The sequence below is a fragment of the Schistocerca nitens genome, chromosome 1 (assembly GCF_023898315.1).
Source record: "Schistocerca nitens isolate TAMUIC-IGC-003100 chromosome 1, iqSchNite1.1, whole genome shotgun sequence".
In the NCBI taxonomy this organism is placed as follows: domain Eukaryota; kingdom Metazoa; phylum Arthropoda; class Insecta; order Orthoptera; family Acrididae; genus Schistocerca; species Schistocerca nitens.
The window spans coordinates 888,348,893-888,493,071 of NC_064614.1; the positions used below are offsets into that span (position 1 = coordinate 888,348,893).

A 144,179-nucleotide genomic window follows, 5' to 3' on the forward strand; every position below is an offset into this window, starting at 1 on the left:
CAAATCTCGCCCATGCCTATCAGAAAAATGCAAATTTTTGGTTTTGTTGCCTCTTCTCTCTGTAACTTATTTTGTCTTTCTGGTCGTAAATTTAGTTTTTAGCCATTTACTACATCTTCTAGCGCCTTTAGAGTTGCTCTGTGTACTATTTGTTTGCTTCTGTTTTGAAACTTTTGGTGCCGCGCCTACATCACTGAAAATACTTGACCTATTTGTGGTTTCAATATTCTTTTGTGTATGTTTCTCGTATTTGTAGCATATATTGAAGCAATTTGTCTAGCACAAACCGTTTCCATACAGATGTTGTAAATAGCACTTTGTTTTTCATACACGGAGAATTTATATTGACACTCAGTGTATTCATTAGTGATTCAATAACTTTAATATAGTTTTTAGTCATTAAGAGTTCTTCTTGCAGCGCATCTGAGACGAATTCTACAGTACTGGCGTTGCGGTATACTTCTTGATGCACTATCTCGTCTTTTGCACTGAAGAAAGCCACATTCACAATGTGGGTTGATCTCTTGTATATTCTTCATGCCCAATTTATGGATCTGTGGCTATTACGTGTCATAGGGCGGTAATAACACACTTTTGTATTATGTACGCCTCAGAGCCGATGGAACTGATCAAGTCAACATTTCGGAGACTGCCCTACAATATGAAGCCAGATCACCTCCGTGAAGAACTGGGTTTCCTGGGCATCGACGTATGGTCCGTCGGTAAAATGGTCTCCTAAGACACGCAAAAAACAGCCTTTGTTCCGCATGGTGCTTCAGAACAATATCACGAACAAGAAAAAATTCCAAGTTTAGTTCATCGCAAATATAAGATTGGGTCAATTGACTCTGAGCACTACGCGACTTAACTTCTGAGGTCATCAGTCGCCTAGAACTTAGAACTAATTAAACCTAACTAACCTAAGGACATCACACACATCCATGCCCGAGGCAGGATTCGAACCTGCGACCGTAGCGGTCGCTCGGTTCCAGACTGTAGCGCCGAGAACCGCACGGCCACTCTGGCCGGCGCAAATATAAGAGTAGAAGAAGAAAAACTGAGAGGGAAGTGCGGGAGGGTACAGTGCTTTAACTGCCAGCGTCTCGACCTCGTGGCTAGATTTCGCATGATGCCTACCCACTGCGTTAAATGTGGCGAAAATCGCGCAAGCGGTGAATGTTCCTTGCCGCACACTGACAGACCAAAATGCTGCAATTGTCCGGAAAAGCATGTAGCATGTTACCGTGGTTGTGCCGCGCTTAGATAAGGCAGCGTGAAAAATAAATGTCGCGTATCTAGTAAGGTACAGGTGGGAAAGACGTTTGCGTATGCTGAAGGAAAATCTGGCGATACTGGTACTCCCCAGGAGAGCTGTGTTTCCCCTTGTGGAAGTGAAACTCGCATAAGTGTACAGAACGATGGTATCAGCTAGCATCCCAACAAACTCGATGCTAGTGTGCAGGCGTTGGTTGTGAGTCTGCCTCAGGAAGCAGAGGTAGTCATTTCAGGAAAGTCATTTCAGGGCGGGGACCGAAAATGGAATGCCCAGCATCTGCCGTAGTTGTTCGCGGGAGTGGACGAAAAAAGAGAGAGAGTAGCTTCCACTGCTGCCGCAAAGACAGCAGCATGGCATTCAGGAACTAAAGAAAACTGAGGCAAAAAGCATTGAAAATCCTCCTCCAGGCAGTCGAAACAGTGCAGAGAGAAGCTACAACACAGTTTATTTATTTTATTTATTTATTTATTTAGCATCCAATAGATCACACATGTGATATAGGATTTGTCATTTGATTACACGTAACACATAACAACACATACACATAATAAATTGACAAACATATACAAACAGCAAACAAATTACATACACATAGTACAAAAGTAGTGTACAAGAACTTATTACCCAAAAAACAAAAGTACGTGCTCACGATAAACAATTTTAGATAATGAACTATGCCTTATACACAAAACGTGTTACGGATATACACAAAACGTATTACGGATATTTAACAGATTTTTCCTAAGTATCATAATTACAAAGTTGAAAACATCATTAAATTAGTCTGAATTTTTAAAAAATAAGTAGGCTACAGGTTTCAATCCACAATCTGAGACAGGTATTCATTTGCACTGTAGTAGCATTTTTCCATCAAGTATTTTTTTACTTCATGCTTGAAATTATTTTTGCCTTTCAATTCTTTAATTTGAGATGGAAGTGCATTTAAAAGCTTTATTCCTAAGTGGCTAACATGTTTCTGACTTCTAGTTTTTGCTACATAGGGAATCAAAGCACTGAAGACCAGGATTGCGTTGTCGAGGACATCTGGGCGGCCACGTATCGGGTTGTGTGTTGGGTCATAGGGCCAGTTGCATGTAGCATGTTGCATGTAGCAGGCAACATCCATTGGAATTTGTGACTCACGAATGCCATTCGGAATGTTTTACATTAAAGTAACCACCGATAAAATATCTGCCATGTACCGTTAATAGCTTATCAGTGTCACCCCGTAATAGTGGTCATAGTGGTTGTCTGTAGACTGATATAAGGTGACCTGTCCTATTGATATGCTGACTGCCACATTGATTGCTTCGAACTGTTTGAACTTGGGAAGCTGAATTATATGTTGTCACAGTGTTTGTTTGATGTAGTTGGCCATTCCACCTCCAGCTGTTTCACAATGATTATGGTAGCAACGGAAATTGGCTGCACATACATTTACGCCAGGTTTGAGGAATGTCTCTGTTATGAGACAGATATCTATGGCCTCGTCTCGCAGAAATAGACGAAATTTACAGTCTTGGGAGCGAATGCCATTGGCATTACCCACACAATCAGTTAAATCTCGTATGGGTGTGTTTGCCATATTAATTTTGAGGTTTTGCTAGGGTTATGGCCTCTAGGGCCAGCTTCATTGCAGAAACAATTGTACGAGGGAGTTCCAGTATGAGTTGTCGCACTTAAAAAATCAGTGTTTTGACTTCATCTGTGTTGTAGCTTCTCTCTGCACTGTTTCGACTGCCTGGAGGAGAGTTTCCGGTGCTTTTTGCATCAAATTTCTTTCATTCCTGAATGCCATGCTGCTGTCTTTGCGGCAGCAGTGGAAGCTACTCTCTCTCTTTTTCGTCCACTCCCGCGAACAACTGCGGCAGATGCTGGGCATTCCGTTTTCGGTCCACGCCCTGAACTGACTTTCTTGAAATGACTACCTCTGCTTCCTGAGGCAGACTCACAACCAACGCCTGCACACCAGCATGGCGTTTGTTGGGATGCTAGCTGATACCATTGTTCTGTACACCTACGCGAGTTTCACTTCCACAAGGGGAAACACAGCTCTCCTGGGGAGTACCAGTATCGCCAGATTTTCCTTCAGCATATGCAAACGTCTTTCCCGCCTGTGCCTTACTAGATACGCGATATTTATTTTTCACGCTGCCTTATCTAAGCGCAGCACAACCACGGTAACATGCTACATGCTTTCCCTAACAATTGCAGCATTTTGTTTTGTCAGTGTGCGGTAGAGTACATTCACCGCTTGCGTGATTTTCGCCACATTTAACGCAGTGGGTAGGCATCATGTGAAATCTAGCCACGAGGTCGAGACTCAGGCAGTTAAAGCACTGTACCCTCCCGCACTTCCCTCCCAGTTTTACTTCTTCTACTCTTATATTTGTGATGAACTAAACTTGGAATTTTTTCCTGTTCATGATATTGTTCTGAAGCACCATGCGGAACAAAGGCTGTTTTTTGCGTGTCTTAGGAGACCATTTTACTGACGGACCATACGTCGAAGCCCAGGAAACCCAGTTCTTCACGGAGGTGATCTGGCTTCATATTGAAGGGCAGCCTCCGAAATGTCGACTTGATCAGTTTCATCGGCTCCGAGGCATACGTAAAACTGTAGTTTCTCGTCCCTGACCATTTTCATGACTTCTTTGTAATTATACATCTACATCTACATGATTACTCTGCAATTCACAGTTAAGTGCTTGGCAGAGGGTTCATCGAACCACAATCATACTATCTCTCTACCGTTCCACTCCCGAACAGCGCGCGAGAAAAACGAACACCTAAACCTTTCTGTTTGACCTCTGATTTCTCTTATTTTATTCTGATGATCATTCCTACCTATGTAGGTTGGGCTCAACAACATATTTTCACATTCGGAAGAGAAAGTTGGTGACTGAAATTTCGTAAATAGATCTCGCCATGACGAAAAACGTCTTTGCTTTAATGACTTCCATCCCAACTCGCGTATCATATCTGCCACACTCTCTCCCCTATTACGTGATAATACAAAATGAGCTGTCCTTTTTTGCACCCTTTCGATGTCCTCCGTCAATCCCACCTGGTAAGGATCCCACACTGCGCAGCAATATCCTAACAGAGGACGAACGAGTGTAGTGTAAGCTGTCTCTTTAGTGGACTTGTTGCATCTTCTAAGTGTCCTGCCAATGAAACGCAACCTTTGGCTCGCCTTCCGCACAATATTATCTATGTGGTCTTTCCAACTGAAGTTGTTCGTAATTTTAACACCCAGGTACTTAGTTGAATTGACAGCCTCGAGAATTGTACTATTTATCGAGTAATCGAATTCCAACGGATTTCTTTTGGAACTCATGTGGATCACCTCACACTTTTCGTTATTTAGCGTCAACTGCCACCTGCCACACCATACAGCAATCTTTTCTAAATCGCTTTGCAACTGATACTGGTCTTCGGATGACCTTACTAGACAGTAAATTACAGCATCATCTGCGAACAACCTAAGAGAACTGCACAGATTGTCACCCAGGTCATTTATATAGATCAGGAACAGCAGAGGTCCCAGGACGCTTCCCTGGGGAACACCTGATATCACTTCAGTTTTACTCGATGATTTGCCGTCTATTACTACGAACTGCGACCTTCCTGACAGGAAATCACGAATCCAGTCACACGACTGAGACGATACCCCATAGGCCCGCAGCTTGATTAGAAGTCGCTTCTGAGGAATGGTGTCAAAAGCTTTCCGGAAGTCCAGAAATACGGAATCAACCTGAGATCCCCTGTCGATAGCGGCCATTACTTCGTGCGAATAAAGGGCTAGCTGCGTTGCACAGGAACGATGTTTTCTGAAACCATGCTGATTGCGTATCAATAGATCGTTCCCTTCGAGGTGATTCATAATGTTTGAATGTGGTATATGCTCCAAAACCCTACTGCAAACCGACGTCAATGATATAGGTCTGTAGTTCGATGGATTACTCCTACTACCCTTCTTAAACACTGGTGCGACCTGCGCAATTTTCCAATCTGTAGGTACAGATCTATCGGTGAGCGAGCGCTTGTATATGATTGCTATGTAGGGAGCTATTGTATTAGCGAAATCTGAAAGGAACCTAATCGGTATACAATCTGGACCTGAAGACTTGCCCGTATCAAGCGATTTGAGTTGCTTCGCAACCCCTAAGGTATCTACTTCTAAGAAACTCATGCTAGCAGCTGTTCGTGTTTCAAATTCTGGAATATTCCATTCGTCTTCCATGGTGAAAGAATTTTAAAAACTGCGTTCAATAACTCCGCTTTAGCGGCACAGTCGTCGGTAACAGTACCATCGGCACTGCGCAGCAAAGGTATTGACTGCGTCTTGCCGCTTGTGTACTTTACGTACGACCAGAATTTCTTCGGATTTTCTACCAAATTTCGAGACAATGTTTCGTTGTGGAGCCTATTAAAGGCATCTCGCACTGAAGTCCGTGCCACATTTCGCGCGTCTGTAAATTTTAGCCAATCTTCGGGATTTCGCGTTCTTCTGAACTTCGCATGCTTTTTCCGTTGCCTCTGCAACAGCGTTCGGACCTGTTTTGTGTACCATGGGGGATCAGTTCCATCTCTTACCAGTTTATGAGGTATGAATCTCTCAATTGCTGTTGCTACTATATCTTTGAATTTGAGCCACATCTCGTCTACATTTGCATAATCAGTTCGGAAGGAATGGAGATTGTCTCTTAGGAAGGCTTGTAGTGGCACTTTATCCGCTTTTTTAAATAAAATTATTTTGCGTTTGTTTCTGGTGGATTTGGAAGAAACGGTATTGAGCCTAGCTACAATGACCTTGTGATCACTAATCCCTGTATCAGTCATGATGCTCTCTATTAGCTCTGGATTGTTTGTGGCTAAGAGGTCAAGTGTGTTTTCGCAACCATTTACAATTTGCATGGGTTCGTGGACTAACTGCTCGAAATAATTTTCGGAGAAAGCATTTAGGACAATCTCGGGAGATGTTTTCTGCCTACCACCGGTTTTGAACAAGTATTTATGCCAACATATCGAGGGAAGGTTGAAGTCCCCACCAACTATAACCGTATGAGTGGGGTATTTATTTGTCACAAGACTCAAATTTTCTCTGAACTGTTCAGCAACTATATCATCGGAGTCTGGGGGTCGGTAGAAGGAGCAAATTATTAACTTAGTTCGGCTGTTAAGTATAACCTCCACCCATACCAATTCGCACGGAGTATCTACTTCGACGTCACTACAACATAAACCACTACTGACAGACACAAACACTCCACCACCAATTCTACCTAATCTATCTTTCCTGAACACCGTCTGAGACTTCGTAAAAATTTCTGCAGAACTTATTTCAGGCTTTGGCCAGCTTTCTGTACCTATAACGATTTCAGCTTCTGTGCTTTCTATTAGCGCTTGAAGCTCAGGGACTTTCCCAGCACACGTCAGACGTCAACGTCAACGTCAGACTACTGTATGGGCGTAGAAGCGTGCGAGAACGTGGAATCATACGCGGAACAATCTTATAGATTGGGATGATCCGTCTACCTGTCCCCAACATCAAATGTTCTGGCAGCTGTGTACGAAGGCATTGTCATCAGTACAGGTCGCTTCTGAACAACTTGCTCCCGTCCGCGGATGGAGAGAGGCAGTCGCAGTTCACAAGAGATTAGGAGTAACTTAGAGATTTATGGCGACAGGTAGGTGAAGCTAAGCAGAATTAGTAAAATTCTGTGGAAAGCTGTGGATAATTATATCTGCATGGGAAGGACCTGTTCAGACAATTAACGTAAAAGAGTCTTTTTGAGTGTTGTGATAATGTGGTGAAATTGGGGTGTACTACGCAGACCTCTTACAAGTCTTCGCAGATATATGATGTATTTTTCGAAATTGGAGCGTTTTTCAGCAGTGTCATAGGGAATCCTCCGTTAACCATCCTAAAGTAGTATGTACAATGATTACCCTTGCATAGGCCTGTTAATTTTTGTTTTGTTTTAAAAAACTCAATAAAAATTGAATCTGATGTTTGATCTACACAACGGCTTATTGAAAAGTAAACGATGCACGCTGACGCCGCGTGGCTTGTTCCTTAAGCAGTGTCATCGTCTGATTGTCGTCAAGGCGTCAATACTTGACGCCACACGTTCAGTATCTATTGACAATACTGGGAATATTTTGAGATCCATCAGTGCTCGTCTGTATTTCTAGTATTGACAATACGTCAATAAGCGCCCTCAGACAGTGTGTTGACAGATTAACAATATTATTAAACGCGCGGGGAGTTTTGTTCCTCAGCGTACACCCAAGACCCAACTCTCGCAGATTAGGCTGCTCAACCCCCCCCCCCCCCCCCCTTGGGGTCGCCCAGCCAACAATGCCAGATTTACCATGCTTGAAAGGACAATTAATGTCCAGTGATTGAAGGTAAGATTTCAGGAAAAGAATGAATTTGTATTAGAGCGTCACAATTTTCGGTGAGAATACCGTAAAGTACAGCGGTTGGACTTTATGCTTTTGCGTTACACTAATAACATCAGAAAATGTAATTTTATTTTTCTGACTAAATTTTCATTGGTGTTAACGTTTTCCGTAACTGTTCTCTATGTTGGTTATCCTGCAGAAACATAACACACACGATGCCTCATGCGGCGATTTCGGTTTGGCACGTAGGCCAGATCGTAAATGTTAGGAGTATTTGTGAGTGCTGTGTGTTGACTTCTGGATGTTAGCGGTCGATATCACCCCCCCTTGGTTGGGGTGGTGAAGAAACAATTTTGCCAGAAGTTAAAAAGCTGCCGTAGACAGGTAATCTTGTGGTTAATCTTCATGAACGTGCATAGTGCACGAAGTATTCACTTTGTGCAAGCTGAACACTGTCAGTTTTTTTCGTCGTAGCGAGCAATTGTGTTAAATTTTATGTGATAATTGTACATTCTTATTTAAGGGATCGGAAACGATGAAAGGTGTGGATGATATCCGAAAGCACAGCGTGTTCAAGGAGACAAATTTTCCATTTCATAATTTCTTCTGATAGCAAATAGGGATTTCTTATTTTTCTCTCCCCCTAATTTGCTATTTTGAGATTCAGTATTTATTTTGGGGCGGTACTTGAAACATGCATGGTAACATCGTCATCGCATGGCACTACGGCTATCAAGTGCAGCGATCTGTAAGCAAATCTCATGAATGGTTTAGGGAAATATATATCTATCCCTCCTGCGAAACCCCAAATATGCTCAGTTTATTTCAAGTTTTTATATGAGTTTTGTTTCCGTGCAACAAAACTCGATATGCTTAAATTTCATGTGGTAACTGTTGAACATTTCAAAAGCTGTACAAGAATAGCCACTTACTGTTTATATTGTGTTAATGCGCCCACGTCTCATTTCCCTATGCTTTACCACAACCAATGCGGTTCATTAACACAATACCGTTTTTGTTTGGTTTGTCGTTCGTTTACCACTGCGTCATATAACTACTGTGTTTATGTACGGAAGTTTCCTCTCCCCTATCATCGACTCCAGTTTTCTAAGTAGTTTCAAGCTTCTAGCGCAACATGTTTCTTAAAATGAAACAATTTTAGATAGTAATTAACTCGAATCAAATTTCAATATTTTAAATGCCGTGACAGCCATGCATTCGTGTTAGGATTATGTGAATGGATTGCTGTTGTTTATTTTTTATTTTCATGGATATTTCTTGTAATTCGATATTATGTATGTTTTTCTTATATTTTTGTGCAAATATCTATATAGCATGTTCTTACGTTATTGTTGACATTCCTACAGGGAGGGAAATGTTGCTAGACTTTGTCTGAGGGCCAGTTCCTTTTACAGTGTGGAATACAGCGGAAAAACTACTGATAAGTGGGAAAAGAGGTACTGAAATAGTGCACATAGGAGGGATAAAGAATTAAAGTTGTCCTTGTTGTATTAAGCAGCATGCAATGAAACTGAATGAAAAACACTTACGGAGTGCTGGATACCATGGGCGAAATTGCGGGAAGTAATGTGGAGCCTTTCATTGACACTGAAAATCTTATCAGTCGTGAGTATATTGTAGAATGTAGGAAAATCAACCCAGCCTGTCTTTAAAGGCATAGTTTAGCCAGGTCACAGTTTATAAAGCAGTGTGAACATCAATTTTATGGTGTGGCATGTGCACAGTATATACTTCATCATATGGAATCTGTGGGTTGTATGTCAAAGAGGTGGGGGGAAATGTCAAGGACAATAGGTTCTTGGAGAGGGAAATACGGAAGCGTCCGATCCCGTCCGTCTGCTTTGACCCATGACGTCACAAATATGGCGGAAACACACACACACACACACACACTCTCTCTCTCTCTCTCTCTCTCTCTCTCTCTCTTTCCTCAAGAAGCCTAATGACACTAACGGGACAAGCGCGGGAAATGGGGTGTTTTGTGTGGGGGGCAAACTAAATATAAACAAATTTAGACACCTTACGTAGCTACAACGTGTAAGTGAAGACAGCCATGCATGAATACCCACCCACCTCCCCAGGGGTCGTAACCCCTGCAACCCATAGAAGATAAAGATGCTTCAGTAGCTGATTAGTGTTTTTTGTCTTTAAAAAAAAAAAAAATCTCACGGGATAGAACGAACAGATCAGAAAGATAAATATAATAAACTAAAACAGAAATTGGAGGAAACAGATAATTAAAATAAGTAATAAATGTTTTTAAATTAAAAAAAAATCTCACGAGATAGAATGAACAGATCAGAAAAGTAAATAAAATAAGATAAAACAGAACTGGAGACTGCCACACTCAAACCAAACTCCGCGCCGTCATGACGTCACACACGACAACACCCTTACGTCACGGGTCAAAGCCGACGCGTAGGATCGGACGCTTCTGTTGACCCTTGGAGGGAGGAATACTACTAGGTGAAATAATTTTAGGAAAATATGTTAAAGACAGTGAGGAATGAATTTTTCACAGGAAGTCAAATTACTACTTCAGAAACTGTAGGGGAATATCTCTAGTAACAAGGTCTGTAAGATTTTATTTTGTTTACTGCTAAACTGCTTGAAACCACACAAAGAAAATATAATCGGGAATTATGAAAGTGATTTTCACAGTAATAGATCCACTGCTGACACATACTTGTAACCAGAACAATAAATGATAAAGTACAGGAATGTAACAAAGAAATAAATTACTTGTGCGTTTATTTTGTGGAAGGTTATGGATTCATTTACAGAATAAGCCTGTGGAATATAATGACGGATTTAGGGTTTCCAATTAAACTTATAAATCACTGTAAAGTGCGCATGGATGATAACATAAGTAAGATTTTGCTAAATGGAATAAATTCTGACTTTTTAAAAACATAAAACTGGACTAAGATGGGGAGATGCTCTGTCCCCTCTTCTCATTGTTGTAGCCTTGGAGAGAGTAATGAAGAAACCGAAACTAGTACCTGCCGGGATCCTCCAAAGGAGGAATATTTGGGTTTTAGTGTACAAAGATGATATAGTGCTTATAGGAAAGAGTTACAGTATTTATTTGTGGAGCTCATAGAAGCTGCATCCAAACTTGACATAAAAGCAAACAATCAGAAAACAAAATACGTAATAGCTAGGTCAAAGATGGAGGGATGGAAAAAGACAACCACTTGTATCCAACAATCAGCAAACATAAATTCAAATCTGTTTTACAGTTCAAATTTCTGGGCTTGGTGATAGACAGGCACGGAGACAAGTAGAAGTAAAAATGACTGCCGAACGCCAATAGAGCATATTACTCCATACCAAAACTACCAATATCTAAATTGCTGACGAGGAAAACTAGCATTAAGCTGTATCAGTCATCAGACCAGTCCTAACCTACAAGCAGAAGCATAGTGTTTAAAATGCAAGAACACCAGTTATATGTATTTTTAAACAAACTTTGTAGTCAAATCTTTGGTCCATGTTATGATAACAAATAGTAAAGATGGAAGACACGATCCAACTCAGAAATGCAAATGATTTCACAATAAGCAACAATAATTCGAGCATAATAAATTCCATAAGACTTAAAAGGGCAGGCCATCCAATGAAACTGAAAGAGGATCAGTTATTTTTGAGAATATTCATGTAGAAGTCATTTGGTAAGAGATCAACTGGGAGACAACGTAGTACATGAAATTTAAACGGTGTGCTGCAGGATGGGGCAAATAAGTGGCCAGAAGTAGCCTGGACAGAAGCACTGGGAGGGAACACAAGAGATTGTAATGGGAGCTTAAATTTCCTTAGAAGCCAAGAAGGAAAGAAAGGACGACAATTTAAATTGTGTCAATAGCATCCTGCTCTTCCCCCCAAAAAGCCTGTCATGAGCTGCAACCCCTTCTTTTACGAATGTTTGAACTATTCAGATTCTGTAAATCTGAAATTTTTATTTTGCAGATGACTACTTGTCCTTTACTTTTTCACCATCACCACCACCATCTAAAATTTTTCACTGGCCTTCCTGAACTATCACTAAGTTTCGAGATTGATTCTATACTGTCTTACAAACATGAAAATTGTTTTGAGTATTTAAAAGAAATGATGTAAAGTTTTCTGGTAAATGCAGTTCATGAACTGTGACAGTTGCCTCATAAGATTTTATATTACAATTCTAATATGTTTCTTATTCATTTGCAGTGCATCAAATTAAATCTGAAAAAAAACCTTGATAATATAATTTAAGATAAAACATATATTCTTAGTAGTTTAAGAATAACAGTTATATGCTTGATGAGTAACAAAACATTTAGTTAAACATTATGTATGGTAGATAAAAAAATTGTAATTTAAAGTTTCTTCATATTAATGTAAGTTGACTTAATAAAAGTAGTTGCCTGACATAATAGAATTAAAATCTTGTATGCAGAGAAGTTCGGTTTGAAGTATAATTACAGCTCTAGTAAATGGTTGCAGTAAAGCATTTAACCTCCTAGTTACAAATAATTTCGAGCAAATAGAGAGCATCTAGATGAATGCAGGTATTAATGATCACGTCCAAATCAACCAAACATAAATTTACATTGCACCTTCCCGAGCGTGAGTCCATTCCTTCAATACTAATTATGTAAACGTCAACCATATGTGGCTTAAATTCAAATAAATAGTGTTGGCAACAGCTGTGTTTTATACTAAGCAAATTAATAAGAAACAGATCAGATCCCCCATGGTAGATGTATCAGGTTAGGACACTGTTGTAGAAGCAGTGGAAAAAAAGGCCAGATTTAAAGAAACACAAAATCTCAGAGCTAGATAATGGTTTGCAGATGCTCAAAACTTATGCGGACTTCAATACGAGATAACTGTATTAGTCTCTGCGACTAAGCTCTGCCTCAAAATCTTGCAGAAAATCCAAAGAGATTCTTGTCATGTGTAAGGTATACTAATGACAAGACACAAACCAATACCTTTGGTGCTTGATAGCAATGTTACTCAAGACAGTGCCATTAAAGTGGAGTTACTAAATACAGATTTCCAAAATTCCTTAACCAGATAAGATGCAGAATCAGTGGCAGCTGCCATCCTCATTTATTTGGAACTAAATAGCCATGGTGTAGCAAAGGAAGTGGAGTCACTTAATAAACAGAACCAGTTAGGTTGCTTTTGGAGTATGCAGATGAAATAACTCCATTTTTAGCCATAGTGTATAACTTTTTGCATGATGAAAGATCTGCAAGCCTACCGAAAGACTGGAGAGTTATACAGGTTGTAAAAGTACACAAGAAATGAAACTGAAGAAATCCTCTGAATTACAGACACACATTACTGTCACAATTTTTTTTCGTAAGCTTTTGGAACGTATACTGTGTTCCAAAATTTTGAAATACATCAAAGATAATAGTCTGTTGACATGTAATGAGCAGGGATTTAGAAAATGTTGTGAAATAGACTGGTTCTTTGTTCACATGATGTAATTACTACTATCGAAAAGGAACCAGGAATTTATTTTTCATTTCAAGATCTCAATAAGGCTTTTGGTACTGTTCCTCAGAAAGCAACTTCAAAACAAATTGTGAGCTAATGGAGTGATGTCTCATTTGTGTGATTGGATTAATAAGTCTCTGTCGGGAAGATCACTGTTGCTTGTAATTGATGGGGAGTCATCTAGTGAAACTAAAGCCGGTCCTAGACTTGATCAAGGGAGAGATATTGACCCTCTGCTGTTAGTAAAGTCACCAGAAGATCAAAACAAAATAGACAAGGTATGTGTATGGTGCGAAAAGTGGCAATAAAAATTGTGAGGTCCTCCAAATGAGAACTAAAAGAATCCCATTAATTTTTACTTACATGATAAATAATACAACTTGAAAGGTTGTAGTTTCAACTAAATACCTATAGATTACCATTATGAACAACTTAAATTGGAACCATCACATAGAGAATGTGAAGGCAAGCCAAAGACTATTGTGTTAGGAGAATGATTAGAAGGTACAACAAACCAAGTAGAGAGACTGCCTACGCAAGTCCATCCTATACTACAGCGTTGCATGGTATGGGATTATTTGATAGTATTGACAGAGGTCATCGAAAATGCTCAAAGAAGGGCAGCTCATTTTGTATTGTAAAACGGGGGAGAGTATCGTGAATATGGTATATAAGTTGGGGTGTCAGTCATTAAAACAGATGTGTTTTTTTGTTGTGATGAGATCTTTTCATGAAATTTTGTTCACCAGGTTTTACAACAAAATATTTTATTGACTCTCATTTACAAAAGCAAAAACTGCAGTGTAATAAAATAAGAGAATTCTGAACTCAGATGGAAAGATTTAGGTGTTAATTTTGCCCACATGCTGTCAGAGAGTGGAAGGTGGAGTAGTAGTCTGAAAGTGATTCTATGAAACTTTTGCCAAACACTGAAGTGTATTTGCGTAGTAATCATGTGTAGATTAAAAGTTGTGCAGTCTATAAATGTGGCATAATTTAAAAGACCGGCATGTAATTTATTGTACTTTCCTACTGTTTCAGGTTGTACTGGGGCATTACAATGGCAGTCTTATTTGGGATTCCTCTTGTTGGGTCCTTGTTTTATCCAGTCTTACTTGTACTTATAGTGTTCGTAGCATTTTCGTATTTATCACCTAGGAAATACAGTGCAAATGTTTTGGGACCTGAAGATTTGATTACAAAGAACAATGAACTTAATTGTGTTAGAGAAAACCTGGAAGAACAAGTGCAGAAACCAGTACCTAAGAAGATAAAGAAAAAAATGTGTAGTAAAAAAGGGGGGAAATGTTGCAGTAAGAAGAAACAGAACTCGTGTCAAAATTTTTTGGGGTCAATTGAAAGTGTTATAATATTTTACACTACAGTAACTGGAAATTCTAAGGTACGTATGCACTTAATTACTTGGATTAAGGTTGTTTTTGTTCCAGTCATTTTCTACAAAGTCTAATTGATTGAAGTGCTGAATTGGCATGTACATGTTCAGTAGTAGGTGAAAATGTTCATTGTAAAATTGGTTTTAATAATTAAATGTAAAAAGTGTGAGAGAAAGTATTAGATCTATGATTTCAACATTCACATGAGAAGGTGGTTTAATTGAAACCTTCAATTACCAAGAAGGAACAATAATTGTATTAACAAGAAAATTCATTAAAGAAATTTATTAAATTTACTGATAGACAGACTAGCTGGAGTTTTGTAGGATTAACTCAGGTCTTAGATGCCTTCCGTTGGCTTTGACCTAAGCTGGCAACAAAATGGCAGACACAAACAACTCATGAAAACTCCATGCATGTAACATAGATACCGTATGGGTGTCACAATATGAATATGAAAAGACAGGTGGGGGTGGCTAGGGGGACAGTGGGAAACTGAAAATAACAAAATAAATTTGACATGGGCTGATAGTGTACTTGTTATTCTGGTTGAGATGCAGATAGTAGTCAGTTTGATTTTGGTGAAGTTTCCTCTGGAAACACACTCAAATTGTTGAGTAGTGTGCTTACTTGCCTTGTGATGCCATGGAATGTTGTTTTAATGTTAGATGAAGTATCCTTTTTGACATTGGTGTGAAACTCCCATGGCATTTTGAAAGAGATTTGGTGGTTCACACTAATGTGTGTGAAAAATACATTGGACAGTAAGTTGTAAAATTACAAACTGTTTGACATTACAGTTGGAATAATGTTATTTATTATTCCCTCCTGGATTTTCCAGTATTTGATATTGTGGTTAAACCTTTTTGTATGCCCTTTCCATCTCAACTTAATTTTCATTGTAATCATAAGTAAGTTTTCACCCTCAGTCAGTTTCCCTATCCATGTGTTTGTTTTCGTGTCTCTTGTTATTTCTAAAATATCTCTCTTCTTTGTTCATTTAGCAGCCCTTACTTTATAATGGTTTATCCATTGAAAGTTCATTCCCACTGTCACTAAATAAAAATCCCTATAATACGTACTGATTGTAGATCTTTTTATTTCACACTGTGGACTCTTAGTTCTGACTTCTCTGTTCAGTTCACCATTAGCACTCCAAGCCACTTTTTCTCCGCTATCCATCAAGTTAAGTTTTCTCAACTGCCCCAACTACATAACATTATCAACTAGTTTTACAACTTTGCTGTTAATTTGTGCTGCTTTCTTTTTGGTATGTCGATCATAAATTATTGGCCTACTTTTAAACTTTCGAGTGTTATTTATAAACTAGTTGTTTAATGATTTAAACACATTCGCTGTAATGGTGAGAATAGTTCTGGTAGTTACGAACAAGCAGTTCTATTTTTGTTTTGTAATTCCTTTATTCTTGAATTTCTCAGTGTTGTTTTGAAGTCTAATGGAACCTGTAGTATTGATGTTCATACTAATGCAGGACAAATAATTACTTTGTTTTCAAGGGGTGTTAGTAGTTTTTCAAAGGAAACTACGTATTTCTCAAAATTTACGGATAACCACTCCTTCCTCTCTCGTGTAACTTTGTTCATCATTTCCAGTGGGTCCATTGTGCTAAAACAGCTTCTAAAAATAAGTAGTTCTTTTCTATGCTATTCGTTGAAGATTTGTACGTTATTGACAGTATTTCTAGAATTTTTAATTTTTGTTATTCCCCCAACTGCTCTCTTCTGTTTGTAAAATAAAAAAAAAAAAAAAAAATTAAGAATTGTTACAGTTTTTGGGAACTGTAATCTGCTCCAAATATTCCTTAAGTAATATTTAAATTTCTGTCTCTCTTACATTTTAACTGGCCGTAATCGCTTCTATTGAAATTTTATTACGATAGAACTTTGACTTTACGTTCTTTGATATTATGTTCCTCACAATTCTGTGCCATAAATTTGTGTCCTCTGAGGAAAACCCATAAAATCGGTGCTAAAAATTCCCCAATTTTACCTGTCTTCCTAGAAGGTTTACCTCAATTCTACATTCTTACTTGACATCTCTTTACTTTGTCCCGTTTTCTTCCTCTTGAGATTTTATGTGGTTGAATGAGTTGTAAGTGGCACAAAACCACAAACAGTTTGCACCGCAGGTGGTGGTGGAGTTGAGGGAATGTTTTTGGCTCTTGCATAGAGGGAAGATATGAGAGAAAATGCTGATGTAATCTATGATTTGTGTTGTCAGCACAACTTCCAATGTTGAGCTTCACTGCATGATTATGATTAAACTACTGCTAGGTTGCGGCAGCAATGGAAAAACAGGGCAGTTAATGCAAAGTGTTCCAGACCAAACCAATACGTGACAAGGGGCCCAGTTGCCACCTTTCTTGTGCCACTTATAACTCAGTCTCATCTTTTTGCAAGTATTTTACGATGTATTGCATTCAACGACAGTATTGATTGTCAACCTTTTATATTCAAACACCAAGTCTTGACGAATATGGTCCATAGGAATCCAGGAAATGTCTGCCATTTCCGGCAAGTGAGCTCTTCTTGTCAGGTGACTTGGCTGGTGACCAGCACAGCCACCACACCATACTAAAGCTGGTTTTACATGAGCAACTTACTGATCAAAATTGACTACTCAAAATGCGTGCCCCTTTCGTACTTACGTGTAAATCAGTGACCAACCTTGACGCGAGTGTGTCTGATGTAAATGGTCTATAGATTGTGCCGAGAGTGGACTGTGGAGTTCTAAATTTCTGAGTATGCTACACGTGAGCAGAGACAATGGACTATGACAGTGTCTGCTAACATTGGAATTTTTAACCTAGTTACGTCGATCAGTTGTAGAATTTTGGAACACGTATTGCGTACGAGTATAATGACTTTTCTGGAGACTAGAAATCTACTCTGTAGGAATCAGCATGGGTTTCGAAAAAGATGATCGTGTGAAACCCAGCTCGCACTGTTCATCCACAAGACTCAGAGGTCCATAGACTCGGGTTCCCAGGTAAATGCCGTGTTTCTTGACTTCCTTTTGATACAGTTCCCTCCAGTCATTAAATGAACAAAGTAAGAGCATATGGGCTGTCAGACCAATTGTGTCATTGGATTGAAGAGTTCCTAGATAACAGAACGCAGCATGTCATTCTCAATGGAGAGAAGTCTTCCGAAGTAAGAGTGATTTCAGGTGTGCCACAGGGGAGTGTCATAGGACCTTTGCTATTCACAGTATATATAAATGACCTTGTGGATAACATCGGAAGTTCACTGAGGCTTTTTGTGGATGATGCTGTAGTATATCAAGAGGTTGTAACAATGGGCAATTGTACTGAAATGCAGGAGGATCTGCAACGAATTGACGCATGGTGCAGGGAATGGCAATTGAATCTCAATGTAGACAAGTGTAATGTGCTGCGAATACATAGAAAGAAAGATCCTTTATCATTTAGCTACACTATAGCAGGTCAGCAACTGGAAGCAGTTAATTCCATAAATTATCTGGGAGTAGGCATTAGGAGTGATTTAAAATGGAATGACCATATAAAATTAATCATCGGTAAAGCAGATGTCAGACTGAGATTCATTGGAAGAATCCTAAGGAAATGCAATCCGGAAACAAAGGAAGTAGGTTAAAGTACACTTGTTCACCCACTGCTTGAATACTGCTCACCAGTGTGGGATCCATACCAGATAGGGTTGATAGAAGAGATAGAGAAGATCCAACAGAGAGCAGCGTGCTTCCTTACAGGATCATTTAGTAATCGCGAAAGCGTTATGGAGATGATAGATAAACTCCAGTGGAAGATTCTGCAAGAGAGACGCTTGGTAGCTCGGTACGGGTTTTTGTTGAAGTTTCGAGAACATACCTTCACCGAGGAGTCAAGCAGTATATTGCTCTGTCCTATGTATATATCGCGAAGAGACCATGAGGTTAAAATCAGAGATTAGAGCCCACACAGAGGCATACCGACAATCTTTCTTTCCACAAACATACCTACTTGTTTCACTTCGATTTCTGTTCTCTTTTCCTTGTGTTTCCTTTCCTTTTTTAGTGCGTTTCTTCTCCTCTTGTTTTGCCTCTGTATGTGAGGATTTGGAACTGCGTCAGGTCTGTGTCTTTTAGCCGTTCTCCGTGTTCGCTGTCCATCTTCTTCCCTTCACCGCATGTATTCCTGTTTCTATGCGTTTGGGCGCTGATGACCATGCTGTTTAGTGCCCGAAAACCTCAAATCACACACACACACACACACACACACACACACACACACACACACACAAGACTGGAATAAAATGGAGAACCGATAGAGGTACTCAAAGTACCCTCCAGGTGGCTTGCGGAGTATGGATGTAAATGTAGAGTTCACTGCTATTAGAGAAACGGATTTTGAGATTTCACGTTTTCTTAATCTTTGTGTGTTGTTTGCTTTGTTTTTGTGACATTCGGAAAAGTTGCACCAGGTGCTGGTGTTCTTGCCCACAAGTGTTTTCCTAATGGAGAGATGAAATATCTGCAAGCAAAAGGTGTTTACATTTTATAGAGAAAGAACCCGTATTGTGTATAGATATGAATGTAAATAAATAAATAAATGTGTTTCAATGAAAATTATTTCAACACTGGAAAATACAGAATTACTGGATGAGAAAAATAATTTTCATTTTTATTTGGCACGTGACAAAATGACAATATACTTAAGGTAAAGAAAAAGATACTGTTTACTGCATTCTACATACTGTCTGATGTGTTTGCAAGCATATACTTTCTTGATCAAATAAATTTATATCTTCTGAAATGTTTATGTGACACATTTCCTGTTCTCTGAGTTCTTAGGAATGTGGAGAATTTTCGACGTGACCTTTGACAAGATAGTAGCAGCTTTTGTCTTTAATAAACTTTGTTGTAACATATTTTCCTATATTTTTTTACTGTATTTAGATTTTCAATATAAAGGATAATCCTTCATAACCTCACTTTAATCATACAGATGTCCAACACCATAGCAGACAGCTTTCACAGTACCTGAAATTTTGACACTGATGTGTAAATGAAAAGATCACTCAAAAAAGGTGAGACTCAGTGCGGGAATAATATGCCGGTGTTGCTGCAATAGACACACATGTCTCAAGTAGTCAATTGAGACAAGAAAGTTGATCATATAAAAGGGCTTTTAACACATGTAAAATGAGCCCGCCTGCTGGATACACTAGAGGTCACTGTGCTCGTGTCACCAGGGTATGCCGAACTGCCATTGGCTACAGAAGGAAAACACACACTCCCATGTGTTAGATACCGAAGCCTTTCACTGTATGTCACAGTTTTTGGCTTAATTCATCAGTTTTTGCTTTGTTTGTGTGGTTGTAGCATGTTGGAAAATGGCTCGATTACCTTGTACCCAGATACCATTTTTAATTTTTTCAAGTTTTTACTTGCTATTACACATGTAATGATTTTTAAGAACTGATGAAGTTCATTACCACAAATTGCTGTATAAACATACTATTGTACATTTAATTTCTTTCACTTATACAGATTTTTTATTCAGTGTATTGGAGAGGATTGCAGTTTTTAATCGTATATATCAATTACATATGTTTTATTTTTTTGCTTATGTTTTGGGGTTTTTTAATGTTTTTATTAATTATGCATTTTCCTCAATTTTGTTTTTTTTAAATTTGGACCACACGAACACTTAAAATAGGCGTTTTACTCGATCTTGGCATGTCGCCTTTCTTCATACTTCAAAGCAACTTAACATAATTCACCTGGCATTACTTCTGGAGCCTCATTATTTCTCATGAGTAACTTTTTACGTCTGATTTATCTCTTGAACTACCCACACATTTAAAAAAGAGGTGCTTGAAATAATTATGCAGTTTCTTCGTGTGTTTTAAATTATGTGCTATCTCAACTGACCCTGTTCATGGCATTGTTTCTGTCAGACTTTCGCCTACTCTTTAATTGTTCCAAGCCATAGCAAGATGGAGACATGAGTTTTTCACCTCAGTATCAGAGAAATGTGATGTGGAGAATCGAATGACTGTGGCACTGCTCACAGCCTAAATGCACAGCTGTGGGATTGTATCATGACAATCTCACAGTATTGCATCAACACCAAAGCCAAAGTCTGAGCCATGAACAATGTTACCAGGTCAGTGACAGCAGAACATGAGGTGCCGATCCATGACTGTTAATGAAGTCAGTTACAGCACTTTTTATTTACTGCCGAGTATGCATGCAATGTAAGTTGACAACACAGCCAATGAGTCTGTATAGATTTCAATAGAATGCTTGAAGCAAACATGAATGCAGAAATTCTACTGGATCATTGTCATTTCACCACTCTCATGTACACTGGAACGTTACTCCAGGTGTGGAAAGGATTAGGATGGAAACCAACTTAAGCTACTTGGTGCACAGATTGCAGTTTGTTCGGAGAGACAAAGAACAGATTCTCTTGGGTGCCCATTTGAAGTGCTTGGTGGAAAGACAGAGGACAGAAATGGAGAAATGGACATCCTCTCAAGAGGAGAAGAGCTAGCAGCTCCCTTACACTGTTGCAAACTGTGCAACACTGGAAGAACAACATGGAGAAGTGGTGAAACAGATGTTCTAAAAGAATGCGATGAGATGCAAGATCTGTGCCACCTCTCGCAGTGCTACCGGTTGCATGAACCTTGCACACTAGATCTTTTTAACATTAATAAGACCATTTAAGTCAGTTTTCTGGAAAAATCTTGTTTGAGTAGATACAGAAAATAAATAAATTAGTCTTTATTGTGGCCATATGCCATTTAAGATATTCTTTTCTTTTGCTTTCTTCATATCCGAAACAGCATTAGTGTTTGCATAAGTACTTTTGTTAAAACTGATTTCCACTTCAATCTACATCTGCAACCATCATTTTTGAAGAAGTTGCGAAAGTTGTTAGCTTTTGTGTTTTGTATCTCTCTTATTAAATTTTCATAATCCATGTTTCTGTCTTCCAGCCTATTTCCTTCTTGCTATGCATTTATTTTTACTCTACATCTCAAGCATCTGTGATCCCATGCTATCATGAAGTGCTTTAGGATTTATGTGCTGACTGATTTACTGAATTTAAGTATTACTTCAATTTGGAATTCTTGAAGCCAATTTTCTATTTGAATTTTTATGAAATATTGTTCTTTTCTGCGCAATCTACTAACATATCATCGTGTTTTTTTTATGCAGTTTCCCACTATTGAATCATTCACTATTTTTTGTCATGCATTTGCATTTAAATTCTCCAATGTCATCTTTTACGATTTTTCATTTTTTTGTATCAGTTGCTGTCCTCTCTTCATAGAAATGTGCCTGAATAGAATGTGAGCATGTTAGTGCATAATGTTGTCCAGTAGTGTAGTGTCGGGAACACCGCAACCAAATGATTTATTGGAAATCCGTACAATTAGCTGTGGCCATTAAATGATATCGCACGCCCGTTCATTGGCTTCTTAGGGAGAGTGATGGCATCCCTCTGCCTGATGGGTGTATATGATAGGGATGCGCAAGGTAGTCATGCCACTGCTAGCAAACTCTGCAGAGTTGCCAACTCTCTCTGCTTCAGGTTTGTCTTGATGTAGGCCGAACCTGCATGCCACCTTTGACAGAAGGGTAGCCTACTCGGGAGGGGTTGTTTTGTATGTTACGTTGTGCCCCACTGATACTGATGTCGGTGAATGAGGTCCACTTTTGTGGCCTCTTCTTTGTCTGTGATTGGCTCTGAATTCCATTGTTTCTGATGGTGACACAGTGTTGGCACTGGTAGGTTGTGTGGTTCTCTTGCTCCCTCTTCTCCTTCCACGGTAGAGGTGTTGTCTCCTGAAACTGTAAAAGAGCTATAATTTCTGGAAGGAGAAAAAGTGTCAACTCGTGATAAGAGATAATCCACACATTGTGTATCCCCTTCTCCTTTTAGTATGACTTACATCACATTGCTCAGGTGAAATACCACGCTCCCAGGATACCATTCCTTCGTTTCATACTGTATTTCAGTATAGGAGACCTTGGCATCCACTTCCAAAACACTGTTTTTATTTTTCTCTTTTTCTTCCACATCTACTAATATGGTTGTTCCCCATAGACAAGGTGATGTGAGGGACAGAAGAATCATCATAATATCAAGAATCCTGTGTTGACTTAAAACTGCCCCCAGGGGCTCACGGTTCTTTCAAGAGTTCCCCATTCTCTCTTCCCTGACCACCTCTCCTTCACCCTGTCTTCCCTCCCCATCTTCGCTCCTTCCTCATTGCCCCCTCCTTTTCTCTCTCTGTTCTAATTTATATCGATCTGGCTATCCACCTGTGCAGTAGCCACCAGAAAGATAGCAGAAGGCGCACATCCGGCATGGCGCGTCACAGACGGTAGTTGCCGCAAGCAGTCCCGTCCACCAGGGGCACGCGAGAATTCGGCCGCGACCTCTGCCGGCGGAACAACATAAACAACAACTCAGGCAGCACGGGCTGTGCCCAGTCAGTTCCCTGTATTGCTTGCAGTTTTGTTCCTTCTGTGTGTTCTTTCGTCCTTTTTGGTGTTTAGGTCCCTGCTTGAGGTTTGATCTCCATTTGTAAATTTTCTGTTTTCAGTGCGGGCCATTTGGGAAAGAACTCCCTCCCTAGTATCAACAGCATGGATTCCTCTCCCTCCTTCCTTCCCTTCTTCCTTGCCCACCATAGCCCCCTCTCCAACCTGCTAGGTCACCAGCACATGTAGCCAGTCAGTGTGGTGGGGATGTAATGTACTCATCTGGCTGAGTCCTGTGACAACGCAGGGATCACACTACTGATATGAGCTGTCCCCTTTCCAACCCCATACCCCTCCATGCATGCCAAGGAATGGTTGCTTGTCTTCCTGGAGCACCAGGACTCCCAGCAACAGACACCATACCAGGCGGTTGTTGCTGTGGCTGGGTGGCATCCATGGGGAGAGCCCATGATTGGAGTGGGTGATGTCAGGACCGATGATTGGTGCATGGAGCTTATCAAGCTGCAAAAATCTGGCTGTTCTCAAACAGCTGCTTCTTCAAAAGGTGAAGGATCATTGAATGCTGCTTCATATGACCTGGAACCCTTACTTTCGTGGCTACATCAGGGGAGGAGGGCCAGGCACTACCATCGTGGGATGAAACGTGTTCCCCACGATCTCGTCTGTACTAGTACGGATGGGTACACATTTACTGCCACAAAGCCATTGTTTTTTGTGGAGAATATCGTGGACAAGTGTGGTGAAGGGGAGTCTCTTAGTAAGATTCTGTCTGTTTCCCTGTTGATCAAAGCTGCTTCTGCCACCCAGTCTGCAGCTATTCATGCATGTGATCATCCTGGCAATGTCCCAGTGTCTGTTACCCCCACCAATCTCTGAATATTGTCCAGGGAGTGATGTTTCAAAGGGATCCAATCTTGCAAACTGATGAGGAACTCCAGGCTAATCTGGATGCGTGCAGAAGGGTCTCAAAGACAACTGCGCCGATACCAGCATATCTTCATTCTGGCCCCCCTCTCCCCCCCCCCCCCCTTCTGACCCCTTCACCGAAATGGCTTGACGTGATCATATTTTAGTTGCCCTCCATGACTGGGACTTCCATGGCCCCCTTCCAATTTTTATCCATGATTTTTTTTATCTCACAAGCTCTTCCAGGTTTGAGTTTGCACTTCACTCAGCACCACTCGGATGCAGGAGAATGGTATCCCACAGGGTTCTGTGTTAATTGTCATACCCTTTCTCATAGCCATCAATGGGCTTGTAACCTCTGTTGGGTCTGTGATTACCCAGGTGTTGTATGTCAATGATTTTTGATCTTGACTTGGTGACACACTTTGAGCCTCGGCTCCAAGGTGCCATCTGACGGGTCTCTGCATGGACCATCTCCCATGGCTTCCAGCTCTCCAATATGTGGGTTATGCATTTTTGTCGTCGACCCACAGTACACCCGGATCCAGAACTTTATTAGGCGACTAGCTTCTCAATGTTGTAGCACGGTCCTGTTACTTGGCCCTCATTTTTGATAAAAAGCTGATGTTGCTGCCCCATATTCGCCACCCAAAGACTACATGAATGTGGAAGCTTAATGCTCTCCTCTTCCTGGCCCACTCATCTTGCTATGCAGACCGTGCCACTCTTCTCCATCTGTACTGTGCTCTGGTCTTGTCTGGACTAGATTACACTGTTCTACAAAAAAAAAAAACTTTTTTTCTATTTCTGATAAAAAATATTGTGATCCTAGTTGTATTTTGAGTGCTGAATTGAAAACTGTTTTTGGTTTTATTCTGTCAGGGATAGTTTATGAGTAATCGCAATTTTATTTCTCTTTTCAGTTTCTGATATAGTGCAGCAAACGTGAGGTGAAATTCGACAAACAAATGCACATCTTTATGATGTTATAAGTTCATCACATTAATGGAGGGTGGGATCTAACATATAACACAGTAACCTATGTCTATACACTTTGAAGTATTTATTTGACATGAGAAATTGCAGAAAATTGACAAACAACTGCCTTGTAATGCACATCACTTTTTTCTCTTGTATTGTGAATCTTTCTTCTCTCGAATGATATTCCAGCAATAATCTGCTAACATAGAAGGTACCCACTTCCCTTCATAGCGCCTTTCTATGGTAGAAATGTCTTTATGGAATCTTTCCCCATGTTCATCCGATACGTCACTACAACTCTCTGTGAAGTAGTCCAGATGAGAGTCCATCATATGTACCTTCAAAGACATATTGCACCCCCAAATCCTGATATGCTTCAATCATATCCTTCACAATTGCTTTGTAGTTAGTAGCTCTTTTTCTTCCGAGGAAGTTTTCCGACACCATCTTGAAACAGTCCCATGCGGTTTTTTCTTTATCAGTTAAACATGCTTCAAAATTTGCATCTTTCTGCAGCTCCCTGATTTGTGAGCCCACAAATACACCTTCCTTTATTTTTGCAGCTGAAAGACGGGAGAATTTGGTATGTAGATATGCAAACCCACAGCCTGTTGGATCCATGGCCTTCACGAATTGTTTCATCAGGCCAAGTTTGATGTGAAGTGGTGGAAGTAGTATATATTCGGGAGCTACCAGACTTTCGCCAACTTTCCATCTCCGCCTAGGCCATTTCTTTTTCACGAAGTGAGAATTTCGGTCTCGACTATCCCACTCGCAAAGAAAACAGGCATACTTTGTGTAGCCTTGTTGCATTTCCAGTACCATAGCTATTACCTTGAAATCTGCACATATTTTCCATTTGTGTTCATTGTATTTTAATGAATTTAGCATCCTTTGTACAGAATTTGTAATTCTGTTTTGTCAAACTAGCGTAAGCTACTGGAACAGAGGGTATTTTATTTTCGTTATGGAGCAAAACACCCTTCAGACTTGTTTTTGATGCATCTATGAAAAGTCTTCACTCCTGTGAAATATAAGTGAAGTTCAGCACTTTCATGAGGCCAGCAACATCATTGCAAAATGTCAGTGCTTCGTCAGTTGAAAAATAAGAAATAAAGGCATGTTCTCTGTGCCTGAACACACTGATTTTAGTACTTTGGTGCAGTAGATTATACTCTTGTAATCTTGAACCAAGCAGCTGCGCCTTTTGTTTACTTAGCCCTAGATCACGTACTAAATCATTTAAATCTGCCTGTGTTAACAAATGTGGCGATGACTCACTTGTGCAGTGATATAAAGAATCATCATCTGTGATTTCTTCAGTACTACTTATTTCACTGTCACTCGGAATTTGATCTCGAGTTCTTGAAGGTACTGGAAGGTTGTCCGAATGCCGCACTGGCATTCTCGCTGAAGGCAGATCTGGGTAAACAATGTGCCCCTTCGACTTTTTGTTTGTAAAACCCTGAATTTTTGTTAGACAGAAATAACAATCAGTAACATGATCCTTAGGCTCCCTCCACACCATGGGAACAGCAAACATCGCCACATTCTCTTTACCTTTCCACCACTGAATTAGTTTGCAGTAACATGTAGCACAACAGAAATGTGGTGCCCATTCTTTATCTTGGTCTCCACCTCTACTCCAAAGTAATGTTTGTATGCTTTCTTTATGACTGAAGAAATTTTCTTCCTACTTCTGGCAAAAGTGAACTTCCCACAGATGTAGCAGAAGTTGTCCGGCTTATATCGACATCCACGACGACGTGGCATTTCTGCAAATTTAAAAATACCGCTTTGGTAATACACCTGTATTAACACAGGAATTAAAAAAATCATCCGTGCTCGGAAATACGACAGACAGTTACTTGTCAGCCAAAACACCCACTCGTTAAGACTGACACAAACTGCGGCTAACACCACTGTTGTAAACTCGATGCACCTGCCCCTAGGAGGCGTGAAGCTTTAGTGCCGAGGCAGCGACCGGCTGTCGCCGTTCGAGTTAATGAGATGTTTCAGGTGGTCTTAATGACATAGGTGTGGCGGTGGTAACCTAATGATGTCTGATTCTTCCCACCTGCTGTTGCACAAGAAATTATCACGTTCTATCACTACTGGATGCGGCAACATACCCGTATTTCTCCAAAACATCTCTGTGTTTGCCATGAATTGTGAAAAAGACCATAACCAAATAAATTTTATTTTCCGCTTCCAACACTACCGCTGGTCTGCTTGTGTCTGTATATGTGTGGATGGATTTTTTCGCCCTAAGGTAAGTCTTTCCGCTCCCGGGATTGGAATGACTCCTTACCCTCTCCCTTAAAACCCACATCCTTTCGTCTTTCCCTCTCCTTCCCTCTTTCCTGATGAGACAACAGTTTGTTGCGAAAGCTTGAATTTTGTGTGTATGTTTGAGTTCGTTTGTGTGGCAGGTCGACAGACACACAAACGAACCCTCTATTATATATATATATATATATATATATATATATATATATATATATATATATATATATATATATATATATACATACCAAATGAAAGTGCTGGCAGGTCCTTCCCTCTTTCCTGATGAGGCAACAGTTTGTTGCGAAAGCTTGAATTTTGTGTGTATGTTTGTGTTCGTTTGTGTGTCTGTCGACCTGCCAGCACTTTCATTTGGTAAGTCACATCATATATATATATATATATATATATATATATATATATATATATATAATAGAGGGAAACATTCCACGTAGGAAAAATATATCTAAAAACAAAGATGATGTGACTTACCAAATGAAAGTGGTGGCAGGTCGACAGACACACAAACACACACACAAAATTCAGGCTTTCGCAACAAACTGTTGCCTCATCAGGAAAGAGGGAAGGAGAGGGAAAGACGAAAGGATGTGGGTTTATATATATATTAGAGCGTCGAGTCTGCGGCTGGCGCGCTGCCACGATTGCGTAAGACAGCCTCGCGCGATAGGGTCAAAGGTCAAACTGATAAGAACTTTAACATGGAACATGCTGTTACATACTCTATGGCCGACAGGTTCTAGATGTACGCTTACAGTTTCTCAGCAACGCTACAGAATACAGGGCTACGCTAGCAATAAGTTTATTTATAAAAATATACAGTACAGTCTCCCACAAACTTTATATATTCACAACATCCTTTACCTTTAATCCAAATATATACAGATTCATTAACAGAAATCTTACGTCTATTTCTTGTGTACAGGGATAGTGAAGAAGGTGAGGTATATACAGATTTTCCAAAGTCTTTATTAGCAACTTCTCCAATAAAGTATCCCTGACAACGATTTTTTGTTTACATATTTGAATTTCCCACGGTAAAATGGTCTAGAAGCACATACTTTAATATCAGAAATAGAACCCATGTCGAACAGTGTTATGGTAGTCAGGCTTAGGGCTCAGTGGCTTCTTGCACTCTGTACAAATACTTGGTCCAGTTCACCATTGTGGGGTGCATATGGTTGTAGGTGCCTTCCACACTGGTCCCATTGACAGGCTACTCGCGCAAATGGGGATTATCACTCTACAAATACGACACAGCCAACTCTTGGTTTCTTATGCGATCGCCGTTCGCCAATTCCCTGATCATCCTGTGTACTCTGTCCTCTTTGTGAATGAGGGATGTCTCCCTCCTGACAACAGCCCAAGGGTGAGATTGCCGGTTGGAATAAATCTCACTTTCCACCATCAGCATTCCATCTCCACTCGCTGGAATGTGCCATGTGTATTTCCTCCCACATCCCCCTTGGATGGTGCCCAGACCACAGATTAGGATTGGCGTATTCCAAGGTCCTGAGGTCTCTGTCGCCCCTATAGTTTCCCAGTGTCTTGTACGTGCTATCCTTGCAGAATTATGGAGTGCCACCATATTCTACACTGATGGTTCTAAGACAATAGATAAGGTGGGACGTGCTTCGACATCTCCTACTGGCTTAAATCACCATTTATTGCCAGAATCACGTGATTTATTGACAGCAGAGCTTCTAGCCATTCACAGAGCATTCAGTTTTGTTTCTCAGGCTTCCCTCCACAGTGTTTTGATTCGTACTGACTCAGTGAGTAGCTTGCAGGCTATTAACCTATGCTGCTCTTGTCACCCTTTGATCTCTGCTATCCATGACCTTCTCTCTGCCCTTGACCGTACTGCCTACTCAGTTGTCTTCCTCTGGGTCCCAAGTCATGTGGGCACCCCACGGAATAAACTGGCTGACCATTTGGCTAGAGAACCAGATAATTAACTCCATTCTCTTTCATGATTTCAGCTGCAGATATGTGGATCTATGTCAAATCTCTCTTTGCCCAAAGATGGAATGACTACTGCAGTTTGGCACTCTTCTTCCACTTCTCTCGGAAGGAGTCCACTGTTTTATTCCATCTATGCGTTGGTCATACCAGGCTCGCCCATTGTTTCCTCTTGCATATCGAACCACCTCCACAATGTGGTTGTGGAGCCAGACTAAAAGTGTCTCACATAATGGTGGAATGTTCCTGTTTTTTGCCCATTGTGCTATAGTCTTCCAGATCCCTTAATTTCAATAATAGCAACAATTCACATATTGTTGAACTGGTCCTCAGTCTCCTCCATGAAAGTGGTTTTTATTTCCAGGTATAAGGTTTTGCTTTACTCCTGGAGCAGGGGCAGGGTGGTTGGGATTGGGGTCTCTCTTCTAGTCTTCTTGTTCTGGGACTCCCTGACTTCTCCCCCGTGGAAAGACCACTCTTTTTTTTCCATTTTTAGGTTTGGTCTCACATTTTCTGCATTTTACTGTTTGTGTTTTCACTTCATTGTTTTATTGTTTGACACCTCTGACTGGATCTGTCCACTTTTAGTGGACCCCTCTTTCTTCTGTGAGTCACGTCAGAATCGTGGGACTGATGACCTCGCTGTTTGGCCCCATAAACCCTCTCAGTTAAGCAGTCAATGAACTTGAAATTATTCATTTTTCCATGGAGTCCAACATCAATCAAACCTGCTTTACAACCTTGAGAAACAATGTTGTAAATGCCGTATGAAAAGAATCAGTCATTGACAAAATTATTTGGATAGATAAAAAAAAATCTTCTCACCAAGTGGGGGTAGAACACACACATAAGACGGGTGTAATTGGTAAGCTTTAGAGCCAGTGGCTCCTCCTTCCTTACCCTTCAACCATTCCGCCTGAAGGAGCAGCCATTGGCTCCGAAAGCTTGCTAAATACAACTGCCTTTTATGTGTATGTTCTGCTGCCACTTGGTGAGTGGATTTTTTATCTATCAAATTAAATAATATTATGAAAATGATAGTTGCTACTCGCCCTATACCAGAGATGCTGGATCACAGATACGCACAACAAAAAGGCTGTAAATGCTATGTTCAAAGTCGTCCTCTGTATGTTCAGTGTCATCTGTGCAAATAGTGCCAGACAGTGCAATGTAGTTCCTGGAGACAGACCTGTGCCTTCTGCTTTTTTTTTTTCCAGCAATGTAAACACTTCATGTTTTTATAACAACATGACCATCTATAATGGGGTAACGAAACACTTAGAGCACAAAACTTCTCTTCATGTTGCTGATTTCCAACTCATTTTGACTTACCCCTTTGATGGTGTGGACCATCCTCCATTATTTGGCACATTTTGCCATTCTGGGTGCCCTTGCTACTGAAAGATTTGTAACCATCATGAAAGCCCATCTTAAAAACCTCGGTTCTTCTGTGACTGAGAACCCACTCTATTTGCTGTGTTTGTTCAAAAATCTGCACAGATAAACTTTCTATCGATGTTGGTTTATTTAAGCTCATAAGGTAATTCTGAAACCCTGAGTCTGGTGTATGAATGATAAGCACATCAAGGCATTTTAAAGATTTATATAGATGATAACTTTGAAAACACTTTTTGACAAATATATGGCTGTGGTACCCCATATGAAGAAAATGATGGACAAGCATGTGCCTGGCTGCTGAATTGGTGTAGGAAAGATTACAGTCCTGATTTTCATAATTCATACTTGGGAGACCTTGGAGCATGGCTAACTATTCCTATAGAGATTGTCCGCATGCTGCCACCACTATAGTTTTATTTTCAAAATAGTCAGTGGATTTGTCCTTCACTTCTGCATAACCTAAAATGTATGGGTCTTTATCCTGAAGCAACTGCTGCACCAAACCTTAGGTAAGAGTTACAGGATTGTATAATAAGAAAGCTCGTTTGTAACCGTTGTCCTGTGTGCAGTGAAGTGTTGGACCAGTCTAGATATGTAGCTGTGCCAAGTTTCCTTTGCCGCATCAAATGGGTGTAATGCTGGTGGGATCCCCTGACTTCCCCTTGCTGTTGGTTCCAGTCATCTAGCCTTTGTAACGTCTTTTCCTGGATAGAATGAACTGGAAGGTGTGTAAGATTTGTATTGTGTAGTAAATTTGCTACGCTACCTGATATTAATTGAACACAGATTAATATTCTCAGCCAGAATTACTAGACAAACTTGAAGAGACAAGGCAGTGAAGAAGAGTTCCAGTACTAAATGTAGCACAGAAAGTTACAGAGTTCATGGTATAATGGTATCAACACCCTCAATGATCACTGTCTCTCATTAAAATCCAAAACTCATATTCAGCAAAACACAGAATAATACTTTTTGCTGTATACCATCGAAGATTTGAAATACTTCATTGCTACACTCTATTAATGACTGCAGATTCGGAGTGGATTTGAACTTCTGTGTTCTGATAGGTTTACAAATGCATACCCTTCCATGTTGATGATCTATTATTTCCAGTGATTTAAAAAATGCAGCACATAATCCCAAACAGCTTTATCACTTTCAATATAAAGCAGTGAATGGTTTATTTTCTCCAGTAAAAAGGGGAAGTTGCTGCTTAACACCTGAAGGCCAATAGCATTCACTTATTTTCACGTAGCCAGTCACAAAGTTTCAAGAACTGCCTTTAAATGATTCTAAGAATATACTACAAACCTTTAAATATCACTCACATAGGGATTGTGAGGAAATTAAAATAATTATACAACACACAGAGGCATTCAAAAAAATTATTCTTCCAATGCTCAGTATGTGAATGGAACAGGAAGAACGCTTTATGAACTGATACAATGGGACGTACCCTCCGCCCTGCACTTCACAGTGATTTGTATAATATTGATGTAAATGTAGATAACCAATTGTGAAGAATGTAAAATTGTGTCTGATAGATCACTTACAAAAAATGGTTAAAGTCATATGACTGCTGTTGTCCATTCAAAGTTACTGGTCGACTATGGGTGCTGCGTAGGTTTGAAATTCCCATGCGAAAATCGCTACCAAGTGATCTTTACAGTGTTAATGAACTCTCTTTTATTACAACACAAAACCATAACTTCCAGTTCAGGTACAACACTCTTTCGAATTTGGCCTGACTAAGACTAATTTCGGTACACAATATAGTCACTTGCCAGATGTAAACACTGTTCAGATCTAAGTCTGTTACTGTCATCTTTGAGCGATTGTGACTATGGCGGCTGCTGTACCCGTGGACTGGAGACTTTATGAAGGTGGTAGACTGCTGGTACCTTGCTGGGGTGAGAGTTAATTAGCCACTAGGGGTTGATACTGGGAAGCAGCAACCTAACGATATCGTGCATCCGCTCATTGACTTCTTAGCGAGAGCAATTTCATCCCTCTGACTTACTGTTGCATGTGATGGAGGCACGCAATATTGTGTGGTCAGCACTAGCGGCGTCTGTGGAAGACCAATGAAGAACTCATTGATCTGGTTTTGCCTTGTTATAGGCTGAACGAACACGTTGCACATGACATAAAGGTGGACTACATGGCAGGAGTTGTGCTGTGGACACAACAAATGTACTGAGATAGTCCCTGCAGTTGCGATAAACACTACATCCAAGAGGTGCACTGGTTAATGCAACTTTCTTGTAAGTTGGATGGATCACTGGTGAAGTCCCAATGTAGCTGACATCATGAATCCCTTCCCTTCCCTTTCATTTCTCTCCTCTCCACCTTCAATTTTCAGAATACGTATCACAGCTGCAGATTCTGCAGACGTGTCCGAAAGAACGACCATGAAGCATTCGAATAATTGAGTTGCCTCGATGATCCATGAATCCGCCAGCTTCATTGTGAATGCACAGTCACATTAGACCTGCAGGAATCTCAAAGTAGTGAGCATGGAGGACATGGACATGGACAGGGACTGCTGACAGGTGGCACAATACCTGTGCCGGTGAAACTTTTACTGTTGACTGTTCACATTACGTCAAGCTAGGTTGGCTGTACTGCAGTGGGGATGGTTGCAACAGTAGTCCACACATGGCAGATATGGTTTTCCGTTCCACTCATAAATGTAAACTATTAAGAATAACAGTGTGTATAAGAAATTAATTTTGACTTGATACCGCAATGACAGCAAGTAAACAATAAATAATATAAATATAATCATAACAAAACACCCACTATCGATACTGTAACAAAGAAGTACAGAAAATAATTATTTGATGATGATTGATATCTTGAAAACAATAAGATACATAGCTTACCAAATAAGTAATAACTGAGATTGTAACTTCCAGCTCTACATTTTCTAATGACAGTGATGCAATAAATAACCGATATCCATGGCTTTTCACTCACCATTTTACAGCAACAGTGATGATATTCCATCCAGCTCGCCATCATCACTGTGGTCATCATCACAAACACAAATGAAATAAATGTCTTTGCTGTGCAATAATGTGTTTTAAACAGTAACAATATGTGCCTTTTCTAACAGGACTTTGTGTTCATCTAGTGCTTTGTAACTGAAATCCATACTTTGCAGCCCAATTTTTAGTGACATTTCTCCCACACCTGAAAAGTCCTTTTTTAACAACACTAGTAACTTTGCTTTGGTAGTCTTTCCTGCTGTAGCATAAATATGGCTGCGAATTGCACCAGTGCTTTTTCTTCCTTCCTGTGGTATAAAAATATATTATCCGATCCACAAGACTCAAAATCATAATGTCTCACGTCTACATTTTTCAGCTTTTGCAAGAATACTCCCTTGCTTCTATTTTTCTTACATTAATTCCAAGAGCTTTTGATGTTCATTCCACAACTATCAATTTAAGTGCCTCACTGTCTAGCGGCACACCTTGACTCAAAGGATTGTCACTAGATGAACAAAGTTTTCTAGAGTATCAGAATTTTCTAAACCATAGTGAACCAAAGCACAGTACAATGCAAGCACATGGTAGGAACCATACACAATGCATGTTGTTTATGTTTACATCAAACAAAGCCGGTAACACAGGTGCTTTGACTCCATGACCAGCAGTGTTTACCACACCAAGCACCTCATCTTCTCGTTCTTCACTTGTTAAGCTTATACTCTGCCAACTTGAAATGCAAACGTCAAGTGCAAAGTTTGAGTGGCATGGGTGTAGATGGGAATGTGGGTCGGCGAGGGGCATACTGAGATGTCCGCGCAGTTTCGATAAACACTATGTCTGGATGGTGCAGTTTTTTTTTTTTTTTTTTTTCCACAACTGCCTAGTAAGCAGGAGATCACGGTTTGGCACACATTTTCACTCTGTGCCACTGACTCCACATAAAGTCCCGATGAAGCTTGCTCCCTTCACCTTAAAAAGACCTGTACATTTCCTTAAACATCAGTAATATGGTTTTGAATTTTCTTGTTTGCAATAAAGCTCACATCTGAATTTCCTCTCTGCTCTGTTCCTCTCCAGTAAAAGTTCTAATTTTCATTGTATTTGGTCTTCAGTTTTTTTCCCCCCACCACACTGTGGATATCCCACTTTATTGGCCATAAATAAAAACTTGTAGAAACAGTTTGGTTTATAAAGTCTTTGTTATTGTCTAATTAACCAAACTTTTTGTAGCAAGCTGTGTGTGTGTGCAGAAGTAGTTGGATGAGCTTTCCCACAAAAAGTTGTCTACTACTCTCAATACAGTTTCAGTCCTGCTGTCATGTCTAGATTTCAGTACACCACACCACAATTAAACTATTGTATTTTATATTCAGACAGTCTGGCAGAGGTTAGTTTACTAGCTTACCTGCCCTTGGTTTTATCAGATGATTTGACTTATCTGGTAAGAATTTTAAGATGTTGTATAATCTTTAACTTATTCCCAAAATTACTTGGAGTTAGGTTATAATGTGCTCTTGAGGTGTATGACTGTAACCATTTTTTGTAAGTGATCTATCAGACACAATTTTATTACATTCTTCACAATTAGTTATCTACATTTACATCAATATTATACAAATCACTGTGAAGTGCAGGGCGGAGGGTACGTCCCATTGTATCAGTTCATAAAGCGTTCTTCCTGTTCCATTCACATACTGAGCATTGGAAGAATAATTTTTTTGAATGCCTCTATGTGTTGTATAATTATTTTAATTTCCTCACAATCCCTATGTGAGTGATATTTAAAGGTTTGTAGTATATTCCTAGAATCATTTAAAGGCAGTTCTTGAAACTTTGTGACTGGCTACGTGAAAATAAGTGAATGCTATTGGCCTTCAGGTGTTAAGCAGCAACTTCCCCTTTTTACTGGAGAAAATAAACCATTCACTGCTTTATATTGAAAGTGATAAAGCTGTTTGGGATTATGTGCTGCATTTTTAAATCACTGGAAATAATAGATCATCAACATGGAAGGGTATGCATTTGTAAACCTATCAGGAAAACATTAGTTGTAAATCTACATCATTAAACCACATTTTACCTAGGACAAATTGCAGCAGTTTTATTTATATGTTTAGTTCCACTGTGGTCTGTTGTGCATTATTATGAACTTCCACCATAATATTGTCTACAGCAAGTTTTTACTTCACACTGTTAGCAAGGCTCGTTTAAAAATCGTTCTGTTTGTATACCCTTGCATCCTAGGCTATGAAGGGAAATGATGAGACAACCAGAATAGTCTCAAAGTCTGACAGTTACTTCTTCAAATTAAGGTTAATGGTAATCCACCTTGCTCTGTGATGATTTTGTGATATAGTATACTCTGAGCCAAAACATTGTGACCACTGCCCACAAGACTTGACACCTGATGACATTGCGGGCACGTGACATGGTAAGGAAAGTATGTTTAACAGTGATTTAATATCAGTGTGAAGCATCTTTAGGCCACATTATAGAAATTTTGTTTTCGCACGTGATATTTAAGCATGTATTAGCTCTGCTGGTTCAATTTGTCAACAGGACATGAGCATGGAGAATAGTCATTTAAGAATTTTAAGTCCACTCCACCTTTCAGACAATGTTTGTTGTGTAAAGAAAAATGGTTGTACTGCCTTGCTCTAGTAAGTGCCTGTCACATAAATTCAATTGAGTAATTGTCCATTGTACTTTTGTTGCACCCTTCAGTGACAAATACAGCCACTTTTGTCCGGGTGGGATATTGCACTTCATGGGATGGGAGGGGGACGTTTTAGGCTTCAAATTTTAGTGATACTATAATAAAAAATGTTAGCAATGGCAGTAATATTTAAAATTTGCTCTTAATACCTGATATTTAATTAAATTGTATAAGTGCTAGGCTAGCCTATATTAATCAATCATCTTAAAGAATGAAGTTATGAGAATCAATAAAATAATATTATTGCATGCAGTTAATTATATTTACAGGAAATTATTGTGTCAAGGCTTTCTTTATACCATATTTGTTGATGATATCATCAATGACAATTTTGTGGGTTCCTCATCCCCATCTGTTGGAATCATTCACACAAACTTGAAGTCTATCCAACCCATCCTTTTCTTAATTTTTTCATCACCCTATTCATTGTCCTGAATGAACTTTCTATGCTGGAGGTGGAGACAGGAATGCACGGCACACGCTGAATGAGTGTCCTTCGTGTTTCACAGCCCATTTCAGCCCTTAAGATAAATGAAGCCATTAAGGAAAAGAATTTATTGTTTGAATTGTATAATTTTGGTTGTCTAGAACCTCACCAAGGCAATTTAATAATTCTGAAGTAGTGTGTTTGCTAATGTGTGTGGACTTTTCACTCTGAAATTTAACACACTTAATGTATTTGATGTCACTTTTCAGTACTATATTAAAAGTTAGAGATTCATATTTCTTTGAATAAGGGATTTCTCATTTGCTAAAGAAATACAGACTTTGAATTAAAGAAGACACTGCTAGCTGATTTAAAACTTTTCACTTTAATTTTGCTTAATTATCTGCTCATGAATTGGAGTGTTTAATCCCTGTAATTTACAGTTTTCAAGTGCAACAGCTTTTGTATGTTTCTCTGACTTGGCATGCTTTTCCAGTGTTTCCGTTCTTCCAGTAGCTTTTCTAAATTTAGTGAAATGTGGAGGAGTGAATGCTCTCTTGTCTTCGTACAGCGTCAGTATAATTTTTTAAATCCGATTCCACATAGTTTGCAAAAAGCCTCACCCAGATTGATCAGAGTACCACTAATTGTACCTACAATCCCATTTTTTCTGGTACTTACATCTTGTATTCATCACTTTCTTTAGGATGATGACTTAATTATAGGTAATTTTTTGTCCAACGGCAAAAGAAGACTAATTGAAGATTCAGTAAGCAATTCACCAGTGTAATCATTAGCATTTATTTCAATAGACTGTCTCCTGCAATACGCTTTCTTTCACTGAAAATAAAGCAAATAAAGTTGAGCACTAACTCTTCTTTTTATATAGTGGATTGGTCAGTACATACAGAGTTGTCATTACTTGTTTATTATGGGTTCTAAACTCCGCAAACAGCTGAAATTTATAAAAACAATAAAAGCTTATTAGTCATTGCACTGGGACCGATGACCGTTGCAGTCTGGTCCCTTTAATCCCACAAACCAACCAACCAGTTATTGCACTATGCCAAACTCTGACAATAGTTTAAATTCGCACATTAGTTTGACTCCTACTGTTATATACAAATTGAGATGAATTTCTTTTTTGGGGGGGTTTGGAGGGAAATTCCCCCCCCCCCTTTTCACCCCTTAATTGATCGCTGGTACCCTTGTTACCCCAAAACACTTGTTCGTGGTTCTTGTGGTATTCACTTTGATCAGAAATATTGGATTTCTGAGCAGACTCCAAATTTAGGGTAATAGATATTAAGTTCTTACTTGTGGTGGGAAAATGATTTCATGGGAATTAATGAAGCAAGGGGGGGGGGGGGGAAAAAGGAGTTATTGAGAGACTGTTGGTGTGAAACAAGGAGAGTTACTGATGCACAGCAATACATCATTATGCTATGGTTTCATTCTCGGTCTACTTACTTTGTTCTGTATAATATTTTAAATGTGACAGCATTGTATTACTAAATAATTGCAAAGTGTGGTTAAATATTTATCCGATTTTTAGTGACCATAGGGAACCTATATACGTAGACAGGTAAAAATCCTGTAATAATGTGGGTGCATTTTATTTCCAGGCTTTTGCATCACAGCTTTGTGACAGGATAAAGGCAGCTAAAAATACATCAGTTAAAGTAGTTGATTTGGCAAGCTACGATCCAGAAGATAACCTTGTGAATGAGGTATGTCTTGAAATTGACTCTAAATACTTTTAATGTGTATTTTTAGTGTAATAATGAATTGATTTTAGTGTTTAGTACAGTCTTTATAAAATGGTTACCTTCGTTGTGATAAATCCTTCCTCTATGAAAAAATATCTGACCCATGTGTAAATCTTACTAGCTTGAAGTAACTTCATTTTGATTGATCAATGTCAGCTACAACAGTAATACTTTTATTGTTATAACTTCTGTGCCATTTGCGCATCTACTTTGATACATCTCTTTAAATCAAGAAACAGAGACTTCTGCAAGTGAAATAACATTTTGTGGAAGTACGGAGGAGAGTGAGTAAATGTGGGGTCTCAAGATAACAATCCACAAGTATGATTCTTAATTATGTAAATTTGTTTTCCACAGTGTACTGGAAACATTTTATCAGTGTTCCTGTTGCCAACACACAATGAAGGAAAACCACCAGAGGGAGGGTCTTGGTTTTACACCTGGCTAGAAGAGGCTGTGAATGACTTCAGATTGTCCAGAGGCATATTAAAAGACATGAAATATGCTGTATTTGGTCTTGGAAATTCACAATATGGTGAAAATTACAATGTGGTAAGCATCTTTGCATGTGTAGTTACATTCTTTCATCTCTTCAGGCAAGTTTTGGAAAACATGCAGTACTTAAAAATAATTTTGGAATCTTTCCTGGTGTGCAGCTGCTTTTAGTCTCATAATAGCTTTCTTCGCAGCAGATGGTGACCATGTGTAATTAGGTCTTCAAGAAAGAATGTGAATAGAAGCTAATTTTGTTGAACTGAGAATATGATTAATTGTAGGGCATATAATTAGATAAATAATTGATTTTTGAAATGAGGAAAAATTCCCCTCACAAAGTTGAACTTAAAAGAATTGGTTTACGAGGGTGATCCCACAAGTACCAGGCCTGGCCGAGAGGTGGCAGTCATCATCGAAAAATATCTCTGGTGTGTGTGTGTGTGTGTGTGTGTGTGTGTGCGTGTGTGTGTGTGTCCACACACACACACACACACACACACACACACACACACACACACCAGAGATATATGGTGGCGATTTTTTTGGGATGCACATGTGATAATTTTCATTGACTACCTTGAAAAAGGAAAAGCTATAAACGGCAAGTATTATGTGAACATTATTACAATGTTTGGGCGGAGAAATCAAGCAAAAACGGCCAAGAAGAAAGTGTTATTTCTTCAGGACAATGCACCAGCTCACAAGTCCGTTATTGCAGTGGCCAAAATTAACGAATTAAAGTTTGATTACCTCATGCACCCTATTTGTCACATTTAGCCCCTTCGAATTATTTTCTGTTACCAAACTTGAAAAAATGGCGCGGTGGTTGAAGATTTTCAACAAATGAAGACATGATGTTGGCAGTTAATGGCTATTTTGAGGAGTTAGACAGTTCTCATTATAAAAAGGGTATCGAAAGTTTTTGTTTTCTTTATGGGGTCGGGTACTTACGGGACCACCCTCATATCCCAAAGGAGCTCTCTTGTAAGAATGTATGATTGTTGCTTTCTTTAATGAATCCTGGTGAACATTGGCCATTATTTGGTACTCAATCAGAAGTTTTGTTCTGATGTAAGATTAATGCATCAAGAAATCTCTGCAGCATATCTTTCTCCTGACAGCGGATAAACAGAGTTATTGATGCAAGTAGAAATGTTAACTGCGTGTTGGAATAACCAGCTCATATTTCTTCCTCGCAGTTATATTTGAGTTTATTTTATCAGTATAATTCTCTCTACATTTAGGTTAAAGTCACATTTGATAGAGTTCTTTTAATTTTCTAAATTTCTTTCCACAACTTTGCTTTTGGAGCAAATTTTTCCACAGACAGTTGTTATAAAATGTAAAAAGGTATTTGAAATTTAAAACTATTGTAAAAAAAATTTGGATAGCTATTTGAATATCAGTAGCTTATTCTTTATAGTGATTTTAGTATTTTAGTGGTTTGTAATTGCAATTCTTCTCAAGTGTGTTTGTGATTGTACTTTAAGACAGTTTAAATGAATCGATTTATGTACTATAATTTTGTGTGGTGTTCAGTGAATATGCAATATAAAGTGGTACACAAAAGTACTTTGTTGCTGTGTGTATATGGTACCACTGAGTAGTCACTGAATTTGTTATGCTTGGATAATAATGTGTTGACATTAACAAATTTGCCCCAACACTCTTTCATGCATACATGTACTTGAGCAATTATAAACTCATACATTAGGTGTAATTTTATATCAGTAATTACAATATAACTTATTATAATATAATAAGATGATAAAAAATCGATGCACTATGCGGCAGCAGAACACACACATAAAAGAAGATTATAATTCGGCAAGGCTTTGGAGCTCCTTTCTTCAGGCAGAAGGGTTGAAAGTGAACGTCCCATCTGGTAAGTCTCCCCTGGCTCACGGTTCTAGGTGACTTTTCCAAAATCTGTCCCTTTTCCTAGATCTCTCCAGTCCTATTCTTTCACCCCTCATCCTTTCCCTTCACCCTTTTGCCTGAAGAAGGAGTGACTGGCTCTGAAAGCTTGCCTAATTATAACTTTGTTTTTGTGTGTGTTCTGCCACTGCTCAGTGAGTAGATATTTTATCTCTCCTGTTATATTATATTGTCAAAAACTGATTGTTTTCCCTAAAATAACTCATTAGATGAAAATGAAACAGCTTACTGCGCCAGTCACTTGTTAACTACTTCACCAAATGTTTTCATGATTTGTATGATCTTAAGATGGAAAATATGAAAACTGGACTGTTTTAGTGGTTGGTGAACAGCACAATTTTTGCAAGAACAAGCCAAATGACGAATAGTGTAATCTTGTGCCGATCAAATGTCCTTTTGGTCAGGAAAAACACCTTTCTTTAGGAAACACGGATAATGGGGGTGCAGAAGAGATATGAAGCTGGGAGGGTAACACATAACATGGTAGTGGTGGAGGAAGATGCTGGAGTGCTGCCTGTGGGAGTGTGCAGGAATGTGGTGGGGACAAGATGGTGGGCTTCTAGGTACAGCTTAGGGAGGGCTTTGCTGGGTGTAGGGGGGGGGGGATGGGAAAGGAGAGGAGAGAAGGAGAGGGACTACACAGGTAACTCAGGGCGATAGATGGCATGTGTGAGGGTGAAGTAAAGCAGAGAAATAGAGACAAATGGAGGACAGGGACTAGCAGTGGTTGAGGGCAGGGGTGTGCGGGAACAAATGGTACATTGCCAGGAAAGTTCCCACTGACACCATTCAGAGAGGCTTGTTAGTGGGAAGGATCCAGATGCTATGAAGCAGCTGTTGAGGTCAAATACACCTTATTGCTTGTAATTCCAGGAATAATGATATGTGTAGGGAGTATGTGGGATGCAGGACACTGCAGCTGTGAGACTATGGGGATGCCTTGCTGTGTATTGTACACACATCAAAAAGTTTTGCAACACCCTGGTTTCCAGAACTCCTGAAGATAGTTGCTGACTGAGGATATTGTATCACAGACAGTCCCTTTGACTGTTCAGTGATGTCACTAAACACACCCAAAGATGTAAACAACCACACATGAGCAGCGCCTATTAGGTGGAGGGGGTCTTACAGCCGATGAGTTCCAGTCATTCTACCGGGAAGTACTTACATGGCTCGTGTTGACTGTAGTTCAACCATGCCAAGACGGTCAATACTGCAGTTCGATTGTGTCCGCATTGTTACATCCTGCCAGGAAGGGCTCTCAACAAGGGAAGTGTCTAGGCGTCTCGGAGTGAACCAAAGCGATGTTGTTTGGATATGTACAGATAACAGAGAGACAGCAACTGTCGACGGCATGCCTCGCTCAGGCCGCCCAAGGGTTACTACTGCAGTGGATGACCGCTACCTACAGATCATGGCTCTGAAGAACCTGACAGCAACACCACCATGTTGAATAATGCTTTTCGTGAGACCACAGAACATTGTGTCACGACTCAAACTGTGCGCCATAGGTTGCACAATGCGCAACTTCACTACTGACGTCCATGGTGAGGTCCATCTTTGCTACAACGAGACCATGCAGCGCGGTACAGATGGGCCGAACAACATGCCGAATTGACCCTCAGGATTGGCATCACGTTCTCTTCACATATGAGTGTTGCTTATGCCTTCCACCAGACAATTGTCAGATATGTGTTTGGAGGCAACCTGGTCAGGCTGAACCAGTTACACACTGTCCAGTGAGTGCAGAGAGGCGGAGGTTCCCTGCTGTTTTGGGGTGGCATTATGTGGGGCCGACATATGCCGCTGGTGGTTAGGGAAGGCGCCGTAACGGCTGTACGATATGTGAATGCCATCCTCCGACCGATAGTGCAACCATATCGGCAGCATATGGGCGATGCACCTCATGGATGACAATTCGTGCCCCCATCATGCATATCTAGTGAATGACTTCCTTTAGGATAATGACATCGCTCGACTAGAGTGGCCAGAATGTTTTCCAGGCAAGGACCCTACCAAACATGCCTGAGATAGATTGAAAATGGCTGTTTATGGACAATGTGACCCACCAGCCACTCTGAAGGATCTACGCTGAATCACCGTTGAGTAGTGGGTCTATTTCTACCAACAGTGCCTTGATGAACTTGTGGATAGTATGCCACAACAAATACAGGCATGCATCAATGCAAGAGGATGTGCTACTGGATATTAGAGGTACTGGTGAGTATTACAGAAATTTGGACCACCACCTCTGAAGGGCTCGCTGTATGGTAGTACAACATGCAATGTGTTGTTTTCTTGAGCAATATAAAAGGTGGAAATGATGTTTATGTTGATCTCTCTTCCAATTTTCTGTACAGCTTCTGGAACTCTCGGAACCGAGGTGATGTAAAACTTTTTTTGATGTGTGTATATTGGTGGGATGATTGCTCCAGGGCGCCACAGAAGTCAGTGTGTCATAGGGTGTGTGCTAAACGGGTGGAAAGTGTGTGCAGTTTGGGAGACAAAAAGGAAATAAAGGAGAGTAGAAAAATAGAAATGCAAATACTGAGTAGTGTAAGGGAATAGAGGGAAACAGTATTAGGTTGTGAATGAAAGAGGAGCCAATGGGCAACATCCAATGATCGAAAACTGAGGTTAGAATAGCAGTATGAGTATTACGATGGATTGCTAACAGCTGCATAGAGGTGCTATTGAACAGTGGTAGGGCATGTTTAATAGTAGACCGTCTGATTTTAGCTATTGCGCATGCACACGATACTGTGTAAGGTAAACGAGGGTAGTTTGGTAAGTTGTTAACAAAAGCAAGAAAAAATGCTTGTTTTGTAAACAACTCGCCTTACTCAGATAACTTACGAGAATGCAGCCAGGTGACATCAACAGGAGCACTCCCTGCCATTTTCAAGGCAAAACTGCAGCAACTAAGTGCTGTGCAAGGGAATTTAAAACTTTGGTTTCCAGAGACACACTGGAAAATAACACTCTCACACACTGTAATTACTAGGAGAAGGGAGAGAGCATGACTCCATGCAGAATTTCAGCAGAAACACCACCTCGAGGTATAAGGTTGCTTGCTAATTTAATTTCAATAGTTTCCTTAATAACACCATTCCAATTGCTGGAAGTATGTAAGAATCTCTGTGTTGTTATATCCCATAGGATTACTGTTGCCAACATAATGTTCTGCAATTGGCAGTCTGCTTGGCTGTTGTAAGCATGTGTGCCACTTACACTCAGTACATCGGTCCTCCAAACTCCTGTTAATTTGACCAATATATAACATGCTGCAATTGCGAGGAATATGGTACATCGGTCCTCCAAATTCCTGTTAATCTGACCAATATATAACATGCCGCAATTGCGAGGAATATGGTAGACACCTGCCTTACATGAAGAAAGATCACCTTTACGGAACCTAAAAGGACCCTGATCATATGTCATGGTCAGAAAACGCATTCACATCATACTTCCACAAGTCTATGGCCTCCTTACACTGGGAGCAAGATTTGTCATATTCATTAACCTAAAAGTAAATGGATGGTGCAGAGTCTATCCCTTCAAATGAAAATGTTTAGTAACAGCCCGAAACTCTGTTGCCTCCATTTTCAGTCTTAGACAACACACTGACCAATTCATATGGCTGTCAACAATGAACTGTATGCTGTACATTGTTGGAATTCTTTATTCGATCATTGGAATAATCAAGCTTACCAACTATGAAGGTGCAAAAAAATGTTCCATTCTTTCATGGAAATTTACCATACGTATCACGAGGCCTATTCTGGATCATTCATACCGATCAGTGTGATAGGTTAGCCTTGGTAGTGAAGTCGTTTTGGTTCATTAACTGCAGTTCCTATTGTGTAAGCTTCTGAGATCTGTTACCAATCGGTCCGCCCATCGATTTTTTGGCAGCTCTACAAAGAGATGGTTAGGTTTTGGTATGGCCACTTGTTTGGTTCAATGTGGTTTGTTTAGAGATAGAATTTCGTATTTAGTTTTGGATTTAGTGATTGTTTTACTGAAAAATCATCAGGATGCATCTGAGTGGGAAGTGAGTTCATAATAGACTGTTTTCCTTTGTTAGAAATATGGTTTGTGTTGTTATTGCTGTCAAAGATTATAACATCAAAAGAACATTTTTGATCAATGTTCTCAAAAAATACTTGTTACTTTTACGTAATTAAGAGTTTAAAAAATCATTAAATTTCAAGATGTCAGCTCTGCTTACATATATTAGAAGAGAGTTAGCTGAAATTACAAGTGACTTTATGTACTTTCTATTGCAGATGATTTAGTTATTAATTATTGAAACATGTTTACAAGTTTTAAGCAGCAATGGAAAGGAATTTTGTGGAGCGTGATAGTGGAAACCTTCAAAAATTTCATGCATTTATGGCTTACACATGCATAATTCTGCAACGAAATCAGCTTGTATCCCTCTCCATTAAACTCATGAAAAATAGAGAACACGCTGTATAATGGTTGTCATGGCCAAGTGGTTAAGGCAAGATTAAGGTCGTAGGTTCGCATCCTGCTAGGTATTATTTGTTTTTCCTCTTTGTGCTTGTACCATATTCTGAGACTTCGTCATTTGTGGAAGTGAAGTATTTTTTGGCATTATTTGTTGTTATTTACGTATAAGAGCATGCTTTATTAGTTATGAGTTTCTTCAATTTTGTGACTTCTATTTTGTTCAAAAAATGAAAGATGAAATTGCTGTGCTTGAAACAACTGACAGTGAAATTTATATTTTTTCTTGTCACAAATAATCCATGTTTTTTTTTTGTCTCTCTCTCTCTCTCTCTCTCTCTCTCTCTCTCTCTCTCTCTGAATATGTAGTGATATCAGTGTGTGGTTAGACAGGAATCTAAGAGCACAGCTTAAATAACTATGAATGAAACTAGGCGCAATCATCTTTATGCTCTTGCTTGTCACAAGTATTTACCTGCGATCAGACAGAGATGAAGGTTTCCCACCATATTACTTTTAGATTATACCACTATATATGAAACATTTTGATTCATCAAATGCAAGGTTATAAACTTTGATGACTTTGTGTAGCTGCATTCGCCACTTGCTATCGAAAAGGCTTTTTTAAAATCTAGTTTATAAGAACCAAATCGTTGATGTATTACATTGGGGAGTAGGCTAATTGATCATTTTAACCTCTTGGAGTGAGTTACAACCACATTCTGCATGTCTTCTTATTCTAAAAAACAATTATTCAGTGTGTAGTGCCACACTGCATAAATACTATATTTGTGCAGTGTGGCACTACACACCATTCCCAACTCATTTTCTGAAACGTAAAATACAAAATAAGATGTCAGTGTGAATGAGAATAAAACGACACAATACGGCATTTGACAATTTACAGAACACACTCAAGTACCCTGTTGTTATCCAAGCATGGAAACACGTGGTCAAGGAAATTGAACAGTAGTACGTACTCTAAACACCCTTTTTGATACTATGAAGAATATAGCTTGCCTGTGTCAGCTGCTAGCCCCCTTGGGTTCATGGTACTGTGCCTGCTGCAATGTACATGCATGGATCTGCAGCTGCTTGCTTTTGATTGAGTGGCATGAGGAGAACTGACAACAGTGTGTCAGTTTATTAGAACTGGAATGCTTATGGAATAATGAGGAGGGGCTCTCCTTCGATGGTCAGGCCACCCAGTGTGCTCACCTACTGAACTGATCAGCAGAGTGGCCAAAAGGTGCAGAATAGGGCCCTAGACCACCCTCGTATTTGTTTTGAAAATATTGACACCTTGTTGATGCTTTCAGCTTACAATGATGCTTGCTGTTATTTCATTTGTTGTGCCACTTAATTTCACATACTCATTTTTTTCACAGGTTGCAAAGAATGTTGACAAATGGCTACATAAACTGCAAGCTTGCCGTGTTCTGAGACTGGGCTTGGGTGATGAGAATTCCAAAAGCCAGAAGTGGACAATGCAGGAAGACTTTCTGCACTGGTCACAAATACTAATAAATAGGTTAGAGAAGTGGCAACTGGAATTTAAGACTGAGAGCAAAGGTTGTAATTGTGTGTCTGAAGACTGTGATCATGAGAAAGAAATGGTAAATTTTGTTCTGTATTCTTATTTCAAAAATAAATGTGGTATTAATTTCAACCTCCTGTGATTGTGTTCTAATGATCTTTGACATTGGTAAACACTAAGTGATCAAAAGTATCAGGAAACCTACTAGTGCCCACCCTTCACGTTCATGATGTCTCGAACCCTGCTAAGGATACTTTCAGCGAGATGTCTGAATGTCTGTGGAAGAGAGCCGAAACCAGAGGAGGTAGTGATGCTGAATGCTGGGGTCAGGAGCGAAGTTATCCTTAAAACTCATCCCAAAGGTGTTCCATTGGGTTCAGGTTGGGACTTAAGACAGGCCAGTCCATTTCAGGAATGTTATTATCCACAAACCATTGCCTCATTGGTGTTGCTTTATGACAGGGCGCCGATACAATCGAGTCATCATCACCGAAATGTTCCTCTACTGCATATAGTACACAATGCTGTAAAATGTGTTTATGTCCATCCACATTTTGCGTCACCATAACCGCAATGAGGAGGCATTCCCTAATCACGAGAAAACAGCATTATGCTGTAACAGCACCTTCTATGCACTTTATTGATGCCATTAAACATGACGGCAGGTAATGTTCTCTAGGCATTCACCAAATCCAAACCTTTCCATTGGATTGCCACAGGGTACAGCACATTTTGTTCCATACTGCAGTCACTCAATTCGACAACGCAAGCATGGCGGACTTCACTTCTGGAAGGAGGTTCTGCATACCAACCACATATCGGACACGCCCTGTAATACACGGCTTCCTCCTCTGGCCGGAGGATCCACCACTCTGTGAGGTTTGTGGTGTGCCACTTCCAGATCAGCATATTTTTGCAAGATGTGTTCTATATACTGGTATTAGAATAGCCTTCAGTCTGGATGGAGATCTGCCCACCATACTCACCAATCCTGATTCCAGTGTTAAGAGTGGAGAAATGTTGTGAACAGTCAGGCTTCCTACCTAAATTGGTGGGGAAGGGAGGCAGACTTTAATGCATTGTAAACTGCTCCGAATGTGGGGACAGCCTTCATCCCCACCCATGAGACCGGCATGCTGACTTTTCGTCAGGGTGCTGATGGCCATGATGTTGAGTGCCCCTCACCTGAAATAATCACCACCACCAGTTCTTTCCAGTCAACCATTTTGTGGTGGTGTTGCTCTTTCCACCACATCTAGCATCACTTGGCATTGAGTAAAGAAATTTGTGGTTTATAAATAGTTGCTCAACTATTGTATCCCATTCCTTTTCACTCTCTTTGCACAGTCATTCTGTTGGCTGGACCGGAATTCAACAGTAATTCTTTCTGCTGATTTCATGAGGGTTTTATTTTTTACAACCACTCTCCACAATGCTCTTCAGTTCCTCTCCATCAGTACACGAGGTGTCCGCCCCCAGTAGCTGAGTTGTCAGCGCGACAGACTGTCAATCCTAAGGGCCCGGGTTTGATTCCTGGCTGGGTCGGAGATTTTCTCCGCTCAGGGACTGGGTGTTGGGTTGTCCTAATCATCATCATCATCATCATCATCATCATTTCATCCTCATAGACGCCCAAGTCGCCGAAGTGGCATCAAATCGAAAGACTTGCACCAGGTGAGCGGTCTACCCGACGGGAGGCCCTCGTCACTACTATGTCATGTAGTACACGAGGTCTGCATGGTTTAGCTGTTGTTGTTCCCTCAGAATTCCACTTCACAACATCATCGACAGTCAACTTGGTGGATTTAGAAGGGTTGAAATGTTCCTGGTGGCTTTATTACTTGTGTGACATCCAATGACTAGTTTGTTAGAAGTCATTGAGCTCTCCTGACCAACCTGTACTGGTGTTACAGCTTGGCTACTGACAACATGATACTCCCCATCTCCATTTATACTGACTGGCACATCCTCCTCACATGAAATTTAGTGGTCAGTTCCTCACTATATGGGGTATCCAGATACTTTTGATCAGATAGTATACATTCTAAACCAGATGACACACTAAAAACACAGTATCCTGCTGCTATCCTAAATAATTGAACATGTCTTGTTAAGCCTGTCATTGTTTTCTTAAATTACTCATTATGTATTATCAAATGTTCATTCAGGAAATTTGAGACAACTTTCCATGTGTTTTGCATGCTGAGGCAGTATTTATAAGCATTGTAAGGGCTATATCAGATCTGTAAAAGGTATTGCTTATGCAGTTGATAATGACTTTTCAGGAAATTTTTTCGAAAATAAGTGGTGTATTTTGATATTCAGCGTTTTATACATGATAAGTGTGCATGCACACGTATGCGCGCAGTTAATGCAGCGTACAGGCAACATTAGCTACCTATGGTCATACGTGATGTGCTTTGGTCTTCAGTTCAGAGCATGGCCAAGATAGTTTATTTGTAGCTTTAGTAAAACACACTATCTGCACTGTGTTCGGGATGAAGAATTTTTGAGATTTATTTGTGTCAAGCAACAAGTGATACAGTGACATGGATGCAGTCTTCAAAGCAAAGGTGCAGATAAGCAATTAGGAGAAACTACTTGCACTGTATTGGAAACAAACTTGCTTGTGCCACGGGATGATCTCGAGCCATATTTCCTTTTGGTGTAATTCGTGCCTGAAAGAATTGCACGGGGCTTAAAAGAGATGTGGTTTATTACCTCAAAAATTAGTCAGTGCGTATTTTACATAATAGAAGAATAGTGGAATGGACTGACAGATGGAAAGACCTATTATACCAATTCTGGGAAACTGGTGATTGTTGATGAAGGATAAAGATGACAATTATATTTAGACACTTACTGTTTTTCAAGTAACACAGGGACGGACAGTTCCTTGTTTTTCATACTTTTAACAAGTGCAAGTAAAAGTGAAGTATGTACATACCATCTGACCAACAAACAAGCTAATGCAGAGCTCAGAGTGAAACTTACCAGAAACATTCTGTCATAACAAGTACCCCAAGTACCTTGGTGTCACCCTTGACCACACCCTTTCATATAGAAAACATCTTGAAAATACTGCTGCCAAGATAAAAACTCGTAACAATATTATTAAAAAATTGTGTGGAATGACATGGGGAGCTTCAGCACATACCTTGTGCCCATCATCCATTGCACTGGTCTTCTCAGCAGCCGAGTATTCTGCCCCGGTGTGGCTAAACAGCTGCCACACTAACTTGATTGACGTACAGTTGAACCACACTATGCAGTTAATAAACAGGGCAATCCGACGAACACCAATTTATTGGCTTCCTCTGATGGGTAACATCCATCCACCTGCTATCCGCAGAAGCAAGGCCTTGCTTAGGGAATACTGTAAGATACAGGAAAACCTGGAATTACCTGTACAGGAAGACAGCTCAATTTTACGATGAAATAGACTCCATTCAAGAAACCCACCATTATGGCAAGCAACATAACTAGATACCAGTAATAATGGTTTGAGAGACCTGTGGAACCAAAGCTGTCAACTTATTGAAAATCCTGAAGAGAGCAAGTGGTTCTGAAAGTATAATTGCAATACTGCTGGCACAGAGCTCAACAGGAAACTGTGGGTCAAACTGAATAGAGGTCACACCGGGCATGGACTATGCGCAGACTCTCTTTACAAATGGGGTGCTACAGGGCCTTCGGTTTGTACTGTGAGGCTCTGAAATAGACAATCAAGCACATTAAAGATGAATGTCCCATGCGTTCCTACCAGGGGAGCTGGAGTGCCTCATGAAAGCTGATGATACGGTTCTTGTACGGATTAGGAACCTAGATATTGACATTTAGTTAGTTTTATATGTAGTTTTGTATTTTCATATTCCTGTTATATATTGTATAGCTAATGGAATATACCTGTAATTTTAAGTTGCATATGAGCCATACGAATAAATAAATAAATAACATCAAGTAGAATTGTAGGCTCGTCTAACTCACTGCATGATGATGTAATTATAATTAGCAGCTCTTTACGTAATTGTGTGTAAATCCATGTTCAACTTCTGCTTCTGGCAGTGCCTTTGTCTCAGAAAAAGTAATCATCTGTAAGATTTGTTGTAGAGGGAGCCAAATAAACCCCTTCTAGTTCCCAGACATCTTGCAGTTTTATACCTCATAGAATTGTCAATTGCATCAGAAGTTGCTGTCATCGTCTTCAGTCCAAAGACTGGTTAATGCAGCTTTCAATGCTAGTCTGTCCTTTGCAAGCCTTTTCATCTCCGAATAACTGCTGCACCATACAACCGTGTGGACTTCCTTATTTTATTCATCTCTTAGTCTCCCTCTACAAGTTTTACCCCCTACTCTTCCCTCTATTAACAAACAGACGATAATTTGATGACTCAGGATATGTGCTGTTAAGTAATCCCTTCTTTTAGTCAGGTGGTTCCATAAATTTCTGGTTTCCCCAGTTCAGTTTAACACCAACTCATTAGTTACTCGACCTACCTATCTAATCTTCAGCATACTTCTGTAGCACCACATTTACCGAACTTCTATTCTCTTCTTGTCTGAATTGCTTATCTATGTTTAACTACTGTACAAGGATCCATTCAGAAAAGACTTTCTAGAATTTAATTTTATATTTGATGCTAGCAAATTTCCCTTTTTCTGAAATGCTGTACTTCGATGATCGTCAATTATTTTGCTGGCCAAATAAACAAAACTCGTCTACCACTCCTACCATCTCATTTCCTAATCTGATTCCCTTAGCATCACCAGTTTAATTCGACCACATTCCATTACCCTTGTTTTGCTTTTGCTGATTTTCTTGTTTCCTTGAAAAGACACTGTCCATTCCGTTAAACTTACAATATCATTGGGAAACTACAAAGTTTTTATTTCTGCTTGCTGAACTTCTATTCCTTCTCCAAATTTTTCTTTTCTTTTCTTTTCTTTTCTGCTTGCTGACTGTACTGATCGAATAATGTCGGGAATGAGCTACAACCCTGCCTTACTCGAGAATAAAAGTGCATAAAAGGGAAGCAGGGGTTTTTCAACCATAGCTTGCCTTTCATGCACTTTGACCCATACAACTATAGTCTGGTTTCTCTAAAAGTTTATCCCCTTATTTTACCCCTGCTAGAGCTCAAACAAGATGACTTGGCCTCTGCACAGAAAGACATTCTTGTTCTCGGTGAGTCCATCCCTCTGTTATCAAGAGGCAGCTGCCTCTGCCTCCAATTTGTTGTTGTCACTGAGCTTTGTCCATTATGAACAAAACATTCTCCACCAGGATTGGCTACTCTGAGGGAAGGAGGGCATAGCAGCTGCTTTTCAACTGTTCTCAAACAATTATAAGAAACTATTCAGGGAAAAAGAAAAGATTCTCACACACCTCATAGCCTCATTCATCAAGCTCCTAATGAAATGTCTATCATTTTGTTAAAGGCCATAGCGTGAAACTGAATGGTTTGCAAGGAAAAGTAGGTGTTGCTATAAATTAGTGTTTGACTCGTGTTAGATCATATATTGCTGCTGTCAAAATGGTGCTATCATGTTGAATTTTTCTTCAACCCTGAGATGAGATCTATATCTATCACAAATCTTGAGATAGTGGATTGGATGTAGTGCCTTCACCTCTGATCATGTGCGCAAATGATATATTGGAGGAAAAATATTCATAATATCCATCCTATCTCATAAATTTTTTGAGATAACAAAACAAAATTTTGGTAACTGATAGCATGCAAAGCAGTGTGTATTTTCCCACATGGCTAACATGCAAAAGTTTCTTATCTATTGCGATATACGAGTGACTACATATTTTTGCAATGAATTAGTGTTATTATTTTAAGGACAATTGATGGCTGGTGAAGTGAGAATTATTATAGATTTGTAACAATGTAAGTTAAGGATGACACTTTTATTTTCCTACAGAGCAAGAGTCTTACTTGTGTGCAATTGTTAGAGTTGTAGTAGCTGTTTCCTAAAACCTGTTGTATTTTGGGAAAAAAGTTAATTTTAACATGGCAATGAGAGAAAAAAAATCTAAGTCGGTTGAAAATAAATTTCAGCATAATCCTGTGTCCATTGTGTTTTTGAAAATAAATGGGTGCCTTGTCAAATTATTGCTTGTAGTGGCATAACCTGTTAATATGACGGTTTGTAGACTTACTAGCTGTAGGTTAGAAGTTCTTTGTGATAGATGTTTGCATGAAGGTTTTACCTGTAGAACTACACCTCCCCTGTCTTGCTGTCCTGTCTGCAAGGGAGCCCCTGTCACTGCAGTCCCCCCCCCCCCCCCAAAAAAAAAAAAAAAAAAAACACCTTCTCCGTGATATTCACGCCAATCAGCATCTGGTTTCTTTGGGACTGGAATTAGTACTTTCTTTTTGAAGTGCGAGGTTATTTTGCCTGTCTCATACATCTTGCTCACAAGGTGGCATAGTTCGGTAATGGATAACTCTTCAAAGGATCTCTATAATTATGGGGGAGCGTTGTCTACTCCAGGGACCTTGTTTCTTAGGTCTTTCAGTGCGCTATTGAAGCCATGCAGTATCATATTTCCCATCTTATTTTCATCTACTTCCTCTTTACTGTCTATAACTGTTGCCTTCAAGTTAATTTCCCTTCTACAGTCTCTCTAAATAGTCCTTCCACCTATGTGTTCCCTTCTTCGCTTATTACTAAATTCCATTTGAGCTCTTCACATTCACACAACTGCTTATCTTTCCTCCCGAAGTCTCTCTAATTTTCCTATAGGCTGTATCCATCTTTTCCCTAGCTATACATTCGTCTATAGTTTTACATTTGTCCTCTAGCCACTGCTTAGTCATTTTACACTTTCTGTAAATCTCATTTATTAGAAGTGTGTGTTCCCTTTCACCTGCTTCATTTGCTGCATGTCATATTTTCTCATTTTGTCAACCAAATTCAGTATCTCGTGTGATACCCAAGAATTTTTACTAGGCCTTGCTTTTTACTTATTTGATCCTTTGCTGCCTTCACTATTTCAGCTCTCAAAGCTACCCATTCATCTTATGCTGTATTCCTTTCACTTGTCAAATTAATTGCTGTTGAATACTCTTTGAAAATCTAAACACCCTTTGGTTCTTTCAATTTATCAATCTCCCACATCCTTAATTGCCCACTGTTTTGCAATGTCTTCAGTTTTAATTTTCAGAACATAACAAATAAATTATGATAAGAGTCCACATCTTCCCCTGAAAAAGTCTTACAGTTTAAAATATGGTTTCGAAATCTGTCATACAATTATATAATCAGATACCTTCCAGTGTCTCCTGGTTGCTTCCACACATACAACCTTCTTAAATGAGTCTTAAACAAAGTATCAGCAATTATTAAATTATGCTCTTTGCAAATTTCGACCAGGTGGTGTCTTTTTTCATTTTTTCCTGCAGTCCATATTTTCCCACTACTTTTAATTCCTTTGATTTTCCTACTATCAAATTTCAGTTCTCTATCACAATTAAATTGTTCTCTACCTTAACTATCTGAATAATGTCTTTTATTTCAGCATACATTCATTCAATCTCATCATCTATGAAGCTAGTTGGCATGTAAACTTTACTTGGGTGATGGGTTTTATCTTGAGCCTGTCTGATTACGATAATACGTTCACTGTTCTATTCATAGTAGCTTGCTTGCATTCATATTATTAGATCTACTCTTGCATTACCCCTGTTTGATTGTGTATTTATATCCCTGTACTTACCTATTCTGAAGTCATGTCCATCATGCCACTGAACTTCACAAATTACCATTATATGTGAGTTCAACCTATCCATTTCCCTTTTTAAATTTTCTAATCTTCCTATTGAATTAAATTTTATTTTTCTTGATGACAACATCCTCCAGAGATCTGAATGAGGGTACTATTTTACCTAGGGAGTATATTACCCAAGATGATGCAATCATCATTTAACCACACATTAGTGCAGCATGCCTTCAGGAAAAATAATGGCTGTAGTTTCTTTTTGCCACCAGTTGTTCACAATGCCAACAAAACAAGGGCATGTTGGATAATATTACAAGGCCAGGTCAGTCAATCATCCTGCAACTACTGAAAAGGCTGCTTCCCCTCTTCAGGAACCACATGTTTATGCAGTCTGCTCATATACAATTCTCCATTGCAGTTGCACTAATGGTGTGGCTACCTATACTATTGAGGCACAAAAATCGCCCCTCCTTGCAAGGTCCATGGCCATTAACAATAGTATCAGGAGGATAGATTGCTACTCACTCTAAAGAGGACACATTGAATTGCACACAGGCACATCATGAAAAGACTTACACACTGGGCTTCTGGTCAAAACCTTATTCAGAAAGGAAAATAAGAAACATGCACATTTACACAGTCATTCCCACCTGTACTGCCTTTCGACGCTGGGCATGGCAGCCTTGGCTTGCAGCTGTCTAGTCCCTGCACGCTCCTCCAGACAGCGCTCTTCTCATCCCCACCCGTACCCTGCTATCCCACCTACTTCCCTGCCCTACTCTGGATTGCTCCTTTCGTTAAATGCAACAGTAGCTGTCTGGTGAGAGTGGCTGGAGCTAGCAGTCTAGATGTGTTTTTTCCTTTCATTTCTGAAGAAGGCTTTGGCTAGAAGCTTTCTTTGTTGTGCCTGTCTGCAACTCAGTGTGTCATCTTTACAGTTAGTAGCAATCTATCCTTTTCATATTATTGTTGATATTCAACCTGGACTTTCATTGCTTGAATAAGGTAGTAAACAATGAAAAGCCCAGGCTGGAATAACAATATTATGAAAATGATAGATTGGCTACTCACCCTATAGAGGAGATGTTGAGTTGCAGATCAGGCACAACGAAGAAACTGCTACATATTTAAACTTTTGGCCAAAAGGCCTTCTTCTGAGATAGTGCGCCCAGCGCGCGCACACACACACACACACACACACACACACAGCGCAATCTCACACACATGACCACTGTCTCCAGCTGCTGTGGCTGAACTGCAAACTCAGTGGCCAGAGACAGTGGTCATGTGTGTGAGAATTGCACTTCTGTGTCTCCTCTATTTCAGGTGAAGGCCTTTTGGTCAAAAGCTTGAATGTATAGCATTCTTTTTGTTTTGCCAGTTTGTAACTCAGTCTCCTCTACACGACTAGTAGCAATCCTACCCTTTTTGTAATGCAATATGAATTGAACAGGTGTTATTTTGAACCAGTTTTGGATGTGTCACATAAGCCAATGTTTTTATGCCACTCAGTCAGTTCAACATGAACGTCTTCGGTGGCGTGCGCAACATCGTCTGTATTCAACCTCTATCCACACTCAGGGTAACATATCCACATTAACTGTGGCAATGGCAACAATGATTCATTTCTTTAAATCATGCCAACATTGTGTTTATTTTACCTTACCACGCACATGGAATGTTGCTTCACCGGAATTTGCTAGGTTGCTTAGAAAATTTCCCTACTGCTCTGGAGGTGAAGAACATCGATAGTGCATTGTATACGTTATGGCTTGTCGTCTGGTTTCATTATGTGCAACGGTTGCAGTTGGTAAGGATAATCAGTAAATGTTTCAGAAGGACCTGGTTAACTGTCGCCCTGGGGATTTGCAGCTCCTGGCCACGTCTCAGAACAGACGTCTGCGATAAACGTTGAAAAGTTAACCATATCCATTCTGTGTTAGCTTTATTTGTTCTAGGTCATCCAGTATGATGATTCGCATCATTGCATGTCGGCATACATTTTCTGTACCACTGGCATATCGAAGACCACAAAGGTGGCTGCTTGCTGTGCTGTGTTTGGAAGTTCCTTTGAACTTCTGTGTCAGATTTGGTCTGAATAAGCCATTCCACATACTTATCCTCTTTGTGAACCATTACCACTATTCTCCACTTGAGGCAACCTGGAACACATACAAATAAAACTTTGTGTTTGTCTGTCACATAAGCCATACATGATGTGAATATCTTAAATAGTTTGGATGCTATAACACATCAGAGTTGTAGTGTACCTTCTGAGACATCCCGTACTTGAACAGTGAAGAGTCCAGGTTGGAATGACAATGAGATTGGCCACAGTGGTTGGAGACAATGGTCTATGTGTGTAAGCTTAAATGTCTGGTAGTTTTTTCGTTGTGCCTGTCTGTGATTCTCCCGTCTAGAAGGCTTAATATACATATATAACAGTTGTCAACAAAAAAAGGCAATATTTGCCATGTAGCAGAGATGCTGAGTTGCAGATAGCCACACCAAAAACACTGTCACAAATAAAGCTTTTGACCAGTAAGGCCTTCGTCAAAAAAACAAACACACACACACACACACACACACACACACACACACACACACACACACACACACACACGCGCGCGCGCGCAACTCACCAACACGACATGACTGCAGTCTCAGGCAACTGAGGCCACGTGACAAGTAGCAACACCATATGGCACAGGCTGTGAACTGTGAAGCAATCATTGAAATGAAGGATGTCAGTTTGGTAGTGTGCTCAGCAACAGGGTAGTCCACTTGTATCTTGTCCACAGTTTGTCAATGGCCATTCATGCGGACAGACAGCTTGTTGGTTGTCATGTCCACAGAGAATGCAGCATGTGATTGCAGCTTAGCTTGTGGATCACATGACTGGTTTCACAGGTAGTCCTGCCTTTGATGGGATAGGTGATGTTTGTGTCTGGACTAGAGTAGGTGGTGGTGGTGGTGGTGGTGGTGGTGGTGGTGGGAGGATGTATGGGATGTCTTGCATCTACGTATATTACAGGGGTATGAGGCATGAGTTAAGGAATTGGGAGGTTGTATAGGGATGCACAAGTATATTGTGTAGGTTCGGTGGACGGCGGTATACCACTGTGGGAGGGGTGGGAAGGATAGTGGGCAGGACATTTCTCATTCCAGGGCACGACGAGAGGTAGTCGTAACCGTGGCGGAAAGTGTAATTCAGTTGCTGTAGTCCTGGGTGGTACTGAGTTAAGAGGAGAATGCTCCTCTGTGGCCAGACGGTGGGACTTTGGGAGGTGGAGGGAGACTGCAAAGGTAAGGCATGGGAGATTTGGTTGTGTACAAGGTTGGGAGGATAATTACCGTCTGTGAAGGCTTCAGTGAGACACTGTACATTTCGAGAGGGGCCACTAGTCACTGCAGATGTGATGACCACAGGTGGCTAGGCTGTATGGAAGGGGCTTCTTGGTATGGAACAGGTGGCATCTGTCGAAGTGGAGATATTGCTGGTGGTTAGTAGGTTTGATATGGACGAAGGTACTGATGTAGCCATCTTTGAGGTGGAGGAAAACATCTAGGAAGGTGGTTTGTTGGATTGAGTAGGACTAGGTGAAGCAAATGGGGGAGAAGTTGTTGAGGCTCTGGAGGAATGTGGATAGGGTGTCCTCACCCTCGGTCCAGATTGCAAGGATGTCACATCACAGAATGTGAACCAGGTGAGGGTGTTGGATTCTCTACTGCCCCCCCCCCCCTCACCTTCTGCCTGCCCACCGTCTAACCTGCAGCACTTCACTGTCTGCTACCCCTTCCCAACTATCCCACCCCCTCTCTGCCACAGCCTCCTCCCACCCAGTCGCCACTCCCATCGTGCACTGGTGCTGCTTTCACACTGTGGCTTCAGTTGCCTGATATTGCACTCATGTGTGTGGGTGAGTTAAGTGTGTGTGTGTGTGTGTGGGGGGGGGGGGGGAGGGGGGTCGTCTATTTTTGACATAGCATTACTGGCCAAAAGTTTTATTTGTGAAAATCATCATCTTGTGCCTATCTGTGACTCAGCATCTCTGCTGTATGATGAGTAGCAACTGTCCTTTTCAAAATATTATTTTGTTTTCTTTTTGGTATGTTTATATTATTAATATTACTTCAAATCTTGTTTAAATGCATTTATTATTTTTCCCGGTCATAGCAGTCGTCATGTGACTCAGAGGGCAGTGACGAATCATCAGATGAGAGAGAAGATTCTGACACAAGTGTTGTGGATTTGGAAGAGCTTGGTCCCATCATAAGCAACCAGAAATCCGGAGATATTGTAAATAAAATTCATGCAGTTGATGAACAAGCTGAGATGATAACACCTCTACTTCGATCTTCTTTGATGAAGCAAGGATATAGATTAATAGGCACGCATTCAGGTGTTAAGTTGTGTCGATGGACTAAGGTGATTATTAAGTGTTTAAATTTTCACAAACCTCTATATCATCAGGCCTTTTCATTTTAATGTGTGTGTGTTTAAATATTTTTTTAATATCTAGATCTAAAACTAGAGAAATATTTGAAGGAGCTAACAGGCACAACTGCTATTGGGGTCTGCACAAGAATGTAAGGCAAAATTATGTATCACATTTGATTAAGAACTGTGTTACTTAATGAAGCAGATCTTTTAGGACCTACTTGCTTATTGTCAATACATAGCCAGGTAAATTACCATGTTGCAACCATTGAGCTTGAAGTTTGGTACTAGACATTCTGCTATGTTTAACGTAGATAAGGTTTTGCTGAAGGAATGTGAAAGTTAGTTTGTATCATGTGTAAATATTATTTAAAAATTACCATAAATGGATATAGATATACATTTAAATGATACAACTAGTAGGATAGTCAATAACATCATGATGTAGCATTTGGAGAACAGATTAATGATTAACTGCAATAAAACACAGTGAAAAAAGTTTCTGACATGAAACTCTTGTAAAAAGAAAGAAAACCCTGTATTGCCCCAAAGTGGTGGCAATCAATGAAGTTAACCTTTTAAAATTATTAGGACTAAAGGTAGATCTATAGATTTCTTGCAAATATCACTTAAAAAATCTTGCGCAGAAACTGAATTCTCCTATCTTACTACAAGAATGTCCACAGAATTAAGAAGGCTTATTTACTTTACTTACTTTCCTATATTATCTTACATGGTGTTATATTTTGGGGCAATTCTATGCACTCGCAAAGAATATTCTTAGCCCAGAAAGGGCAGCCAAACTGATCTGCAGTGTGCATTCGCAAAATACACATAGCCCATTGGTTAGCTGTTTCGGAATTCTAACTGTGCCACTCCTGTACATGTATTCCATCATGGGATCTTTCTTTGACAGCTGACTCATTCAGAAGAAAATAAAACATTCATTCAGTGTACATGTGATGGAAAAACAATGTGCAAGAGGTTAACATTTTCTTAAGCAATGTGTAAAAAGGGTGTGCACGATTCAGCAGGATAATTTTCAACGGCTTTGGTGCGGTATTGAAAAAAATTGCGTGATAAACTATTCCAATCAAAGTTGAGGGGTTTCATTGTGGCATACTCTGTCTATTGTGTACTGCAGTTCCTCGTAGTAGTTGAGAACTTTTCTCTGTAATGTGTTATTTATTCGTATACTCATTCACAGCTTTTTTTCATGTTTTATTAACATAAATTTTCTGATCAGCTTTCTGTGCACTATTTAATGACTTGTTCCCTGACGAAGTAGTGTTTGCTTGTGTGGTCCTGCAGTACCTGATGAATAAAATAAAATAATGTAGAATTTTTAGCGTGTACTCTAAAAGCTGGACTGCGTGCCTGAAAAATTATGACAAGCAATAGAAAATGTTGCTAGGATTCTTATTTGTGTGATCTGTTTCAATGTACTACTTGTGATTAGAATTGTGATTGTGTAATGATGCTGAGAGTAAACCTCTTTCATTTAAATTACTGAGACATAAAGAAAAAACTGATTTTGTTTCTCTCATATTCCTGCAGTCAATGTTGAGGGGGAGAGGAGGCTGTTACAAACATACATTCTATGGTATTGAGAGCCACCAGTGCATGGAAACAACACCAAGTTTAGCTTGTGCTAACAAATGTGTGTTTTGTTGGAGACACCATTCAAATCCAGTGGGCACAGAGTGGAGGTGGAAAATGGATCCACCTGAACTTATATTGGAGTCAGCTTTGGAGCAGCATTATAAAATGATAAATCAGTTCAAAGGTAATCATAATTTCATCATAAAAATAGTGAAAACTGCTACTGCTGCCCAGGGGATCATGGTGTTGGTGGAAGGAATGCAAATGACACAGAGTGTGAAACAATCATTAAAGTGTCGCACATCGTGTTGGGTGGCGTGTTAGTAGCTGGGTGATCCAGCTGTTTCTTGGCTTCAAAACATGGCGGTGGCCCTTACTGACTCACATTTTGTTAGTTGTCGCACCCACGTAGAATGTGGCACAAGTGGTTGCAGCTAAGTTGGTAGATCACATGACTGCTTTCACAATTGTTCTTGGGTATGATGGGGTAGGAGTTGACTGTGAAAGGAGTGGGGTTGGTGGTAGTGGGAGGACCTAAGGTACAGGTCTTGCATCTAGGTCTGTTGCAGAGTGTGAGCCTTGAGACAAGGGGTTGGAAAGGGGGATGGAGTTGGAACGGACAAAGATATTGCATAGTTTTGGTGGGTAGTAGAATGTTAATGTGGAGTGGGGGAGGATATTCCTCATTTCATAGCGTGATGAGAGGCAGTGGAAACTCTAGCAGCAAATGTGAATCAATTGCTCCAGCCCCGTGTTACTGAGTCATGAGAACAGCGTTCCTTTGTGGCCTTAAATTCTGCCCGACTCTAAAATTCGCTCAAGCTGGACTTGTTATAAGAGCTCTGTTGAACCCTGTCTTACTTAGGTTACTCCTTCATCTAACCTTGTTCCACATCTACTGCCCCCTAATCACCCCCAGTTCACATTCAGATTTTCCTAACCGCAAAACATGCCTTACCATCATTCCCTAAATCCATCAACATGGAAAATAACTTCGCATCCAAGCTGATCTCAACTGTATTATCTAATCTCCACAAAGGCTTGCCGAAGTGATACCATTCCAGAAATCCAGCTGGATTTGCAGTCGCTCCTCAAATCTATAGTTCCATCCCAGAATTTCTCACCTGAGTCTGTAACCCACCTGACCCCCACCACTCTTTACACTTCTACCCTGTACACGCTTCCAGAAAATCCATAACCCAACCATCCAGGATGCCCCATTGTGGCTGGTTATTGTACCTCACTGAGGAAATCTCTACTCTTGTGGACCAACACCTTCAGTCTATTACAGGTAATGTACCCTTCCTAAATAAGACACCAGCCATTTCCCCCATCGACTCTCCACAGCTTTCCTTTAGCACACGCCACCCTGCTCAGTATTGTTAATGCCGCGTCCTTCTACACTAACAACCCAATGTCCACGATTTTGTCACTGTTGAACATTACCTTTCCAAGCACCTGACTGACTGAAAACTTACAACTACCTTCCTGGTCACCGTGGCCTCCCACAATTACTCTTACTTTGAAGACATGACCTACAAACAAAGCTGTGGTACAGCAATGTGCTCCAACATTGCACCATACTATGCAAATCTATTCATTAGCTATCTAGAGGAATCCTTCCAAACCACCCAGAAACACAAACCCATCACTTGGTTCATATTCACTGATGAAATCCTCATGATCTGGACCGAAGTTGAGGACACCGTATCCACATTTCTCCAGAACCTCAACACCTTCTCCCCCACTCATTTCACCTGGACCAGCCTCAATAAGCTGCCTTCCTCAGTGTCAACCTCCATCACAAAGATGACTACATCAGTTCCTCCACTCGCATCAAACCGGCAAACCACCACTTTGTCAGCAACCACCCATTCCACATCAAGATGTCTCTTCAGTACAGCCTAGCCACTTGTGCTCTTCGTATACATAGTACCAAGCAATCCCTCACTAAATTTGCCAAGGGTCTCAATGAAGACTTCATAGAGCAATGTTTTCCTTCCCACCTTGTCAACAAACAGCTCTGCCATGCCGTGTCTTCTCAGTCACCTACCATCCCTTGCGTTCCCATTGCCTGGGCCAACAGGAGCACCCACCATCGGGATTGAGTACCATCCAGCACTGGAGCAACTAATCAGTCTCCACCAGTATTTTGATTACCTGAAATGAGAAATATAATGCCCAGTATCTTCCCCACCCCGGTTACAGTTGCATCTGCCACCCTCCCAACCTACTCCACCCGTGTCCCTACCTCTTACCTCATGGCTCATATCCCTGTAATAGACCTAGATATAAGACCTTAATATTCTCCTGCTAACACTTTCTCCAGTCTTGTCACATGCAGCTCCTGCCCCATAAAATGCAGGGCCACCTGTGAAAGCAGCCATGTGATCTTCTAACATAGCTACAACCACTGTCACATTCTGTGTGCGCATGACAGTTAGCAAGCTGTCTGTCTGAAAGGCCACTGCCAAACTGTGGCTAAGAGACAGGTTGACCTCCCAGTTGTTGAGTATATTGCTCAACACGATGTGCTTGGCTTCGACCGCACGGGTTTTTCCAGTCAACACAAGCTTTTTCTGAGTTGTAAAGTTTGGAACTCACCTTGCAGTATATCCTTCATTCCTGTACAACAAACAACGCCCCCTCCCCTCTTCCCCAGCCTCAACCTTTGCTAGTCTGTATCCTTCACTTGTTTATACCCGTCTCACTTGTTTATACCCGTCACTGCTCCCATTCCAGTACTACTCATGCTTTCTAACCCACCAACTCACAATCATAGTTCCTTCCTCTTTTCTACTCCCCCCCCCCCCCCAATGGACAGAGCAAAAAAAAAAAAAAAAAAAAAAAAAAATCCTGCTTAACTCGGGTGCGGTTGCAGTTGGATCTTAGTGCTAAGAGACGACAGCGGCCATATGTGTGAGAGTCACGTTTGTGTGTTTTGTGTATTTTTTCTGTGCCTGACGAATGAATTAGTCCAATAGCTGACTACCTGGAATTCTTTCTCATTGTGCCTCTCTGCAACTCAGTGCCTCATCTATGTGATGAGTAGCAATCTATCCTTTCCATGTTGTGGTGGAGACTGTAATTCATACCCATAGACTAACCAGTATTACTTGAGAAATATATCAAACACAGAGAGAACTTCCTCTTATGAAGTGGCAGTAGACATAAGCCCAGACAAAAGAAAAGATATCCAAACCAGTACCAGATATAAGTGTTAGTAGAAACAGGCCTACATTTAACCCTTTATAAGAGAAATGTTTGTTTTTCAAAGAGAGCATAAAATATAATTTGTTAGATTACTTATCATAGCCAGATAACATAAATAATATTTACCATTTGAACAATCTTGTAGTAGTAATTATTATAAATGTTAATTCTTCGCAAAATGTCGACCACAATTCATTCCTGCAGAAGTGCGAAGTTTGTGGTCGATAATTTAAACTAGCAGTAAACAGGAGAAACCAGTCCTTTATTTGTCGTTAACTTTTGTTATTTAATATACATACAAAAATCATAAAAACCAGAATGTTCTGTTGCTTAGTTCTTCTGATTGAGGGTGGGCGGGTTCCAAAGTGTTGTCTACACAAAGCTACATAGCTTTGTGTGCTGCAAAATGCACACCACATTGAGGTACCGGCTGTTGGCATGTGCTCAGTGACGTTTCTGAACTACATCCCTAAGGATCCAGTAGCTCTTTACTGATATTTTGACCTATTAATTACTATTTATGGCCTGGGTGTTGGTCTCCATTTCGATTTTGAGCAGAAATTTCCAGTTTGCTCATCGACCAGAATATTTCTAAATTTCAGATGACAGGTTTAACATTCCCAGCAAAAAGGTTAGCTTCCTTAAAAGTATATAAACGTTTGCCATTGCTACATCAATGTAGTAACAGATGACTTCCATTCATCCACACCTAGAATTCCAAGAAATATAGTGTGATTATTGGTTCTTGTAAAATTTATGTACCCCATCCATGTAGTTATTGTAGTCTGCAATTGGTGTGGGACAAGAAACATTTTCTGTTCCTCCTTTGTTGTTGTGCCTGCTTGCAAATGTTGTATCCCATGGATAGTGCATAGTATTACAAACTGTAACACATTTTTCCTCTGTCTCCCCACTAGTAAACAGAAATGTCACCTGCCATAGCAAAATTTGACTCCACAAGTTCAAAATTTTTGCCTGTTGTTAGCAGAATTGTGAAAGTTGGAGTCTGATGACCAATAAAGATTATCACTACACGTGCTATGAAAACCCTTTACTGTCAAAACTCTTGAGCTCAGTTGGTGTGAGATTTAGAGAGATTCCTCAAAGAAAATTTTCTATGGGGGGAATGTATGATCACAGGAACTCTAGGAAGAAAAATTGCAGAAAAAATGTCTACTTTTGTAATAATTTGTCGATTTTGTTAATGTAAAGAATTAACAGCAAAATTACAGTGCAGTCTGTGCACTGAAAACTGAGACTGCCTTGTGGCTACTTTATAGACCACAAAGTAAGAGTGCTACCATCTACAGTGTAAGGTCATTGTGGTTGCTTTGTAGACCATAATGTAGCTTAATGTGATAAAGTAGTTTAAAGGCATAAGATAAGATATTATGAACCTTACATGGTGTGGTTAAAATGTCAACCATCGGCCTACAAAGGGTTTATTCACCAAGGCACTGTGTGTTTGGGCACATTCAACAGGACAAGATGATGAATAAGTCTGCATTAAAATATTGGCAGCATATGAGTTACAGTCCATACACTTCACTTTTCTAACTTGATTACCTCCCTAACTTAAGTTTCCTGAGTCTCTTCTGCTAGAATTTAATCATTTATTTCTGTCATGTTCTTTCTGTCTTGAACTTCGATGCTGGTTGACACTGATCCTGGTTGACGTTTTGTGGTTAATCTCAACAAGTCTTGTTCTCTCCAGTAACACTGTCTCTTGTTGGATGAAGGTATATCTGTTACAGAAAGCTGATATTTTGTCATATTAGCTTCCTCAAGTAAAAGCTTTAACTGTACTTGTATTTGGACACTTCATCATTATCAGTCAGGGAACTATGTAAAGGTTATTTGTTACATAGAAATTCAGTCAATACACAGGAAGCAATGAAATGTGATGAAAAGAAAAATAATACATTGAAACATGCCTACAGTTTTTGTAATGGAAATTGGTTTTCTGAAGAACTATTGCCCATAATGCCTGTTTTCCGATGACTTCTCATTTTCTGGCGTTCTGTTCTGCTTAGTTTTCTAGTGTACTTACAGTTGTAATTCATATTTGTGAATGTTCTGAGTGCACACAGAATGAAAAAATCTTGCTGAATTTGTGTGGTGTGAAAGTTCATTGATTAATGAATTATTTAATACTTTTCAAAACGAAAGTACATAAATGTTAACTGTATATGTAGAAGTAGAGTGCTTAATTATTAGCTGCAGAAACAGGAACAACTGGAGCAGATCTTACACATTTTGTATAAAAAAATCCCTTGTTGGTAGAGAGGAGAAGAGAAGCAGTATTAAATCTAAGGATAAAGAGTACAGGACCGATATAAATTAGGTCACTAAAAAGTGATCCAGGCCAGGAAAAGGGCAAGCTAAAGAGAAAAACAAAACAGTAACAGTGGAAAGATAAATGTGTCTCATGGTCTGAAGCACTGGAAAGATTAAAAACGTTTTTGAAAAATGGGAGAATGGTGGTAGTCAGATTTAAGCAAAACATTAAAAAGAGAAATATCTCTCCTAGACAAGGTTGCTAACATGTATATGATGGTGCTTAACTTAGAAGTAGTGTACTCCTTGATGATGGAAGAAATTTTCATCCTCATAAATTTTGAGGCTGTTGAACGAGAGGAGGCGGTATTGCAGTGGCATGCGACACAGGTACTGCAGATTCATTCAAAGTTAAAATTTAGACATAGGTAGTGCATGATAACTGTAAGGAAAAATCACAGGAGAAAACTGTAAAATTACAGGAAGTCAGAATGGCCGGTCAGCATTATCTTTAGGATGTGAAAGGCAGGGTAACTGACTCCTGTCCCTCCCCTCCTCTCCCCAACCTCCCCTCCCCTCACAAGGTAGTCTGGGTGATCTTTCCCTCCCCTCCTCTCCCCACCCCTCACAAGGTAGTCTGGGTGATCTGTCCCTCATTTCTAATCTTTCCTGGCTATTTCTCCTTTCCTCCCTGATGGTTTCGAAAGCCAGGATAATTTTTTTCTAGTCATAATGTATCCTTGTATTTCATAGTACATGACAATACAGAGTGTAAATATCAGTTGGAAAATAAGGCTGAGAAGAGAATAAATACAGCTTCTGTAAATTAAAGTAAGCTCGATGATGGAAGCAAAGTGTGTGCTAGATAACTGGTTCCATTCCCTGGATTTTGGAAGCACTGCCTTTGAGTGGGAGAACCCACGAGATCTTAGTGATGAACCAGGCGTACATAATGTTCAACAGTGTTTTGAGCAACATATTACTGGGTTGTTAGTTTAAATCAATTCACTAAGTCAGTTCATTCTGTTACCATGCTTGGGAGTGGCCGAGCGGTTAAAGGCGCTACAGTCTGGAACCGCACGACCGCTACGGTCACAGGTTCGAATCCTGCCTCGGGCATGGATGTGTGATGTCCTTAGGTTAATTAGGTTTAAGTAGTTCTAAGTTCTAGGGGACTTATGACCACAGCAGTTGAGTCCCATAGTGCTCAGAGCCATTTGAACCATTTTTTTGTTACCATGCTTGTCAAAAAAAAAAAGATGAATAAAAGTAGGTTAATTCATACATAGTGTATTTGTTTGCAAGTTTTTCTTCAGTTAGTCTACTGACAAATTTTTCATGAATCTATAATTGAACTATTAATGCATGCAGGTTTTACAAGATGTTGAAGTATCTTTTCTCCCCCTTCAGGTGTTCCAGGGGTTATACCTGAAAGGCTGAAAGAAGGGCTGAGGGCAAGACATTGTGCCCTTTCTCTTGTGGGTGAACCTATCATGTATCCAGAGATAAATGAATTCGTAAAACTGTTGCACCAAAAGAGCATATCTTCATTTCTGGTTACTAATGCCCAGTTTCCAGATGCTATAAGGTGAGCCTTGGAAGGATAAGTATGTATATTTACATTTTACCAATGGCTTTTCAGTTTTTGTCGTCTTATAATTATGCTTTTTCAGTGTAATCAAATAAGGACAGTTTGGCAAGTATTATGTCCTAATTTTAAACTTCTTCATTTTCCGTGAAAACTATCCTAAAATTACACCAAATACTTTCAAAAATCCACTACCTTTCCATAGTTTCACATCAACTCCTTCTCACCTTTAGAAAATTCTTATACTCTTGTACAAAAATCTCTTAGCAGTTTTGAGATTTGGACAAAGGACCAATTGAAAGTTAATTACTGCTTTTCATAATGAGCTAGCTGTATATGCTATGAATTTGTCTTCTTTATTATACTGTTTCCCTTCATCCTTCACTTAGTCTACTGGTATCAGGGTGGAAGAGTTCTGTCTATCATAACCTTTTTGACCCATTGTCAGCAGCAATTGGAGGATGTATGGGACAAGCGTTACATCTAGGTCTATTACAGGAGTATGAACCATGATCTAAGGGATTGGGGCAGTTGTTGTGTAAGGATGCACGAGTATATTGTGTAGGTTTCATGGATGGCGGAATACCCCTGTGTGAGGGGTGAGAAAGATAGTGGGCCGGACATTTCTCATTTCAGGGTACGACAAGAGGTAGTTGAAACCATGGTGGAGAATGTAATTCAGTTGCTCCAGTCCTGGGTAGTACTGAGTTACGAGGGCAATGCACCTCTGTGGCTGGACGGTGGGGCTTTGGGAGGTAGTGGGAGACTGGAAAGACTAGGCACAGACCGTAATTATCCTCCCAACCTTGTATGGAAACAAATCTCCCGTGCCTTATCTTTCCAGTCGCCCACCACCTACCAAAGTAATGAAGCATTCCCTTCGTAACTCAGTACCACCCAGGACTGCAGCAACTGAATTACTTTTTCCGCCAGGGTTTGGACTACCTCTCATCATACCCTGGAATGAGAAATGTCCTGCCCACTATCCTTCCCATCCCTCCCACAGTGGTATTCCTCTGTCCACCAAAGCTACACGGTATATTCGTCCATCATTACACAACCCCTGCTCCCAATCCCTTACCTCATGCCTCATACGCCTGTAATAGACCTAGATGCATCCTCCCACCACCTACTCCAGTCAAGTCACAAATATCACTATCCCATCAAAGTCAGACCTGCCTGTGGAACCAGTCATGTGGTCTGCAAGCTAAGCTGTAACCACTGTGCTGCATTCTATGTAGGCATGGCAGCCAACAGTCTGCATGTTCGCGTGAATGGCCACTGACAAACTGTGGCCAAGAAACAAGTGGACCACCTTGTTGCTGAACACACTGCCAGATACGATATCCTTCATTTAAATTATGGCTGCACAGCCTATGCCATATGGATCCTTCCCACCAACACCAGCTTTTCTGAACTGTGCAAGTAGGAATTTTCCCTGCAATACATCCTACATTCTCGTAATCCTCCCAGCCTCAACCTTCGTTAGTCACTGCCCTCACATATCCATCCCCTTCCCTGTTCCCATTCCAACACTACACAGCCCTCATTCCATCATTGCACCCAGTCCTTTTTCTCCCCCCCCCCCCCCTCCACTCCTCACCTCTTCCCCGGCCCTCCGTCTAATCTGCAGCACTTCACTGTCCACCACCCCTACCCTACTATCACACCCCCTCCCAGCCCTAGGTTCCTCCTTACCCCCACCCACTCGCCACACCCATCACGCACTGGTGTTGCTGCTCGCAGTGTGGTTTGTTGGCCACAACTGCAGTCGCGCATTTTTGGTGTGTGTGTGTGTGTGTGTGTGTGTGTGTGTGTGTGTGTGTGTCATCTATTTTAAACGAAGGCCTTACTGGCTGAAAGCTTAATTGTGGCAGTCTTTTTGTTGTGCCTATCTGTGACTCAGCATCTCTGCCATATGGTGAGTAGCAACTTTCCTTTTCATAATATTATTAATATAGATTGCTACTGACCAAATGGTGGTAATGCTGAATCGCAGACAGGCACAACAAAAAGAGTGATAAATAAGTAAGCATTTGGCCAGAAAGCCTTCTTCTGAATCTCGCGCGCGCGCGCGCACACACACACACACACACACACACACACACACACACACCTCTGCCTGAAAATAAGACATTGAGAATATTAATTTGTCAAGTTTTACCATTGACAAACAGAATAGGAGTAATGAGAAATTATGTTAGTTCAAAATCCAAACAGAAACTTATATTTGACAAACATTTTAGGTGCTTTGGGTGCTAGACTCAAATACAAAATACAGCACAAAGATAGACGTAAACTATCCCTAGAAGTGTACCAACAAAGTTTCAAGAACTGGCTTTCAATGATGACTCTAGGATCATACCACAACCCCCTACATATGGCTCACATACGGGTCATGAGGATAAGATTTGAATAATTACAGCACTTACAGAGGCATTCAGTTACTTTGCCCACACTCGATACGTGAATGGAATGCGAAAAATCCCTACTAACTGGTATATTGGGACGTACCCTCTGCCATGCACTTTGCATTGGTTTATATAGTAGAAGTGTGTGTGTGTGTGTGTGTGTGTGTGTGTGTGTGTGTGTGTGTGTGTGTGTAGATGAAGATGGCTGTTAATATGTTGGAACCAACAATTTGAATGTTTGTCTATAGTAATTGGTGGCAATCTTGACATAATGAATTGTCTAATCAATCTATTTTGACACCTGTCACTTACCAGCTGTCCTCTTCTTTTCATCCTAAATGCTGCTTCAAACATGATTACAACCTCATGTTCTCAAATGTGAGCGTACCCCCACATTCCTTTTGTTCTAATCATATTTTGAACAATCATATTAAGCATGATACATGCCCAGTTGCAGTAAAATATTGTTGTTGAATCCTGATTCATTTGCCCTATTTTAATTTTATTGCTCATGTGATCTTTTCTGATAAATTTGTATGTGGAAACTAGGCTAATTCCTGAACTGTTTCCCATACAATGTGCTTTCCATGTGGTTTGTGAAAAATGGGATGTCAAGAATGACATTGAGACTACTAGATTTAGTAGTAACTGTCTTGTCTGCAGGAAAGTCATGTGCAGCTATCAGTTGACTAATATTCTTCATCTTGTACAGGGTGGAGCAGAGGAAATGCATGTTTTTTGAACCGCTAGTACGCGACGACGAGAGGGGGTATTGACATTGAATGCATGTTGGCAGACTGCCCACAATGCAGTTTCAGTAGCGTTGGAGTGTAGAGCATCGTGTGTTCTTTGTCGAGAAATACTTTAGAAACAATGATTCCTTAGTCACAGTGCAACGTCTTTTCTGTCAAAATTTTAAGAGTTGGACGTTGAGGTGCAGTGCCTGATCAAAATATTGTATTCCGATGGGTTGCAGCATTTAGAAGTACTGCATCTGTGATGAAAAAGAAACCACCTGGTATTCCCCGTTCAGTTCGTACTCCGGAAAATGCAGACTGGGTGAGAATGGCAGTTCTTGCTAGCCCAAAACAATCAGCTAGATGATAGGCTGTAGCACTGGGTATGTCACGTCATTCGCTTCACTGCATCTTACATGATGATGATCTTAAGTTTCACCCGTACTAGATAATGATTGTCCAGCAGCTTAGTGAAGGGGATTTTGTGCAGCGCAGAGAGTTTTGTCGCATAATAGAAGAAATTTTTATGGAACATGCAGATGCTATAGTCATCATGAGTGATGAAGCTACATTTTCATGTAGGTTACGTCAGTGTTAAAAATGGCGGTGTGGGCACCAGAGAATCCACATGAATTACACCAAAGACCTCTCCACAGTTTAAGTAACAGTGTGGTGCTGCATTTCAAAGATGGGGATTGTTGGACGCTATTTTTTTTAAAAGGAACTGTAGCTACTGTGACATCAGCATGCTACGTTAAAATGTTAAACAATATGAAAGGCGTCAAGTGAACATGAGAGAAATATGGTTTCAGCTGGATGGTGCCTCAGCTTACACGGCGAGAGCATCCATGGAAGTGGTTCAACAAATGTTCGCAGGACATGTTATTTCGAGATATGGTGATATTTACTGGCCCCCTCGCTCACCCGATTTGTCGATATGCGACTTCTTTTTGTGGGGATATTTAAAATCAAAAGTCTACATGAACAAGCCTCACACAGTCGATAAGCTGAAGAATTCCATTCGTCATGAAAATGAAGCCGTGCCGAATGAAAAGTTGGAGAGAGCCATACATAACTTTCGGGAGAGGATCTAAATTTGTATCCAGCAAGAAGGACGTCATATCCAAGACATTGTTTTTTGAACCTAATTAAAGTACATAAATTTCAAAACTGCATTAAAAAATCTATCACTTAATGCTTGTTTTTATTATTATTATCAAACCGTGACCCAGTCATTCAACAGTGAAAACCATACGTTTCCTCTGCTCCACCCTGTCTAATGTATCTGGATAGATAAAAACTATACACACACCAAGCAGTGCAGAACACCACACATATAAAGGTTAAGAAAATTTGCCAGCTTTTGGAGACAATGACTCCTCCTGTAGCAGAAGGGTTGAAGGTAAGGCAGAGGGATGAAGAAAAAGGATGGGTAAAGTTTAGGGAATGGAGAGAATTCGGAAAAGTCTCCCAGAACCTTGGGTCAAAGATGACTTACTGGATGAGATGAAAGAAAAGACTGATTGTTGGTGACTGCACTGGATGAGATTTGAAAACCAGAGGGCTCTTAAAGGTGGGGGATAGGGTAATAAGCAAGTCAGAGATTAATGACAAAACATTGTGCAAGAGTTAATAAAAGTGGAAAATTAAGTGCATTGTATTTGGTATGGGGGAGGGGGGGGGATGGAATAGACAGGTCATAAAATATAGAGAACTAAAAGGGAGTGAAGAAAGGTATAGTTACTGAGAAGAAATCCTGAGATCGATGAAATTAACGTAAATTAAGACCAGGTGAGTGGCAAGAACAAAGGATACGTACTGCCGATTCCCAGCTGCAGTGTTCTGAGAAACTGGTGTCTGAGGGAAGTATCCAGATGATACTTGTGGTGCAACTGGCACTGAGGTCACGACTCGCATGTTGTAAGGCATACCCTGCAATAGGATATCATGTGTTGCCAGTGTACATCCTCTGTTTGTGTCCGAACATCCTGACTAATAAAAGGCTGAACAGTGTGTACATGACAGCTGGCAAACATGTCATTTTACAAGTGGCTCTCCCTTTGCTAGGGTGTTTTGCCAATTATAGGTGTATGTGGTGGTAGGAGCATGCATATGGCAAGTCTTACAGTGGGGATGATTACAGAGGTAGGAGCCATAGGGTGGGGAAATGGGGGGGTGGAGGAGGAGTATAGGGTCTGACTAGGATTTTTCAGAATTGGAGGGGGGGGGGGGGAGATGTTCTAGGTATGGTGGGAAAAATGTCAGGCAGAATGGACCTTATTTTGGGCATGAGTTTAGGAAGTCATAGCCTTGTCATTAACTTACATTAATTTTTCTGGTCTCAACAATGCAGAAAAATATAGATTGCTACTTACAGTAAAGAAGACATGTCAAGTTGCAGACAAGCACGATTAAAAGACACTGACGTGTAGCTTTCGACCATAGCCTTCGTGCCCAAGTGCCCCCCTCGCCACACACACACACACACACACACACACACACACACACACACACACCCCTCATGCACATGACTGCCAACTCCAGCATCTCAGGCCGGAATGCCCACCTCGTGTTTCCATTGTTAGATTTCTTTGATCTCAGCATTTCTTCTAAGTAACTATTCCTTTCTTCATTCCCTTTTAGTTTTCTATATTTTTTATTTTATGATCTGTCCACCTCGCTCTTGCCACTCAGCTATTTACCTACAGTTCAAATCTTGTCTTGTCTGTTGCAGTCCCCAATGATACTCTTTCCTTCTCATCCTGTCTGGTAAGCCTCCCCCGACCCGGGATTTTGGGTGACTTTTACAAACTGCCCCCATTTCCTAAATATTGCCAGTCCTTTTTCTACATCCATCCTCCTTCCCCTTTAACCCTTCTGCCTGAAAGAGGAACCACTGGCTCAAAAAGCATGAAAATTCGTTTAACCTTTGTACAGGGTGACACAGAAAAATGGGAACATTTCCACAATCCAATAAAACTTAGAAGTGATGAAGGAAAGAAATTGCATTCATAGTAATTGAAACCTTACAACTTTGCCATTTACGAAACATTTATGGCATTTATCATTTTTTTAAAAATTACGTCCTTTAAATGGTGTCCACCTGTATGAATAGTCATGAAATCTGCTGTTGAGTTTCCTCATTGACTGCTGCGACATCTCAGCTGGGATACTGTGAATTGCATCCTGAATTCTCTGTTTTAACTCATCCAGGGTTCTTGGTCGAGTCATGTAGACTTTGTTCTTGAGGTAGCCCCATAAGAAAAAATCACCAATGGATAAATCTGGCGATCTAGGGGGCCAGGGAATGTTACCGAACCGTGAGAGCACACGGTTGCCAAACAATTGTCGTACATATGCCATTGATTGCCGTGCAGTGTGTGATGTCACTCCATTCTGTTGAAACCAGGCGTCGTGAACGTTTGGAAAGTTGTTCAATGGAGGTGTAACGAAAGTTTGTAACATCTCCAACGATCAGCATTGACAGTTGTGTTTACCTGTTCATTTGTGAAAAAATCCTGTCCGATAATCCCATGTGATGAAACACCACACCGTACTATCACTTTACTAGCATGTAAAGGGTGCTCACGAATGTCATTAGGATTTGTGTTTGCTCAGTAATGGTAATCCTGTTTATTCACATAACTTGTGAAATGAAAATGTGACTCATCTGACATCCACAACTCATTTAGAAATTCATCGTCATTGTTTATTTTTGTTATCATTTGTTGACAGAATCCTAATCGTAACCGGTAATCGTAGTCCTTCAATTGTTGCAGCATCTGTAGTTTGTACAGATGAAATTTTAAATCAAGATGAAGAATTCTGCGAACACTATCCCTGGACATTCCAACCACTGCTGCTTGCTTACGAATTGAACTCTGTGGGTTCTGAAAGACAGACTCGCATAAAGCATCAATGTTCGCTGGAGAACACACACTTCTTTGTCGTCCTTTCGGTTTCTTCTTGAGGGCAGCTCCTGTCTCCTCAAAGTTATTAATCTAACATTTTATTGCGTGCTTTGACAGAATGGCATCGTGACGTCCCAAATTATAAAAACGCTGAAACTCCCTCTGTGCTGCTACCATACTATCATTGTTTTTATAAATCATTTTTAAGGCTAATGCACACTGTTGTCTGTTCCACTGACCCATGGTTACTGAAATGGCGGACTGTTTGCTTGCCAACTGTCATGAACTTGCGGTGTTGCCTCCTGCCCATAGCTGCCATTACTCATTTCAAACATTCCCATTATTCTGTGTCACCCTGTATGTGTGTGTTCTGCTGCTACTTGCCGAGTAGGTATTTATGAAAATGCCTGCTTGTGTCTGTGTATGTGTGGATGGATATGTGTGTGTGTGCGCGAGTGTATACCTGTCCTTTTTTCCCCCTAAGGTAAGTCTTTCCGCTCCCGGGATTGGAATGACTCCTTACCCTCTTCCTTAAAACCCACATCCTTTAGTCTTTCCCTCTCCTCCCCTCTTTCCTGACGAAGCAACCGTTGCTTGAATTTGGTGCATATGTTTGTGTGTCTATCGACATGCCAGCGCCATCGTTTGGTAAGTCACATCATCTTTGTTTTTAGATATGTATTCAGTTATATTTTCAAAAATTGAAAATTGGTTATTTTTTTTATTTTGTTTAATAAAATTGCAGCCAAATAGCCATATACAGTTACTTTGCTTAATATTTTACATTTACATTTTTGCATATTCATTTATCGATTTCACTCTTTTACTGCACAGTTCTATGTGATATCGTTCACAGGCTTCGTTACACAGTTCACATACACATGTTGCGGTTGGGTCATGATAAGTTTTGTTCTTGCAGATTAGATGATGAAAGCCGTGAATAGAAAGTCTAGTTACGACATGTCGCTGTTCGAAGTTTGGTGCTGTCCATGAACGGTTCGTCATTGCTTCGGTGCCATAAAACTCCGGCCATATTTTTTCTCGTTTGTCCTCCATGATCTTCAGTTGCTTTCTGGAAGCCCTGGTGTGTGGCATCATATATCGAAGTCTGATGTCTTCAATTAGGAATGTCTCTCTCGTTAGCATGTACACTAGTCTAGATCTTGTTGTCTTTGAGAGACCCAATGCTCTTTTTAGATAGGTCGATTTTACCTTTTCTAGTGTTTCTAGATTTTTTTCTGTCAGGTGGTCCCATATAACCTCCATCCCATAGGCCAGGATTGGCAAGATTTTTGTGTTGAATAATTTCATGGCTGTTTCTAGACTGAGTAGGCGGATGTTTTTGATGTCCTGTATTGCTATTATTGCTTGGGCTGCGCGTTCTGTTGTATGTTTTGTGAAGCATTTGGCTGTTGGTTGCAATGTCACTCCTAGGTATTGAAAGTCTGATGAGATTTTTATTTTTTGTCCTCTGATACTGATTTCCACATTCTTGGGTGTTTTTCCTCCTTTTCTGAAAATTACCATTTCTGTCTTTGTTATGTTTATGTGTAGTTTGTGTTCACTGCACCATCTGTCTATTTTCTCAATGATTCTCTGCAGCTTCTGTATATCTGTTGATCCTACGGCTATGTCGTCAGCGTATGCATATCTTCATTTTCTCCAATTCGGAGTACTTCTTCAGTGGCAAGAATGTACAGCAAAGGGCTCATTGGGTCACCCTGTAAGACTCCGTTCGATTGCAGAATGGGGTTCGAAAAAGAGAGGCTGTCTGATATTGTAATTAATTTGTATTCGAGGATTGACTTTACTATTCTTGCCCATACGCTATCTTCTCCCATTGTGTTTTCCAGTTTTCGGACTATGAGCTCTCTTTCCAATAGGTCAAAGGCTTTGGTAAAGTCTATGAACACTGTGTAGAACATTTGTTTCTTTTGTAGCGCATCATCGATGTTGTTTAGAAGAAGCCTGACTGCCGTAAGTGTTGATCTTCCAGATCTGAAACCCATTTGTCGTTCTGGGAGATGACTGTCCACAGAGGCTTGGATTTTTTGTGTTATTATTTTTGAAAACATCTTGAATTGAGTATTTTCCAGGGCTATGCCTCTGTACTTGTTTGGGTCCATTGGGTCTCCTCTACCTTTGTAGAGAACTTTTATTGTCGAGCGTCTCCATTGTGTCGGAATTCTTCCAAGTTCCAGGCATCTGTTAAACAGTTTGGTCCATATGTGTTGGAGGGCCTCTTTTGCATCTTTTATATGTTCATTATATATATTATCAGGTCCTGCTGCTTTCTTATTCTTCAGGGCTTTTATTACTTCTTTCACGTCATCTTCATTTAGGGGATCCCATGTATTGTCTTTTTCCTTAGTTTGATGTTGTTTCTCTTTCTTTGGGGGTGTTTTGAGTCCTCGTTTGTTCAGTATCTTACTGAAGTGGTCTTCCCATTCCTTCAGGTCTATATTTGGTGTATGAGCCATTTTTCTTGGTCTTGCTGCTATGTATGGGTCTTTCTCTGCTTCATCCGCTTCTCTTTTTGCCTCACTTTCTATGTATTCTTTTTTCTTCTCTTCTATTAGTTTTTTGTAGATTCTCCTCTCCTCTGCATACAGTTTGTATGTTTCCTCGTCATGCTGGTCTCTTAGTCTGTGGAGGATTCTTAGAACAGTGTTCCTTTTGCTGTAGCATTCAGCATCGAACCATCTTTTGGCCATCCTTGTTTTGGGGGTTGTTTGTATCACTGAATTTTTTAGGACGTCTTCTATTTGGTCTGTTGCTTTTTCGAGGTCTCCTTCCTCTATGAAAGTTTCTATTTCTGTTAATTGTTCTTGCTCGTTTGTTAATTTTCCTATATCAATTTTTCTTTGTGTGATTTGGTGTGTCTTTCTTGCTGGCGGTCACGTGACGATATTTATTTTTATCTTCATTGGAATGTGCTTTCGTATAGGAGTAATGGAGTCATGCCATATTGGTTGAATACTTCCTTCTATGTCTCCTCTTGTTAATGCGATATCAATGGTGCTCTTCCCATTGTGGCATATGTATGTAGGTATCTATCGTTAAGTAGGGTGAAACCATCTTCTTCTAGGGTTTCAACGACTAGTTTTGTTTTATAGTTTTCTGTGTCTATTCTGCAGTTGAGATCGCCTGCAATAATGGTGGGTTTGCTGTTGCATTGTTTGATGAGTGTGACTATTTCGTCAATTATTCTACAGCATTTGTGTGCGGTTTAAAATAGGCTGCAATTATATTTATGTTTGCCGCTTCTATTAGCATACTATTTTCTTGTTTTATGATTTTTTTTTGGTGGGCGTCATCCAGGGTTTCAGTAGGACAGATATTCCTCCTATGGGTCGTCCTCTTTCTCCCTTCTTTGCCATTAGGTGATAATATAGAAATCTTTATGTTGCCAGCTGTCTATCAGGAAGGTTTCTGTTAGAATTGCAAGGTCCGAGTTTTGCAGAATGTCTGTTGGTGCTAGGTTAAGAGCACTTTTTACTCCCTCTGTATTCCACAAGACTGCTTTTATTTCTTGCTCTTCTGGTTTTCTTCTTAGTTTAGTTGAGCTCTGCTCCCTCTTCCATTGATCGTCTTGGGAAACGAAATCGACATACTTTTATGTTTTCTGGCCAGAATTTATTTTTTATTTATTTATTTATTGTTCCGTGGGACCACATTAAGGAGAAGTCTCCATGGTCATGGAACGAGTCAATACATGAAATTATAACACGATTGTAGAAACAGATAAAATGAAATATAAGAAACATATTCTGGCGACAGGTCGTTAGTTTAAATAAAGAAAATCAATAATGTAACACTGGAATTTGCTTAATTTTTTAGCTCTTCCAGGAGCTCCTCGACAGAATAGAAGGAGTGAGCCACGAGGAAACTCTTCAGTTTAGACTTAAAAGTGTTTGGGCTACTGCTAAGATTTTTGAGTTCTTGTGGTAGCTTATTGAAAATGGATGCAGCAGAATCCTGCACTCCTTTCTGCACAAGACTCAAGGAAGTGCATTCCACATGCAGATTTGATTTCTGCCTAGTATTAACTGAGTGAAAGCTGCTAACTCTTGGGAATAGGCTAATATTGCTAACAACAAACGACATTAAAGAAAATACATACTGTGAGGGCAATGTCAAAATTCCCAGACTATTGAATAGGGGTCGACAAGATGTTTTCGAACTTACACCACACATAGCTCGAACAGCCCGTTTTTGAACCAGAAATACCCTTTTTGAATCAGTAGAATTACCCCAAAAAATAATACCATATGACATAAGCGTATGAAAATATGCGAAGTAGACTACTTTTCGTGTTGAAATGTCACTTATTTCAGATACTGTTCTAATGGTAAATAAAGCGGCATTTAGTTTTTGAACAAGATCCTGAACATGGGCTTTCCACAACAGCTTACTATCTATCCGTACGCCTAGGAACTTGAACTGTTCCGTCTCGCTTATAACATGCCCATTCTGTCTGATTAAAATATTAGTTCTTGTTGAATTGTGAGTTAGAAACTGTAAAAACTGAGTCTTACTGTGATTTAGCATCAAATTATTTTCCACAAGCCACGAACTTATTTCATGAACTACATTATTTGATAATGTTTCAATATTACACACAAGATCCTTCACTACCAAGCTGGTGTCATCAGCAAACAGGAATATTTTTGAATCACCGGTAATACTAGAAGGCATATCATTTATATAAATAAGAAACAGCAGTGGCCCCAGCACCGACCCTTGGGGAACGCCCCATTTAACAGTGCCCCATTGGGACTGAACATCATTACCACTCTCAATATTGCGGAGGATTACCTTCTGCTTTCTGTTCTTAAAGTAGGAGGCGAACCAATTGTAAGCTACTCCCCTTACTCCATAATGTTCCAACTTCTGCAGTAATATTTTGTGGTCAACACAGTCAAAAGCCTTCGTTAAATCAAAGAAAACACCTAACGTTCGCAACTTTTTATTTAATCCGTCCAAAACCTCACAGAGAAAAGAGACTATAGCATTTTCAGTTGTTAAGCCATTTCTAAAACCAAACTGTACATTTGACAGCAAATTATGTGAATTTAAATGCTGCAGTAACCTTGTATATACAACCCTCTCGATAACTTTAGCAAACACCGATGGCATAGAAATGGGTCTATAATTGTCAACATTATCCCTGTCTCCCTTTTTATAAAGTGGCTTCACTACCGAATACTTTAATCGGTCAGGAAACCGACCACTCCTAAGGGAAAAGTTACAGATATGGCTAAGTACTGGGCTAACATACATGGAACAATACTTCAGTATTCTGCTAGATACCCCGTCATATCCATGAGAGTTCTTGGTCTTTAGTGATTTAATTATTAACTCAATCTCCCTCTTGTCAGTACCATGGAGGAGCACTTCAGGTAACAGTCTCGGAACACTTTTTTCTAAGAGCGCTATATGATTCCCTGTTGGGACTAGGTTTCTATTTAGTTCACCTGCTATATTCAGAAAGTGATTATTAAATACTGTACATATATGCGACTTATCAGTAACATGGACATCCCCACTACGCACTGATTCTATATTCTCGACCTGTCTCTGCAGACCAGCCACTTCCTTTACGACTGACCATATGGTTTTAATTTTATCCTGAGACTTAGCTATTCTGTCTGCATACCACATACTTTTTGCTTTCCTAATAACTTTTTTAAGCACCTTACAATACTGTTTGTAATGGGCTGCTGCATTTAGATTTTGACTGTTTCTAACGTTTTGATATAATTGCCACTTTGTTCTACAAGATATTCTTATCCCTTTAGTCAGCCACCCAGGCTGCCTGTTTGTGCTAGTACCCTGTTTTGAACGTTCTAACGGAAAGCAACTTTCAAAGAGCACGAGAAAAGTCTTGAGGAAAGCATTATATTTATCGTCTACTGTATCAGCACTATAAACATCTTGCCACTCTTGTTCCTTGATAAGGCTTACAAAAGTCTGTACAGCAACTGGATCAGCTTTCCTAAAAAGTTGGTAACTATATTTAACATGTGTTGCAGCACAAAAATCTTTTAGACTTAAAATTTGTGCATCATGATCTGAAAGGCCATTCACCTTTTTGCTAACAGAATGCCCTTCTAGTAATGACGAATGAACAAAAATATTGTCTATGGTTGTTCTACTGTTCCCTTGCACTCTCGTTGGAAAGAATACGGTTTGCATAAGATTATATGAATTAAGGAGGTCTACCAGCATCCTTTTCCTTGCACAATCACTTATACAATTAATATTGAAGTCACCACATATAACTAACTTTTTGTATTTCCTATAAAGTGAACCAAGAACCTCCTCTAGCTTTAGCAAAAATGTTGTGAAATCGGAGTCTGGGGATCTATAAATAACAACAGTAAGAAGTTTAGCTCCACTAAATTCAACCACACCTGCACAACATTCAAACACCTTTTCAGTGCAGTACTTTGAAACATCAATTGACTCAAATGGGATACCGTTTTTCACATACATGGCTACTCCCCCACACCGCAAAGAGCTCCTAGAAAAGCTGCCAGCCAACCTGTATCCTGGTAAAGGAAGCCTCTGAATTATCTCCTTATTTAAGAAGTGTTCAGATATACCAATAATTTCAGAGTCAACATCTATAAGCAGTTCACTAACTTTATCTCTAATACCTTGTATATTTTGATGAAATATACTAATTCCCTCATTAATCGGATACCCAAGCTTCGTAGAAAGTGGTTTCTTTGTTAGAGAGACTTCCCTTAAGCAGGAATACCTATCAGCTGACTTCAATCTAAAAAAGGTACAGCTCTAACACCCACAACTACCGGAATTTTCCCATGAGTGATCCCACCACCCCCACCTATGCTGTCACCTATAAGTTTTGCCAACCTTCCCTTCCCATACCTGTTGAGGTGCAGGCCATGCCTAGTGAAACCTGTCCTGCTGATAGACTCCACCGACACCACTGAAATGTGACTCATGCCTTCTGTCATCAGCGCACCCATAAGTCTCATGTTATTACGCCTGACGGCTGTATTAAGATGAGGCCGATCGTGACGCTGAAACAGTTCCACGAAATGCACATTCGTGTTGCCAGTCTGAGTGGCTATCTTTTCCAGGTCACCATGTATGTCATACTCCCCATCCCTATCAATACTATTACCAGCCCCACCCACAATCACTACCTGATCCTCTTTAGTAAAATCCCTACATAACCCCCCTATGTTAAAAGTCACCTGAGCCAATCCTGCATTAGGCTTCACAATGCTGGTGACCTGGTACTCACTCCCCAAAACTTCCTGCAACTGCTGGCCTACACCTCTTCCATGAGAACTACCTAGCAGCAGAACCTTCTTCTTTCTCTTAGACTTTGCAACTGTCCTAGCCACCGTAACTGCTGAGGTCTGCTGCATACTTCCTACATCTACAGCTACTAGAGATTCCTCTCCACTAGACACTGACAGTTGGTCATATCTATTACAAACACCAATAGTAAAACTATCTGAAAATCTCCTTCTCCTAGCAGATCTCTTGCCAACAGCCAGCTCCCATTCCCCAACCCCCTTCTCCCTCCTCATCCTATCTAGCTCCTCCTGTGCGTTTTTCAACTGTACCTGAAGGGCACAGATCTTACGCTCCTGCTCCTCTATTAACTTACTCTTGCTACATAACCTGCAGTTCCAGGAGAGGATCTCACCAGAATGCCCACTGGCTTCCCCACTGCATTCCCCCCAGTGAAAATACTTCGAACAAGTCTCACACCGCAATCCACTACTCACGAACCTACGGCAAAGCCCACACTTCTCACTCATGGTAAAATTTTACAGTTATTGAAACAAGAAAACAACTTTATCTAAGAATTCTGGTTCTTATCTAAGAATTCTGGTTCTTGTGTGATTTGTAGCTTTTCAAACGGAATGCCTACTTTGAAAGCTTTTTTGTTGCCCAGTGTGCGCAGTTCTTCACATTCTAGTTGTCCCAGTATTCCGTTCTTGTTAAGGTATTTCACTACTGTAGCAGCTGTGGTGGTTCTCTTTAAGTTACCGATGTATAGCCACGCTGTCGTTTCTGCTGCTTGCATTTCTTCGTCTTTTTTGATACCCATTATGGTTTTATAATTACTCTTGTTTCTTCTGTACCAGCTCCTCCGTGCCACAGTACTCCAAGTCGGTTCCTCTAGTTCATTAACATGATTTCGGGTTTTATTATGTTGCTCATGTGCATTGATTTGGACTTGTAACTGATTTTGTTGCTGGAGCAGAGGATTTCTGTATATTGTCGTTCCCTCTGGTTTAACTTTGTTGTTCTATTTAGTTTGTATGTTGTTTCCATCAGTTTTGGTTTTCTCTGCGTCTAGGTGGCTTTCCTTTTCTAGAGTTATTTTTGTTGATATATTTATCTTTGATAGTAGTAGTTTGGTGTTTGCGTCTTAAGACACTTTGTTACTCTGCTAGGGTATTATGGAACTGAAATAAACCCAAAAACTGTATTGGTTAGTTATTATCAGAGGTGTCTGGCATTGAAGAAAATCCACAGTTACCCCACTAGTAGGGGAAATAATAAAAACTGTTCAAAAAGATAATTATAATAACTTGTAATGAACTATGTAGTATCATTATTGCACTCTGTAAACTTGTTACAGGATCCCACTATTCATATTTACTACTGCTGACAGCATCACAGTTTTCATGTATAGAGGATTACTTCTGAATAATACATATCCTGTTATCCAGAATATGTTCACCATTACTGACTCATCTAATAATGAAATTGTGTGCTGGACTGGGATTTGATATCAGCCACTTGCCTTTCCACAGTCATTCTCATTGTACCAGAAGAGAAGTTAGTTGCTCAGCATCATAACTACGAGTTTCTAGAGTTGGAAATTGTATACCTCCACCGTGGCATCCTGAAACTGCCAGACATATTTCAATGACTCAGTTAGTGATCTATTACTCTGTCACTGGGTTTGTGCTTCTCATACTAATATAATTTCGTTACCAGTTTTTAATAACCTGCTGTGCTGTAGAGTTACTCATTGAGATTTAATTTACTCTCTTGTTTGTCTTTTAGAACATTCGGTATATTTTTTTAATGTTTCTTAAATTGCATTTGCAGGAATATGGGCCCAGTGACACAGTTGTATGTGAGTGTGGATGCAGCTTCAAAAGAAAGTTTGAAGAAAATTGACAGGCCTCTGTTTAGAGATTTCTGGGAGCGATTTGTGGATAGTCTACGTGCACTTGAAGAGAAAGGACAGCGCACAGTGTATCGCCTAACTCTTGTCAAAGCCTGGAACACTGCTGAAATCGATGGTTATGCTCAACTTGTTGAATTGGGAAAACCAGATTTCATTGAAGTGAAGGTGAGAAATTTATCATGTAGAGTATTGTTCAATGTGTGTATTATATTGATGTAACAAGTCTTGCACGTTGCTTTACAGATACTTTCTTGTTATCGAATAGATTTTTTAGTGGCATGAGCTCTTAGCCACTGTAAAGGTTTTATTCCATATGTAACCTATTACTTGTGTACTGACTGTGTTTCCTGAGTGCCATGTGGTCACAGACTTTTCACAAAGGGAAGCCCTCAGTCATGACCAACTAATTTGCCTCATATGTATTCACCCAAATGGAAGCTAACCTCGAATGCAAGCTCCATCCCAGAAATGAGACGTAGGGGAGAAATATTTTGTATCCTTGTTTCAAACTGTACTTGCAAATCAAATATAGTACAGCTCATCATAAGATGCATAAAGCATAAAACGACCCTACCTCTCAGGGACTTGCAAGAGGTAGTACTTATTTGTAGTAATTCATATGGAATTGAATTTATCCTGTCGGATGCTTAAAATTATTGTTACATTGCAAGCACTAACAGCAGTGAGATTAAGGGCATATATTGAAATATTACGAGCTGAACTTGGGAGCTGGGATGAATGTCAAGTGAAGTACTTTCTCTTTCAATGAAATGTAGTGTTTTCATCCAAGGAAGTTACATTTTGGCTTGACAGAGTATCGGAGTTGATTTGAAGGACATAAATTGGGTGAATAGCAATCTATGTATTGGAGACACTGATTTCTATTGTGTCTGGTAGAGTAGACAGAGTACTTTATTAGATTACTTTTTTAACATTCTAAACAATATTATTTGTCTACACAGACTCATTTCCAGCACAACTGATTCAGACAAAATGCAAACTGTTAATATTGTCACCACTGCGGAAAATTTTTTACATGCAGTGTCTCCTACGTCTGTCATTGTTGTTCAGCAAACAGTTAGGAACTACATGCAGGTGGGCTGAGAGTGGTGAATTCACAGGCAAGTCTCGGTGCACCGCATACCTGGAAACAATCGGGATTTATTATTAAGTCAAGAGTGTTGGCACCATTGAGATGTGGCTTGATGTACATTGACGTGTGTTGGCAGTTTCTGAACATAGCTGGAGCTGATGAAATGTAAAACTTTAGTTACCATGCTTATCAACTAATATAACTGCTAATAATGTTCGTTGTGATTGTGTACATCTAAACGGATTTACATTTATGGCTATAAATATTTGGGGGGGAAAAAAAAACTAAATTCAAAGATGAGCGGTATTAAATTTGAAATGCTCCCATCAACATTCAGTACTGTATTTTATGGACTATATGACATACTTTTTTCTTTGAAAAATTGCCTCCAAAATTCAGCTTAAAATTCCCACCAGTCTTAAAAATGACCATACACTTGATGCCAAGGCAAACCTATCTCTATCTAGCAACATTGGATTCAACTTGGAGCAGCAGTGCACTGATGTGCCGAACATGAGTTATAGGGATTCATGAGCATACTAACACTGTCTCCCTCCTACCCCACCCCCTGTGCAGGCCCGGAGGTTAGAATAGGCGTGAGATGTTCCTGCCTGTCGTAAGAGGTGACTATAAGAAGTTTCACACCTTTCGGCCTTTATGTGATGGTCCCCTGTAGGGTTTGACATCCATTTCTCAAAATTTTCCCGAAGAGCGAGCCAATTGAGGAAGGGCACCTTATATGGTGCATCGTGTCCATCATGCATTGAGATCTTTAGCCCACTTTCTTGTCGTGACATTGCAGCCTCGCTCATCCTCCATTGCTTGAGCGAGGACACCTTCCTGGATGCGTTGTCCTCCACCCACTATGCAGTGTTGTTTCCTGCTGACGATAACCATGGAATTCTTTGCACTTCCCTCCCTACCTCAGGAGCACTGTCCCCTCAACCACTGGGGACACCGGTCCCCACTTCTCAGCTGGAGAACCATAAGTCTTCTTTGGCTCCTCTTGCTAGGAAGGGGTACCTTGGGTCACTCCCTTCCCAGGTTCCTGCTAGTGGGAAAGACAACACTTGCCAGTGGCTGAAGTGCCGTAAGGGGCTCCGGAAAGGCTCAAAATCATGAAAAGTTCAATTTTTACTTTTTTGCGTTTTCTGAATCTGCAGACTATTACCTTTTAATAGATATATAATTTATTCAATTCCGAAGACTACAACTATTTTTAAATTTTTTTTGAAATGTGTTCTACATGGGCGTGACCCACTGTGGCGCTGTTAAACTGCTGTCAAATGGTGTTATTATTAACGTCCGTGTTCATCAGGTACATTTTAGTGATGTGAGATAAAGTATGTGTTGTGGATAACCTGTGATGGTTCAATACATATCGCTGGTGTGATTGTCGATTGTTTAATGTTTGTTTACTCTGTCGTTATCTCGAAAATATTCGTAATTAATTCTGTTTCTTGAGTCTCTGTTTTGTTGAAGTATAATAATGAGTAAAAGTAAAGTTATTAGAAATCCTCTGAAGACTTTTAAGAAAAGGAGAAATGTTGGAAAGCCAAAGGTATGTGTTATTACTGTAAACAATAAAGACGATAACCAAGTGAGTGAACCTAACCTCTCAAGTACACCTGCCCATAGCAGTCAAAGTGGGAAAGAAAATACTTCACAGAAGAAGCTTGGTTCAATGAGTGAAAACTATGAATGTTTTATGGGCGAATCGGATGTGAATGAAATATTTGATATGTCGGTTCTCAAAGGAATTTTTTCAAACTGTGTAAGATGTATTAATTGTAGTGAAGTTGGTCTGGAACTCTCCATTATGAAGCACGTAGGACTTGCTAGTGAAATACAACTGAAATGTGATAAGTGTTCATACATGACCACCTTTTGGAACAGTGTTGCAGTAACTGCAACTGAAGAAAATTGTAGCAAAATCTACGAACACAACATTAGATTTGTTTATTCCTTGCGTTCAGTTGGTAAGGGTGCTACTGCAGGTGCAATTTTCTGTGGCATCATGAATCTTCCAAATCCCCCAACCAAGTTTACGACCTATAATAAATTAATAGGGTCTAAAGTAGAAGATGTCTGTATAGAATCTATGAAGAACGCTGTGGAAGAGGCAGTAATGGAAAATAATGGTAACAGAGATTTGACTGCAGCGTTCGATGGTACCTAGCATAAACGGGGACACACATCTCTTCATGGTGTAGTATCTGCCACCAGTATGTATACAGGGAAAGTTTTAGATGTAGCAGTAATATCAAAGTATTGTAGATGTCCACAAAAATATAAAGGTACACATGAAAATAATTGCAAAGCTAACTATAGTGGCAGTAGTGGAGGAATGGAAGTGGCTGGTGTTGCCAGTATATTCCAGCGTTCTGAGGCGTGTGATAAAGTGCAATATGTTAATTACCTTGGTGACGGTGATTCTAAGAGTTTCAAACATGTTCAAGGACTGAAGCCCTATGGTGATGATGTTGTAGTGCAGAAATTTGAGTGTATTGGACACGTACAGAAGCGAATGGGAACAAGACTTCAGCGACTGAAAGCTTCGTACAAAAAACAAAAACTCAGTGATGGTAAAGGGTTGGATGGGAAGGGAAGGTTAACTGACGGTGTAATTGACAAAATACAGAACTATTATGGAATGGCTATTAGGCAAAATACACAAAGTGTCGACGAAATGAAGAAGGCTGTTTGGGCTCTTTTTTTTTTCATACTTCTTCAACCGATGAAAATCCCCAACATAGCTTGTGTCCCAAAGAAGACAGTTGGTGTAAATATAACAAAGGATTGCTAACTGGTGAAGTGTACACTCATAAGCATAGTCTGCCTCATGCAATAATGGAGGTGATAAAACCTATTTTCAGAGACTTAGCAGCACCTGAACGGTTGAAAAAGTGTATTCACGGAAAAACTCAAAACCCCAATGAAAGTGTAAATAGTGTTATATGGTCGAGAATCCCCAAGACTGTATTTGTTGGAATAGAAACACTTCACTTTGGTGTGTATGATGCTGTTGCGACTTTCAATGATGGCAACATCATAAGGTGCAAGGTATTTAGAAATATGGGAATGAAGATAGGTTCTAACATGGTACAAGCGATGCTTGCTTTAGACAAGGAACGCCTTCGGGCTGCAGACAGGGCTGTAAAGAGTCTAGAAATACAAGCAAGAGTAAACAGGAGGAGGAACAAGAGGAAGCTGGAGGAGGAGTTTGCAGAGGATGAAGATAATCCATCCTATGGACCTGGAATGCACTAAAAAGTTAATCCAATCTTTGTCGCTCGATTCCCAAAACTTTTATTTTCTCATACTAATTACATGTTTTCTAAGGATCTTCCAAACATATTTGTTTCAAACTTTCAGTAAATGTTACACAGTACCTTCTGCGTAATTTATACAGCCTTTTTCCAAAAAACTGTATATTTTTGAATATATAAATAAAAAATTGCAAAAAAATGTTGTGAATTTTCATTACAATTGAAAAATAAATCATCTTTAATAACTGAACTAAAATTTTGTAAAATCCCTGTGTTAAGTTGTAGCCCATATTCCAATAAATAATCTGTAAAAAGTTCAACTTCCTACCTCAAATACTTTGTGAGGAAAGATGTAATTTATAAGCGTTATTTTAACATTGCAAGTATAGGGCGTTCCGGAGCCCCTTAAAGCAGCTGGTTGTAGGGCTTCACGATCATCCTCAGTCCTGCAGACTGAATCAGTGAAGCCCTCCCAGCCAGAGGAACCCAAGGATCAATAAGAGAAATTCAGAAAGAAGACTCCCCAAGACCAAGGGATTTGTGGTGGCACCCACACCACCGCTGCCTACAAGCTCTGTGTCTGAGGATGAGGTGATGATTCTGGTGTTCGCTGAGGACCTAGATCTCGCCAGACCCTCAGACACAATGCATCTAGCATGTTCAGGAAATAAGTCAGTGGCAGCAGGTGACCCTGAGGTGTAGACTGCCTCATTGTGTTTCCTGCCTTCCCAGTCTCATGATCACATCATCCTCCAGTGGAATTGCTGCGGATTTTTCCACCACATGGCTGAGCTACAGCAATTGTTAAGCTTCACACCTGCTATCTGCATTGCCCTCCAGGAAACCTGGTTCCCGGCTCTACGGACCCGTGCCCTTCGCGGCTACAGGGGATATTACAAGAAGTCTGCAATGTTTATTTTCCTCCAGACGATGCAGCCCTCTGAATGTATGGCTACACTGATTAATCAACTCCCTAAACCTTTCCTACTTTTGGGAGATTTTGACACCCATAACCCCTTGTGGGGTAGCACCATGCTTACTGGCCATGGCACAGACGTCAAAAATATACTGTCCCAACTTGACCTCCGCCTCTTAAATAGTGGGACTGCCACACATTTCAGTGTGGCTCAAGGTACTTACTCAGCCATTGATTTATCAATTTGCAGCCCAGGACTTCTCCTATCTATCCACTGGAGAGCACATGACTACCTGTGTGGTAGTGACCACTTCCCCATCTTCCTGTCACTCCCCCGGCGTCATGCCAATGGATGCCTACCCAGATGGGCTGTAATCGAGGCAGACTGGGTAGCCTTCATCTCCTGTCCCTGATGTGATTGAGCAGTTCACTACAGCAATAATGTCTGCGGCAGAAAACGCGATCCCTCGTTCTCTAAGGTGCTCCCAGCGAAAGACAGTTCCTTGGTGGTTGCTGGAAGTCGCTGAGGCAATTAGAGCATTGGCGAGCTCTACAGCGACATAAGCGGCACTCTTTCCTAGAGCACCTAACAGCCTTTAAGCTGCTCCGTGCCCATGTTCACCTGCCTATATAACGAGGGAAACAGGAGTGTTGGGAGAGGTATGTGTCGACCATTGGATGCCATATGTCACCTTCCCAAGTCTGGATGACGATCAGACGTCTTTTTGGGTACCAGGCCCCAAGGGTGTCACTGGCATTAACATCAACGGCATGCTCTCTAACGACGCAAACACAATTGCTGAGCACTTTGCTGGAGCCTCTGCCTCGGAGAACTAACACCCTCCCCCCCCCCCCCCCCCCAAAATAACGTGTTAAAGGCATTAGGTTGAAAAACGATATAATTCTTCATAACAGCAAACTGCTTCCGATGAACGTGACGTCACAATTGTTTACATTAGCTTCACTAGAGAAGATCAACAGTACATTCTCCCACTTCTGGCTACTTGGATGTGTGGCTGTAGCAAGCAGCCAGAAGCTACCTGGAAATTTTTTTCTGGCATGCAGTGTGGCCGGGAGCCATCAATTCATAGATTTCATAGATAAAATAGATTCACGTAATTATGGAAGGCCATAATACTTTTTTCGTTTTAGTTTTTTGGTTTTATTTTATTTCCAGGTTTTTAACAGTCCAGCATTAATCGCCTTGCAGAACAGTGAAGTGGTTTAACAGCGCAATTCGGAGTATGCTCAGGAAGCAAAGGCAGTTGCACTTACGGTACAAGAAAAATAGGGAGAATGAGGACAGGCAAAAGTTAGTAGAGATTCGTGCTGCTGTAAAAAGATGCGCGAAGCATTCAACCATTACCACCGTCATACCTTAGCAAAAGATCTTGCTGAAAACCCATGGAAATTCTGACGTAAAATCGGTAAGCGGTTCGAAGGCTTCCATCCAGTCACTCACTGATCAGTCTGGCCTGGCAATGGAAGACAGCAAAACAAAAGCTGAAATTTTAAATTTAGCATTTGAGAAATCTTTCATGCAGGAGGATCGTACGAACATACCGCCGTTTGAGTCTCGTACAGATTCCCGTTTGGAGGACTCAGTGATAGACATCCCTGGGGTTGTGAAGCAGCTGAATGGGTTGAAAATAAATAAATCACCAGGTCCTGATGGGATTCCAATTCGGTTTTACAGAGAGTACTCTGCTGCATTGGCTCCTTACTTAGCTTGCATTTATCGCGAATCTCTTGCCCAACGTAAAGTCCCGAGTGGCTTTAGAAAGCATCGCTCCTGCAAAACGCAACTTGCCCTTTTTTCACATGATATCTTGCAAACCATGGATGAAGGGTATCAGACGGATGCCATATTCCATGACTTCCGGAAAGTGTGAACACTCACCATCGAGGACAACGAACTGGGTTCTATTACTTAAGAAGTGTAGTAGGTCTGCTGTTGTTTTCTATCTACATAAATGATCTTTTGGATAGGGTGGATAGCAATGTGCAGCTGTTTGCTGATGATGCTGTGGTGTATAGGAAGGTGTCGTCGTTGAGTCACTGTAGGATACAAGATGACTTGGACAGGATTTGTGATTGGTGTAAAGAATGGCAGCTAACTCTAAATATAGATAAATGTAAATTAATGCAGATGAATAGGAAAAATAATCCTGTAATGATTGAATACTCCATTAGTAGTGTAGCGCTTGACACAGCCACGTCGATTAAATATTTGGGCATAACATTGCAGAGGGATATGAAGTGGGACAAGCATGTCATGGCAGTTGTGGGGAAGGCGGATAGTAGTCTTCAGTTCATTGGTAGAGTTTTGGGAAGATATGGTTCATCTGTAAAGGAGACTGCTTATAAAACACTAATACGACCTATTCTTGAGTACTGCTCGAGTGTTTGGGATCCCTATCAGGTCGGATTGAGGGAGGACATAGAAGCAATTCAGAGGCGGGCTGCTAGATTTGTTACTGGTAGGTTTGATCATCTTGCGAGTGTTACGGAAATGCTTCAGGAACTCGGGTGGGAGTCTCTGTTGGAAAGGAGGCGTTCTTTTCATGAATCGCTACTGAGGAAATTTAGATAACCAGCATTTGAGGCTGACTGCAGTACAATTTTACTGCCGCCAACTTACATTTCGCGGAAAGACCACAAAAATAAGATAAGATAGATTAGGGCTCGTACAGAGGCATATAGGCAGTCATTTTTCCCTCGTTCTGTTTGGAAGTGGAACAGGGAGAGAAGATGCTAGTTGTGGTACGAGGTACCCTCCGCCATGCACCGTATGGTGTCTTGCGGAGTATGTATGTAGATGTAGATGTAGATGAAGTTATTTTTGTCGGTTTGCTCAAGAAATTTGGTTGTTCTTAATCTTTTCCGCTGAGGCAGTCGATTTATTTGAAACAAAGTGTTTCATTCCATACTATTGACCAGTTTAAACTGTTCGCTGGATTTCAAGTACACGTTTTCATCTTCTGGCACCTATGGCATTATCGATAAACTGAAATGAGCATATGGCATCGCTGGCTGGGAGGCCCCTATTCCGGGAAGTCCGGCCGCCATTTGCAATTCCTTATTCCATTCGATGCCACAATAATAAAGAACCAAAAACTAGGTAATGCAGTATTGAAAATTTACACCCCGAAAACCACACTGAAAAGCTTAACATCAGGTTGGGCCCTACTTCATTGTGAATCTGGTCATACGAATGTCCAGGCTGACTACATCACGCGTCCTATGCTCTGAATATTCACTGTCATCAGCTGGCTTACAAAAGCGCATCGCAGTCTCGATTTCAGTGATTCGGAAAGTAACATGCGGTGTTTGGTGGAATTCTAATGTATACTTTTGTAATAAGAAAATACGCAGCATTAAAGATATTTCCAAAATGTGTCCTTTTCTCTGAGTTTCGTTTTCAAAGTGCCGGGAAATTCTACGCCCATGTCCAAAATGATAACCATTCAAAGGATTGATAATTTTTGCAGTTCCGAGGGAAAATATACTGTCACTTAAGATGGAGAAAGTGTGTTTTCACCTGGGAGAAAGTGTATTTTTAACTGGGAAATCCGGGAAAAATTCGGGAAATTTTTTTTCCTTGTCCGCGTATACACCCTGTTATTAAAAAAAAGTACCGCTTTACCGTAGGGATGTTCCTTGTCCATACACCAGCCCTTTTGTGAAGAACAGGCAGCCAGTCCTTACACAATCATTACTCTTGAAATGAGCAATATGTTTGTGGGAATGAAGGGGACACAGAGGTGTTGAATGTGTGTTTGGCAATATAAGCCGACAGATATTTTGAAAATGTGAGTAAATTGAAAGTACATTTTTTTTGTGTTCATTTGGTTACTTCTGATCACATAATGTGATTTGGTAACAGTACAATTCGAGGTGTTTTTAGAGCAATAGTGTCTTATTCTTTTCTATTTGTACTGAAGAATATGAAGATAGTAGTGGAACCATCTGCCTTTTTATTTATCCCCCCACCCCGGCCAGTCGGTGGTTGACCTGAGGTGCCTGCACGCGGGCACTCGGGGGGCACGCACGCGCTCTCTCTCTCTCTCTGTCCTGATAGACCCACCACTCCCCCTATTTTTGCTCTGAACCTCTTTCTGGTTCCCATATCTTTTTCGCTGATACCAAACATCTCTAGATCCTGATGTACTTTTCCCCATGGGACTTGTATCATTCTGTTCCCTTGGTAAGTCAAAATCTTATTTGCAGCCCTTTCTGTTTTGATTATTTAAAATGTCCTTAGAAGTAATCGCTGGCAGTTGTTTGTTGCATATTAATGATCGGGCTTAACCATGTACCGAAATGTTTGATTTTTAAGCTAAGATAGGGATTTGGATTTTTAAATGTTCTGGCATAGTTGCAATGTTTTCTCCATCTTTGACTCTTTCTTCATATGCTGCCTTCTCATTGATGTTAGGCTCGAGAATCTCACTAAGAAACTTGAACTACTGTGTTCTTTTAATGTCGTCATACATTATCTTCATTGTAGCATTGATGTACAAGTACTGCCTCTCTCTTTTGAAAAGAAATTTGCAGTCTTGTCTTCTTTTCTGTATCATTTGGTTCTTCTGCTGCTTGTTTGCAATGCCAGATTTTATACGAAAAATGTTAGATCATTTGTCCAGGTGAGACATTTTGAATTTCAAGTCAGTTTTTTGATAACCACATCTGAATCTGTTTGGGGTAATGTCAAAGAATTTCTTTTTCCATTCTTGGATTATTTTCTCCATGACACTTTTAAAATCAGTTAGTGAGAAACCACCTCCTTCTCTATCGATTTCAAATGGTTGAGATAATTCTACTACAATTTAAATGTTGGTTGTGTGTTTGTTTTATAAGTGCTCTTTTCTTGTAATCTATTCCAATCTCTTTCAGCACATTTATAAGTGTGTCTTCATCTATGGACCTCCTTAAAATCAACAAATGTCATGATTGCCTTCTTATCTCCTAACATCATTTTGATTTTCATCAAGGTGTTGGTGGTGAAGACCTTTGTCTGTACATGCCTATCATTTCCTGAATTGTGCTTGGTACTCTCTTAGTTGCTGAGCTGTGCGACTCTTTACTCTATTCTGCTGTGCTTTGGAGATTATATTGTATTACAATAGAAGACAAGCCTATTTGGTTGTTGATGTTTATTTTGTCCCTTTTGTTGTGTAATGGCTGAATGATTGCTTTTCTCCAGACATCTGGTATCCTTTCTGTGTTATGGATTTGTTGATAGTGTCTCTAAAAGTTACACGACTTCCCCCCCCCCCCCCCCCCCAATGTAAACTTCGGGTCAGCGTAACTAGTAGTGTGAACGTATGTTGAAAATGAAATTTAGAGTGCAATAGACTGACTGCACAATGATAAGGAATAGAAATTCTTATTCCCCTACTATTTTCCAATAATCTAAAAATTCCAGAATGACTTTACAGAAGCTCTCCTGTGAACCTTGTAGAACTAACACTCCTGAAAGAAAGGATATTGCAGAGACATGGCTTAGCCACAGTCTGGGGGAAGTTTGCAGAATGAGATTTTCACTCTGGAGCAGTGTGTGCGCTGATATGAAACTTCCTGGCAGATTAAATCTGCAATTTTAATCTGCCAGGAAGTTTCAATGTACAGATTATTTGAAAACATGTTGATTTTTATGAAAAGATTAAAACAAGGTATATTTGATACTTCTTTTTCAAATACGATTTTCTATTAATGCTTCAAAGCCGGTCTCATTTGAACAACAAATTTTAAGCCCCTACTCTCCCCAGAACAATGAGTTTAATTTTCAAAATTGGCTAACAACAGAGACAAAGTAGCAAGAAAAATCGCACTGAGAAGAGTTTTAATTTTGGCATGTTGTTTCTTGTTGATCAAAGGCGTGTTAATAATTAATATGTATCGTACGCAGATTAATATATGGGTTTTGTTATACTGGCGCAATGTACTCGGCGTAATAACATTTGTCACAGTACAGATATTGCGCCATCTCAATCACCAAGTTCATTAATTTGCCAGTAAACTGCTACATATGAAGAAGTCAGGCTTCGTTTGAATAATTTTACACCTCCTGCATCTATTTCCCATCCTTCTTTTCGATCCAGGCTTTGGACCAGCACTGGCGAAGTTAAAAATAGATTTATGTATATAATGTTTTTTAATAGTAATTCATTCAGAAGCGTCAATAACTTTCTCAGATTTAGTTTCCAGTAATTAGTAATGCTACTTTGTATGATAAGTCTCAAAGCAGATTAAAACACATAATGGAATGTTGGTATCTAGTTTCCCAGCACACTTTCTGTTTCGTGCAAACCACGCATTTGAGCGCTAGCATACTTTTCTGCAAATGTTCACTCATGATAACAGCTGGAAAATGTCTCCCTGTGAATCACAGAGCATTCTCGTCATCGTAGCCCCCTTCTCCTACCAGCTTTTCTCCGTTCTGTAGCGTATTTTTCTACAATCTCCCTTACGAGAGAAAGGTGAAACTCGGCGAGTGTCATTTTTCGCCCTGTTACCGACCAGTGGAGAGCATGAGCATTTAGAATGCACAGATCCAGAATGTGAAAAAAATATTTCTTTTACCATTTCACAGTCTTACACACTGATTCCACTGAGCTCAGTAACATGTCACATTGGTCGACTGCATCCATACTCGAATTGTAATCTAAAATACATTGTGGTTTCTTTATTTTTTCACCAGTATTTCTATCAGTCTTCTCTGTTTCAACCATTTGTGTTGTGTGACTTGTGGTCAACATGTACACCTCTCTCTTATCGCACCACTTGATAGCAAGGACATTGTCAATGGACCTAAACTCAGTTTCTCCTCATTTTAATTTCTTCTGCAGTTTTGGCATGTTGTGCTTATTTTTACGAACAGTGCCACATGCGGCTGTTCCGTGGTTGTGAAGCCAGAGGAACAGGTCCGGGCTGGAGTACCAGTTTTTGACATATAGAATATGACCCTGTTCCAAATATGGTCCCATAAGAGTTGCCACTACGTTGCCCCTTTTTCCTAAATTGCGCAACCCAATATCTGTAGTTGCACCTGTATATACAATAAAATCTAAAATATACCCACTCTGACAGTCACACAGTACAAATGTCTTTATTCCGAATCTACTTCGCTTGGTTGGAATAAATTGCTTAAAAGATAATCATCTTTTGAACAGCAAGAGACTTTCATCTATACAAAGCTTGTTATGTGGGCGAAATGAATTACGAAATGTCTTACGAACTTTGTCAACAATCGTCCTAATTTTAAATAGACTGTCGCCACCAGTATTCACAGACTTATCACTGAAGTGTAACATTCTCAGAAGTAGACAAATATGGTCTTGGGACATAATTTCACTGAAAACCGCTGTGTTCAAAAGTGTATCTCTGGACCAATAATCACTTACTTTTAACTTCTTAACTTTCGCCATTAGAAGGCAAACAGCAACAAATCAATACAATACATTTCCTCAAATCCAGTGTCTTTCCACTTTGACAGTCGAGAATTCACAGATTCTGTAGTATTTTCTCTGGTGTAAACATAAAAATGATTTGTTTCGTCTGCAATGAATTGCAACAGTTCTTGAGACATAAATATCACAAAAAATGAAAAAAAAATAAAAAATGCTTGGGTCAGTATCTAATTGACTTCGTGTACTGAACTCGAGTCTTGGTAATGGTTTAACCACTGGAAGTCAGTTTCTTTCCAGTCAAATGTGTCAGTTAAGCGTGCTCTTTTCTGAACCGTGTTTTTTTTTTTTTTTTTTTTTTTTTTTTTTTTTTTTTCACTTTCTGATCCTCGGATTCAGAGGAGCTGCTGATTGTAATTTTTGCTCTCCCCTCTGATTTAAAGGGCTGAGGACTACAGCTTTGAGATTCTGTTGAAGACTCATCACTGTTAGCAACGTCAGATAATTCACACTCACTGTCGCTCTTAGTGAGCATATCGAGGATTTCTTTATCTGTTCAACCGTGGTGACATGACATTTCTCACATAGAAAACAAGAAAACTGACAAAAATACAGGAATCTAAGTAGAATTCTGCAGAGAGGGAACACAGCAACAAACGGAAAGACAGCTGTGTGTTTATACATGTCTGTAGTGCTCAGGTAGCTGTGACTCAGCGTGCCTAAACTTGTCCCTAACGGTGGGAAGGCTGGTGGCGTGGGACGCATAAACACGTCCTTAGCGCTGTGTGGAAGACCCAATGCCGCGTGTATACACGTCAGGCGCGCCAAGGGAACGGCGCGGCACGACGAGTTTACATGTCCCCAGTAGTCAAAGGGTTAATGTCGTTGTTCTTGATGTTCTGTTCATTTTCCTGCAGTAATGTTCTTTGAAATTTCTCTCAGCATTTATGAAGATTTTGTCTGGTCTTTTCCTTTGAGTCTTGAATTCTTAGAAGTTTGCTCTAATAGAGTTCAACTTCTTCCATGTTTAACTTCCCATAAAGCATCTTCACATTAATCATTCCACCATAGGTGCCTTTTCTTTTTGTCAAGAAAGAATCTGATTTGCTGCTGCTTGGAATCTTTGAGGCATTTTGTGCCAGGTTGTACATCCAGTTCTTTCTAATCTTTATCTGTTACTTCCTGATGGTCATATACTGGTTGTCGTATATTATTCCCTGATTGACATTCAGTTGTTTTATCCTCTGCTTTGGTATTTTGAATGGTTTCCTGTTAATAACATTATTGAAAATAAGTTTCATTTTAATTCTTGTTAAGATAGTGGTCTGAATCAAAGTTAGTTACTTGCTATACTCTTTAGTTTATTATCTCTCTGCAGCTTGTGGTTGTTACATGACAAATTTGGAACACTCCCAATGTGGAACTTGGTGACTGCCATGTTTTCATTTGTTTTAATGTCCTTTTTGTACTACATGGACGTAATTTTCATATTGAATGGTTTATAGAATAGTAGTAGTAGTAGTAGTAGTAGTAGTAGTAGTAGTATTCTTATTGTAGTTACTGCTCCCATTTTATTCATTTGTGGCACAGTCTATGAAAATATCTTGGTATCCTTTCTTACACCAGTTTTTGGATTTGTTTGTAGTCCTAAGTAATTGTAAGCAGACAGTGCATAAGACATTGTGTTTTTAATCATTTGACCCCAGTGCAAAATCATGATCACCTATTTCATTGGTTGTGGTTGATAGTATGTGTAATAAAATTTTTAAGTGCACTGTTAGGTTGTGCTTCACTTTTTTCTTTTTCATTGAATAACCACAGCAGAAGTTTTGTATACAGCAAATGTACTTTTGCTGACATAGTATTTGATTCTAATTTTTACATGTGGAAATGCAGAATAATGATCATCATTATTATTATTTTTATTTGCAGGGTGTAACTTACTGTGGTACTTCAAAAGCCAGTAATCTTACAATGGAAAATGTTCCTTGGCATGAAGAAGTTGTGAATTTTGTACAAAAACTTGCTGACCGCCTTAAAGACTATGAAATCGCAGCTGAACATGAACATTCAAATTGTGTTCTCATCGCACATACAAAGGTAAGGGCAATTTCTACTACAATTATGAGAATAACATTTTTTATTATTGTTACTACTACTACTACTACTACTACTACTACTATGCAGATGAGATGTAGGTGGTTAATGTGATCATTAAACATTTCTACTGTTTCAGTTCAAAGTGAATGGTACTTGGCACACATGGATAGACTATGAAAAATTTCATCAGTTGGTAAATGTCTTTTATGAATCAAATGGAACAGCAAACTTTACTGCATTGGTGAGTGTATTTATATGTTGCATATTTCAACAATTGAATTCTTGAGAATTCATAATGAATGTGGGGAAATTTTAGTGTAATGTTTCTTATATTCACACGCAAAGGGGGGGGGGGGAGACAAGCTGTATCTTTCTGATGGTGCCAAGCCACATGGGAATTAAGGGGAATGAAATGACGGGTCTAGCAGCCAAGGAGGCATGTCATGTTCTTCAGTTAGTTCGGTGTTCCATTCCAATGAATGCTATCATCTCACTATTGAGGTACAGTGTTTCACATCTACAGACAGCAGAGTGGCTGGAAATTATAGACAGTAAGCTGCATCTAGTTAAGTCCATAATGCGGCTATGGTGTACCTCCTTCCACCCACAGAGGTGGGATGTGGTTCTTCTCACTCATCTTTGCATAGGCCACAGCCCTTCAACACATGGATTTTTACTTCAGCAAGAGGCCCCTCCAGTGTCTGCTGCATGTGGTATGCAGATCACAGTTCACCATGTTTTAGTAGACTGTATTTTTTATTCAGATGAAAGGGCAGCTGTTCATTTGCTGATCAAATTGTCCTCTATTTTAACTGTTAGTGACACATGTGGTATGTACTTTAACATTTTGTGCAGTGTCATGTTCCCTAAAGTTTTTGGGTGGGTTTTTCTGTTATCAGGGTGGCATGTTCATGCATGTTTAATATAAGTTATTAGTCAGCAGCCACATCTTCCTGTGAATCTACTGTAGTTTTCCTCTTATTTTGTGTTTTCATTGAAAATTTTAGGACACTTGACCATGTGACAAGATTTGAGCTAGTGAGGTTGTACAGATGATTATGGCTGAGAGAGAGAGAGAGAGAGAGAGAGAGAGAGAGAGAGAGAGAGAGAGAGAGAGAGAGAGTGTGCTGCAATTTTCTTCTAGATTGCTTCCTGCTTCTTTTATCACATTTCTCCATTTTAATCACATTCATCTCTACCAATTTTCACATGGGCATTGATACCTCACTGTTGAGTACCCCATAAACTAGCAACGTACACAAATGCACCCTTCTTTTCATAAACAATTTTCAGATGGATTTGCCTTTTATGTCTTATCTGATCAGCTACTGGTGTTGTCGGGGGGAAAAAAATATATATATTGTTTCAGGACTATATGCATCCAACTCCTGAATGGGCAGTGTATGGTGCTGTGGAAAGAGGCTTTGATCCTATTGAACAACGCTGGCATCGCAAGAATGTCAAGAAAGACATATCTGGCTGCTGATAGAGTAAACTTGAACAGAGAGCACTCAAAGACAAACAGTAATGGACAAACAATTGCCTAAATGTGATCAGGTGCCTTTTAACTGACACAGGATGAGCAAGATGATGCTAATAAATGGGAAGAATAATGCTCCATACTGGAGTGAGTGTTCCTGCTTGTTAGTAACTTTGAGATAATGTGTTATATTGTAATGTATAGTGAGAGAAAAGAATAGTAAATGTTCTTGATTATCTTAAAACAGTGAATGTGTGAAACAATGCAATTATGTATTTTTAAAGATGTAAAGACTGGGTATGAATTTTGTGTGCATGTTATGGACTTCAAATGATTCAGTATTGCACTGGAATATTTATTTGATTATTTATTGGTTAATATTTATGAGAACCAAAATCACCGTGATGAAGTTTCAAATTTTTTTGTGAAAGAAAATAATGAATATTTTATGTGGCTGACTTTTGTTGACAAGCTAAATTCTGTGTGTAGGTGCTGAACTTTGTGTTAGAATCTCACCCTGGTGAATGAAATGTTTCAACTGTATGTTTGAGTGTGTGCAAATATAAATATTTATAAGTTTATTTGCCTCCTGTGATTTCCTGTGACACAAAAGGAGATAAGGGAATCAGTAGTTTAGGACAATGAAACAACCTGTATATTAATATGGGCACAGTAGTTACTTGTGCCTGGAAAGTGTTTGCAGAAAAACAACTTAAGTAAATACAAAAATAAAATGAACAAACAGCAAAGGTACTCTATAAAATTGAATAAGTTACCATGTTGATACATGTTACAAACAAAGATTCCAGTCTCTGAGAGAGGCTCTAGGAAGACAGTGGGCCTGCAAAAATTTACTAGCAACTGAAGCGGATTTTTATTCTATAAAAATGTTTCTCATTTGTGGATGTTTAGCTGTCAGATATTTTGCATCATTAACATCAATGAAAAATTATTGTCAATTTCACTCTCAGCCCATGATGGATTATTTTTATTAGATACTACCACTTTATTGACTCAGCATGGTAAGATAATAAAAGACTAGCCCATTCCTAACCAGTAACCCTGCTGCCACATATAAACTCTCACTTAATTCTTTGTTGTGGAATACTTTTATATTTTTCTCTTAAAGATAGAGATACCAAGGGAATAGAATATGGTGAAGTAGTGGAAGTAAGCAGTGTCAATTGGTGCTCTAACATAAGTTTTGTAGCAAAGAAACTAGTCCGAAGCAACTGATGCCATTGCCAAACCCTACTAGCATCCACTTCCAGAAAGTTTAAATCTAATACAGACTGCCAGCAAAGAGTACAAATGTTACTGCTGTGGAGCTGCTCATTACATTATGATGTAGATGCTATGAGGAGGAGGTGCTTGTATCCTCAGCTGCTAACTTAACTCTAAAAGAAAAATTGGGAATGAAATCTTAAACACCTGCAAAAGTAGGTGCAGAACAAGTGACAATGTAATTCTTGTTTTATGATCTGGAATGAATTCAAACTCTTTCTCCATGATACTGGAGGAAAGGGCATGGACAGAAAAATATATCTGCTAAAATTTCTCTCATGCTCTTGGGAATCATAAATAACTGGTGTAGGTAAGTGCAAACACTGAAAACCTCTTCATTATGAACATTATGGTTTCTGTTCACAAGAAAATCTTGTTAGTATTATGTAAATTTTAGTACCCATGTTATTAGGTCTTAATATGTTCTCCATGCATGCCAAGATGATCCCCTTGAAAAGAACGATACAAATTTTCTTCCGCCATCCATGTCAGTCCAGTCATCTGCTCCATCTCTTATGAGCTTGTTGCACTAGAATATTAAAACTTGATCTCATTTCCTTTTGTACTCCACATGCCCAGAAGAAAAAGTTATTTTAATGACTCACACTGCTGTATCATGTGTGATCTGTGTAAGGTCATAATTTGTTAGACACCTACTGTAGCAATTTTAGTTAAAAATCACACCAGCAGTGAATATCACCACATGGAGTAAAGAGTGACAAAAATTTTTTGTACATTCTTCTGTAGTTCAGTGAAGCTTTAGTATTGCATCTAAGAATAAATAACAGCGTGTTAAATTTGTGTGCACACCTTCATCAGACAGAAGAATATTCACAAATTCTATAAGAAGTATGATCATGACAAGCTTCATCTTTTCTTTCGGGCAGAAAAGAATTACTTTTCATAGAGTTTGTCTTGAGGGAAAACTTCCTGTGCTGACATCTACAGTGAGAAATGCTGTTTCAGAGAGTTGATACAGTGCCAAGCTTGAAGGAATATTTATAAGGAAAGACTATTGCGAGTGGTGGTGGTGGCAGCGGCGGCGGTGATGGTACAGAAGTAGTGATAAAGTAGTGAAAAAGATGTGATGGAACTCTTCTATTATACTGGGATCAGTATTCCCATAAACAGGTTCACAGATATCAGTGGTCATAATATATAAAAGTAAGTAAAGGTAAGTCCAAGAATAAGTTTTAAAAATACATGAAATTGATACAAAACATTTAGTGCTTCAGAAGTACTTTCTGGTTTCCAGTATTTACTTTCTTGCTAACCCGTGTAGCACTTTTCACTTCATTCTCTCAGTATCAGCAAATACACACTAGAAACTTCATTAAAACTGTGCACTGAATCAGGACTCAACATAGGCAGTACTCTTAAACTAAATGACTGAGAAAAGAATATTGCCCACATAAGGCAGTTGAAAGGTTGAGTCCTGGTCTGACATGTAGATTTAATGTCGGGAAGTTTCATAACAATGCACATTGCACTGCACTGCACTGCACTGCACTGCTTCTGCCACTGTAGTACTGGTTGAATAAAATACGTGTACCAGTTGCACTTCTTTTTTTAAAAACTATGAGCATTTTGAGCTGCCAGATCATTGTCTGGTGGTATGCCACTTGGCCTGAGAGAACAAAGAATGATCATTCATCTTTCATCAAAACTTGTAAATGACAGAGTGTGGAAACAGTAGCTTTTCCTTTTTAATAGGTAGTGTCAGAAAGTGCTCTGTCCAGTGGGATCTCAAAATTTTACGAATAAGGTAGTCTGTGATTGACATTGTTTCTATTATAGCACATCCCACTTCAGTTCATTGAGCATTTGCAGCACACTTAACACTGAGTAAACACCCATGATGTATCCTGCAGCTCTTCTCCTCCTCCTCCTCCTCCTCCTCCTCTCTCTCCCTCCCTCCCAACCCATCTTCCATCCCCTGCCACATTAATCCAGCTCAGTATGGGCTCAGACTGATGGAAAAATACTCAACAACTAATTGGGGAAGGACCTTTGAAGCAACCTGTTTCCAGCATAACTTATCCTCCCAGCACCCACTGCAGATAGATTGATGTCCTCACTCCACCTGAAATTGCTCTGGACTCAAACTCCTAGATACTTGATGGCTTTGACAGATTCCAGTCACTGCATGTTGAGTGCATAGTCAAATGATAACAAATCTTCCTGTGGCTTTGAATGGCAGGGAATACCTGGCATAGGGACTCTTTGTCAGCTGTCGGATTTGTCCACCTACAATCCTTACTACTGTGACCCCATTCCAGAAATCCAACAGGATCTCCAGTCTCTCTTCAGATTCTTATGCCCATCTCAGAACCTCTCCCTTGAGTGTCTCCCCCCCCCCCCCCCCCAACCCTGCCACTCCCCGCACTCCTACCTTCTGCATGCTTCCTTAAGTCCATAAATAAAAGAATTTAGGAAATCCAATTGTGGCTGGTCAATGTGCCCCCACTGAGGGGAATATTTTTTCTCACGGACCAACACCTTTAGCCTATTACCTGTAATCTATCCTCTTATTTAAAAGACAAACTATTTCCTCCATCGACTCTCCACACTTCCTGTACCTTTACCACATGCTGCCCTGCTGGTCACCATTTATGCACCTACCTCTTTATTAACATTTCAGTGCTCATGGCCTTTCCACTTTCCCAATGCCGGAATGACTCTAAACCTACAACGTCTTTCCTGGTCAATATGACCAACTATATTCTCACCCACAATTATTTCTTCTTTGAAAGCATCACCTATAAACAAATCCATTGTATATCTATGGGCATCAACATGGCATCATCCTGTGCAATCTGTTGTTGTGCCATATAGAGGAATCATTCCTACCAACCCAGAAATCAGAATCAGTTCAGGCCTGTTTATAGTATTCTGGACGCACTCAGTTTGATTGAAAATAAATGTCAAGATGGTATGGCAAATGAGTAGTGCTTTCTTAAAATTAACAGTTTTCATTCTTGCTTTACATTATTACGTGGTGTCGATGGTAGATGGCTCAAGCCGCACGCTAATCTGGAACACTCCATCCACAGTTGCAGATATGACCCAACTGTAAGAAAGGAAGGCAGGAACCTACACCGCTCTTGGCGTTATGAAGTCCAGCTGCAGATTCCTGTGGAGCTCCTACCATCAAATTGCATGAAAAAATGAACAAGAGTAAGAGTACACACAGCTAAAAGATTTGTGCTGTAAACAATCTTTCATACACAGTTAATGTTTAGCATTAATCAAGTAAGCACCCTCCTTTTTTCTGTACTTTAACGTGGGCAGTGACACACGTTAGTACAGTTTGTGTCCAATGTCATTAGTTACATTTAGTTAGCGATTGGAATACATCTTGCCAAAGTTTACAGTTGATGCATTCTCACATTATCGTCAATTAGAATTATGATTTAAATTAAAGGGAAGTGCCCTCTGCAGAAAGTAAGACCACTTGAACGCACTGGGCTATAACTGTCGAGTATGTTGTACAATGTTGTTTTCATTCCTATAGTCTCGTACCTTCAGCCTCTGCCTTTGACATGATAAAAAGAGGACCCATTACCCATAAGCATGTGTTTGATTTACCAACAAGAAGCACACATGAAAAAAAAGAAATGGTCTTTAACAATTTTAAGCACAACTCGAAACAGCAAGCAGACAAAAATCGTCCCGAATTGTGTGTCTACAAAGTGGCAAACATCAATCAGTACAGTACTCCACGGCACATGCACCTAGCCTAAGTGGTACACATATTCATAGTCATAGTATGACTTCAGTATGTTTTCGTCAGATATTCAGCTAATGGACTTCTTACATAACACATTCAAATCATCACACCCGCACACACACACACACACACACACACACACACACACACACACACACACTAAATAAGAGTGACATAATTACATACAAAAACAAGTTGGATATTAAGTTCGTGAATGTCGTTTTATCACAGGCAAAAACATTCATTTAATGAAGGTTCTTTAAAGAGTCTGATGGACATGAATGTTTCTAGTACACAAAGTTTTGCACTCTTGAAGCATGTTCATTTGCACTTCGGTAAAGTTTTGTACACTTCAAGAGTGTTCATTTGGACTTCAGTTTACACATGATACATACATAATAAATATAAAACTAACTTACTAGGAACAAGAGGTGATGATGATGATTATGATGATGAAACTCGGGACCCCATGCTCGGGAAATGAGCAGATTATTAAACTGCAAATCGCTTTATGGCAATGTGAGGGTAAAGTCCTTTTACCTTCAATGTGTCTGGATTTGCGAGGACATAACATCCTTCATGTGGGATGTTTACTATGTCATACGGTCCTGTATACAGTAAGTGCCATTTTTTGTTCTGCGTTTTGAGAAGTGGAGCTGTATGGTGTGTTTTAAATAAGACTAAATTTCCTATCTGGTAGGATAGGGATTTAGAAATATTTGTGTCGTACTTGCTCTTTCTGATACTGGCCTGTTTTGCAAGGATACTGAGAGCTTGTTCCAACTTAGCATCTTGTGTTACTGGGTCTCTCGGTATCTGAGGTAAATGATCTATCCACTCATTTGCCTCATTGTCTGCTAACATCAGTTCAGATGGTGAGAATCGTGCCGAAGTGTAGGGCAAATGATTGCAAGTAGTTTGAAAAGAGCCGACATAATCTATCCACTTAGTATGTTTGGAAGACACATAGGTTCTAATGAAACAATTGAATTCCTTGAATGTTCTTCAATGGGATTACTTTTTGGATTAAAAACTGAAATTAATGTGTGTTTGATGCCATGGAACTGCATAGAAGGCCTCCATTCCTTGCTGGTGAAGTGGGATGCATTATTGGAAATTACTGAGTCGGCTTTACTGATGGACAGAAAGTAACCAGAGATGATCTTGTTCAGAATGGAAGTGGAAGTTGTGGACTTGACAGGATACAATTTAATGTTTGCAAAAAATGTACAATGCCATAAAATACTTTAGCCGCCCCCCCCCTCCCGTTTTAGACGTGGGTAGCAGACCTGTAAAAAGGGCAGTTAATTTAGGAGTTTCATGGACAGAATAGGATGTAATTGTTTTAGAGCATACATTGTTGGCCTTGGTTTTCTGAAAAATGACACAGATTCTGATTAACTGTTGTACATGTCTCTTCAAGTTCGGATAATAGCAGTATCTGGCTATTTCACTTACACATTTGTTAATACTTAAATGCCCACAGGAGTTGTGTGTATAGCAGATGAAATAGTCTAACTTGCCTGTTGGTATTCAGATGCACAAGTTGTCTACTTTTACGTCCTGTCTGAAGAATAACACTTCCTCCTGCAATCAATATTGTAGGTTAAATGCGCTCATGGGATATGCCTTGGTTCCCTCTTTTACATTTTGCCATAGCGGATCTGCCTCCAGCAGTTGTACTATGTATCACCACATGTTTAAAAGTCACTGTTTATAACTGGAATCTTTTATCAACTGTACTCTGATTTCTGTTGATTCCTCAACCATATATGTGAATTCTGGGAGTCCTGTGGAAGGGTAGAGAAAGAGTCTGCAACAATGTTGGTGAATTTCGAAATCGTAGTCCTGGAGCACCAATGTCCAATGTGACAGTCGTACTGCATACCAACATCCAACAAGAGACGAGCGCAGGAAAAGACAACTGCACTGGTGGACAACTAGCGACATTATTGGAGAAACTCAGGAAACAGCACATAGCGGACAGTGGCCTGCTGGGCACGTAGCGACATCTATTGGCGAAACACAGGAAACAGCACATAGCAGACAGTGGACTGCTAGTCACCAAGCGACATCTATTGGCGAAACGCAGGAAACAGCACATAGCAGACAGAGACAGACGGAAGAGACACCTACAGGATCTGAGAAGAACTTCAACGGAGACATCGGTGTGGGTAGCTTTCTGGAAAAAGCAAAAAAGACGGAAGTGGGAGAACTGAGGCATAAAGTGGAGGAAATAACTGATTTCCTAAAAAACCAACTAGGGATATTAATACAAGAGCAAATAAAGAAAACTCTAGAAAAGGAAAGCCACCTAGACGCAGAGAAAACCAAACTGATGGAAACTACATACAAACTAAATACAACAACAAAGTTAAACCAGAGGGAACGACAATATACCGAAATCCTCTGCTCCAGCAACAAAATCAGCTACAAGTCCAAATCAATGCAGATGAGCTACATAATAAAATCTGAAATCAGGTTAATGAACCAGAGGAACCGACTTCGAGTACTGTGGCAGGGAGGAGCTGGTACAGAAGAAACAAGAGTAATTATAAAACCATAATGGGTACCAAAAAAGACGAAGAAATGCAAGCAGCAGAAACAACAGCATGGCTATACATCGGTAACTTAAAGAGAACCAACCAACTGCTGCAGTAGTGAAATACCTTAACAAGAACGGAATACTGGGACAACTAGAATGTGAAGAACTGCGCACACTGGGCGACAAAAAAGCTTTCAAAGTAGGCATTCCGTTTGAAAAGCTACAAATCACACAAGAACCAGAATTCTGGCCAGAAAACATAAAAGTACGACGATTTCGTTTCCCAAGACGATCAATGGAAGAGGGAGCAGAGCTCAACTAAACTAAGAAGAAAACCAGAAGAGCAAGAAGTAAAGCAGTCTTGTGGAATACAGAGGGAGTAAAAAGTGCTCTTAACCTAACACCATCAGACATTCTGCAAAACTCAGATCTTGCAATTCTAACAGAAACCTTCCTGATAGACAGCTGGCAACATAAAGATTTCTAAAATTATCACCTAATGGCAAAGAAGGGAGAAAGAGGACGACCCATGGAAGGAATATCTATCCTACTGAAACCCTGGATGACGCCCACCAAAAAAATCATAAAACAAGAAAATAGTATGCTAATAGAAGCGGCAAACATAAATATAATTGCAGCCTATTTTAAACCGCACACAAATGCTGTAGAAATAATTGACGAAATAGTCATACTCATCAAACAATGCAACAGCAAACCCACCATTGTTGCAGGCAATCTCAACTGCAGAATAGACACAGAAAACTATAAAACAAAACTAGTCGTTGAAACCCTAGAAGATGGTTTCACCCTACTTAACGATAGACAGATACCTACATACATATGCCACAATGGGAAGAGCACCATTGATATCGCATTTACAAGAGGAGAGACATAGAAGGAAGTATTCAACCAATATGGCATGCCTCCATTACTCCTATACGAAAGCACATTCCAATGAAGATAAAAATAAATATCGTCACGTCACCGCCAGCAAGAAAGACACACCAAATCACACAAAGAAAAATTGATATAGGAAAATTAACAAACGAGCAAGAACAATTAACAGAAATAGAAACTTTCATAGAGGAAGGAGACCTCGAAAAAGCAACAGACCAAATAGAAGACGTCCTAAAAAATTCAGTGATACAAACAACCCCCAAAACAAGGATGGCCAAAAGATGGTTCGATGCTGAATGCTACAGCAAAAGGAACACTGTTCTAAGAATCCTCCACAGACTAAGAGACCAGCATGACGAGGAAACATACAAACTGTATGCAGAGGAGAGGAGAATCTACAAAAAACTAATAGAAGAGAAGAAAAAAGAATACATAGAAAGTGAGGCAAAAAGAGAAGCGGATGAAGCAGAGAAAGACCCATACATAGCAGCAAGACCAAGAAAAATGGCTCATACACCAAATATAGACCTGAAGGAATGGGAAGACCACTTCAGTAAGATACTGAACAAACGAGGACTCAAAACACCCCCAACGTAAGAGAAACAACATCAAACTAAGGAAAAATACAATACATGGGAACCCCTAAATGAAGATGACGTGAAAGAAGTAATAAAAGCACTGAAGAACAAGAAAGCAGCAGGACCTGATAATATATATAATGAACATATAAAAGATGCAAAAGAGGCCCTCCAACACATATGGACCAAACTGTTTAACAAATGCCTGGAACTTGGAAGAATTCCGACACAATGGAGACGCTCGACAATAAAAGTTCTCTACAAAGGTAGAGGAGACCCAATGGACCCAAACAAGTACAGAGGCATAGCCCTGGAAAATACTCAATTCAAGATGTTTTCAAAAATAATAACACAAAAAATCCAAGCCTCTGTGGACAGTCATCTCCCAGAACGACAAATGGGTTTCAGATCTGGAAGATCAACACTTACGGCAGTCAGGCTTCTTCTAAACAACATCGATGATGCGCTACAAAAGAAACAAATGTTCTACACAGTGTTCATAGACTTTACCAAAGCCTTTGACCTATTGGAAAGAGAGCTCATAGTCCGAAAACTGGAAAACACAATGGGAGAAGATAGCGTATGGGCAAGAATAGTAAAGTCAATCCTCGAATACAAATTAATTACAATATCAGACAGCCTCTCTTTTTCGAACCCCATTCTGCAATCGAACGGAGTCTTACAGGGTGACCCAATGAGCCCTTTGCTGTACATTCTTGCCACTGAAGAAGTACTCCGAATTGGAGAAAATGAAGATATGCATACGCTGACGACATAGCCGTAGGATCAACAGATATACAGAAGCTGCAGAGAATCATTGAGAAAATAGACAGATGGTGCAGTGAACACAAACTACACATAAACATAACAAAGACAGAAATGGTAATTTTCAGAAAAGGAGGAAAAACACCCAAGAATGTGGAAATCAGTATCAGAGGACAAAAAATAAAAATCTCATCAGACTTTCAATACCTAGGAGTGACATTGCAACCAACAGCCAAATGCTTCACAAAACATACAACAGAACGCGCAGCCCAAGCAATAATAGCAATACAGGACATCAAAAACATCCGCCTACTCAGTCTAGAAACAGCTATGAAATTATTCAGCACAAAAATCTTGCCAATCCTGGCCTATGGGATGGAGGTTATATGGGACCACCTGACAGAAAAAAATCTAGAAACACTAGAAAAGGTAAAATCGACCTATCTAAAAAGAGCACTAGGTCTCTCAAAGACAACAAGATCTAGACTAGTGTACCTGCTAGCGAGAGAGACATTCCTAATTGAAGACATCAGACTTCGATATATGATGCCACACACCAGGGCTTCCAGAAAGCAACTGAAGATCATGGAGGACAAACGAGAAAAAATATGGCCGGAGTTTTATGGCACTGAAGCAATGACGAACCGCTCATGGACAGCACCAAACTTCGAACAGCGACATGTCGTAACTAGACTTTCTATTCACGGCTTTCATCATCTAATCTGCAAAAACGAAACTTATCACGACGCAACCGCAACATGTGTGTGTGAACTGTGTAACGAAGCCTGTGAACGATATCACATAGAACTGTGCAGTAAAAGAGTGAAATCGATAAATGAATATGCAAAAATGTAAATGTAAAATGTTAAGCAAAGTAACTGTATATGGCTATTTGGCTGCAATTTTATTAAATTAAATAGGAAACTTAAAGCTTTTTTGGTTACAGAAGACCTTCACATCCTTACCATAATGATACTTTTTGAAGCCCCATACAACTGCCAGTGCTTTCAGCTTTATCATTTTGTAGGCTCTCACATCCTGACAGTACTTTGCTTGCGAACCCAATAATTCGTACCGCCGTCTTGGCCAAAGATTCAACAGTTTGGGAAAGGCAAGTGCCGAAGCCCAAAGGTGAGGCATCTGTTGCAAGACTAAAATCTTTAGTCATGTTTGGGTGTTGCAAGATGTCAGAATTTACAAGTGACTGATTGATAAAGTCTTCTTTACACACATTCTTCCAACATCAATGCACATTCTTCTTTATAAGACTCAGTAGTGTCTCACTACTGAGTAACTGTGCAGGAACCAAATGCCCAAAGAAGAAAGCCAGTCACATAAAAGCTATGAGTTGCCTCTCATTTCTTGGGTATGGGACCTGTTTTATTGCATCCATTTTTCCCAGTTCAGGTGCTATACTTTGGGGCGAAATTATATGGCTCAGGAGTTTTATTTCATGCCATCTGAACTTAAAATTTCTTTAAGTTGGTGCTTATGCCTGCCTCCGCAAACTTAGCCAACACTTTGTCAATCAATTCTAAATGTTCCTGCCAAGTGGCATCACAATAAGCAGATCATCGACAGAAATTTTCACAAGATCTAACAGCTCAGGTCCAAACACTGTATCGAGCATGTCAATAAACACATCTGCGCTTATGTTCAAACCAAAGAACTCTAAACTGTTAACTACTACCAGTGAATACGAATGCAAGGTATTTTGTCGATCTCTTGGACAGCTCAATTTGCCAGTACAAATATTGTAAATCAATCCAGTTAAGGTACATGGTTCTGAAGAATTTGTGGAGCTGTTCTTCCAGGTTCTCTGGTCTGGTCCTGGCAGACACAATGATTTTATTGATAACAGGTGCATCCAGCACCAAGTAAATGCTACTGTCTGGCGTAGCCACAGCTAACACTGGCCTGCTGTAGGGTGAGAAATAAGTCTCCATCAGACCCCACTCCAGTATTTTTCGTAATTCCTTCATCACTGTCTCTTTATGAGACGAATATGTGGCACAACAATAGGTCTGATGTTCGTACACTTGCATGTCGTACGTGTATTCTCGTACCACCTCTAGTTTTCCCAAGAACACTTCCTTTAATGGTGGAGTACCTTTACTAGCTCACGCTGTTGCTCAGCGCTTAAGTAAGCTGATTCTGCTACTTTAGCCTGTGCTAAATTATTCACATTATGTGCTTCTTTGCTATAGACAACATTTATATCACAATAACCTTCCTTTGGTCGGTTGTTGTGTAAAAACAAAATATTTGATTGCACACGCACATTTAACCTTGACACCATGGCAGTACTTACCATGAATGTCAATTGATTTTACAAGATCCAGTTCAATCTTTTCTCCATGGTCTATTACACAAATAAGCCCACGTGGGAGGCCGATCTGTGTGTCTTACAGATGAAGTCTCATCACTGGAGCTGATAAATTATTTACTAATAGAGAAGTGCAACAAATGGCTCCTTTTCTGACAATGATGCCGGCCTGAACCTTGTTGTTCAGCCATTTGGCTTTTAGCAGTAATAGCCCCCCCCCCCCCCCCCACAACCTTACAATCTTGTATTGGGAATATAGGCAAGCACTTGACCTGATTGATATGTCTGAAGAAGCTGTAATGCATAACTGAAATAGACGCTCCTGTGTCTATAACTGACTGTTCGTCAATACCGTGATGGAATCGTTAATAGTGACTTGTACAACTTCCACTTGGTCTTTTGTACAATTACAGGTTCAGGGGTGCCAACTTATAAAAAATATTGGGGAGGCCCATAGGGTCATGCCCCGGGAAATATTCAAAATTTTAGATGAAAAATAGTGAGTTTTAAAGATTTTTAAGCATTTTAGAGTCATATGATCAACATTAGAACCCTGAAAACTGGACTCTCGATAACTCAACACTCCGGGAAACTCCGAAAGCCTGACACACTTTTTGGTTTTGAAAAAAGAAACAAAACATAATCACACACATTATTTTTGTAAAAAGCTAATTTAATTTACAGTGTTAATCATGCTTATAGACTATTAGAGAGCAGTGAATACATAGGTCTGAAAAGACTGAAATTAGCTGGCCGTGGTGGTCTCGCGGTTCTAGGCGCACAGTCCGGAACCGTGCGACTGCTACGGTCGCAGGTTCGAATCCTGCCTCGGGCATGGATGTGTGTGATGTCCTTAGGTTAGTTAGGTTTAAGTAGTTCTAAGTTCTAGGGGATTGATGACCACAGCAGTTGAGTCCTATAGTGCTCAGAGCCATTTGACTGAAATTATATTTAAATAAATAAACTATCATTAAAAGAATAAAACATAAAATATTGCTGTTGCACAGTAATAGCATTTTGATTAATAAGTGAAATAGCTAATTTAAGCTTACACTGAATAAGGTTCAGGGTTCATTAAATAAAAACAATACCTCAAAGTTAATGCTTTAATACAGTTAATAAAATTAATACAGATGCCTAATACTTTCAGTCAAAAAGTATATACATAGTGGGTTTTAATTGAGTCTTACACCCTAAAAATATTTAAGTATTAGAAAATAACTAATACAGTAATATAGTAACACAGTACTAAACTAGTAGTGATATTTTGAAACTGAAAATTTAACATTATGAGTGTATTTAATTCTCTATTATCTAAAGATTTTTAATATTGCTCTAAATGCCATTATTAGGGCTAGAGTGTCTTTAGAAAGGTGCAAATGTTGACCGTCTGACTGGATTACTAAGTATGAAGTTGTTGTTGACTGGTTGGATGTCCAATTCTTCCAAAACATCATAGTGGGCATGAAGAACAGCCAAGTTGTTCAATCTCTTCTGTCCCATTGTTGATCGGAGATATGACTTTAGACATCTAAGGGCGCTAAATGACCATTCTGCTGTTGCTGTCGTGATTGGAACTGCTTGGAGAAGCTTAATGCACTTCACTACTTCACACAAAACTTCTCCAACTGCAGGCTCTTGTGGAATGTACTTTCTTACATCACACATGGTTTTTAAGACCAGTTGTTTTTCATTAGCAATATTGTCTAACATATTCAAGTGTAAGTGCAGTCTCTCAATGTCTAGGTCATTTTTGAAAAACTGAGGTGATTTTTCCAAATTTGTTTCACCTTTGTTTACTAAAAGCAAACACTCTTGTTCAACTGCAATGACCTGTGTGAATCCAGTTGAAGCAAACCGCTCAGTAGTTCACAACCTTCAATGTAAATAGCTTTGTAGTATTCCTTTGGGGGTTTTGAAATTGTGCAGTGAGCTGGCTTCATTGTTTTCATACTTCTTTGGTATACTTAGATTCCGAGGAAGCGAAGGATCATCAACTTGTGAAGGTTTTTCTTTTAAACACAATTCCCAAAAGTGTTCAAAATTGTCACGCTTTCCGTTCAATATACAAATAAGCCCTCATATATTTTTTCCAGATTAGCAACACTTAGATGAGGGCATTGAATTTTTTCATTGACATCCTCTACTGGGTTCATTGCATGGCATAAAGACTTAAAAAGAAATAAGTCTTGAATTGTAACATTGACTCAAGGTAGCCTTCACATTTGTAACCTGCCTCTGTTTTGTCCTCTACAGAAAATGTTTCAAAAAACTGTAGAAGTTCTTCAAAGTTTTTCAATATTCTCAAGATACTAGAAACTCGCATAGTCCATCGAGTCGGGCAAAAGGGTCGTCGACCAGCTTGGTCGTTGGCGCTCTCACAGTGTGTGCTTCTGAAAAGGCCCATCCTTTCATTGGATTCCATTGTGGTGTTTATTAAGTCTTTGGCTTAAGCCATAACATCCCTCATAGACGTAAGATGGCGGAGACTGTCTACAACTGCCAAGTCTAAATTGTGAGCAGTGCAGTGCACATAATGTGCTTTTGGTTGTATATACAAAACTAACTTTTTTAGTCCTTTGAACTTACCTCTCAAATTCGAGGCATTATCATAGCACTTTCCTCTTAAATTATCCATTGACAAATCAAGATGAGCAAAAACGTATTTTAAAATACTAAACAGAGTTTGTGATTCATTGTTGGGGTCTCATATAAGCCAATAAAGTCTTCGTTGATGATTAGGAATCATGGACAGTACTAATATAAAATGACACCTGTTCGTGAATCAAAGAATCACTTGTTTCATCAACCATAATAGAAAAAATGTTCAGTCTTCTTGACTGAAGCCAATACCTTCATCATCACAGACTTTCCTAGTAGACCAGTGATCTTGTTTTGAATATCGTGGGATGTCCACTTATACCCCAAATGCCTTAACCAATATTTAAACTCAGGTATGCCATTCTTTCGGAATACCAACAATTAAAAAAAAATTGAGTTTACATCTTTGTGCACTGTAATTGCTGGTCCTTCTCGGCATAGAAACTGCACGGTAGTAAAAATTGTCTCGAGAGCTACGGCCTTTCTTCATATCACTATCTAACTGTTCATTCAATTGGGAGGCCACACTTCAGTCAGTGATAGAATTTAGTTTCAGAACACCTTCTTTATGCGTAAATTTATTTTCATGAAGAAGGAATTTTTCCAAAGCCTTTTTCCAGTTAGAAAACCCTCTGCATGTAAGTGCATCTTCTTGTTTTGAAGAAAATTGTAATAGATTTTTAGCATCTGCCTCTTTGCAGGTTTTGCAAAAAAACATGTTCAGTAGATGCTTCATATTCTAGCGATGTAAATTTGATCAACCAAGTCTTCTGAAATGGTCTTCCCTTACTGGATTGTCCAGGTTTCGGCTGTGAACGGTTCTTGCCTGAAGATGACGAAGCAATTGATGACACAATAATTGTTGGAGGTTGACTTGCAGTGTCATCAACTTCCAAGCGCACCTTTTAGGTAACAAATTAATCCATTGCAAATCTTTTGATGTTGCCGCAGCCACAGTGCTGGCCTGCTGGCGCCAGACATTACCCGAAGGTTCGCACAACGGGACAAATTCTAAGTGTGCCCGCAGCACCGTAACACTATCATGATTCACACCACTCATTTTCAGTTAACTTGCTTACTATCAAAATAATTATCTGTTTTAACTCATTACTAAATATATTTTAAAAGGTAACTATTATCAAACAAGGAAAATAAAAAATTCCAACATAATTTTGTGATTTTACAAAGCATGATATAACTAATAATTTTCTTGAATTATTGGGGGGACTCCGCCCCCCCCCCCCCCAAACGAATTTTTGAGGGGGCTGGGGCCCCCTCAGGTCCCATGGAGTCGATGCCTGTGTACAGGTTTCTTGAGAAAATACCTGCCTCAGATCATACACATCATTGTACCGCAACATGACTAAGTGTCGTCGTGTTGTCCCTTCATTCTGTGTCGCGACCAACTGACGAAGGCCCGCAGGAGTCTCCCACAGTTTGACACATGTGAATGTTAACTTTGCTCAGCTTCCTCACATCCACAAGGCATCACTGTGTGATTGCATCTGATACGGTGATGCACATGTCTGCAGTGATTGCCTGTGTTGCAGGTGACTACTGTGTGGCATCGGTATCGCCAACACCTGATTAATGTGCATGTTTTGTGGTTGCTGTGGTGGCGGCGCTGTATTTTGCATCCAACTACTGGTTCCGGGTTTCTGCCACGACCCGTTTGCAATCCTCGTATTTTTATTACATTTGTTGTTATCAAAACCATTATTATTTCGTCTTTTTGTATTATAGTTGTTGTTACTACCATTCTGGTAGTTTCCATTGCTGTTACTTGCAGCTTATAGTTATTACAATTGCCACTCGATTTTGGCCTACCGTTATTGTTCTATCCGTTGTTTCCGGTATTGTTTTGCTTGGAACTGCTGTTTTTGCGGATATCACGATTATGGTAACTATTATGGTTCCAGTTGTTGTCATTCAGTTTCTTTGTGTCCTCGTGTATGAGGTCCAAGAAATAGATCACTGACACGGAATTCTTCAATTCAGTTCAGTACCAGGAACAGTGACTAATTTCTCTCGTATAGTTATGGGGAGATGAGCTTTTACCATTCTGAGAATGTTTCTATGAAAGACTGGTTCATCTCAGTCTCTGGTCATGTTCATACATTTCTCGAAGTATTTTCTGAGATTTCCCACTTTGGGATTGTATAATTCTGGGCTGTGTACAAGCTTCCAACGATGTTCCTGCACTCATGTAGACCAGAACCATCATAAAAAGCATTTCTCAAAATCCAGAAATGTGTTGCATATCTCAGCAACTTGGAGTGCCCATAGTGATGCAGCTCCAGTTATATATGAGATGACAAACTGAATTTTCTCCCTTTCTGTCCATGATATTGGCAGAACATTTTGGAAATTCTTTATGGATACTGCAGGGTGGATATTCTCTTTATCATCACTGAAAGTTTGGAACTGGCAAAGTTTGATCAAACTTTCCTCTTGCATAAAGTGTGTCAAAGATGGTACACCTCGTCCATGTAAGTTCAGTTTGTCTCATAGCAAAGTGTTATTACACAGAACTCTTTTACCCCTAGTCACGGGTTCATACATAGGAGATGCTATTGTGTATTACCATACTGAGGAACAGTGTGGCTTACATCATTTCGCTCTGCATCATTTTCATTACACATTTGCCTGTCAGGTTCTCCAACCTGCATCCATCAGTTACCTTGCCACATTGGGAAGGTAGACTGCATGATTTCTCTAATTCTTTAGGAAACGAAATACAGGAAAAACAATACGTTTGGAAAGATGTTTGATGCGAGACAATACGCACAGAGTTTATTTTTGTATTGCGAAAGTATATACACAAATTCCGCAAATTACAGCACGGTAGCTTCCGAAGCTCTAAAATAGAGATTGCGTTGAGCGATGCACATTTGTCAGCCAGTCATAGCTCATGTCACGTGATCTCGCAAGCGAATGACGGCAATTAATCAGAGCACGAGACCTACGAGAAAGACAGGCCGCGGCGCGCACGTTACGAAGGTGGGCCGAGCTCGCTCAACTCAGCAAAGTGCGTTTTTATACCGGCTATCTCGTAACTAGATGTGTATGTACGAACGAGAATTGCATCGTCTATTGGAATCCATTGTTATTAGTCCTAAAATGATAAGAAGTCCGTAGGCCTACTAACAAGCCCTAATTTGGCAATTAAAATCACGCCAAAATGATTATCAGTTGCTTAAGGTACCTCATCTTCTATGAAAGGAGAACTGTTACGAAGAAGAGACTAAATGCTATAAACGAGCGGTTATACCATTTCGATCGAGAATTGATTTTAAATTTTGTTGTACGAACAGTAATCAGTAAGACTTCATAATAACGGATTCCGGTACAAGATGCAATTCTCGTTAGTATGCACGCACCCAGTTGCGAGTTAACAGATTTAGAAACACATTTTGCCCGCTGAGTAAAGGGAACGAGCGAGTTCAGGCCGTTCTTCGTGACGTACGCGCCGCGGCCTGTCTTTCTCGTGGGGCTCGTTCAGAGCATAAGACATGTTATGTAATCAACCACTAGCAGCATCATTGTCAAGTAGCGCGACCATACAAAGACGAAAGGTTAATCGGTTAAAGTAATGTAAATACACTATATCTTCACGAAAAGCTGTACTTTCACATATAATATTGGGCATTAACAATCTTTTGGTCTTTTTTCTCGGAGGGCATGGTTAGGCAGGAACCTAAGAATGCTTCGGAAACCAAACTTCTGTATTTGATGTATTTCATACATCTACTTTCGTATTACGCAAACATGCAGTTCAAATGCCGATGCGATTCAAAGATCTTTCCAAAACGCGTTGTTTTTTGCTGGATTTCGTTTCCTAAGTATAAAACCACTAACCTTTCCATAAGCCGTTTTCCAATAACAAAATTTATTTAGTTTTTATTTCGTGATCATGGCTGCAGCGATTTAGAAGAATCTTAACAAAGTGAAGTCGATGTCATGTTTTCTCGAAGAGTGAATCAACAACTTTTACATTGTTTTTATTCGGAACTCCGAATTTACTGTACAACATTTAAACACCCACTGACGTAAGGCTGCGAGCACTCACAGCAGACGGCCGGGGTGGCAGAGCGGTTCTAGGTGCTACAGTCTGGAACCGCGCGACCGCTACGCTCGCAGGTTCGAATCCTGCCTCGGGCATGGATGTGTGTGATGTCCTTAGGTTAGTTACGTTTAAGTAGTTCGAAGTTCTAGGAGACTGATGACCTCGGTTGTTAAGTCCCATAGTGCTCAGAGCCACTCACAGCAAGGTCTAGTGATCTTTGCGAGCATTCTGCGTTCTGCCTGACTGGGAGTGGCAATGAAGGATGGAACAGAATAGGAGCAGTCACCACGGCGTCAGCTTGTCAATGCAAAGCGATCCAGCGACTGGATGAAGTGGGAAGAGATATCGCTGCGAGCTGAGATGGTGAGGTGACCAAGCCAGCAATCGATCACACGAAAGACGAGCCATCGCTTTCAGCAGCTAACATCGTTACATGCCTGTTCAAAATCCCAATACCGTGAAATGCCAAAATAAGACAGCCGCTGTTACCGTGATTAAATAGAAATAAAACAATTGCCGTTTATACATCCAATGCCAAAAAATATATCTTGGTATATGTAAAGAGAAAAAAAAAAAGTCGAGACAGTATTATAGGAAAATACTAGCTGGCAGATAAGTGGTAAACAAAAACGTTACGTAAGTTGGTCAATAATTAAAGAAGAAAAGTCTGGAGCAAGTGTCTTGAAATACGAGTTTATGATCATCTGACCATCACGGATTGTTGTTTGTTTTGACGAATCCTTGAACAAGGTATGCAAAAGAATCCAGATGGACATTTTAGTGTGTTATTGGGACATTAAAAAAATGTAGTGTGCACCCTTTACTACGGATCGGCTTTTCTAGGCAGTTCGACGACAGCTAAGCTACTCGAGTCCTTCAAGACAAAATTCTCGGCGAAGCAATGAAAAAACTTTTACACGTATCGATGGACGGCCTTAACGTCAACTTCGCGTTCTTAAGGGAACTTAAAAATTTTTTGAAAGAAATTGAAGGAGTAGACACCGTTTTATTGGAAATTGGAACTTGTGGGCTTCACGTTGTTCTCAGCACCTTCAAGTCCGCAATTTAGGAAAAACAGTGGATGATAATTCAGTTTTTACGTGCCTTGTACAATCTTTTTAAGGATGTCCCTGCCAGAAGAGACAACGGAATCGGAACTGTTGCCCTTAAAAGTTTTGCGCGATCCGATGACTGGAGAATGTGTAAGCTGCTGAGCGAGCTCTAGTAATGCTTCTGTTTCTGCGAATATTTGTTGCAAAGCTGGAAAAAAAAAAAATGTGCTAGCTACAGAGTAGTGGAGGATCACCTCAAGGACAAGCTACTCGGTCCGAAAATTGCCTATTTCAAGACTTGCTGGAGAGCTGACACTTTTCCTAAAGGATTTCCAATCCGATTGGCCGCTAGCACCGTTCCTCCACCCTGCTTTGGCAGAGATAATGGAGACAACGATGACACGATTTGTCCAGCCGACGATCTCGCCGTCAGTTAATTTGGACAAAGAATCCAATCTTTTGGGTGTGAACCATGTCAAGATTGGGTTCACCGTCAAGAATGAGTTCATTCAAAAATATTTGAAAAATAAACCTAATTTAAGAAATTAAGTATTAAAATAAAGATCAGAGATAAAATTTATCAACACGAAAATCCGAAAAGAAAAGACTGTAAAAATGCACAACATATTTTACGGAAAAAATCTCTTATTACTCTAAAACGAAAGAAAGTAATTAAAGGTCTTTAACAACGATTAAACCGCAAGCTTTAGTATTTAAATAAAAACAATAATAAAATCAGAAAAATTGAGGACTGGAAGAGGTAAAAGACACACTTGTCCTTACTGAAACCAAATTTTAGAGCGGGGAATATAGTAGCTCCGCTTGACACACGTTTTCGCTCTAAAACTGGATTATTTTCGTAAGAGAGCAACGTACGGATGTCCCGCTACCTGTCGCTTGACTGGTGCTGCCCTCTGTTGTCAATTTATAGGATTAGTTAGATAGAAGTAGTAGCGAACTTTAGAGCTGTTCGCAGACGACGAGGCAATTCACCGGCAAAAAAAGTAGAAAAGAAGCGAACTGGTATTGCTTTGCATGCCAGAACACTTCGTCTTTTCTACACTATACACATGGTATTAGATTTTTCCATGTGACACAATCCGCCGAAGAAACGTCAAGAACACCAGACATCCCACTCACTAATGACATGAACTGTCTGGGATTCCCTAGCAACTCACAAATAACACTGGGCAACAATGAAAATGTTTGGGCTTAAAAATAGCAAATTTACATGTATTTCCATTGCTGATTTCAAAAATCACCATAATAATTACACATTAGCTCTTGTTTTGAAGATAAAGTCACATTACACATTTAAAGTGAAGATTTTAAATTTGGGGGATTTTTTTGTGTTGGCACACCTGTCAAATAACAAAACACAAATGCTCTTCAGCTGATTGTAAGTCATAAACATAGAGACTGTTGCTGTGACTGTGAATTCCATGTAGTTCCTACTCAAATTAATGCAAAATTTCTGGTTCATGAGTGCTTTTTAGTGTAAAATTTGTAAAAATGCCACGAAAATATGGTGAATAACTTTTGTTATATTTGTGGTGAAAGAACATTTTCCTCACAGAAATGCAATCTGACGCCTCTTGTAAAGACTGCCTATCAGTGTTATTTCGGTGTGAAAGTAGGGACCCAGGATAAGTCTTGGGCTCCACATATATGTTACAACACATGTTCAGTTACACTGCGATAATGACTTAAAAAGGAAAAACGATCTATGGCTTTCGCTCTGCCTATGATTTGACAGGAGCCTAAAACCATACAGATGACTGCTATTTCTGCCTGACTCCACCTATAAATGCAGGATTGTCTATGAAGAATAGAAGAACAGTTCAGTGCCAGAATCTTCCATCTGCTATTCAACCCATTCCACATTTAGATAGTTTACCAGTTCCTACTCCACCAGAAAATTGTGTGTTTGAAGTAGGAAATGAAGACAGTGTGGAATAAGAAGAATCAAACAAGCCTTTCACATCCCATGACACATCACAGACTGAGTCAAGCGGAATTGAGTGATCTCAGTAGAGACCTTGGCCTGTCAAACGAGAATGCAGAGATTCTTGGGTCTCGACTACCGCAATGGAATCGTCTCCAAAGTGATGTGAGAATCTCACAGTCCAGAAAACGTCACATATAACTGCTTCCCTTTTTTGTGAAGAAAAATAACCTTGTTGTTTGGTGCAACATTAATGGCTTGATGAAATATTTGAATTTGAACCAGGATCGAACTGAATGGAGGCTATTCATAGACTCCTCCAAGCTTAGTTTGAAAGCTGTGTTACTTCACAATGGAAACCTTCTTTGGTCTATTCCTGTTGGTCATGCTGTTCACATGGAAGAGACATATGCAAATATGACGGCTCTCTTGGACTCAAATATCATGAACACAAATGGAAAATCTGTAGTGATCTACAAGTCATAGCCATACTCTTAGGAATGCAACTGGGTTACACAAAGCATTGCTGCTTCTTATGTATGTGGGACAATAGAGATAGGAAAATGCATTATGTTAAAGAAGACTGGCCTGCAAGAAATCTTCACCCTAGCGAGAAAAATGTCGTTGCCAATCCTCTTGTGGACCCAAAAGACCCCTGCATATCAAGCTGGGTTTGATGAAAAACTTTGTCAAAGCTATGAACCGAGAAAGACGGGCCTTTAAGTACATAAGAGAGTAATTTTCCCGGCCGCGGTGGCCGTGCGGTTCTAGCCGCTTCAGTCCGGAATAGCGTGACTGCTACGGTCGCAGGTTCGAATCCTGCCTCGGGCATGGATGTGTGTGATGTCCTTAGGTTAGTTAGGTTTAAGTAGTTCTAAGTTCTAGGAGACTTATGACCTCAGATGTTAAGTCCCATAGTGCTCAGTGCCAATGAACCATTTTTTTTAGAGAAACTTTCGAAATTAAGTGGTGCAAAAGTTAAGGAAGGCATTTTTGTCAGATCACAAATAAGAGAACTTGTAAAGGATCCAGCATTTGACCAAGTTTTGGAGGGGAAAGAAAAGGAAGTTTGGGAAGCCTTCAAGGGTGTTGTTCATGGATTTTTAGGCAACAAAAGAGATGACAACTAAAACATTTGGTAACAGTGCTCCTGCAAAAAAACCGTAACCTTGATTGCAACATGTCCCTTAAGATCTATTTTCTCCACTCCCACCTAGATCTTTACCCTCCTAGTTGTGGAGCTGTTAGTGATGAACACGGTGAGAGATTCCATCAGGACATTTGTGTTTGGAACAAAGATATCAGGGCCGTTGGAATGAAGTAATGCTTGCAGATTACTGTTGGTCTTTGTGTAGGGATTCTGGGTAACTCCATTACAAGAGATAAGCTCAAAGACAGTCAATAGGCCACCACATGAATCTCTTCTGACACGACCATCTGCGAAGTATTTTTCCAGAAATTTAGAACTCTTAGCATGTAATTACCAATTAAGAAAATCAAACACACTTTCACTGTTGTTAGCATGTATGTAATTAAAATGTATTGTTTTCTCTTAATCCGTTAATATGTAATACTTCCACCTTGTGTATATCATAGAAACTAGAACTAATACAAATTTTTTATTGTCATATATGTTTTTATCAACCAAGAATTAGTAGAAATTGCCTCATGAAATGCTCGAAACATTCAAAAATTATTTTTTTATTGCCCAGTGTAATTCGTGGAGGTGTGTAATTTAAAGTAACTAAGGGAAAGACGGAAAACAGATTAAAATGACGATCACAAATAATTGACCACAACGCCAGCCACCAGAGTCGCATGATCGATTTACGATCGCATGTTCGATATATATCGTTCGGACCCGGTGACTTCGATTGGCAATCATTCTTGGAAATTCCCAATAATGCTATGAAAATTCTAAGTCTGAAAGTTAGTTTTTGACAAAACCACGAAAGTTTTCTTGTCTTCAACGCATCATCTCAATGTCAGGTCAACAAAAGGTGTGCATCGGAAGTCCGATTAAGAACTAATGTTATACAAATGGTCAAGAGATAAATACTTATGGCGGAAGAAGACGAATATAACTAAGGATGCCAAACGTAGGTTCACGACACCACTGGCTCACAATTGTGAATTACACGTGAGAAAACAATTTATTCGCTGCAAAATTCATAAAAATAAAATGTGTCCATAGTATAACTAATTTGTTTAATTATCTGTATTTTTATATGTATAAATTTGCACAACTGGCAACCAGGTGGCATGACATTGAGAAAGACATGAAACCAGTTGTGTAAATTATTCAAAATTATTTATGACATTGTATGAGATTTTTTGCATGTACTAATTGTTTTCATGTGCAACATCGCGACTGGGAGCGAAATAACTAGAACCAAAAATTCTTATGGGTAAAGTAACCAATTCAAAAGGGAATCAAAAGTGAAACCGAAATTTACGGAAAATTTTTGGAAAAACAATGTTCGTTTCATCGCAGCAAAGGTAGGACTGCTACGCAACAACTTGCTTAGCTATACTTGATAGCGTCTCCTGCGTAGTAATTACACATCCATTTCCTCAATTTCCCTTCCTAAATGTACTGCAATGAAATTTTCAGAAATTAAATGTAATGATTAGCGTGAGAAAAGTTTGAAGTTTTTGTGTCATACCATTTAGTGCATAGGATACTTAAATTTCCAAAAATAATGTATGTCAGTTTTCTATTTTTCGTAATTTTAATATTCAAGCAAAATGGCTTGGTAAAAAAATAAAAATCAGTTTCCATTATTGCTGACAATGGCGAAAATGCAATGAGCCAAGATGACGTAAAATTGCAAGACAGAACATCTGAAGTACCAGCGCCATGTCTTCCACACTTAGACGAATATAATAGTTCAGAGATGAACATAACCGAAGTAACAAGTGTTAGTGAGCTTTCGCAGAGTTCTAACTTTGATGATAGATTGATTACAATAGATGAAACTACATCACATACCTCCATGAGCAACATTCTGCTCGCACAGGAAAACATAGAAAGCGAAGATAACATGATTTTTGACGACACTTTACCGTCACCTATCATACGAAATCCAAATGTTAATTTACAAAGTACAGTTGTTAACAACCAAAAAGTACATTAGATAGCCACCAAAACAGCGCACTTGCCGCTATACTTCAAATACCCGACAACTTGAGCACAGAAATAAAAAATACAAACACTATACGATATATGACAGTTTGACGCAAAACCTTACCATAGTCACACAAGTCATAAACAACATAAAACAAGTTTTAAAAGATTTTCAGGATACAGTCACACAACAGATCAGTGATTTGACTACGAATTTTCACGAGGAAATAAATGTATAATTTAAAAACATGGAAAGACAGCTAAAGGAAGATGTACTTTCTGAAGTAAACAATGACATTACGGAAATAAAACAGAAATTAGACACTCTTAAGGAGCAGAATGATACAGTAGAGCAACAAATAAAAGCGATTAAAGACACACACACACACACACACACACACACACACACACACACAAATTTGGATGCTACACAAACACTGTTAACTTCCACAGTAAAGAACATCTCTACAGTAGTGAACAAATTACGAAAATATATCAATAGCTATTGATGAACTCACTTTAAAAGTAGTATCACTTGAAATCGAATCAGTCTGTGCCAAAAAGGAAAGAGACCAAATTAGTGAAAATTTATCTGATTTAATTTCAAAAGCTGAAGCAGGTAACTTGGACAAAACAAGTACTGCAGCGGAAAAAGTAGTGAAGGAATGTAGAGTAATCAATGATGTAGTACAAAAAGTTATTCAGCATAAGGAAAATGACATTATCGACAAAGTGAACAACTATTTGCAAGCTACAGAGCACAGGATACGCAACTACTTAGGTGAGAATTTTACAGGGGCACAAGCTGTACACATAAACAAAGAGCCAGCCACAGCAAACCAAAGTAATGTATGCACACAGATCATTGCAAACCTTACAAACAATACCAGTAGTAATGACAAAACGCAGAAAGTAGGTTTACAGGGCATAACACCACAACCAGTACCTACGAGGAATGTAAATAATTATGAGAGTTAGGTAAACACAGCACAAAATGCAAACAGCTTGTCCACCATATTTGCTGATGAAGGTATATTAATACACCGTTAATTCTCAACATCTACGAGTGAAGGTAAGAGGATGAACTCTGTTGTATTTATTAGTACTTTTCGACATGTGTTTCCTAGAAGTTGGATGGAAGCACAAAAGATCAGGTTTGTTGTTGGGTACACGCAAGGCGACTTACTTTTGTGGGCGAACGAGGTAGCTGAGCGTTGTTCCACATATTTACAATTTGAACGGGCATCTCTTGACAAATACTGGTCAGAAGCCGTACAGGGGAGACTTAGGCGAGAGGTTTTTAACCCCGCCCATTTCAATAGCAAATATGGTAGCTTCGGATGGTATTTTGAGAACTATCTGAATAAAACACGTTATTGGACGAATCCTATTTCTCATGTTAATGTTTTAAAAATTCTAACAAGTCTTTTGTCATCACACATTCGTGAAAAATTAATTACTACACTTGAGGACGACACACAACATTTTCTATCCATTTTAGATTCAATCGATCTAATATATGAGGAGACACTAATAACAAATAGGGCGTCAGACAGCCAAACACCACAACAACATAACTCTAATGATCAATACAAAAAGCCAGGCGCGAACTTACAGCAAGGGTGGTAATGCGCAACCGCAAGGATACATTAACCATGGTAATGGATACGGGAATAGAAATGGCAGGAACAAGAGATTTAAACAAAAATTTCCGTATAATAGAAACGATTGCTATCCACAAGCTAATTTCAGTCCCTCCTCTCAAAACTATGCACCGAGTGTAAATAAAAATAATCAGCCGTACCAAAGGCCGGCGCATGGCAACAACTGTAATATGCCACACCCCGTACCGCAGCCTATCTTTGCGCAGCAAAATCACAATACGGCAACATTCCACAACAGCCATATGAACACACGATAAAGCATGTCGCGAACTGGAAATGATACAAAAATGGCTCTGAGCACTATGGGACTTAACATCTGAGGTCATCAGTCCCATAGAACTTAGAACTACTTAAACCTAACTAACCTAAGGACAACACACACATCCATGCCCGAGGCAGGATTCGAAACTGCGACCGTAGCGATTCCAGGCTGAAAGGCCTAGAACCGCTTGGCCACTCCGGCCAGCAAATGATAAGCACTGGGGAAACAATCACACAGTACAACTGACAGAAATTGTTCCATGCACAGAAGTAGATCAGACTACACTGCAGGAAAACCCGAATCGGTCGTAGTTGGGCCCCATACTATAAACGTTATAAACGATGGGGGGAAATCAGATTTTCGAACATGTTTTGTACAATTCGATCAACAAGGCGACATAAAAGACGATCTAAACCAACATGAACTAGGACTGGCGAAAAATACACTAGAAGAAAAGGTGCAAGCAGTAGTCAGGTGAAAATTTTTGGTATAGACACAGTTAATGCTTGATACAGGATCCACGACTAATTTAATGTCTGACGCATTTTTCACTGAATTAAAAGGACGGAATAAATTTCCTGTTCTGCCAGTACAAAACTGCAAAGTACAACCAGCTACCGGTGGCAAAACCAAGTTAGTAAAACATCAAGCTCTTATCACCATGCACATAGAACAATTTTCTGAGTAGTGTAATTTTTTAATAGTGGACAAACTTACTGTCAACTGCTTGATAGGTATGGACACATTTACAACCTACAAAACTCAAATAGACATAGGTAATGGTAAGTGCCATTTCTTTGTGAAAGACCAAAGATTTTCTATCAGCCTGATTACCACACCGGAGAGGTATGACACAGTAAACCCAGAACCACATGTCATTATACAGTATTCATAACCCACCGTGTATTTTTGGAACAAATGTGATAACGAACACAATACCGACACTGAAGTTAACCAAGCATTAGTAGAGCAAAAATTGAACGAATCAAATATTCTAGATGCTACACAATGACAAGAGCTTTCTGACTTATTTTTTAAATATGCAAGTGTTTTTAATAAGAATGCAGGAGTAATAAAAGATTATGAACATAAACTTAATGTCTACCCCCACGAAACATTTTGTGTTATGTCTTAGCCTACACCGTGGGCAAAGTGTGAAGCAGTTAAGCCGGAAATCAATATAATCTGCGAATGGGGAATCATACAGCCATCATTTTCTCCATATTGCAGCCCAATACTATCAGTTAGCAAACCTGGTGGATCAGTACGACTAGTTTTAGACGCTAGAGGCATAAACAAAATCCTAGTACCAGTAAGAGCAAAGCCAGGTAATTTTGATGAACAGTTACTAAAATTTCGTAACACCAAATATTTCAGCAGTCTCGACCTTAAAAAAATCTTACTGGCAAATAAAGTTACATGAGGAAAGTAGAAAATGCACAGCATTTGTCTGCAATGGCAGGAGTTATGAATTTCAAGTTTTACCCTTTGGCTTAAACATTTTAGTGCAGGCGTATTTATATCAGCTTTGGACAGGGTCTTAGAACCAGAATTGCTCACTAAGTTTACCATTTATGTTGACGATATGTTAATAGCCACATTAACTAGGGCAGAAAACATCAGTATAATGGAAAACGGATTTCAGAGGATTACAGATTACAAAGTAACAGCAAATATTAAAAAATCTAACTTTGGCAAAGAACAAGTAAATTTTTTTTGGACATATCGTATCAGAACAGGGTATATTACCAGATCCATAGAAACTAGACACCATATGTAATTGGCCACCCCCAAGGAACAAAAAACAATTGAAAGCATATCTAGGGCTAACCTCCTTTTTTCGAAAATTTATTCCACAACAATTGATGAATAGCGATGGCCTACTTAACCTGTCGAGAGAGAATAAACCTTGGATATGGGATGAGAGATGCCAGGAGCACTTTACCAAAATTACAAATGCATTAATATCAGCAAAAATTTTTAGTCATCTTGATATTCTATGGCCTTGTGTTGAAGCACAGACGCCTCGTCTCAGGGGCTGGGGGCATGTTTGTTCCAGATACAAGTAGAAGGAGGAAAAACAGTACCCAAAGTCATCAGCTTTGCCAGCAGAACTTTATCAGAGGGAGGAAGATCATATTCCGTATCAGAACTGAAAAGTTTAGCAGTAATTTGGGCGTTTAAGAAATTCGACTATTTTCTTAGGGGCAAAAACACTAAGGTCTGTTGTGATCAGCAATCTCTTAACATGTAAACTGTTACACTGGAGACTAGCGAGGTGGTGTTCATACCTGCAGGAATTCAATTTTAAAATAATAAACATAAGAGGCAGTCAGAATATTATCGCAGATGCACTATCCAGATTACCACAGGGACCAGACGAGTTCAGTGAACTCTCTGACCACGATTCAGAAATCTGAACATTATTGATGCAAAGTAATACACAAAAATCAGACTACAAAAAAAATTTGTAAACAGACGGGAATGATACAACGCCATAGGTGGAAAAAGGTAATACAAAATCTCAACCAGAATACAAACCATAATGTAAGTAAATGGTATCAGTTATACAAAGGCGTTTTGTTTCACCGGAAGCACGAACGTTCTAACCATTGGTGTGTATGCCTTCCAGAGGAATACATCGACGAATTTATCACACACACCAAGTATGGGGACACTACAGAGTAACAAAATGTACAGACAAGATTTCAAAACTCTGTTACTTTCCTAATTTACGACTACATGTTTCACAAATATTAAAAAAGTTTACTATTTGCCAAAGAACAAAACCATCCAATATGTCAAAGTTTACAGAACTAGACCACATACTATACAAAGCTCCACTGGAAATGGTTTCTCTGGATATCGCAGGGCCATCTCCTAGAGCAAAAGGTGTCAAATACATAATAGCTCTTTATGATATTTTCACAAAATACATCAAACTTTATGCTAACAAAACTACTACAACAAGTAGCATCATAAGGAGAATTGAAGAGCATTATTTACAAAGAGTAGAGCAACCCAAAGTAATATTAACAGACAATGCAGCCTATTTCGTAAGAAGAAAATGGAAACAATTAATGGATACATTGGGCATTAAACACATCTTGGTAAGTTTTCTCCACCAAGAAGCACATCCTGTGGAGTGGGTTTTTAAAGTATTCAATAGATTTATAAGGACCTACGCTCATAATAAGCATTTATGCAAATAGTAAACAATCTCCCCCACTCTTCTACAGGTGTCACTCCTAATGAACTGATGTTTAACACAAAGCAAAATTACAAATGGAAATCACCCATACCAAAATTACCTAGTAAAGAGTTAACTTTAGAGGAGAAAATCAAACGAGCAGTAATTACGCTGGAGAATAGAGCAGAATATAGAAGGAGAATATACAACAAAAAGTTAAACGAGCTACACATTTTTTGAAGGGCAACGAGTCCTCTTGAGAACATATCCCAGATCGACAAAGATCGGTAAGTTGAACAAAAAATGGCAATTACTATACTCAGAGCCATATATTATTGCAAAAATACCTTATCCTGGAATTTATAGGTTGGTATATGAAAGACTGGTGAGAGACAAAGGTCTTCACCCTCACAAAGACTTAAAAGCTTTTCACGAGTAGTGACACAATACCACAGCAGTTTTCTTGTCATAAAATATATTTATAAGTAATGTCACAGTTTTATAAGTAAAAATTTTATTATGTGTATTTTTGAATGAAATGTGTATAGACTTAAGTAATTTTCTTGTTTTGTAAGCAAAGACAAACATTTGACTAGAAGGAAGTGTAGAAACATAGTTTCGCGCAAAGCGAAATGCAAACTGGAGCAGCGTACGACTCAGCTGTGCACGCTCAACAATGTCAGTACTAGGGAAGAGACATTTACCTTGCGACAGCGCAACAGGTTAACTCACAGCGCAACCAAATAGAAACGCGAAGCTGCACAAGTATCAAGCCCAATTTCAAAATAAATAATAACATGTAACAACTATATTTACAACCAGGAAACGTAAGAATATAATATTACATTTAGGCTATATCAACATGCGAAGTTGTGTCAATACTAAAATATATACATTGTAACTAGAATTAAAAGAAATCATTACAACGAAACATACAGGACGTCTTAGCTAACAAAAGAATAAGATACTGTAGGAGATGTCAAAGTAACTTTCTTTGCAGGGTAAATGAATAAAAGCAATACAAATGCAAGTACATAAATATATAAACAAATAAGAATTAAACATGAAAAACGTCTGTGAACGAAGGTGATGACGGAATATATGCGTGGCCTATGAGCTACGAAACACAATTAGTTTTTACATTAGTTATAAGTTTTTTATATTGCAGCGACCAGTGCATCGACATGGCGCAGAAGAAGAGATTTACGACGGGTGTTATAGGTACCAAATGAAAAAAACGGTCCTCACCTCAAAGAAATCATTTAATTATTAGTATATATATTTTTTTTGGTCATCAAGCAAATGAAGAATAAGAAATCACAGTGCAACGCCAAACATTTACCCTTACCTAATGACTACAAAGTGCACATAAACATGGAGCTATGTCACCTCAGATAAAACTAATCAATTCATATCGCGTCGCATACGAATATAAACGACGATATTTCTACATAATCGTAAAGAGGTGAGCATGACGTAATGCAAAAACTTTTGTGTTACTACCACAAAGCTACATGTAAGCAATTATAATCAACACAATGGTATATAGTACACGAGTCGTTAATACATTTCGGTTCCATGAAAAGGGATTTCCCTGATAAGTGATTTAAGAAAGGATGAATAGCATTTCCTTAGTAATTCATAAACCAGTAGAGTAGTATTCCTTATTTCCTCCCCAATGCAGGAGGCGGCGCCAAAGCGTAGTTAAGTCAGCAACGCGTAATGTCGAATCCTGATGTTTTTCTGTTTCTCACTAGGAAAATATTAAACTCTCATAACTGATGTATGTATGACTGGAAAATAAAATGTGAATGCAATAAATGCATATATAGTAACACAATGTAATGGAACGTAAATAAGATACTTGTATTTATGTACAAAGGAATTTTTTTTAAGTTAACAAACGAACTATACTAACCAGCAACTGTAATTGAAAAAGGAATTTTGTATTGTTTTAGTATTTAAAAATTTTCTACGTTTGATACAACTAATTGGAGGAATGTCAGTCATAGATATAAGCCATTGCAATATGCATTGTTATGTAAAAATGTTTATGTGACTTTTATGTGTATATCGAGCCATATGTAAAAGATGAACTTGAAAAACTAACAGAAACGGAAAAAAAACCTCAAGGACTAAAAACAATTCTCACGCCAAAGTGAATGACGAAATAGATAGTGGTATCCAAATGCATGTGCAATTGTGCAACGAATCAGTTATGGTAATGTCATGCTACGCTATGTCTGATATATTAATCAGCAAACTACAATTGTGCAAGCATCACTTACCTTGACATCGGGTGTTGATGTGCAGCATTCACCCCACTGAAAATGTGGATACGACAGTGAAGATCCTTCCCGGGCCATATCAAAGGCGAATTATCTGCCACAGCATCGGTTCTTGGAAAATAAACGCACACGAACTGCACTCACAATTGAAGACCACACCACAGCAAATTATTCGACGGGCAGTACTGCACTCAGTGCGAAAGTGATACTAAGGCGGGCGTGAAAGCGCGAACGACCGTACACAATAATGCATGGAGCATTAACGGCTCTTGCACAGCCAACAAACATATGTTGTGCGCATGTGCACAGAGACTGGCAGTGTTGCCAAAAGGACAAGTAGCCGCTCTAGCAGTGCTCTCATGTAAATACTTAATGAACTATCATTCCATATGTAAGTTATGTATTTCCTGTAAGACAATGTGTAAGCAAGACAAGCTAACATCTCCAACCCAAAATACAAAGAAAAATACGCTGACAAATAAAGATCATTGTACCCCTTTCGGCAAAATTTAAATTTAAGCTGTACGAGTGTATACAAAACATTGTGCGCCTCCATTGCATGTCACTGCACCGTGTGGGGGTCAAGGAGGTATATAAACTATATAGGTCGTTGGTGGGGGCAATTGTATAGGTACATAGGGAAAAGCCCCGACAAGATACGACAAAAATTTAAAACCAATGATAGCAATCAATAGCGCGGCCGCTGTAAGCGTCGATAAAGATATATTTTGCTACGCCGGAAGGCGAAAAACAAATGCTAAAAATTCCATTCAATTTTTTTGTCATTCCTTAGAAAGACTCTGTCTTTAGTTCTTGTGGCGACAAGACATTTCTTGTGAATCAATGTGTTGTCTGAATAATAACCCTATGAAAATACTAATTCTGAAAGTTCATTTATGCGCAAAACCACGAAAGTTTTCCTTTCTTCCGCGCATTATCTCAGTGTCTGGTCAACAAGCGGCAGACATCGGAAGAGTAAGTCCGATTAAGAACTAATATTATACACACTGTCAAGAGATAAATACACTACTGGCTATTAAAATTGCTAGACCACGAAGATGACGTGTTACAGACGCGAAATTTAACAGATGGGAAGAAGATGCTGTGATATGCAAATGATTAGCTTTTCAGAACATTCACACAAGGTTGGCGCCGGTGGCGACACCTACAACGTGCTGACATGAGGAAAGTTTCCAACCGATTTCTCATACACAAACAGCAGTTGACCGGCACTGACTTGTGAAACGTTGTTGTGATGCCTCGTGTAGGGAGGATAAACGCGGACCGTCACGTTTCCGACTTTGATAAAGGTCGGGTTGTAGCCTATCGCGATTGCGGTTTATCGTATCGCGACATTGCTGTTCGCGTTGGTCGAGATCCAATGACTATTAGCAGAATATGGAATCGGTGGGTTCAGGAGGGAAATACGGAACGCCGTGCTGGATCCCAACGACCTCGTATCACTAGCAGTGGAGATGACAGGCATCTCATTCGCATGGCTGTAACGGATCGTGCAGCCACGTCTCGATCCCCGAGTCAACAGAGGGGGACGTTTGCAAGACAACAACCATCTGAACGAACAGTTCGACGACGTTAACAACAGCATGGACTATCAGCTCGGAGACCACGGCTGCGGTTACCTTTGACGCTGCATCACAGACAGGAGTGTCTGCGATGGTGTACTCAACGACGAACCTGGGTGCACGAATGGCAAAACGTCATTTTTTCGGATGAATCCAGGTTCTGTTTACAGCATCACGATGGTCGCATCCGTGTTTGGCGACATCGCGGTGAACGCACATTGGAAGCGTGTATTCGTCATCGCCATACTGGCGTATCACCCAGCGTGATGGTATGGGGTGCCATTGGTTACACGTCTCGGTCACCTCTTGTTCGCATTGACGGCACTTTGAACAGTAGACGTTACACTTCAGATGTATTACGACCCATGGCTCTACCCTTCATTCGATCCCTGTGAAACCCTACATTTCAGCAGGATAATGCACGACAGAATGTTGCAGGTCCTGTGAGGGCCTTTCTGGATACAGAAAATGTTCGACTGCTGCCCTGGCCAGCCCATTCTCCAGATCTCTCACCAATTGAAAACGCCTGGTCAATGGTGGCCGAACAACTGGCTCATCACAATACGCCAGTCACTACTCTTGATGAACTGTAGTATCTTGTTGAAGCTGCATGGGCAGCTGTACCTGTACACGCCATCCAAGCTCTGTTTGACTCAATGACCAGGCGTTTCAAGGCCGTTTACGGCCAGAGGTGGTTGTTCTGGGTACTGATTTCTCAGGATCTATGCACCCAAATTGCGTGAAAATGTAATCACAGGTCAGTTCTAGTATAATACATTTGTCCAATGAATACCCATTTATTATCTGCATTTCTTCTTGGTGTAGCAATTTTAATGGCCAGTAGTATACTTATGGCGGAAGAAGACGAATGTAACTAAGGATACCAGACGTAAGTTCACGACACCACTGGCTCACAATTTACAGGATTTGTGAATTAAACGTGAAAAAACAATTTATTCGCTGCAAAATTCATTTGCACAATAGTTCCAATGGTGTAACTGAACTTAGGTAATGTAGACGTATAGTTTTTTTCAGTAACTGTAAAATTTTACCATGAGTGAAAAGTATGGTCTCTGTCGTAGGTTTTATGATAGTGGGTTGTGGTATTTGGTCGAGGTATTTTCATTAGGGGGGGGGGGGGATGCAGTGGGGAAGCTAGTGAGCATTCCAGTGAGATCCTCTCTGGTAATGTAGAATCTGTAGTAGAAATAAGTTGATAGAGGAGCAGGAGCATAAGGTCTGTGCCCTTCAGGTGTAGTTACAATGCACAAAGGAGGAACGAGATAGGTTGAGGAGGGTGAAGGGCGGCGGGGGATGGGAACTGGCAGTTGGCACTAAGGCAGCAAGGAGGAAGAGGTATTCTGACAGTTATACTTTGCGTACATGCAATAGATTTGACCAACTTTCTGAGTTGAGTAACTGTAGATGGAGGGAACGTGCAGCAGTCCTCTGCAGTTAGGAGGCCTAGGTCACTTGCAAAGTCTAACAAAACGAAAAAGGTTCCGCTACTAGGTGGTTCTCGCAGGAAGTGTTGGGGAGTGAGTACCAGGTCACCAGCATTGTGAAGCCTAGTGCAGGCTCTGGACTCGCATTCGGGAGGACGACGGTTCAATCCCGCGTCCGGGCATCTTGATTTAGGTTTTCTGTGATTTCTCTAAATCACTCCAGGTAAATGCCGGGATGCTTCCTTTGAAAGGGCACGGCCGCCTTCATTCCACATCCTTCCATAATCCGATGAGACCAATGACCTCACTGTCTGGTCTCCTCCCCCAAAACAACCAACCAACCTAGTGCATGGTTGGCCTCAGGTGGCTGACAGAATAGGGGAGTTATGTAAGAATTTTACGAAGGAGGATCAGGTAGTGATAGTGGGTGGAGCAGGGAACAGTCTTGATAGGGACAGGGAACATGATGTAGGTGGTGACCTGGTAAAGATAGCTACTCAAAGTGGTGGCACTAATGTGGATTTTGTGCAACTGTTTCAGCGTCATGATCGGTCATGAGGGTGCTGCTGGCAGAGGGCATGGGTCACATTTCAGTGGTGTCAGTTGGGTCTATCAGTAGATTGGGTCTCACTAGGCATGGCCTGCACCTCAGTGGGAAGGGTAGCCTGGCAAAGCTTATAGGTGACAGTGTAGTGGGTGGTGGTGGGATCACTCATGGAAAAATTCCTTTAGTAGTTAGTGTTAGAGCTGCATCTTTTTTTTGATTGAAGTCAGCTGATAGGTATACCTGCTTAAAGGAAATCCCTCTAACTAAGGGCTCACCTTCAGAGGATGTCATGTTTCCAAGTGGAGAAGGAATTATATTTCTAAAATGTAGACTTTCACGGCCGGAAATATCATGTCCATTATAATTATCCGGGCTGTTATGCCGTGGTCGGTTGATGAATTCTATGTCGATTCCCAACGTTCCGTCTCCGACTGCGGGAGACATCTTGAAGGGGGTCCGTAGCTCGATGGAAGGTCCAAACACACCCACTGGCTCGCTACTGACTGCCGCTAAATTCCGTGTCCGCTCGCTCCCGCGCCGCGGCGTGACGTCACGTGTTTTGAAAACGTCAGTGCAATTGGCCGCTGTCCGTCGCCGTCGATCGCCGTTGCCATCACCCAGTAGTGGACGGGTGGTACACATCTTCTTTAACACCGGCATCCATGTACCGTTTAATTTCACGCCCTCCTCCTTTCGGTTGAAATTATTTGGGTGTTTAGCGATTTCGATTGCCTCCCTGTAGAGCCTTTCGTAATATCCGCTTGTGGCCGCTAGTACTTGCGTCTCCTCGAAACGAATATTGTGGTTCCCTGGCTGGAAAGCATGCTCCGCAAAAGCTGATCGTTCCGTTTCTCCTCTTCTACAATTTCCCTTGTGGTCTTCCAAACGTTTAGAAACAGTTCTTTTAGTGGTACCCATATAAACATCACCACAGCTGCATGGGATCCTATACACTTCAGCTTTTCCCAATGGTTTGCGAGCGTCCTTGGCAGGCTTTAAGGTATTCCAGTATCTTCCTGGTGGGGTTGTAAAGTACGGTAATATTCCGCTTCGTCAAGATCTTCCCTATTCTTACCGTTACATTGTAACAAACGGCAGGAAAACCTTAGATTTTGCAGTAGCCTGTACGTCAGTATGATTTCTGCGTGGCTACCTCAACGCACGTTTTATTTCGGCGGACGAATATCCGTTCTTCATTAATGCATTGTGGAGATGTTCCATCTCAGCGTCGAGCAACTCAGGTTCACAAATATTTCTAGCTCTGTCCGCTAACGTCTTGATAACACCCCGCTTCTGTTGTGGGTGGTGGTTCGAATCCCGGGGCAAGTAACGGTCCGTGTGCGTGGGTTTGCGGTATACTGAGTGGCCCAAAGTACCATTTTCGTTTCTAAAAACATGTTAGTCCTGTGTTTAGCTATATTCGTAATTTTTCCTTTAGGAATGGTCAGTTTCCTGAACGATTAAAATACCCAGTAGTAAAGCCACTTTATAAAAAATGAGAAAGGGATAAATTAAACAAATTTAGACCTATTACTATGCTGTCAGTATTTGCTAAAGTTAATGAAAAGGCTGTGTATGTAAGGATAATTGATCATTTTATATCACATGATTTGCTATCAAATGTACAGTTCGGCTTTAGTAGTCGTTTAACAACTGAAAATGCTCTATTATCTTTTCTCTGTGAGGTACTGGATACATTATACAAAAGGTCTCAAACACTAGGCATATTTTTTGATTTAAGTAAGGTATCTGTTGTGTTGATCACAAAATATTGCTCCAGAAGTTGGCCCATTATGGAATACGGGGAATAGCTCACAATTGGTTCACCTCTTACTTTAGTAACAGTCAGCAAAAGTCATTCACAATGGTGGGAATAGCTGTGATGTGGTGCCTGTGTGGGGTACAGTCAAGGGGGTGGGGTGCCTCAGGGATCAATGTTGGGACCACTCCTGTTCCTTATTTATATAAATCATATGCCCTCTTGTATTACGGGTATCTCTAAAATATTTCTGTTTGGTGATGACACTAGCTTGGTAGTAAAGGATGTTGTGTGCAACATTGGTTTGGTTTCAAATAGCGCAGTTCAAATTTCTAGGTGTTCAGTTAGATAGTAAACTGTCGTGGAAAGACCATTTTCAGGATCTTGTTCAAAGACTTAATGCTGCCATTTTTACTATTCGAATGGTATCTGAAGTGAGTGATTGTTCAACACGAAAATTAGTCTACTTTGCTTATTTTCATTCAATTACGTTGTATGGTATTATATTTTGGAGTAGCTCTTTCCACTCTAAAAGGAGATTTTTGGCTCAGAAATGGGTGGTTCAGACAATAAGTGGTGTAAGTTCATGAACCTCTTGTCGGCCCCTATTCATGAGTCTGGGTATTTTGACACTGGCCTCTCAATATATATATATATATATATATATATATATATATATATATATATATATATATATACCTTAATGTCATTTCTTGTTAACAATATTAGCTTATTTCCAAGAATAAGCAGCTTTCACTCAGTTAATACTCGGCAGAAATCAAATCTGCATTTGGATCAGACTTCCTTAACTCTTGTGCGGAAAGGGGTGCGGTATACTGCTGCATCGATTTTCAACAAGCTACCACTCGAATTCAAAAAACGTAGCAGTAATCCATGTGCTTTCAAATCGAATCTGAAGAGTTTCCTCATGGGTCACTCCTCCTATTCTGCGAGGAGTTCCTTGAAAAATTAAGCTGATTATTGTCATATTGTTGACTGTGTTTACTGAAGCTTATAGATTGCTATTTTTGGGTTCATTAGAATTTTATTTTTATCTGTTATTACTTTTATGTTGTAGTTTCTTTTACAGACACGCTGCATGAACTTGGAGATTTCCTCCTCAATTTGGTCCTACAAAACTTGATGTATAAAAAAAATCACCATAGAGAAAAATAAATCAAGTCTAGCAAAGTAGAAAATCACTTAATATGTAACCCTAATCTCACCCCTTCTATAACAGAAATAAAAAATATTATGTAATTCCAAGAAACTATCATCATTGTCTACACAAAGTCTCTCCTTGATCTAATATCTTTAAAAGAAATACATCATAAAGACTCATTGTAATACTAGAAATATGTACAGAATATCATAAACATACCATTAGCCTGTCCTATTCTCAATCCGATAAGACCTGTTAAAAATTGATTAGTACAAACCTTGAAAATTGATCAGGAGCAGAAACACAGTACATGGTCTGCCAAAGTGTCTGCCACATGCCCATTACCTGAACGCTTACCATTAGCTTCTGTATGTACCGAGCTGACTGTACTAAGCTGCTGAAGTGTATTGAGCTGTCACTCGTTAACAAAATTATGGTAAGATGATGGCAAAAAAAAGAAACATTTACAAGCACAAAGTGGGTCTCTGTAATTGGTAAGTGCACAAGATTAAAATGTGCTAGTGGTAAAAAAAAAATGCAAGAATTAGTTTCACCATAAACAACAAAGAAAATATATGCCATAGTCTAATGTAAAATGCCTTTCGGTAATAAACCAGTTGCAAAGCACTCTACACTCTATCCAAAATATAAGACAAATCAAGTGTAGTATGACCTGCATACAACATTCTTGAAAAGACGAAGCATGAGTATGTAAAATGATAAGAAACAAATCATGTTTAGTAGCATCAGTTGTATAAGTATGTTGTCTGTCAAGCTGTGTATGAGTTTCTTAATTCATCCAAAACATATGAGAAAATCATAGCTTCCACAAGAACAAATAGTCAAGATAATGCAGTAGGTTATTATTAGGCAAGAAAAAAAGGTCAAAGCATGTAGTAGTAATTAGACCAAAAATATACATTGCTGTAAGATGTAGCATGGCTTAGCCTATTGTGTTGCTCTCATGGAGAAAAAAAAATTTCCTAGTATATCCAGTGTTGCATAATAATCTCAAGAAAGTGACAACTGCAAATCATACAAAAGAAATTTTAGTGTAGTAACAAATAGCTGCAGACTCTATTGTCAACCTGCTATGACTGATCCAAACTCATCTTTTATACTTAATAAATCAGAAATAACATCACATGAAATAAAATCAACGAAAACAGGGTCCCTGAGCCCTAACCATTACCTCAATAAAATTCATCATCATTATCATCATCTCATCAGTAATTTGACATAACATTACATACATAAGCCACATAAATCGTAATCATATACCTAATTAAATATCATAAGTAATCATTATCATCAAATACACAAATATGGAGTAAATTTCATAATACAACACATCTGAAATCTACCAAAATAAAATTCACTGATTTGTCTACATCAATTTTCTTCCACACGAAAAACACCTCATAGCCATAAATATAAAACATCGAAATACTGTACACAAAACACTTGCAATGAGAATAGATCCTGAGGAAAAGAAATTGTAGCTCACAGCAAATATTCATTCTGACACTAGACAAAAATGTATGAAAGAAACAGGCTGTAGATAGCATCAAATAAATGGTAGAAAATTCTCCTGTGTAACATCAACATAGATCCAAATATAAGTGAAGTCCAAAGTTATAAGACAAGAAAAGACAAATAGGCTGTAGTGGTATCAGTCCAGTAGTAATTCAGATCACAGTGTAAGTGTGTTGTCTGTATAGCTGTGTATGTGCGTCCTATTCATAGAACTCTTTGATAAGTCACAAAATCATGGAAAATCGAAATTTATAAAACAGCAAATAATGGTAAACAAAATTCTCAGTGTAGGTACATTGTCTATAAAGCTGTGTGAGTGTGTCCTATTCATGAAATTCTTTGACATTCGTAATAAGGTGTACATCCATACTACACCGATTCTCAAACTTTCCACTTCTAAAGCATTTGGATGACAAATGCGATGAATGCTATATGATCCATTACAGCAAAGAAAGAATTAGCTAAACAAGTGTTTTACTTTATGAGATAACCTGTGTGATCTGACGAGTACTTTTTGACCGATCTGAAATGTTTGTTTGATTCCAGAAGTCTGTTGGCATTGCATCCTAATTTCCTGCAGATTGTTTGATGTTACATAAAGCTATTTCCACAATTTGATGGTGGTGTAAGCAACGTGACTTGGGTATCGTTACAAGTTACCTGATACTGCCAGGTGGCAGTTTGTTTTTCTGTAGAAGGTACAGAGAAAGTAAGGTAGAAGCGTTGGGAATAGAGTTGATAACATCCTGAAATGTGTAAATGTATTTGTCCTATTCTCTGTGTTTCTTGTGGCAATACAATCAGCATAGTTTACTTATCTCTTTCATAAGGTGTTCAGCTGGATTTGAAGAAGCGTGATAGCGGGAAATGTAAATGGTTTGATTTTCCTGCTTGAGAGATTGCGAGTCCAGTAACTTGACATAAATTGCGGAGTGTTGTCTGAAGTGACCTTTTCAACGTGACCAACTTCTGTTAAAAAGTTCTTAACAAAGGCAGCAGACATAGTTTTAGCAGTAGCTTTATGCAAAGGTGTGACTGAAACAAATTTCGATGTGACCTCTACAACTATGAGAATATTAAAGAAGCCTTGTTTGCTAGTAACAATAGGACTGAATAAGTCAACGGCTGCTAGATGATATAATTTCACAGGAACGATTGGATATAACTGAGCATAAAAGGAAGATGATGTTGTCTTGGCTTTCTGGCAATATTTGCACTTCATAAGAACACGATGAATGCGTTTCTCCATATTAAGAAATAAGACGTTTGACGAAGAATTTAAGAGCATTTGCGGGCTCCACAATGAGCATAGCTGAGATGTACGTACCATGTAAGTTCGTTAACTAGATGCTAGGGAATGCAGACAAGCCAGGTAGAAGTGTCAGGCATTAACCGTTTAAACAACATGTTATTCCAAATGAGATAGTAGAATGATAGAAGGTTTGATTGTGTCACCACATTGCTGTTTGATGTCTTTCCATGTTGGATCCTTGTCTTGCTCTTTAGCAATGTCAGTCATTGCCGAAGAAATGAAGTTTTCGAAAGTTACCTGTTGAATGTATAACACACTGAAATTGGCGTGACAAAATTTTGTTGAAGAAGCAGACAGAGTACCACCAAGTGAACCAACCAGCGGAAATATTTTCAGCACCGGGAATAGATGACCGTAAAGCGAAATTCTTGTTAATATATAGCCCAATGAAGTAAACGCTCATGAGAAAGTTTTGCTGACAGAAGAAATTGCAACGCTCTGTGATCAGTATAAATCTTGGTATGTCTGCCAAATAAGAAGTGACAGAATTTGGAAAAGGCCCACACGACAGTTAAACATTCGAGTTATGTTATAGAATATAGCTGGAGACAGAACGCTGCTACCGAAAGCAATGATTTTCTTAACACAATGCTGTCTTCTTCCATCTCTCGAAACAGATAGACACCAATGGCCATTTTAGAACTGTCAGTGGACAAACAGAAGTCATGCGAAAGATCAGGATGAAAAAGTAGAGGAGTGTTCAATAAAGCATGTTTCAAATTGACAAATTCTTGTTGAGCTTGTTCGTCCCAGATCCAGTTGGAGTTTTTGCCAGTAAGTTAGCACGAACGTGGAGTATCGAGAACCTTGTAGTGCACAAAACGACGGAAAAAATTGACCAAACCGAGAAAGTTCTGACTTGACATTTGGATGTGGGTGCAGTGATGTCACGGATAGCTTGCAACTTATCCGGGTCAGGTTCAATGCCAGAAACAAATATGACATGACCTAAAGATATGATGTTAGATTTGTCGAATTCAGATTTGCTCAGGTTGACTGTGACACCATGGTCAGAAAAGACGTGTAACAAACAATTCAAGGAATCACTGTGCCCATCCTAGGTCTTTCTGGATATGAGAATACCATCCACATAAGTGGTAGTCTGAATTTTTAAATGATCCGGTAAAATAGAATTTAAACCTGTAATGAATGCTGCAGACGAAATGTTTAATCCAAAAGGTAGTTTACGGAACTAATAGCATATGCCAAAACAGAGAAAGGCTGTATAATTGCAGCGGTTAGGGTGCAATTCAACCTGCCAGAAACCATATTTTAAATCAAGAGAGGAGGATAATTTCTGAAGAATCTCTTCCATGGTTTGCAGTCTATTTGTTTCCGGTATTGTAATGTTGTTAATTTGTCTCGATCGAGAACAAGCCTCAGTGAACCGTTTTTCTTTCACATAACATGAAGCGGGCTGTTGTAAGAGCTGGCTGCCGGCTCGAAGCATGCAATTAATTCCTTCTTTAACTTTCTAATGATAGACAAAAGGAATGGTGTAGTGTCGTCCAGCAAAAGTATTGTGTGGCTCAACTTGAAATCCATGAAGAAAACCAAGAATAGTGCCAGGTACAGTATCAAAAATATGAGCAAGAGTTTGTAAGATTTCTCGTAATTGTTGTTTAAGAAAATCAGAGGTGGCTTTACAAATGTCAACTTTGTTCTAAATCGTGTCGAAAATGTCAATTACAGTGCATCAACGTTGTGCTCACAGTACGACTCATCAGAATAAAATTGTGAGTGTACCAGTCGGTATTTCTATTTGAAGAAAGAAGGTGCAGGTGATTTATTAATTTATAATTTAAAGATATCATATTGTCATCGTTTTGTAATGTAATGCAAGAGTTGTTAAATCCAGCACTGCTTTAAGTCTGTTTAAGAAATCGTTGTCTAGAATGACTTCAGTTGTTAATAATGGAACGATAAGAAAGTTGGTGAAAAATTTGTGAGCTTGAGTAGAAATTGTGAATGAGTTTGAGATTTAACTTCAACGCTTTTATCAAGTACAGCTACATTTATTTTGATTTTATTAAGAGGTAACATCGGTCAATAATCATCAAAATTGCAGCGGTTGAATGCTGCAGAACTCTTGAAAGTAACGGGAGAACCAGAATCCAGAACTGCTTTTAATACTTGTTTGCCAA

General features: G+C 39.7%; 2 protein-coding genes across 3 annotated transcripts; one reads left to right on the top strand and one right to left on the bottom strand.

Moving 5' to 3' along the window:
* The first annotated feature begins 7,904 nt into the window (after positions 1-7,904).
* On the top strand, positions 7,905-100,952 carry LOC126264083 (S-adenosyl-L-methionine-dependent tRNA 4-demethylwyosine synthase TYW1-like). 2 transcript variants are annotated; one of them, XM_049960968.1, is made up of 12 exons: positions 7,905-8,074; positions 14,246-14,606; positions 38,416-38,520; positions 38,917-39,111; positions 46,854-47,081; positions 58,909-59,160; positions 60,730-60,958; positions 67,675-67,852; positions 84,023-84,269; positions 98,724-98,891; positions 99,028-99,132; positions 100,261-100,952. In XM_049960968.1, exons 2-12 carry the CDS (start codon positions 14,265-14,267, stop codon positions 100,375-100,377), a joined length of 2,166 nt encoding a protein of 721 aa, XP_049816925.1. In that variant the 5' UTR covers positions 7,905-8,074; positions 14,246-14,264; the 3' UTR covers positions 100,378-100,952. The 2 variants fall into 2 exon arrangements, with proteins under 2 accessions (XP_049816925.1, XP_049816926.1); XM_049960969.1 differs by having other exon boundaries at positions 58,912-59,160.
* Positions 100,953-105,755: 4,803 nt separating this feature from the next.
* Positions 105,756-107,335, bottom strand: LOC126264109 (uncharacterized). Its single transcript, XM_049932538.1, has 2 exons — positions 107,274-107,335; positions 105,756-107,175 (listed from the first exon to the last, which is right to left on the bottom strand). Exon 2 carries the CDS (start codon positions 106,247-106,249, stop codon positions 105,878-105,880), a length of 372 nt encoding a protein of 123 aa, XP_049788495.1. The 5' UTR covers positions 106,250-107,175; positions 107,274-107,335; the 3' UTR covers positions 105,756-105,877.
* Positions 107,336-144,179: the final 36,844 nt, after the last annotated feature.

Bases quoted from the DNA above. Each gene is read 5' to 3' on its own strand.
- LOC126264083 (XM_049960968.1), top strand. From the start codon at position 14,265: ATGGCAGTCTTATTTGGGATTCCTCTTGTTGGGTCCTTGTTTTATCCA. The intron at 39,112-46,853 runs GTAAGCATCTTT...TTTTTTTCACAG, and splicing joins ATGGTGAAAATTACAATGTG to GTTGCAAAGAATGTTGACAA. The intron at 60,959-67,674 runs GTAATCATAATT...CTCCCCCTTCAG, and splicing joins AATGATAAATCAGTTCAAAG to GTGTTCCAGGGGTTATACCT.
- LOC126264109 (XM_049932538.1), bottom strand. From the start codon at position 106,249: ATGTTAGCAGACAATGAGGCAAATGAGTGGATAGATCATTTACCTCAG.